We start from the raw sequence: 127,997 nt of genomic DNA on the forward strand, positions 1-127,997 counted from the left end.
TTCAGATTTGGGAAACATTTTTCTAGGGTTAAAATATTCTACACTCAAGAAGCAAATGGGAGAGAGGCAATGCATGAATCAATGGGGGAACACAGAAGTCTTTACAGCAAGAAGTGGAACTAACCCTTCATTAAAAACAGAAATAATATCTTATATCTGTCATGGGTCTCAGATGAAATGCCATTTTTCCTTCCTTTTCAGATTAGTTACAATTTTGTTTCTCCGATTCTGATGGATAAAACTGGCTTTCCTTTCTTCTACCCAATGCTCCCTTCTGAAGGATTCCAATATTCAGGGATGGTCAAGCTGCTCCTCCATTTCAAGTGGACTTTGGTTGGTCTGCTGGCTCCAGACACTGATCAGGGACATAAATTCATGAACACATTGACTTTAATGCTGATAAGAAATGCCATTTGTCATGTTATATCACAGGCCTTTTCACCAACTATACAAAAAATCTCCATAAAGTTTCATGAGTATCACAATTGGAGGCAAGTGAACACCTTTCTTTATGCTGCAGAGGTTAATTCAATCAGCGCAGGAATAGCAATTCTATATCTGGTGCTTGAAAGAATTAAGGAACCTGTTGCAGGAAAAGTTCTCATGACAACATTGCTCTGGGACTTAACCCTTTATTTTATAGACCAAAGAGGTGGTTTTTTTCAATTCATTCACAGCATGGTTTCCTTTGTTTTGAAGACAAATCGAATTACAAAATATGATGAATATGGACATTTTTATTGGCTCATTAAAGACTTTGCAGAGAAATCCTTTATGTGCTCCTATCCCAAAGATGCGTTTTCTGTGAAAGTTTGGAGACGTTGCAGAGAGAGAGAAGAACTGCAGGCTCTGTCTCTGGAAGAAATGGATCACACCCTGTGTCTAGACAACTATTTCATTTACAACACCATCTGGGCTGTGGCACGGGCCTTGAATGCAGCCTATGTGTCAGGATTCAAGAGGACAAGGATGGAAGGTGGGAAGAACTTGGAAACTCCAAGGCTGAAGGTTTGGCAGGTATTTCTTTGCTGTTACGTATATCACTCTTGCAGCTAAGAATCCATTTTAGAATTGTAAGAACAGTACAATACAGCTATTCTGGGGGAAAAAAACCCAATGTATTCTGACTATAAAAAATAAATTGAATTCCAAATTTCCATTGCTCCTCCTTTTGCACTTTAGCAACGCATTCTCCTTTTAAATTGACTTCAAAAAGAATAGTATGAGGTCTTCACAGTTTAGACACATTTTCCCTCATTCAATCAACCGCCATTTAATGTCTCTCTTCTCTTTGGAAGCAGGAGCAGATTAATCCAGACAAGAGGGCCCATCACTGACAAGGCAGGCTTCCTATGTCTGATAAGATGGCTATTATCAAGGACAAAACTTTGGCAGCTACATGCCTCTGCATTTCATCTTGCCTTTAGATTAAAGGAGGGGGGCAAATGTTACTTTCAAGTAGGTTAAATGGGGAAATGAAACCTCTTTGATTCAGCTGAAGACTGTAAGAGACTGAAGCCTTGTCAAGGACACCATAACAGGTGTGGATGAGAAGCAGAAGGTTCCCATAACAAAGTAAACTTGTTGATATGAATTACATAAGATGTTGGAGGTTTAGCTGTGAGAATTATTGTTTAAGTCTATGAATTGATGTTGGAACCTTGGAGTTAGTTTTGCTTTAACATAACCAAGCAGTGTTTTCAATAAACGGTAAGATTTCTGGAAACGGGATGAACTTGGAATTTTATCTGGATTCTTGAGCTAGATGTTGACAGATATATAGGGGAACTTGCAGTACATTCTCCTTATGATAATGCAGGTATCTGGGATGGACAAATTTCCTTGGGAAAAGACAATCTGACAAATCTGCTTACATTATGACATGTAGGTCTTTATAGGTGATGACTAGTATCACTCAAAGAGTAGATGTCCTTTGAGAACATAATGAGAGATGCCTATAACTACTAAAGCTTTGCTTTCAGGACTAATTGAACTGTTTGCATAGTTTTTCAAGAGCAGCCTCATGCAGACCTGTTGCGATAATCCAATTGGGAGGTGACTAAGGACTGAGTGATTATGAGCAATGAGCAGAGACAATCTGAATGCAAGATAAAGATGTCCTCCCTTTGTCAGCGCTATAAAGTAGATTGGTCCAGAAAAGTGATTTCACAGGAAAATTAAAATTAGGCTTTATTGAGATAGACTATAGTGGCTGAATCATGCAAGTCTGCTTTTACTCTCCCCACTCAGCTGCTGCCCTTATAACCCAGGGAATCACAGAAGAGTCAGTCTGCATCACTTCTTAATCCTATATCTGAGTATTTCAAGAATGCTTCTGACCTCTTAGTTCCGTGGTGGCGAACTTATGGCACGTGTGCCACAGGTGGCACGCAGAGCCCTCTCTGTGGGCACATGCACTGTTGCCCCATTCCTAGGCCTTCAGTCCTGTCCATGAGCAACCTGCATCAATACCCATGCAGGGTAAGGTTGCCACACCCACCCCTGCCTCCCCAAGCATTTTTTTGCTAACCTGCCTTTCAGCTGCATTCCGTTTCTCCTATCACTTCTCAGACTTCGCTGCGTGTTTGTGAAACTATTGGTGAAAAAAAGTTCCATCAGACTTTCTAACTTCTCGCGAGATCTCAAGAAGTTAGAGAGTCTGGTGGAACTTTTTTTTTTAACTGATAGTCCCACAATCATGCAGCAAAGGCTGAGAAGTGAACGGAGAAACGGAATGCAGCTGAAAGGCAGGTTAGTAAAAAAAACGCTCGCGGGAGGCGAGGGCATCTGGGTGGCGCAGGCACGGCAACCTTACCCTGCATGGTGGCGGGAAGGTAGGGTGCATGCCCTTCCCATGCCAGGCCAGCCCCTGCAGTGCCAGGGTGGCCGTGCTGGGCGGCGGTGGGCAGGGTGTTGAGGTGCAGGCCGACCAAAGCAGCAGGTGGAGCACCGGAGGTTCGGGGAGGGAGGGCGCTGAAGTGGGAGGTCAGGGCATTGGCAAGAGCAATGCGTTTGAGTGGAAAGCAGCCTTGGAACAAGTGAGGCAGGTAAGGAAAGAAATCCTCGCTTCCCCCAGAAATTGCCTTTATTTCCTTACCTGACTTCCAGCCCCATGCCATTTCTCCTTTGCAATCCGCCACCACCGCCACATGCAAGGAAACTGTCAACGCTGCAAATATTGTATATTCTTGCTTTTGACAATATGCAGAATTGTCTGGTAAATATGGGGTTAATAAAGAGCAGAAGGGGCGTTGGGGATAAAGCCCGGGAAAGAAAGAGGAAGAAAACATTTGACCTTCACACTAATTGGATAGTATGAGATATGACGGCTAATTTAGGGAGGGAACATGCTGATAATTTAACTGCTCAGAGGAAGAGAACTTAGATCCTAGTATCCCTCCATTGTGCCTGTGCCAACAGTTTGTAACAATAAAAGACTTTTAGGAAAATAAATGCCTGGAAGTTCTTTAGAATGTTTCATTAGCTGGAACCGCAACAGAAACAAAGGAAGTTTTTTTGGGGGGGGGTCAATCAATCAATTCCAACTTTTTGTGAAAGATCGCAAAGTTGGAATTGATTGATTGACCTTTTCTTCCCAAAAAACCCTGTCCTTTGTTTCCTTGCATGCGGCGGCAGATTGCGAAGGAGAAATGGCACGGCGCTGGAAACTCAGTCTATCGTTAAGTAGCTGTAATAATCACAATTCAAACAATATTTATAATCCAAAGGGAAGGGACTCACTTCCAAAGACAATTATTTTGCATCCAAAGTTGCCCCTCAGTCAAAATTTATAATCCACCAAGACCTACTATTCGAATTAGTAGTCCATAGGCCTTCTCCAAAAGGTTTTTCACTATTTCAGTTTCCACTGTCCATAAATAGTTCTCCAGTCCATTAAGAATTTATAATCCATGTTTCCAACATCTATCTGACATGTTTTTAAACATTTTTGCTAGACTTACTGGTGGCGAGTGCCATCTATAAAACATTTTATATAAATTTTCTTTGTAGGAAGTTGACATTGTCAGTTTATAATTTCTTTCCCATAAATTTTGCCATTTTTCTAGTTCTATATTGTATCCAAAAATTTTTGCCCATCTTATCATTGTTTCTTTAACTAGTTCGCTTTCCATTTTCAAAGTTAATAAGAAATTATTCATTTTCTTAATTAGTTTCTCATCAGAAGTTAACAACGTCTTATCAAACACAGTTTGTTCCTTATAAAATCTATACAGCTTAACATCTTTATCATATCTAGCTTGCATTTGTAACTGTGCCCACCATGATAAATTGATATCCTGATTTTCCATTTCTTGTTTAGATTTTAAATTCCCTTCAGAGTTTAGGGCAGGGGTGTCAAACTACCAGCCCGCGGGTCGGATGCATCATGTGGAAGCTGCACCCACCCCATTGGCGGCAATGGCAAAACAGTCCCAACGTCACGTGATGTTACAAGTTTGACATGTCTGGTTTAGGATATCTATATATGTCCAGATTTTTTCAAAGTCCACTAAATTTGAGTATACAAATGCTTCCATTGTTGACAACCACCCTGGAATTTTCAAATATATTTTACATTTTATATTTTCCCATGTTTTTAATAATGCATTTCTTATATAGTGGTTTTGGAAGTATTTATGAATTTTATTTTTTCCATACCAATTTCCTTGGTATCTTGTAACATTTTCATCTTGATTCTAGCTTTCTTTCCTTGCCAAATAAATTTCAAAATTAATGAATTTAAATCTTCAAAGAATTTTTTCTCAAGTTGTATAGTTATTGTTTGGAATAAAAATAAGATTTTCGGTAGTATATTCATTTTCACTGTAACAATTCTTCCTAATATTGACAATTGCAAGTTTTTCCAGGACATGTAGATTTTAAATCTGAACTTTTTTTTATTAGGTATAATGTCAGAAAAGACTGATAAACAAAGTATATATTTGCTTTTGCATGTTACAACAGCAGCAAGAATTATATTTGCACAATATTGGAAAAATGAAGGAATACCATCAGATGAAGAAATAATTTAAAAAATACTAGACTGCACAGAGATGGATAGACTGACTGTGAGACTGAAAGAAAAAGAAGAAATGGAATATTACTAAACTTGGGACTTATTTTATCAATGGCTAGAGGAAAGAATAAAGGATTAGGAATTAAATATGTATTAGCTAATGTAAACTCAGACAGATGTTTGTTGAATAAATATTACTGAATGTATGGGGGGGGGGGGAAACCAATAAAAACTTTTTTTAAAGAATTTAGAATTTAGAAACGCAGTTCAAATAGTACTTATAATCCAAAGGAAAAACCAGATGGTTTCAAAGTAGAACAAAAAATAAAAACAGCCCAGAGAAAGCCTTCTCTTTCAGCTATAATCCACCACAGGACTATGAAGGTCAGGAACATCAAACATCAAAGGGTTTAAACTTCAAACTATGTCCGGGCATCTAGCCAACTTCTACCTTTCTAGACAAAACATAGATAAGTTCAGTAAATATTTTAGTGTAGTTCTTTGTTCTTGACACTAGATGTCCTCCAATGCCCACTTTGTAATTTTCCAGTTTAAACCAAGTTTAGTCCAATAACCTCCAAAAATAATATAAAATAATATAAAAAGAAGAAAAATTTAAAACTCCCAACACTTTTCTTTTTTCTGTTTCTCTTTGTTATATTTACAATGATATTGTTCACATCCTTGACCAGCTACTTTGTAAATCTCTTAAAATGGCATTGTTCAGAGTTTTGTGTACCAACTGCTCCTTGTTCAATGTTCTTAATTTTCTGATTGATTTTTATATTTATATTTTTACCCAAACTTGAAAACTGAATCTGAAACCTTCATTCTTCCCAAAAAGGTCTTAGAATAAAAGTCTAGATATCTTGCTAAACATTCCCATTTTCTCTTCCATTCCAGCTTCATCCCTTCCTTGGAAACTATGACTTTTATAATAAATCCATAGCTGGAGTCTCTCTGGATGAGAAAGGAGACCTGACAGCAGACTTGGACATTGTGGACTGGCTGATTCACAACACGTCAAACTTCAGAATTATGTTTGGAAGCCTAGAAAAACAGGGATCCCTGGATTTCAAACTTATGGTTAATCCAAAGGGTTTGGAAGATATGGATAAGCTGAACAAGGTGGGGAACATCCTCCAAAAGACACAACAAAGTCTTTATTTTGATATAAAACTGCCTGTAAGAAATATATCCTTAACTACTTCAGAAGATTATTCACAAGTCTTCTATGAAAGTAGGTATATTTGATCCAGGGTAGATGCCGGTTTATTTCCCCAAAGGAAAAAGAATGTATTCAATTTTATCTTGAGAAATTTAGTATGTAAATTTAGAACCTAAACAAAAACTGGAAGTTCAGAAAATTATTGTAGAAAGAAAGAAGAAAAGGGAAGCAACATGCAAACCAGCAGATTCTTTATATAATAATAATAATCATCATCATCATCATCATCATCATCATCATCTGAAGAAACAGTGGACCACTTGGTATGCTGTTGCAAGATTGCACAGACCGATTACAAGCAGCGGCATGACAAAGTAGCAACAATGGTGCATTGGAAGATCTGCAAAAAATATCATTTGCCTGTAAGCAAAAACTGGTGGGATCATAAAATAGAGAAAGTCATAGAAAATGATAAAATTAAGCTGCTCTGGGACTTCAGAATTCAAACAGACAAGCACCTGCAACATAACACCCCAGACTTAACAATTGTCGATAAGAAAGACAAAAAAGTCTGGATAGTGGACGTGGCAGTGCCTGGAGACACAGAATAGACGAGAAAGAACTGGAGAAGATAACAAAATACAAAGACCTACAAATAGAAATAGAAAGACTGTGGCAAAAGCAAGCAAGGGTAGTACCAATAGTCATAGGCTCCTTGGGTGCAATCCAAAAACAACTGGAGCACCACTTGAACACCATTGGCATTGACAAATTCGCTATTAGTCAATTGCAAAAGGCAGCCTTATTAGGAACTGCTTCCATCCTGCGACGATATCTGTAATACCATCAAACATCCACATCTGCCTATCCCATGTCCTGGGTAAGGACTCGATAGGTAGACAAAATGCCAAATCCAGTCTGAACATCTGGCTGACTGTGCGATGATCCATAATAATAATAAAGTTGGAAGGGACCTTGGAGGTCATCAAGTCCAACCCCCTGCTCAGGCAGGTAACCCTATACCATTTTGGACAAATGGCTGTCCAGTTTATTCTTAAAAACTTCTAGTGTTGGACCATTCACCGCTTCTGGAGGCAGGTTGTTCCACTGGTTAATTGTTCTAACTGTCAGGAAGTTTCTCCTTAGTTCTAGGTTGCTTCTCTCTTTGATTAGTTTCCATCCTTTGCTTCTTGTCCTGCCTTCAGGCACTTTGGAAAATAGCTTGACTCCCTCTTCTTTGTGGCAGCCCCTGAGATATTGGAATACTGCTATCATGTCCCCCCTATCCTTCTCTTCATTAAACTAGACATACCCAATTCCAGCAACCTTTCCTTATATGTTTTAACCTCCAGTCCCCTAATCATCTTTGTTGCTCTTCTCTGTACTCTTTCTAGGGTCTCAACATCTTTTTTACATCATGGTGACCAAAACTGGATGCAGTATTCCAAGTGTGGCCTTACCAAGGCATTGTAGAGTGGTATTAATACTTCGCGTGATCTTGATTCTATCTATCCCTCTGTTAATGCAGCCTAGCATCTAGTTATATAAGCTTTGCATTTAGCAAAGCTAACCTTTGAACTGGGAATTAGCAACCCCATCCTCTTTTGCCCTTTTTTGGAAATTAAATCATAATTTGTTTTCTATATGATCTTCCTCCCTCTGCCCAGCCCCTGCCTCCTTCCAGGTGTGAAGAAAGCTGCCATCCTGGATTCATGAAGGTGGCTCAGGAAGAGAAGCCCATCTGCTGCTATGACTGTCTTCCCTGTGCAGAAGGAACCATCTCCACCATGGAAGGTGGGTGACATCAGAGCAAAGGGACAAATTTTCCCTTCAGAGAAAACCATACACTCTAACTTTTTCAATGAGGGTATTTTGATAGACTTTTTAGCAGTGTATATCTTTTTAATATCTATATGTTTCTCTCATGAGTAAATAGGAAATTACTAATGAGGTTAAACTAAGAGCAAAATATGAAAAGGTAGAAGATCAATGATGCCTTAGGACAGTGGTTCTCAACCTTTCTAATGCCGTGACCCCATAATACAGTTCCCCATGTTGTGGTGACCCCCAAGTGGGTGTGGCCACCAATAAGAGGGAGTAGGACAGCTAGGGAAAAGGGAAAAAAATGGTGGACAGCGTGGTTTGGCGACCCCCATGAAATGGTCGTTCGACCCCAAATGGGGTCCCGACCCACAGGTTGAGAACCACTGCCTTAGGATTACCAGGGAGATGCCCTGTTCGCATCTATTTTCATCACAACTTTCATGTTTCAAAGTACTATTCTCCACCTTTTCCTTAAATGTCAGTTCCAAGTCAGAATGACATGGATTATTGCCTGAAGATGTATGGAGGGGGGGGGGTAAAGATGTGTAATAAGTGAGAAACCATGAACTAAGGTGATCCTTCATAACCATGTTCAACAATAGTCTACTAAAAGTTAGAAATAGGACTGCTTCAAGAAGTCTTGAGCTCACCCCCTTGAGGGCCACCTCTATCTTGCTTTTCTTAAAATGAGGGTCATCTGGCCCTTTTTCTCTTTCTGTGTTTGTATCTCAGTCCATTGATACGAAGGTGAAAGTATTTTTTTTTTAATAGGTTCAGCAGTGGAGTACTAAAATATTGTATCTTCTTTGCTTGTTCCCTTCTGGTTGGAATGATAGAGGAAGCATAATTCTCTAATAGGGTTAGTAATAGTAATAGTAGTAAAGTTGGAAGGGACCTTGGAGGTCATCTAGTCCAACCCCCTGCTCAGGCAGGAAACCCTACACCATTTCGGACAAATGGCTGTCCAGTCTCTTCTTAAAAACTTCCAGTGTTGGAGCATTTACTGCTTCTGGAGGCAGGCTGTTCCATTGATTAATTGTTCTCACTGTCAGGAAGTTTCTCCTTGGTTCTAGGTTGCTTAATTAGATTAATGTATTTGTTTACTAATCTTTTTTAATGACCTTGGAGGTCATCTAGTCCAACCCCCTGCTCAGGCAGGAAACCCTACACCATTTCGGACAAATGGCTGTCCAGTCTCTTCTTAAAAACTTCCAGTGTTGGAGCATTAACTGCTTCTGGAGGCAGGCTGTTCCACTGATTAATTGTTCTCACTGTCAGGAAGTTTCTCCTTAGTTCTAGGTTGCTTCTCTCCTTGATTAGTTTCCACCCATTGCTTCTTGTCCTGCCGTCAGGTGCTTTGGAAAATAGCTTAATTCCCTCTTCTTTATGGCAGCCCCTGAGATATTGGAATACTGCTATCATGTCCCCCCCCCTTGTCCTTCTCTTCGTTAAACTAGACATACCCAATTCTAGCAACCGTTCCTTATATGTTTTAGCCTCCAGTCCCCTAATCATCTTTGTTGCTCTTCTCTGTACTCTTTCTAGAGTCTCAACATCTTTTTTACATCGTGGTGACCAAAACTGGATGCAGTATTCCAAGTGTGGCCTTACCAAGGCATTGTAAAGTGGTATTAACACTTCACGTGATCTTGATTCTATCCCTCAGTTAATGCAGCCTAGCACTGTGTTGGCTTTTTTGGCAGCTGCAGCACACTGCTGGCTCATATTTAGGTGATTGTCTACTAGGACTCCGAGGTCCCTCTCACAGTTACTACTATTGAGCATGGTGCCACCTATGCTGTACTTGTGCATTTGGTTTTTCTTGCCTAAATGTAGAACCTTACTTTTGGTTTTTCTAAAAAGTCTTCAAAATGCATGCCCAGTAGGAAGCACTTGTTCCTTGCTATTCAGGCATGAATGAGAGGGGCAGGAAACTGTAAAATCAGGACTAAATCTGGAAATTACTTTTTTAAAAATGGCTTCAAGATCAAAACTTGTCCTTATTTGCCCAATTTTGGAAAAATGAGAACTTACCATCTGACCAGATTATAATTACTAAAATTTTAGAGTGTGCAGAAATGGATAGATTAACATTAGAAATGAAAGAAAAAAAATGATTCAATTTATTTTAGAACTTGGGAAAAATACTACCAATGGTTAGAGACATGTTAGAACTTGAAGGATTCAATATTTTAGAATAGATGACTGATTTTTAGCCGAGTTCTAACTAACATTTTGATGATATGATTATTTCCCTGACTTACTGATTTTCATTTGTTACTTTTGACTGTTAGGACTTTTTGAGATTTTATTAATAGTGTTCACTTAATAATAATATTATTAATAATATTAATATTATTAACAATAATGATAAAGTTGGAAGAGACTTTGGAGGTCATCTAGTCCAACCCCCTGCTCAGGCAGGAAACTCTATACCATTTTGGACAAACGGCTGTCCAGTTTCTTCTTAAAAACTTCCAGTGTTGCAGCACTCACTGCTTCTGGAGGCAGGTTGTTCCACTGGTTAATTGTTCTAACTGTCAGGAAGTTTCTCCTTGGTTCTAGGTTGCTTAATTAGATTAATGTATTTGTTTACTAATCTTTTTTAATATGTTATATATAGTCTAAGCTTTGGTAAAAATGGTTGAAAATGATATTCACTCATCATTATGATCCGGACGGTAGCTTGTTTGTTGAAATACGTGATTGTACCTCTCCTTATTTTATCCAAAATCCTTCATTCCCTTCCCTTTCCCCTCTCCTCCCACCCCCTCCCTTTACCATACCTGTATTGTTCCTATTTTTCCTCATCTATATAAACTTAATAAAATTTTGTAAAAAAAAATCAATTTGTCCTTGGTGTCAAATGTAAGGTTTCATCAAGAAATAACCGTCCTTTCAAAATGATCAGATTTGGAAGACACCATTGAGGCCATGAGTTCACTCCCTTTCTCATTTGTGGAACCCAAATTAATCTTCCTTCACAGTTGGATGCCCACACAATGCTTGAACACAGTATTTTAGCATTATAGAAAGCAACAAGCTTTAATGTAGATGTTACTCTTGCTCCTCTTTCAGACACAGAAGAATGCAGCAAATGCCCTGCAGATCAACATCCAAACAACAATCGAGATGGTTGTATCCCCAAAATTAAGACTTTCCTATCCTATCAAGAAAAATTGGGGATCATCCTGATTTCTATTGCCTTGCTCCTCTCTTTGATCACATGCTTTGTCTTGGGAACTTTCATTAAATTCCAAGAAACTCCCATGGTCAAAGCTAACAATCGAAACCTCTCTTATATCCTTCTTGGTTGTCTCCTGAGTTCCTTCCTCACACCCTTCTTGTTCATAGGCCAACCAAGAAGAGTCACCTGCCTTCTTCGACGAACGGCCTTTAGCATCATCTTCTCTGCTGCCATTTCTTCTGTCTTGGCCAAAACCATCACAGTAGTGTTGGCCTTCTGGGCCACAAAACCAGGGAATAACATGCAGAGATGTCTGGGAAAGAGTTTGGGCAACTCCATTATCCTTTTTTGCACTGGTCTCCAAGTTGTCTTCTGCAGCATCTGGCTGGGTGCTTTCCCCCCCTTCCCTGAGTCTGACATGCACGCAAAATCGACAGAAATCATTCTACAATGCGATGAAGGCTCTGTTGCCATGTTCTATGGTGCCCTGGGCTACATGGGCTTCCTGGCTGCCATCTGCTTCACAGTGGCTTTCCTGGCCAGGAATCTGCCTGGGTCTTTCAATGAAGCCAAGCTGATCACCTTTAGCATGTTGGTCTTCTGCAGTGTCCTTTGTTCCCACCTATCTGAGTACCAAAGGAAAGTACATGGTGGCCGTGCAGGTCTTCTCCATCTTGGCCTCCAATGCAGGACTCCTGGGCTGTATCTTCATCCCCAAGTGTTTCATTATTTTGATAAGACCAGATCTGAATACAAAAGAACATGTGATGTCAAAATAAAATAGAAAATGAGCTTTGGGGAGATATGTTATGAAATATCAGTTAATTTGACATAAATTTTCACATTTTAATGTCTTCCCCCACCAACCCTCCCCCCAAAATCTTTTTTTGTTCAAGTCCAGGTAGAAAAGGACTAGCACCTTTTTAATAACTGATTTCCTCCATTTTCTTTTCTTTGCAACTGAGTGTTTAGAACAGGGTTTTTCAACCAGTGGTACGGGTACCATCTGTGGTACATTGGCACCTGGCAGGTGGTACACGACCATCCTAGAAAAGTGGTAGCGGGGGAGGGGAATGAGCTGAACCGGTGGCAGCAACGCACAAGCCTGAGTGAGAGATGGCTGGAACTGCAGGGCTGTCAGGGCTCAGCGGAAGCGCCAGGATCAGCATTTCTTCGGGACTGTCAGGGCTCAGTGGAAGCGCCAAGATCAGCGCCAGACTCCCAGCTGGAGCTTGGCGCTGATCTTGGCACTTCCACTGGGCCCAGAAGCAGCGCTGATCAGCTGGAATGTTGCAGCATCTCCAGAGTCTTGTGATTTACATTCAGATGCTTGGCAACTGATTCATATTTATGACGGTCACAGTGTCCCAGGGTCATGTGAAGTGACCAAAACCTGCTGCAACCACCCAGCAGACAGGGGGAATAAAAACCAAACACCCCCCCCCACACCATCTCTACTGCCAATCCTCAACAGAAATGCTCACAATGAAAACCTCGGACAGGAGGAAGAGCGCCGCTAGGTGGGCAGGCAGGCGTCTTGCTCGGCTGTGCCTTGGGGGGTACTTTTTTCAGTGCCATTGTAACTTCGAACAGTCACTAAGAGAACTGTTGTAAGTCGAGGACTACCTGTACTTTATCACTTCTTTCCTTTTTTTTTTTTTTTGGTCATCAAGTTTTTGACACCTTGCTAGGTGACTGTGATACTCGGATGTTGCCATATCCTAAAAGTGGTACAATGGGTGAAAAGGTTGAAAAGCCCTGGCTTAGAAAGTACACAATAAATGCTTATCCTGCTTCCAGAATCAGTTTCAAGACATGGATGGATTGGGTTTCACCTGGAGCTCTGTCTGCAGACAGTAAATCAAATATTGATGCCCTTTCAGGACACTTCCTTCCCAGTACTGAGGCCTCTTCTGTCATATGATCATTGTACAAGGGCTGGGGAGGATGAAGTAAACTGGGGAAAAAGACATTTTCAGACAGAAACAAAGTTAGATACAGTCTTCTCTTTGAATAAAGCAGTTAATTTGGCCCTCTCTGCTAATTCCATCAATTTCTCCAACTTTTCTTCCATTGTGGGAATTAATATATCTTTCCATTTTTTGTACATAAAGCATTCTTAGTGCTGTCAAAATCCCCCCCCAAAAAATTGAGGCTTTGTTGTTATACAGTATAAAGTCCCAAAAAGTTCTTTGTCCATGAAATCTACAGTAATAGAAAAGTCTGTTGTTTACTTTGTTCATTCGTTTTAAGAATTTTTGTATTAATATATGAACATTACCCCAGTATTTTTTTGTTTTGTCACAAGTTCACCAAAGATGATAGAAAGTTCCTTCCTTATATTTTCAGTTCCAACACACATTTATATATCTCTGACAATTTATTGCAGTGGTTCTCAACCTGTGGGTCGGGACCCCATTTGGGGTCGAACGACCATTTCACGGGGGTTGCCAAACAAGGCTGTCCGCCATTTTTTCCCCTTTTCTTTGGCCATGCCCCTGGCACCCGGTGATGTATAAGTGGTTGGGGTCACCACAACATGGGGAACTGTATTATGGGGTCACGGCATTAGAAAGGTTGAGAACCACTGATTTATTGGGTGTTAAATTCCAATAGTACATCATTTAATAAAAATTATATTTTAAGTTATAGTTCATTGTAAAATTGAAACCCTTCCTCCACATGTTTCCATTGTTCAAGCATTATTATATACCCAAAATTCTTTGCCCATTGAATCATGCACTGCTTCACAATCTACCAATGGTGCTGTAGAGGTGTCTACTTAGTACTTGCAGACTGTGAGGGTCTGCATGGTGATGGAAGGTTACATCTTAGCCCTAAATGGAACTTAGTGAGTTTTGGGTAACTTATTCTTGGAACTGTTACATCAATAACTTTGGTTAATGTAGTAGTCCATCATGCCAAAAAGATACATAAGCAGGGACGTCTTGGCTCATCACTCCTAATTCTAAGAGAGATTTGAACAAATTCAACTCTTCACAATCATTTTTGTGTTACTTACTTTCTGTCTGAATAATTGCAAACAGTTGTCTACTAACTCTACAAACTCCATTAACTTTAGTAACTTCTTTGTTCATGTACTAATATTTTATTTCTGTATTAATCATTTTTTCTGTTTTTCTTCTTTTCAAAATATAATAATTAAAAATATGAGTGTGTGGATTCTTATGTTGGAGGCATTGGGTGAGAAGTCCTTCAAGATAACTCATAATTTAAAATTGGGGCTAATGGCATGTTTAAGTAATCAGTATAGACTCTATGATTTGCTTCAGTCTTCGAAGGGCAAGGAAAAACTTTTTTTCACTCCAATATAGAACTGTTATTCTAAAAAAAAAATGAGAATAATCAAATAGGAGAATCTGAAAACAACTATTGACCAAAGTAATCAATAAAACTCCTCATCCTCAGGATATTTGCTATGGTTTAATAAACTACATCAAAGAAATTAAAGAGAACATGTTTTGCATACTTCGCATTATCTTTATTCAAAAGGGGAACCTCAGCAGATCCTTGGCTGATTTGATAATAAAGCAAAATCCATCACATTAGGGACCAGAAAATATTCAAATCAATATGTGACTGTTTACACCTATCCTAAAGTTCTCTCTTGATACTGCTTTACATGCAAATATTTTCTTCAGGAAGTTTGGAGCCAATCTCCAAAGATTGGACCTCATCTGTGACTTTTCTCCTTGTTACCGTTATCCAAATTATACTGATTTAATTGTTGTCTTGCTGTTAATTCTCTAAAGACTGTTTTGGAAGCTTTCAAATTTGGCACCAACATATATGAAGTATATGCTTTCACCTTGATTTTGCACAAAAGCATTGAGGCTGAGACCATGGCACTGGGAAATCCATGAGTGCATAAATCGGTTCAGAGAGAAAGTGAGGCTGTGACCACCTTCAGGAAAAGAGAGAAATTGTCTTTCCTTTATACTTCTCAAGTACAAAAGCTTTCTTCCACAATGTCTTCTTCCTCTTTGTTAAAACCACACACAGGATTAAACGCTCCTGTCAGGAACACAAATAATGTTGCTATTTCAATTACTTCTGTGGGTCCAGGAAATCTGGGGAATGCTTAAGAACAAATGCCCCCTGATTCTGCAGAGGGATGTAGTTGACCCAAAGAATCGTTACAGGCCAGGAGAGGTTTCCATTGGTGGCATCATCTCTGCAACTCAGGCGAAATTTAAAAGATTAAATTTCAAAAACTCTCCTTTGACTCAAGTACTGGGGTAAGTCAATCTTCCAGCACTGCATTAGAGCCACTTAGTTTCTGACTTATTCAAAAGTTCCAGCAGGTATTTTTCCTTTTCACCTTTGGGGATCTATTTTAGATCCTGTAACTAATGAGTCTCTTTTGAAATTTTCGAGTACAATCTTCAAGCCTGGATGTTCTGGTTTTCTTGACTTTGAAGAACAAACAGTCATTCTTTCTAGACATCCTTGGAGTAGTGATGGACTGTAGAGAGAGAGGAAATTGTGGTCCCTCTCTATTACTCCTTCCTTCCCCCCCCCAATCAAGGTGTCAACATGAACACATCAATTATAGGAATGCTCTATTTCTTCCCTTCACTGATAATGTAATAGTCTCCCCCTTATTTTATTGGGGGGTGTCTTGCATTTATTGGCAATATGGTATGGACCTCAGCCTTTCGGAAGCTCTCCTTTACTGGATTCAAGTGGTGCAACTCTTATCACTGAGAAGACCCTGATTTTACAGCATTGGGCCAAGCATTCCACTCTGTGCTGAACCGCCCATCCACCATCAATAATGAGGCGATTGACAGGATACCCCAGGTCAGTGGTTCTCAACCTGTGGGTCGGGACCCCATTTGGGGTCGAACGACCATTTCACGGGGGTCACCAAACCATGCTGTCCGCCATTTTTTTCCCTTTTCCCTAGCTGTCCTACTCCCTCTTATTGGTGGCCACACCCACTTGGGGGTCACCACAACATGGGGAACTGTATTATGGGGTCACGGCATTAGAAAGGTTGAAAATCACTGCCCCAGGTAGATATTAACTATAGCCTAGATGCCCTACCATCAAAGGCTGAAACCTCACAGGCCATCAGTCAATGTTCCAGTGGTAAGGCGCCAGGATCTGACGCAATTCCAGCGGAAGTCTATAAGGCTGGCGGTGCTGTGCTTGTTGAAAAACTTACCCAGTTGTTTCGATCTTTCTGGAAACAAGGTTCCATTCCTTAGGAACTGAAAGACGCGTCCATCATGCACCTCTATGATAAAAAAAAAACCAGAATTTATTATTTCATTGAGTTTCCTTGTGATTTCTATTTTGAACTGATACCAAATGCCTTAATCCAATAATGATTTAAATGTAAATTAAGTCTTCCGTTAAAAGCTTTCAACATGATAACTTGTCTTTGCTAAGAGTCACAGCATCCCATTCTCTGCGTGCACTTAATGATTATGCATATAATACAGAAAACAGGTCAAACAACTCTAATATTAAATACTGGAAAAATAGTTAGAAAGAAAAGAGAGAATATTTAAAGTCAGTCTGAAATCTTAGGCCAACTACAAGAATACTAACAAGAATAAGTCAAACCTAATTACAAATAGATTACTTTAGGCCAGTGGTTCTCAACCTGTGGGTCGGGACCCCATTTGGGGTTGAACGACCATTTCACGGGGGTCGCCAAACAACGCAGTCCGCCAATTTATTTTGAAATAAATCTATTGGATTTATTACAGTTAACTGACAACTACTTCTGCTTGCACTTTGATGGAAGATAGATCTATTCTAGAGACTGAATTTACTATATTTAATTAAACAACAACTAACAAGAGATAACATTAAAAAACAAACATGGATATTTGATCCAGGACAATCTATTTATAACTTTTGGGACAATTTGGGATAGATAAGATACAGTGGTAATTTTTCTACGAGTGGATTAAAACAACAGCTTGTTAATAGGGAGTTTTGAAATTTTAATTTTGTTCTGTTTCACTCTTATTGTTCTTCCTGTTAACTACTTTGTCATTAATATAACATATAGAAGACAGGCCAGCAAGTTGCAAATAGATTTCGTAGTTTAAAATTTTTGAGATGGTTTGAATCGCAAAGATGAGAAATTATTGTTGTAGTACAGTGGTTCTCAACCTGTGGGTCGGGACCCCATTTGGGGTCGAACGACCATTTCACGGGGGTCGCCAAACAACACAGTCCGCCATTTTTTTCCCCCTTTTCCTTAGCTGTGCTACTCCCTTTTATTCTATTGGCTTTTGAAAGCCAATAGAATAGACTCTCTTGAAAGAGTCTAATTCTATTGGCTTTCAAAAGCCAATAGGAATTGTCCAGGCTGTCTCTGCCCTGCTGAGCCCGCCAAAAGTCCCATTCTGCAAATGGTGCTGCACCAGTTGAGTAGTCCTCGACTTACGACCGATTGAGTAGTCCTCGACTTACGACCGGTTGGGGGTCGCAGCATTAAAAAGGTTGAGAACCACTGTTGTAGTAACATATTAATCAGTATTCAACTAGAGGCGACAATATGTGCATAATGTTTTTGTATCCACCTTTTTAATGCTTTGATTTTTTGTGGGGTTTTTTTTTTTTGTCTTCTTGGATTTTTTTTGAGTTTTGCATTTTGTATTTTAACTTTGTTTTGAATAAAAAATAAAAACATATTTAAAAAAGAAAGTTTTAGTATATTACATTTGTCATGGATTCCAGGTTAAAATACCACTTTTCCTTCCTTTTCAGATTAGTTACAATTTCGTTTCTCAAATTCTGATGGATAAAACTGGCTTTCCTTTCTTCCACCCAATGCTCCTTGCTGAAGGATTCCAATATTCAGGGATGGTCAAGCTGCTCCTCCATTTCAGGTGGACTTCGGTTGGTCTGCTTGCTCCGGACACTTACCAGGGACAAAAATTCCTGACAACATCGACTTCCATGCTGATAGGAAATGGCATTTGTCCAGTTATATCCCAGTTCTTTTCACCAACTATTCAAAAAATGTCCATAGATTTTCATGAGTATCACAATTGGAGGCAAGTGAACACCTTTCTTTATGCGGCAGAGTTTAATTCAATCAGTGCAGGAATAGCAATTAGCCCTATATGGCTCAGGGCCAGGCTATTTGCGAGACCGCCTACTACCTCATAGTTCCCTACGTCCGGTTAGATCCCACAGGCTGGGCCTCCTTCAGGCCCCGTCGGCCAAGCAGTGCCATTTGGCGGGGCCGCGGAGGAGGGCCTTCTCTGTGATGGCACCCACGCTTTGGAATCAGCTCCCCCGGAGATTAGGACCGCTCCCACCCTGTTGGTCTTCCGTAAGCTACTTAAGACCTGGCTTTTCCGGCAGGCCTGGGGTTTATAAAACCTGACCCCTGGATGATTGTTTCTGTATTGTTGTTTTGTTATGTTTTATGTGTTTTTTTATTGTTAGCCGCCCAGAGTCCTTTGGGAGTGGGGCGGCTTATAAATTTTAAAAATAAAATAAAATAAATATGTGGTGCTTGAACGAATTAAGGAACCTGTTGTGGGAAAAGTTCTCGTGACAACAGTGCTCTAGGACTTGAAGCTTTATTTCACAGATTGGGGGTTTCCCTTTCAATTCCTTCATAGCATGCTTTCCTTTGTTTTGAAGTCAAATCAAATGACAAAATATGGTGGGTATGAACATGTTTATCTGTACATTAAACATTTTGCAGAGAAATTTTTTATGTGCTCCTACAAGGATACCTTTTCTGTAACTACTTTAATGTTGAATTTATTAACTGCAGCAAGGTTATTAGTAGGCTCGTATTGGAAGAAGGACTTGTTGCCTACTTTAGAAGAATGGATATTTAAAGTTTCTAACTTTGCAGAAATGGCAAAAATTTCTGCTTATTTGAAGGATCATACACAAGAAAGATATATTATTGTACGGAGAAGATGGATAGATTATATTCAGAAAAAATATGGTACTTTAAAGTTTCATTTATTTTATGAGTAAATTTTATAGTAATTGTTGTAGAGATTTGTTTATATGTCTTAATTTAAGGAGAGTTAAAGGTTAAGTATGATTTTTTTTCTTTATTTTTTTTCCTTTTTTTATTATTGTTAACCTTCTTATTAATAACCCTGTACTCTGCTCTGGGAAGCGAGGGGGAGAGGGTTGAGGGTGGGTGGGTGGGTGGGTAATTTATTTATTTATTTATTTATGAGACTTATATGCCGCTTTAAGTGCAAGCACTCTCTAAGCGGTGTACACCAGTAAGCAATGTATATATATATTTACATTGCCCCCAACAATCTGGGTCCTCATTTTACCTACCCCGGAAGGATGGAAGGCTGAGTCAACCTTGAGCCGGTGAGATTTGAACCGCTGACCTGCTGAACACAGTCAGCTAAAGTGGCCTGCAGTACTGCACTCTAACTGCTGCGCCACCTCAGGTAATGATAATATAGTTATGGCAAATGCTTGGGCATTTCCCCTATGCCGCGTTCATTATGTGTGAGAGGGATGAGAGGGGAGGAAGGAGTAGGGAGGAAGTAGGATGGTTAGAGGAGATGGGGAGGGGAAGAGAGTAGGAGGGGGGGAGAGAAAGAGGAGGGAAGTAGGGAAGGTTTAGAGAGGGTGGACGCAGCCTGGGGGGAATGGGCAGGCGGTACCAATGGTTAATTGTATTTTGTATGAATAAATGGAAAATAAAAACTTTTTTAATAAAAAAAAAGGATACTGTAAGGACCCACCCCACTTTGCATCTTAAGAAGACAGAACTCTTGGAATAATTCTTCCAACAGGAATCCTTTATTAAGAAGAAGTGGTTGCAGGCGTGCTAGACAGGACTTGGGGTCCAAGCCCTCCCATTCAAGGTTTTAAGGGGTTCCCCAGTAGTCCCACCCAATCACCCCCCCTTCCAGTGATAGTTTCAGGTATCACAATTCCACCCCCTTTTTTCTTTCTTCCGTCTGGATGGAGACTTCAGATAAACTACATGAAAGGCAAATAACCTTCTTTGTTATGGTAAGGTTCTTTGGTGCTAACGCTTTGAGGTTACAATAAACACACATTCAGCATTCAGCTCCTTAGAAGTATACTGAAGGAAGTGAGGGCCATAAAGCCCCTTTGTTCTCCCCCTTCTCTCCCTCTTATGGCAGAATCCAGAGAAGGCAGAATTAGGAGTTTCTATATTTGATAATTAAAGATGAAATATAATTGGATTCTGACAGATACCTTTTCTGTGTAAGTCTGGAGACGCTACAGAGAGAGAGAAGAACTGGAAGTTCTGCCCTGACACATAATGGATCCAATACTGGACCGCTGCTAGCGCTGCTGCTGGCTGCTCCGCCGCTGCCGCTGCTGCCAACTGAGCTGAGCTGCAGCGCCGAGCCAGTCTCTACGCCTCCTGGTTGCCCGGCCACGCTCTGCCCCCGGCCACCCTCTGCGCCACGCGGGAGCCTCCCCCATACCGCCCGGCCAGCCTCCCTCGTCGTCGGAGGCCGCCTCAGCCCTCTGACACCCGGCGCGGCCGTGGGGCTGCCAGGCAGGAGTGGCTCCTTCCTGGCTCATCGGGCTCCGGGCCTCGGAAGCGGGCAGGGGGCAGGGAAGAGAGCGAGGCAGCGGCAATGCCCGCATGTGCATCGGAGGCCAGCCGGCCAGGCCGGGAGGGGAGAAGCGGCGCCTTCTGAGTGGGAGCTGGCACTCTGGCCACACCCCTCTCGCGTGCGATGGGCTGCGCGGCGTGGAAAGGGGCTCCCGCAACCCCGCCGCTGCGATGGCACTCAGGAGGCTGAGGGGTAGGCAGGTCCCAGGGGGGGCAGAGAAAGCAAGAGGTGCCAGGATGAGGATGGGGGGGCTCCAGGTTGGCGGGTGTGAGAGGGCAGCCGGCAGCTCCGAGGTGCGCGGAGCCTCCACGCAGATTCCAAGGCCCCGGATGTGCCGCCGCTTGGCTCTCGAACAGGGTCTCCGCCAGAGCCTCCCCCCCTCTCAGGGCAATTGTGCGGAGCTGCTTGTGCGTCCTTGGCAGCGCCTCCCCCCTTCAATCTCTCTCTCCTTCTTTCCTTCCTTCCCCCTTCAATCTCCTTCCTTTCCCCTTCAATCTTCCTTCCTTCCTTCCATCTCCATCCCTTCCCCTTCAATGTCTCTCTCCTTCCTTCCTTCCTTCCTTCCTTCCTTCCTTCCCCCCTCCATCGCCTTCCTTTTACATCTCCATCCCTTCCCCTTCAATCTCCCTCTCCTTCCTTCCTTCCTTCCTTCCTTCCTTCCTTCCCCCCTCCATCTCTTTCCTTCTCCATCTCCTTCCTTTCCCCGTCAATCTTCCTTCCTTCTTTCCTTCCTTCCTTCCCCTTCAATCTCTCTCTCCTTCCTTCCCCTTCAATCTCTTTCCTTCTCCATCTCCTTCCTTTCCCCTTCAATCTTCCTTCCATCTCCATCCCTTCCCCTTCAATCTCTCTCTCCTTCCTTCCTTCCCCTTCAATCTCTTTCCTTCTCCATCTCCTTCCTTTCCCCTTCAATCTTCCTTCCTTCCTTCCATCTCCATCCCTTCCCCTTCAATCTCTCTCTCCTTCCTTCTTTCCCCTTCAATATCCTTCCTTCTCCATCTTCTTCCTTTCCCCTTCAATCTTCCTTCCATCTCCATCCCTTCCCCTTCAATCTCTCTCTCCTTCCTTCTTTCCCCTTCAATCTCCTTCCTTCTCCATCTCCTTCCTTTCCCCTTCAATCTTCCTTCCTTCCTTCCATCTCCATCCCTTCCCCTTCAATCTCTCTCTCCTTCCTTCCTTCCCCTTCAATCTCTTTCCTTCTCCATCTCCTTCCTTTCCCCTTCAATCTTCCTTCCATCTCCATCCCTTCCCCTTCAATCTCTCTCTCCTTCCTTCTTTCCCCTTCAATATCCTTCCTTCTCCATCTTCTTCCTTTCCCCTTCAATCTTCCTTCCATCTCCATCCCTTCCCCTTCAATCTCTCTCTCCTTCCTTCTTTCCCCTTCAATTCCTTCCTTCTCCATCTCCTTCCTTTCCTTCAATCTTCCTTCCTTCCTTCCTTCCTTCCTTCCATCTCCATCTCCATCCCTTCCCCTTCAATATCTCTCTCCTTCCTTCCTTCCTTCCTTCCTTCCTTTCCCCTTCAATCTCCTTCCTTCTCCACCTCCTTCCTTTCCTCTTCAATCTTCCTTCCTTCCTTCCCCTTCCCTCCCTCCCAACGTTTTTGAGCAAGGAAGAGTAAGCTTCTCCAGCGAGCATTGCTATATTGTTTTTGTGATTAATCACTATGCTTTAATTATGTTCAATTCGTAGCAATGAAAATACACCCTGCATATCAGATATTTACATTACGATTCATAACAGTAGCAAAATTACAGTTATGAAGTAGCAACGAAAATAATTTTATGGTTGGGGGTCACCACAACATGAGGAACTGTATTAAGGGGTCGCGGCATTAGGAAGGTTGAGGACCACTGGTGTAGGGTCTCCTGCTTGGGCGGGGGTTGGACTAGATGACCTACAAGGTCCCTTCCAACTCTGTTATTCTATTCTATTCTATTCTGTTCTGTTCTGTTCTGTTCTGTTCTACTCTATTCTACTCTACTCTTATTCTATTCTATTCTATTCTATTCTATTCTATTCTATTCTATTCTATTCTACTCTACTCTACTCTCTTATTCTATTCTATTCTATTCTATTCTATTCTACTCTACTCTACTCTCTTATTCTATTCTATTCTATTCTATTCTATTCTATTCTATTCTATTCTACTTACAGGCCTTCACTACTTTTAAATATGGTGGCTTTGGCCTAGTCCCACACAAGACCGGATTGGACACCTAAATTATTCTCTATGCATTCCAGCCTTTCCTTAGACACAAAGCCAGCCAGGTGACCCTGAGCCAGTCTCAGCCCCAGAAAGGAGACAATGGCAAAAACCTTGCCAAGAAGACTGCAGGGACATGTCCAGGTGGTCACCAGGAGCCAACACTGATTTAAAAGTCCCAAAAAAAACCAGTGGATCCTTTCTTAAACAGAACTGCCCAGGTGCTCCAGACCCTATTTTAAGAAAATAGGGCCATCAAAAAACAAAAAATGATGATTCAAAAATAATAATTCAGCATCTTAAAGAGGAAACCAACGGCTCCTGTTCGCACGAAGTCGCGAGACGTTTGGTCCAATAAATCCGCCCGACTTAGTAATAGTAGTAATAGTAGTAAAGTTGGAAGGGACCTTGGAGGTCATCTAGTCCAACCCCCTGCTCGGGCAGGAAACCCTACACCATTTCGGACAAATGGCTGTCCAGTCGCTTCTTAAAAACTTCCAGTGTTGGAGCATTTACTGCTTCTGGAGGCAAGCTGTTCCACTGATTAATTGTTCTCACTGTCAGGAAGTTTCTCCTTAGTTCTAGGTTGCTTCTCTCCTTGATTAGTTTCCATCCGTTTCTTCTTGTCCTGCCTTCAGGCGCTTTGGAGAATAGCTTGACTCCCTCTTCTTTGTGGCAGCCCCTGAGATATTGGAATACTGCTATCATGTCCCCCCTTGTCCTTCTCTTCGTTAAACTAGACATACCCAATTCTAGCAACCGTTCCTTATATGTTTTAGCCTCCAGTCCCCTAATCATCTTTGTTGCTCTTCTCTGTACTCTTTCTAGAGTCTCAACATCTTTTTTACATCGTGGTGACCAAAACTGGATGCAGTATTCCAAGTGTGGCCTTACCAAGGCATTGTAAAGTGGTATTAACACTTCACGTGATCTTGATTCTATCCCTCTGTTAATGCAGCCTAGCACTGTGTTGGCCTTTTTGGCAGCTGCCGCACACTGCTGGCTCATATTTAAGTGATTGTCTACTAGGACTTCAGGAAGCCTTTGATTAAAAAGTGAAAGTCGACTCGCTTCCGGAGAGAAGGCGCTTTCACACGACTCGGGGGGGGGGAACAACACGCGTAAAGAGCCGGCCTAATCGGCCGGGGGGGGGGGAGAAATCTGTCCCCGAAGAAAGCCTTCTGCACCTGCTCAGAGGACCTTCCGCTCTCCCAGATCCTCGTTCTTTTTATTCCGAGCCAGCAAGCAGCCGCCACGGAGCACCGGCAACCGGCAGAGGGCTCTGGACCGCGGAGCGATGGGCTGAACCCGGCTGGCCTCGCTCGCTCCGCGCTGCTGATCCGGGAGGAAGGGGCCGATCTTCCAGCCGGACGGCGGGGTTGTATCCGGAGACTGGTAAGCGGGCCTAGTGGGCGCAGCCGGGGAATCCCTCCAATAGGTTAAGCCTCCCCTTGAAGCTGCCGCCCTTCGCGCGTGTATCTAATCGGGGCAAACATCAAAGGAGAGCGAGGAGATCAAAGCAGCTCCGAACGTGACGTCATAAGAATTCAGACGGTTTCCTTTGAAGTCAAGATTCGAAAGGGGTGGGGCGCTGAAGGCAGCTGTTGAGCCTTTGCCCTTCCCCCCTTCCCTCCGACCCCAGGATTTAGACTAGACTACAGTCCCCATCGGTCGCAGCCCGCCGGGTTGGGAATCGCCTTTCGGAGCGCAAGGTGAGCCTATAAAACAGTGTTTCTCAACCTTGGCAATTCTAAGGCATGTGGACTTCAACTCCCAGAATTCCACAGCCAGCAACGCTGGCTGTGGAATTCTGGGAGTTGAAGTCCACATGCCTTAAAATGGTCAAGGTTGAGAAACAATGCTATAAAATGTATAGTATAAATCCACCAAAGTAGCCCCGGGAACTTTGGAACTGCTTAAGGGAAAGCGCTCTATATAAGCTCAGGAGAACTGTCCCTGGCTGAAATCTCGGGCAGTGATGGATCACAGAGCTCTAGCTGGGCACCATGGAAGTTGTAGTCTAAGATGATCTGGATGGCAGGAAGGCCAGCACTAACTTGCTGCCTTTGGGCCAGTGTCTTTTTTTTTTTTTTTCCCCATTTCAGCCTATCTTGTATGGTTATTGTGGGGAAAAAGAGGAGAGAGTGCAGTTTATGCTGCATGAACCACCTTCATCAAAGACAATATGTAATCCAATTAGTAAATGTTAGTCTAGGTTGCCATATTTTCTGTTATGCAAATTTGGGGCACGCGGAATTAAATGCTTTTCAATATCCATATATCTGTAATTGCAAATAAGCACCATCCTGCTGTGATTTACCCTTACACAATACTCTGACATAAAAATCTCACAATATTTGACCATTTCCATTTTTTTACTTTTTTTTTTTAAAGCTTTCCTCACTATTAAAAAATGTCTCCCAGAAGCCAAAGAAAAGGGTGAACTATTTGGTCTGCTTTATTTATTTATTTATTTATTTATTTAAGAAAGGATTATTTTTGTGCAGGCTGTGGATAAGAGATTATTTTTGTGCAGGTTGTAGGGCATTTAGGAAAAGCATGGAAGAGAGTTTAGCTCTGAACCAGCATTACTCAACCTTGCAGCTTTTAAGACGTGAGGGCTTCAACTTCCAGACCTCCCCCCCCCCACCAATATGGTGGCAGAGGGATTCTGGGAGTTGAAGTCCATACATCTTAAAAGCTGCCAAGGGGGAGAAGCCCTGAAGATCCCAAGAGAGTCTGTTTATTTTCTAAACAGAAAAAGGAGAGCAAATCTCGGAATGGGCAGCTTAATAGCCACTGTAAGGACTTATTAAATTATTAAATTATTATTAAATTAAAAGATGCTTGCTCCTGGGGAGGAAAGCTATGGCAAATCTAGACAGCATACTAAAAAACAGAGACATCACCCTGCCAACGAAGGTGCGTATAGTCCAGGCCATGGTTTCCCCAGTTGCAATGTGTGGCTGTGAAAGTTGGACCATAAGAAAGGCTGAGCGCCAAAGAATTGAGGCCTTTGAACTATGGTGCTGGAGAAGACTCTTGTAAGTCCCCTGGACTGCAAGGCGATCAAACCGGTCAGTCCTAGAAGAGATCAACCCCGGCTGCTTTTTAGAAGGCCAGATCCTGAAGTTGAAGCTCAAATACTTTGGCCACCTAATGAGAAGGAGAAGAGCCTAATGCTGGGAAAGATGGAGGGCAACAGAAGAATGGGACGACAGAGAATGAGATGGCTGGATGGAGTCACTGAAGCAGTAGGTGTGAACTTAAATGGACTCCAGAAGATGGTAGAGGACAGGAAGACCTGGAGGAACGTTGTCCATGGGGTCGTGATGGGTCGGACATGACTTCGCAATTAACAACAACAACAACAAAGGACCCACCCCACTTTGCATCTTAAGAAGACAGAACTCTTGGAATATTTCTTCCAACAGGCATCCTTTATTAAGAGAAAATGGTTGCAGGCGTTCTAGACAAGACATGGGGCCCAAGCCCTACGGTTCAAGGTTTTAAGGGGTCCCCAGCAGCCCCGCCCCATCCCACCATCTTTCCAGTGACAATCCCAGGCATTACATTTCCACCCCCTTTTCCCTCACTGCCAGTGGAAGGGAGACTTCAGACAGGAGTAGATGAAAGCTGATGGCCCCATTGTTATGATTAGTGCTTTTGGTAGTATCCACATTCAGTCCCTTTGAAGTTGTACGGAAGGAAGTGAGGGCCATAAAACCCCTTTGTTCACACACCCCCTTCCCCTTCATCGTATGACAGAATCCAGAGAGAGCAGAAATGGGGTTTTCCATAGTCGATAACTAGAAATGAAATATAACTGGATTCTGACACCAGCGTTGTTAAAACCGCTTGAAATATCCTTTTTCTAGCTGTGAAGGCATTGTGGTTCCCCAAACAGCCACATCTGAAGGAGCTGAGAAAGACTCTTGGATCTCCCAATGGAGCAAGCTCCCATCCTCCAGAACGTAGATCCAGAGTGTCAAGGTAAATTGGATTTTCTTTCCGTTATTGTGACCCAAGTCTTCAATTCACTGCTCAACTTCCAGATCCTGTTTTTGGATTTATTTTTTTCTTTACAATCCCCTGCAGAAGCCACTGCCTATTTACACATTTTTAAAAATATAGGCCCCAACATTGTACAGGTAATCCTTGACTTACAACAGAAGCAACCTAGAACTAAGGAGAAATTTCCTGACAGTTAGAACAATTAACCAGTGGAACGACCTGCCTCCAGAGGTTGTGAATGCTCCAACACTGGAAGTTTTTAAGAAGAGACTGGACAGCCATTTGTCCGAAATGGTGTAGGGTTTCCTGCCTGAGCAGGGGGTTGGACTAGATGACCTCCAAGGTCCTTTCCAACTTCTATTATTATTATTATTATTATTATTATTATTATTATTATTATTATTATTATTATTATTTCATTTGGTGACCGTTTGGAGTTACAGCATCACTAAAAATGATCATTTTTCACACTTATGACATCCTCATGGTCACGTGATCAAAATTCAGACGTTTGGCAACTGACACATATTTATGACGGTGGCAGTGTCCCAGAGTCATGTGATCCCCTTTTGCGACCTTCTGACGAGCAAAGTCAATGGGGAAGCCAGATTCACTTAACAACCCTGTTACTTAACTTGACAACTGCAGTGATTTACTTAAGAACGGTGGGAAGAAAGGTAAAATGGGCCAAAATTCACTTAACAGCTGTCTCACATAGCAACAGAAATTTGGGGCTCAATTGTGGTTGTAAGTCAAGGACTACCTGTTATGGTTCTGGCTAATGAAACACTTCAAAGAACTTCCAGGCATTGATTTCCCTAGCAGTCTTTTATTTTGCTTCAAAATGTCGGCACAGGCATAACGAAGTCCATGCTCTGAGTTCTCTTCCTCTGAGCAGTTAAATTATCAGCATTTTCCCTCCCTAAATTAGCTGTCGTATATCACATTTATCCATTTAGTGTGAAGGTCAAAGTTTTCCTTCCTCTCTCTTTCCCGGGCTTTTCCCTCCACCCTCTTCTGCTCTGCATTAACTCTAAAAATACCAGACAGTTCTGCATATTGTCAAAGCAAGAATATACAGTATTTGCAGCGTTGACACTACCTATATGCCATTGCACAATAGTGCCCCTCTTTTGAAAAAGCCACCGGTATGCCCGATGTGGTATTGTGGTGTTGTATCCAAGGGGTTTCGATTTTGTTATAAGAATGAAAAAATCTTTTTCCTCATCTATATGGGGTAATGACTTGACTTAACTTTGTTGTTTCTGTAGTTCAAAGACCAAAGGTTCAGGAAGAAGAGAAGGAAGCAATTTCCAGTTTGGATAACTCTGAACCAGTAGGCATATGCGAGGAATTGTTAAGCAAATCCAATTTCCACACTCCGGAGGAGGAAGAAAATTTGGAAAACGAGCAAAAAAATGAAGAACAGGCAAGTAAAAACATGACTCAGCCCCTTCATAATGGAGCAGGCGAGATAAGCAATGCAGATAAATGCAAGAGGCAACTTGTGTGCAGCCGATGCAGAAAAAGCTTCAGCAGTACCTTCAAACTTATTGCTCACGAGAGAATCCACACCGGAGCGAAACCGTATAAATGTCACCGTTGCGGGAAAAGCTTTGGCAAGAAATCAATTCTTGTTGCTCATCAGAGAATCCACCTGGAGCAGAAACCGTACCAATGTTGCGTGTGTGGGAAGAGCTTTCGGCAGCTGTCAAGCCGCATTGCCCACGAGCGAATCCATACCGAAGAAAAACCCTATGCCTGCCCGGATTGCGGGAGGAACTTCCGTCTGAAATCTAGCTTGGTTGCCCACCAAAGAATCCACACAGGAGAAAAACCTTACGGGTGCTCTGAATGTGGGAGACGCTTCAGCCAGAAATCGGCTCTGATTGCGCACGGGCGGACCCACAAAGGCGAGAAACCTTACCCTTGCTCGGTGTGCGGGAAAACTTTCAGCCAGAGCTCCAATCTCATTGCCCACGAGAGAATCCACACCGGGGAAAAGCCCTACCCTTGTCCTCACTGTGGGAGGTGTTTCGCCTGCAGTTCCAGCCTCGTCCGGCATCAGAGGATCCATGTGGAAGACAAACCATACGGATGCGTGGTCTGCGGGAAAACCTTCCGCTGCAATTCGAGCCTCAGCAGACACCGGCGGACCCACACGGGGGAGAAACCCCACGAATGCCCCGATTGTGGCAAAACCTTCAGCGTGAGCTCCCAACTCAGGGTGCACCGGAGGACCCATACGGGAGAGAAGCCCTACGAATGCTCAGAGTGTGGGAAAAACTTCAGCGTGAGATCGAGCCTTAACGCCCACCAGAGAATGCACGGAGGTTCGAAGCCTTATAAATGTTCCGACTGTCCCAAAAGTGTTTATCTAAGGTCGAGCCTCACAGCCCACAAGAAAACGCATGGAGAAAAGGCGTTTGATTGCATAGTGTGTGGCAAAACCTTCACCTGCAGCTCCGGACTCATCCGCCACCAGAGAATTCACACTGGGGAAAAACCCTTCGTTTGTGCAGACTGTGGGAAAAGCTTCAATGTGAGCGCCAACCTTATTGCACACCAGCGAACTCACACGGGAGAAAAGCCGTACCGGTGCTCTGAATGTGGCAAATTCTTCAGCGTGAGTTCGCAGCTCCACGTCCATCAGAGAACCCACACTGGGGAAAAACCGTACGGGTGTTCCCACTGTAGTAAGAGCTTCACGTGTAACTCCGCCCTTATTAGGCACCTGAGGATCCACACCGGAGAGAAACCGTTTCAGTGCTCGGAGTGTGGGAAAAGGTTCAATCTAAATTCGAATCTGGTCGTCCATCAAAAAACTCACACTGGAGGGAAGCCCTATAAATGCATTTACTGCGGGGAAAGTTTCTATACGAGGCCACATTTTGTTGAACATCATAAAGCCAGACATTTGGATGCTCTAAATAGGAAAACAGATGAAAGCAACGGTAATTCTAAATCCATTAATTACCAAATAAACTATGTAGGGTGGGGTTGATAAAATTGGTGAGCAGGAGCCTGAATCCACTGGAAAACTTTACATCGGGGCTCTCCAAACTTGGCAACTTTAAGACTGGTGGACTTCAACTCCCAGAATTCCCCTCCCAGAATTCTGGGAGTTGAAGTCCACAAGTCTTAAAGTTGCCAAGTTTTACATGAACCACTTTGCAATAAATATTCTGTTGCTTCTCATAGTGAGTCCTAAGCCTTATATTTGGACAGTGCTAGCCATTTCTTGGATGTTTAGGGATCCTAAAACTCCACCCTTCTTTGGGTTCACCTATATTTTTAGGGACCTATATTTTTAGGGAAACAATTTCAAGGGAGGTAGAATGCAGGGGAAAAAACCCTTTTGCTTATCCACATTTACGCGGCATACTGCACCATCAAGTAGCAAAGCTCCAAAGTTGTAAAAATCAGACTAAGTCAATAAAAATCAGAACTTTTTTTTAAAAAAATGGGAGAACACTGTGGCCTTGTTTTTTATATGCAAAAAAACATTTGTGATGCCCACAAAAGTTGTTTATTTCAGTGCCTGACTTTTTTTTTTTAAGTTACAACAGGAAGAGTGATGTCCTGCTGGCTGAGGAATTCTGGGAGTTAAAGTCCACACATCTTAAAGTTGCCAAGTGTGCAAAACATTGACCTATAATGTCATGACCTAGGGAGGGCCTGGCTGTTGGAGGGATTGTGCCATCCCATACAATTTACTCCCAATAGTAAGATGGGCAGTGTATAGATTTTAATAAATAAATAGAATTAATCCAGCAGAATCAGCATGTTCCAGGTCCCACCAATTAAGCAATGGCCCCTAATGAGACCCAGGAAACAGGCGATCAAAATATCCTCCTCAGAATCCACATGACCTCCCATCCTGGCTTGGGTAATCCTGGAAGTTGAAGTGTCCACACATCTCAAACGGTCGCTGAGATTGAGAAACGCTGATTTAAATAAATCTTTAAAACCTGGCTGCTTCTCATGTTGTGAATTGAGGGTTGTGGGGTTTATTAGACGGTCCTGTTTTTCTCTGGATTTTTTTTAACTCTTATTATTTTCATATTGTATAGGTGGGCCACTTTAAATTTTATCTAGTCCAGGCGTAGGCCACCTTGGCTCTTTTATGACTCGTGGACTTCAACCCCCAGAATCCCTGAGCCAGCCATGGCTCGGCTTGGAAACCTCTCCCTTTCCCCTCAGCATGGCTGGCTCAGGAATTCTGGGAGTTGAAGTCCACGAGTCATAAAAGAGCCAAGGTGGCCTACCCCTGGCCTAGGCAGCCATGCTGGCTCGGGAATTCTGGAAGTTGAAGTCCACGAGTCATAAAATGTGAGGGAAGGGAGAGGACCAGTTGTAAATGACTTTTTTCAGCGCCGTTGTAATTTCAAATGGAAACTAAGCAAATGGCTGTCATTTGAGGACCACCTGTACTATGCTCAATGCCAGGGGTAGGCAACCTTGGCTCTTTTTTGACTCGTGGACTTCAACCCCCAGAATTCCTGAACCAGCATGGCTCAGCTTGGAAACCTCTCCCTTTCCCCTCAGCATGGCCGGCTCAGGAATTCTGGGAATTGAAGTCCACAAGTCATAAAAGAGCTGAGGTTTCCTACCCCTGGTCTAGTCTATGCTCCCTAGAGTCATAATAGAGTTGGGTAGCAATTAAATATTAAATACTTCAGTAAATTTTCTCTGGGAACACAACCTTGGTATGCAGTGGAGATTTTTTAAAACACACACACATAAACACCGCACAGCAAAACAATTATTATTATAGTTTCTCTCTGGGATTTGGGAACCAGGCCAAATAGCTGGCAGCACTATCATTTCTTGAGAAATTAGGCAAGGCCACATACAGCCGAGTATTCAGAGCAGTACAGATAGTCCTCGGCTTATGACCACTATTGAGCCCAAAATTTCTGTTGCTAAGCGAGACATTGGTTAAGTGAGTTTTGCCCCCTTTTATGACCTCCCTTGCCCCAGTTGTTAAGTGAATTGCTGCAATTGTAACCTGGTTGTTAAGTGAATCTGGCTTCCCCCCTTGATTTTGCTTGTCAGAAGGTCGCAAAAGGGATGATCCCAGGACGCTGCGACCGTCACAAATATGAGTCGGTTTCCAAGCCTCTGGATTTTGACCAGGTGACCCATGGGGATGCAGGAGTGGTCGTAAGTGTGAAAAATGGCATCAGTCCCTTCTTTCATTGCTGTTGTAACTTCAGTCATTAAGTGAACTATTGTAGCTCGGGGACTGCCTGTATGTGGAAATGGGCAAGTGGTTCCTACTTGTAATAATAATAATAATAATAATAATAATAATAATAATAATAATAATAATGTTGAAGGGACCTTGGAGGTCATCTAGTCCAACCCCCTACTCAAGCAGGAAACCTTATACCATTTCAGACAAATGGCTGTCCAGTCTCTTCTTAAAAACTTCCAGTGTTGGAGCATTCACTGCTTCTGGAGGCAGGTTGTTCCACTGGTTAATTGTTCTGTCAGGAAGTTTCTCCTTAGATCTAGGTTGCTTCTCTCCTTGATTATTTTCAATCCATTGCTTCTTGTCCTCCCTTCATGTGCTTTGGAGAATAGCTTGACTCCCACTTCTTTGGATCAGCCCCTGAGATATTGGAACATGGATATCCTGTCCCCCCCTGGTCCTTCTCTTCATTAAACTAGACATACCCAATTCCATCAACCTTTCCTTATGTTTTAACCTCCAGTCCCCTAATCATCTTTGTTGCTCTTCTCTGTACTCTTTCTAGAGTCTCAACATCCTTTTTACATCGTGGTGACCAAAACTGGATGCAGTATTCCAACTGTGGCCTTACCAAGGCATTGTAAAGTGATATTAGTTTTAATCCTCCTGCAGACATGTAATTTTACTGATTTTGCTTCCTCGTGTTGTCTTCATTTTAATTAATCTAAGGCAGGGGTCCCCAACCCCCAGTCCATGGACCAGTATTGGTCCACGGCATGTCAGCAACCGGTCCACACAAACAAGCAAAGCCCCATCTGTACATGCAGGCAGCACACAAAACTGTGCACCCTCCGGTCTGCGGAAAAACCTCTCTCCACGGAACCGGTCCCTGGTGCCCAAAAGGTTGGGGACCTCTGATCTAAGGCATCCAGCCACCCCCATCACCCCCAAAGCATATATACGGTATATTTTTCCTGCACAGCTTCAGTCTCACTCCATCCCCATGCCAATAGCATTGTGTCTTCATCTCACAACTGGTGCGCCCTATGTTTTTTACCCACAAGGCGAGCTTTCTGGCCAGACACGGGTCACCCTTGACCCCCAAGAGTGTGCAGCCTCTGGTATTTGTTGTTCTTTCGACCCGCAGACTTCCACCAGCCCCACAGTCTCTCTTCCTCCAATCTACAGAGGGAAAAACCTGCAGTGGAAGAAGGAGCAGTCGGGTGATAAGAAAGTTCAAGCCCTCCGTAGGAGAGGCCTAGCCTAGCAGGCTCTTTACAGGATAACAGAATCAGAAGGGACCTTGGAGGGCTTCTAGTCCAACCCTCTGCTCAAGCAGAATACTCAAAGCCAGGGGTGTCAAACTCAATTTCACTGAGGGCCGCATCAGCATTACGGTTGCCCTCGGGGGGGGGGGTGGCCAGGGGGGGTGCGGCCTACTGCATGGGCATGGATGGAGTGGGTGCGGCCTACTGGGTGGGCGTGGCCAGCTCTACATCATTCGCGTCAAGGGGGCCTGTGGGGGCCTGGGCAGGAGTGGGACAGATCTGAGGGTCTCTGGCAGAAGGGGGTGAGACCAGGGTAGAGCCCATCAAGCTGGATATGTGAAATAGGCGAGGGCCATTTGCTGGCCCCTTTCAGGCGATGGTGCATTTCTTCATTCCTCACAAAGGGTGACACCTCCCCAGCACGCACCCAGGGGGCGGGGCCGACGCAGCAGGGGCTGGTTCCTCGGTGTTTCTAGACGGCCTTGTGGAGCTAAGACTGAATGTGTTTCAGCATAGATGGCCACCACAAAATTGTACATTGGCTCCCGGTTGGCCTGGGCCAGGGCCAAGGCAGTGGGGGCCGTTCCCTCACTGTTTCCAGGATGGCTTCGCGGGTCACATGAAACCATTTCGCGGGCCGCATCCAGCCCCCGGGCCTTGTGTTTGACATGTCTGCTCCATGCCATTTTACATAGGTGGCTGTCCAATCTGTTTGTAAAAGCCTCCAGTGATGGAGCACCTAAAACCTCTGGAGGCAAGCCATTCCATTGGTTAATTGTTCTCCATTAGGAAATTTCTCCTTATTTTTAGGTTGTTTCTCTCCTTGATTAGTTTCCATTAGTTTACTTCTTGTCCTGCCTTCAGGTGCTTTGGAGAATAGCTTGACTCCCTCTTCTTTGTAGCAGCCCCTGAGATATTGGAACACTGCTATCATGTCCCCCCTCGTCCTTCTCTTCATTAAACTAGACGTACCCAGTTCCAGCAACCGTTCTCTCTAGATTTTAGCCTCCAGTCCCCTGATCATCCTTGTTGCTCTTCGCTGCACTCTTTCTAGAGTCTCAACATCTTTTCTATATTATGGTAGGAGCTTTATTATAATATATTTTATATAATATGGTAGGAGCTGCTGTCCACGCTCTGCTATGGCGTGATGCCAATTGCACAGGGCCTCGGACAGCTTTAGAGCAGTGGTTCTCAACCTGTGGGTCGGGACCCCATTTGGGGTCGAACGACCATTTCACGGGGGTCGCCAAACAACGCAGTCCGCCATTTTTTTCCCCTTTTCCTTAGCTGTGCTACTCCCTTTTATTCTATTGGCTTTTGAAAGCCAATAGAATAGACTCTCTTGAATAGAGTCTAATTCTATTGGCTTTCAAAAGCCAATAGGAATTGTCCAGGCTGTCTCTGCCCTGCTGAGCCTGCCAAAAGTCCCATTCTGCAAACGGTGCTGCACCAGTTGAGTAGTCCTCAACTTACGACCGGTTGAGTAGTCCTCGACTTACGACCGGTTGGGGGGTCGCGGCATTAAAAAGGTTGAGAACCACTGCTTTAGAGTGAGGGCATGCAGAGTGGCCTACCCAGTGCTTTTTTTCTAAAAAAAAAAAAAAAAAAAACAGGTGCCGGAACTCACATATATCATACAACCCGCCTTGCCTACCCTACAAGGTTCCATCCAAAAAAGGCATTCTATGAGAAAAAAAGTCCTGGCCCTGCCACCCAGCAAGTGGGAGACCCAAGGACGAAAAAGTACCAATCCTGAATAAGCCACAGAAAAGGAGGACTCTACACCAGTGCCGATACATCTTTCCTTAGACTCGGTCACCTGCAGCTCGGTCACCTTAATCCCTCCGAACAGCTCCCCAAAATAGAAGGAGCAAAGTGGGCACAACACAGATTCTAAGGGGGCCTGGCTGCTTGCTGTCTGTCTGCCTGCCTGGCCAGCTGGCGATGGGGAATCCTTTTTCTTTCTATTGGGTCCTAAACATGAAAGTCATTGAACAGGTGCAACAGGACAACGCGGTCCAATGGTGTTCCTTGCTTTATCCTGATTGCAGGAAGAAGCCAGCTGGTCTGGGCAGCAGAAGTGCAGAGCTGCCAATCTGGATCACGGTTTATTGAATATCTTGTTTATTTGCTTGTTTCCTTTTTCATCTGTCTTAATCGCCCGTTTCCCTCGGAGAAGAGCTGCGGGCAGAATAACCCGTTCTTGGCAGGGTTCAGACCTTATGCTAAGCCACGCTCTTCTTACCAAGCATTTGCACTATTTATCTTGTGTGATCTAGGGGATTTAACCTTGCAACATGTTTGTGTTGTAAAAATTTTGTGGTCGTCTGCTCAGTTAAAAGGTTCGAGCAGTTAACCGACACGAGTCAACAATGGGTAAATAAGTCAGGTAAATAAAAATAAGGCAAGTAAATCAAATAATGAATATAACTGTATATAACCAAGTAAATAAAAACAAGGCAAGCAAAAATCAAGTACTGTAATGAAGAAAGTAAACAAACAAATAAATAAAAAAATAAAAATAAGGCAAGTAAATCAAATAATGAATATAACTGTATATAACCAAGTAAATAAAAACAAGGCAAGCAAAAATCAAGTACTGTAATGAAGAAAGTAAACAAACAAACAAACAAACAAACAAATATGTAGAGTAATAAGTAGAAGTAATCAGTGGGGACTGCAACCAAGAAATTAAAAGAGGCTTGCTCCTGGGGAGGAAAGCTATGGCAAATCTAGACAGCATACTAAAAAGCAGAGACATCACCCTGCCAACAAAAGTGCGTACAGTCCAGGCCATGGTTTTCCCAGTTGCAATGTATGGCTGTGAAAGCTGGACCATAAGAAAGGCTGAGCGCCAAAGAATTGAGGCCTTTGAACTATGGTGCTGGAGAAGACTCCTGCGAGTCCCTTGGACTGCAAGGCATTCAAACCGGTCAGTCCTATAAGAGATCAACCCCGACTGCTCTTTAGAAGGCCAGATCCTGAAGTTGAAACTCAAATACTTTGGCCACCTAATGAGAAGGAAGGACTCACTGGGGAAGGGCCTAATGCTGGGAAAGATTGAGGGCAATAGAAGAAGGGGACGACAGAGAATGAGATGGCTGGATTGAGTCACTGAAGCAGTAGGTGTGAATTTAAATGGACTCCAGAAGATGGTAGAGGACAGGAAGACCTGGAGGAACGTTGTCCATGGGGTCGCGATGGGTCGGACACGACTTCGCAATTAACAACAACAACAACAACAATCAGTGGGGATTTGCACAAACACCCCACTGCTAATCCCTTTCCTGCCTCAGTTTCCCCTTCCAAACAAAATTCCACTCTGGAATCCAGAGTTTATCTGGTCCAGTATTTCTCAACCTCCACAACCTTAAGCTGTACGGGCTTCAACTGCCAGAATTTCCCTAGCCCAGAGGTCCGCAACCTGTGGGCCATAGCCCACTACCGGACCATGGCGTATTCACAACCGGGCTGCATGAGTGGCTGGCTGGTGCGCAGGCACTCAAGGCCTCACACAAGGGTCGAGGGCGCTTGGTGCCCCACTTGCGCGAGCGTCGTTAACAGTTCACAGCCCCACTCGCATGAGATTTGCAAGAGCTCACGGTCGCATTTGCGCATCGCTGGTACGCGGAGCCTCACTCGTGCTAGTGTCGTGGGCGCTCGCGGCCCCAGACACATGAGCTTCGCAGGTGCTCGGAGCCCCACCCTCGCGAGGGCTCAGGGCCTCCCTCGCGCAAGCGTCACGGGTGCTCTCGGCCCCACTCGCGCAAGCAACATTTCACTTCTCATCCAAGAAGCTTCTTCAGTTCTTCTTCAGAACTGAAGAAGCTTCTTGGATGAGAGGCGAAACGTCTTCAAGGAAAAAACAAAGGTAGTACAGTTGCCTTTTGAAAAAGCACTTATGGGATAACCGTGACTGAGAATCTCCACAGATCTTCTGCCTGAGACTATTCGCAGATGGTTCTGGAAGCTTGAGCCTGACAGGAAGGCGGGATTTGAATCAGGGCCTGGAGACTGAAGGGAAACTGATTTGGGCTATGGCTCATACAAGTGACAGAGTTAACCATGGTTTGTGGAATAAATCACAATTACAGACAATCCTCAATTTACCATCTGTCGCTTAGCTATTGTTCAGTTATAACAGACCATCCAAAAGGGGCTTATGACCCAGATTCTGATAGTCATGTGATCACATATTGGGAGCTTAGCAATTGGCCTACATTTATGGCTGTTTCTGGCCTGCTGTGTCAAATGACCACGATTTATGTTTTTGCCAGAAAATGGCCATTGCAGACAGTGGGCTTGCTTAACAACTACAACATTCATTTAGTGACCACCACAAAAAAAAAGATCATAACATCAGGGCTGTCATAGGGTCATCGTGACATGTAACAGAAATTCAGGTTCCATAATGGTTGTAAATCAAAGACTACTACTTGTATTTGGGCTCACACATCACACTAAGGCATGTTTCCATTCCCACTTCTCAAGCTAAAATTCATTTTTAAACATGATGTGTGGCTTATGTGATCAGTATAGTCTGTTAGCCAGAATTTATGGAACATCTGTGCATCTAATGGTGATTTATTCCATAAACCACAGTTACCCAAACCACATCTTAGCACAATGCATCAATCCAGCTATTAGATGAAACGTTATATTTGACAGTAACTGCATTAACAAATGGAAGGCAAGCTTAGAGACAGGCTAATTATGAGACACTTCTAACTTTTGCTTTAATCCGTTTCTGTGATATACATTATCCTCTTATCATTATAATACAGAAACACAATACCATGTTGGCATCCAAAATCAGAAATGTGGAGACCAATCACCAAAGAAGAGGGGCAAAAAAACAACAACATGTGTTGGGGAACTGAATGAAAACAAATGAGGTTGCTTCTCTGTTGGACACATTCTGCTAATTGATGTTTGTGTACAAATGGGAAGAGCTTAATCTGTCCTCTTAACTGCTTCCTTTATCGCTGTAGTGCATAGCTAAAAAAACAGGTCTTCAAAAGGTTGACTTTGCCAAGACTCGACAACAAGACTGGCAACCTTTATCGGGAAGACGAAAGTGCACACACAGAGATAGTCGCAGCATGGAAGATGAAGGGGCCGCGGGAGCAGGTCCACTGTAGGATCCCCGCGTGTGTCAGAGAAAGTGTTCCCTATCCCATCACGCTCAGCCCTGGGAAAGTGACCGCTTGCCACAGTGTGACTGTAGATATACTGATTGTCTGATTGTCTGATTCTTGTACATCTCCACACAGTACGGCAGAGTCCCTCCTTTATTGGACTACAACTCCCATCCATTTGAGCCAGGAAGACCATCTGGAAGCCAAAAAAAGTTGGGGAAGACAGTTGCCCGTCGATATCCCTTCCAGGTTGAGCATTTGTCTAGCTGGCAAACTTTTTATGAAGTCTCCTCGTATCGCCGCTGCTCCTCTTGCAATTTGGCTAAATTCAGAGCTTCTCGGGCGTGAATCTTCTGGTGCTTCACCAAGACGGTGCGGTGGGTGAACCTCTTCCCGCAAGTGGGGCACTGGTGAGGCCTCTCCCCCGTGTGGACTTTCTGGTGGCGGATGTGGACAGCCCGATCGGAGAAGCATTTCCCACAGATGGCGCACTTGAAGGGCTTCTCGCCCGTGTGGGTCCTTTGGTGCACCATCAGAATCTGCCACTGGCTGAAGCTCTTCCCACACTCCGAACAAGTGTAGGGTCTCTCCCCGGTATGGACTCGGTGGTGCTTGACCAGCTGGGAAGACGTGTTGAAGGATTTCTCGCAATCGGGGCATTTGAAGGGTTTCTCTCCTGTGTGGGAGCCCTCGTGTTTCTTGAGGGCGGAGCTACGGCTGAAACCCTCCCCACACTGGGCGCATTTGAATGGCTTCTCCCTCACGTGGACCTTCTGGTGGTTGAGCAACTGAGACTTCTGCGTGAAGCTCTTGTCACAATCGGAGCAGCTAAAGAGCTTCTTTTCGATGTGGACTCGGTAGTGCCTGGTGAGGACCGAGCTGACGGTGAAGCTCTTCCCACACAGATCACAAGTGTACGGCCTCTCTCCCGTGTGGGTCCTTTCGTGGGCAACCAGCGTGGACTTGAAGCTGAAGCATTTCCCACAATTCTGGCACATGAACGGCTTCTCGCCCGTGTGGGTCCTCTGATGGGCAGCAAGCACCGTACTTCGGCTGAAGGTCTTGCCACACACCGCACAAGTCTTCTTTTCCCGACTTCTGTGCTGTCTTTGGACCACAGCAGGTTGACTTGAATCCCCATCTTCTTCTGCTAGAGGAAACTCTTCAGGTCTGGGTTGATCTGGGTTGTCCTCATCCTTCTGATCAGCTCCATCCCCATCTCCATCTTCTTCGGACCAATAAGGTTCTTGCAAGGAGGGCCCACACAATTTCACTGGCTCGGTGCCTTCCAGCTGGCAATCCCCTTGCCTCGTCTCAATCACCCACCTGCCATCTGTGGGGAGCATAGAGGAAAACGGATTACTCAAGCATCCAAGGAGAGCATGGCTGCCACATCAGAGCAAAGTATTATCCCAGCACCCCATTTCTAAATTGGCCAATCAGATGGCCATCAACAATGATGTTGGAAACATTTTGTTCCAAGTTTAGATAAATAAATAAAAAATCCCACCTAGATCATTCCACTAGAACAGGGGTCTCCAAACGTGGCCACTTTAAGACTTGTGGACTTCAACTCCCAGAATTCCCCAGCCAATATGGCTGGCCAAGGAATTCTGGGAGTTGAAATCCACCAGTCTTAAAGTTGCAAAAGTTTGGAGACCCCTGCGTTAGAACTGTGTTTCTCAACCTTGGCAACTTTTAGATGTGTGGACTTCAGGTCCCAGAATTCCTGAGCCAGCCACCGAGTTGCAGTCCACACATTTACCGTAAACGTTGCCAAGGTTGAGAAACACACTGCATTAGAATATGACCCTTGAGACTCAGTTATGTCCAGCTTGATGGCAGTGTGCTTTTAAAGCAAGGCTTTTCAACCAGTGGTGCGGGTACCACCTGTGGTACATTGGCACCTGGCAGGTGGTATGTGACCATCCTAGAAAAGTGGTAGCGGGAGAGGGGAATGAGCTGAACCGGTGGGAGCACCGCACAAGCCTGAACAAGAGATGGCTGGAGCTGCAGGGCTGTCAGGGCTCAGTGGAAGCGCCAGGATCAGCGCCAGGCTCCAGCTGGAGCTCGGCGCTGATCCCGGCGCTTCTGCTGAGCCCAGAAGAAGCGACGATCAGCTGCAATGTTGCAGCCTCTCCAGGCTCTTGTGATTTACATTCAGATGCTTGGCAACTGATTCATATTTATGATGGTCATAGTGTCCCAGAGTCACGCGAAGTGACCAAAACTTGCTGCGACCACCCAGCAGACGGGGGGGGGAAATAAAAACCAAACACCCCCCCACCCCACCCCCGCTGCCAATCCTCAACAGAAATGCTCACAACAATGAAAACCTCGGACAGGAGGAAGAGCGCCGCCAGGTGGGCAGGCAGGTGTCTTGCTCAGCACTTTTTTCAATGCCATTGTAACTTCGAACAGTCACTAAGCGAACTGTTGTAAGTCGAGGACTACCTGTACTTTATCACTTTTTCCCCCCTTTTTTTTTTTGGTCATCAAGTTTTTGACACCTTGCTAGGCGACTGGTGGTACTTGGATATTGCCATATCCTAAAAGTGGGACAATGGGTGAAAAGGTTGAAAAGCCCTGTTTTAAAGAACACATGAGAGATGATGGGAGATGGTATGAATCATGGCTTGAGTTAAAGGTACAAAACCAGATCACAATCTCATGCCTGAATGCAACATTATCCTTATTTACCCACACACATCGAAGAGTGAAACAACCTCCAATGTACAAGGAATCCTCGATTTACGACCACAGTTGAACCTAAAATTTCCACTGCTAAGCTGGACAGTAGTTAAGTCAGAATTGCCTCGTTTTACGACCTTTCTTGACACAATTGGTAAGTGAATCACTGCGACTGTTAATACGAATTTGGCTGTCCCGTTGACTTTGCTTCTCAAGTCACAAAAGGTAATCACATGACCCAGGGACACTGTGATCGTCATAAATATGAACCAGTTGTCCAGTGTCTAAATTCTGATCAGGTGTCCATGGGGGGGAATGTTGCAATGGTCATAATGTAAAAAAACGATTCTAAGTCACTTTTTTCAGTGTTGTTGTAACTTTGAACGGTCACTAAACAAATGGTTGTAAGTCAAGAATTATCTCTACATTGAACTGCTAAAATTTCCCAATGTAGAATAATTTAGCTCTGGTCTTAAGAAAACAGGGTGGAGAGGAGAAATCGTTGCTCAGCCCTTAGTAAGCAGAAAGTGGGAGAGAGACTCATGAGAGCCCTGTCCTTTTTTTTTTTTTAAAAAAAAAAGAGCAATAAAGGTTTGGAACAAGCTTCCATGTTTCTGTTAATTTATCCTACAAGAATCCTGCAAGTTCTGCTTCTTGACCTGGCCTACTTCGAAGGGCTGATGTTCGGTCTCAAGATTGATTCACCCTTTCACCAACATTTTCTCCGTCACTCACAGCTTGACAAAAGAAGGGAAGAGATTGTGGAATGGAATGCAAAAGTGGGAGGGACGGTGTTTAGGCAACTGAGGCGTCTTTGGAAGTTTGCAAAGACACCAAGTGTGGCTAACTGTTTTCTCATAACAAAATGCAGAGCCGAGGTGGCGCAGCAGTTAGAGTGCAACACACACACACACATTGCTTACTGGTGTACACCGCTTAGAAAGTGCTTGCACTTAAAGCGGTATATAAGTCTCATAAATAAATAAATAAATAATCAGGAGTCACGTCTGGACTACTGCAACGCACTCTACATGGGGCTACCCTTGAAAAGTATTTGGAGACTACAGTTGGTCCAGAATGCAGTCGCGCGAGTGATAGTGGGTGCTCCTCGATACATCCACGTTACACCTCTCCTCCGTGAGCTGCACTGGTTGCCTATTGGTCTTCGGGTCCAATTCAAGGTGTTGGTCATTACCTTTAAAGCCCTATATGGCTCAGGGCCAGGCTATTTGCGAGACCGCCTACTACCTCATAGTTCCCTATGTCCGGTTAGATCCCACAGGCTGGGCCTCCTTCAGGCCCCATCGGCCAAGCAGTGCCATTTGGCGGGGCCGCGGAGGAGGGCCTTCTCTGTGATGGCGCCCACGCTTTGGAACCAGCTCCCCCCGGAGATTAGGACCGCTCCCACCCTATTGGTCTTCCGTAAGCTACTTAAGACCTGGCTTTTCCGGCAGGCCTGAGGTTTATAAAACCTGACCCCTGGATGACTGTCTTTTGCATTGTTTGTTTTGTTATGTTTTATGTGTTTTTTTATTGTTAGCCGCCCAGAGTCCTTCGGGAGCGGGGCGGCTTATAAATTTTAAAAATAAATAAATAAATAAATAAGTGATTGATGAATGTATTGGGCTGTGGGTGGATCGGAGGGAAATAACTATGCCAGAATTTGCATGGGAAAGCCAGAGCTGGCTTCACTTCTTCTGTGCCAATGTAGATTTTCAGTAAAGTATTATACACTTGGGAAAATCACGTCCCAGGGGTTTCTTTGTTTGGAAATGCCAACTGGACAGTTGACATTCGGCTTAAAACAACTTCTGAAGATCCAGGCATCTCGGAGACCGCAGCACACGCCACGAGCCACTGACCTTCCGAGTCGCTGTCACCGTCCTGCTCCTGCTTGACCTCAATGGCACTGACTTGTCTCTCTCCAGCCCCTGATAGAGACTGCTCAGCCGTGGAGAACCCCGAAGACACCTCCTGCACCAAACCTGGTCCCTGAAATAAACCCTAAAATGTTATCTTCAGGAACAGGTATCAGAAGGGAAAGTAGGCTGGGGAGATTTCACCAAATGAGGACGCCAGTTTCTTCCCCCGCAAAAAGATGCAACGCATCTGGAAATCACACATGTTCCTCAAAAAGAAAAGGGTTCATACTCCTTAAAGCAGAGGTGGGGAACTAGGACCCCTTTATGACTGTAGACTTCAACTCCCAGAATTCCTGAGCCAGCCTGGGCTATCAGTCCCCATGCTGGCTCAGGAATTCTGGGAGTTGAAGTCCATATGTCATAAAGGGGCTATTGTTCCCCATGCTGGCTCAGGAATTCTGGGAATTGAAGTCCACATGTCATAAAGGGGCCATTGTTCCCCATGCTGGCTCAGGAATTCTGGGAGTTGAAGTCCACATGTCATAAAGGGGCCATTGTTCCCCATGCTGGCTCAGGAATTCTGGGAATTGAAGTCCACATGTCATAAAGGGGCCATTGTTCCCCATGCTGGCTCAGGAATTCTGGGAGTTGAAGTCCACATGTCATAAAGGGGCCATTGTTCCCCATGCTGGCTCAGGAATTCTGGGAGTTGAAGTCCACATGTCATAAAGAGAGGAGGGATTTTTTTTTAATTATTATTTTTTTCAGAACTGGGGATTCTGCTTCATTTGTCAAAATGATGGCATTTAGCCTTTGAGATTATAGGTCAGTGATGGTGAACCTTTTAGAGACCGAGTGCCCAAACTGCAACACAAAACCCACTTATGCATCGCCAGGTGCCGGGTGGGTGTGGCCCATTGGCTGGGTGTGGCCCATTGGGTGGGCGTGGCCCATTGGCTGGGCATGGCCCGTGGTGGTAACGGCAGACTGGGTGGGACTAAAAAGTTCAATCAATCAATCCCAACTTTGCAAGATCTTTTTTTTCTCGCAAGAAGTTGAAATTGACTGATTGATTGGACCTTTTTTTTTTTTTGCACATGGCGGTGGAGGCCTAAAGCAAAAAGGTTTTATAAAACCCAGCTGAAGGTCTAGGACTGGGGCAACGGCGCGCGTGCCCACAGAGAGGGCTCTGAGTGCCGCCTCTGGCACCCGTGCCATAGGTTCGCCACCACTGTTATAGGTACTCGAGTTACGACTATGAAGGAGCCTGCCCATTATGGCTGTTAAGTTGTGACAGTCGTAAAATGAGTTGATCATTAAGCAAACTCTGCACTTGTAAAGTGAGTGCTGTGGTTGTTAAGCAAACTCACAGTTCACTATGGCCCGGTTTTGCTGAAAATCCAACACAAATGTCGGCTTTCAGCAAGACCAACATAAAATGTTTTCGCATGATCATGGCACGCTACAAACGGTCATAAGTCAAGGACTACCTGCACAATAATCATGCTTCAGCAGGGCTGGACTAGAAGACCTCCAAGCTCCCTTCCAGCATTATTCTGATTCTCATCTACCTGGATGGGCTGATTTCCCACCCCTTTGGGCTCCAGCACATTCTTGGGCCCCAGCACATTCCCGTTTATACAATGTTAACTTTCTCTAAAGCAGTGGTTCTCAACCTTTTTAATGCGGCGACCCCCAACCGGTCGTAAGTCAAGGACTACTCAACCGGTCGTAAGTCGAGGACTACTCAACTAGTGCAGCAGTTTGCAGAATGGGACTTTTGGTGGGCTCAGCAGGGCAGAGACAGCCTGGACAATTCCTATTGGCCTTTGAAAGCCATTAGAATTAGACTCCATTCAAGAGAGTCTATTCTATTGGCTTTCAAAAGCCAATAGAATAAAAGGGAATAGCACAGCTAAGGAAAAGGGGGAAAAAATGGCGGACTGCGTTGTTTGGCGACCCCTGTGAAATGGTCGTTCGACCCCAAATGGGATCCCGACCCACAAGTTGAGAACCGCTGCTCTAAAGTCTTACCTCCTGTGGCCGTCCTGAGGGAAAGCCTTCAGCCAGGGCCACCGCTTGGTCACAAGTGTGGGGCTCGGCGGCTTTGACCCACCTCTGGAGATCAGAGGGCAAGATGGCCAGGAACTGTTCCAGGACCAGCAGCTCCAGGATCTGCTCCTTGGTGTGTCTCTCCGGCTTCAGCCACCGGTGGCAGAGGTACCAGAGGCGGCTGCAGGCCTCACGGGGGCCCTCAGCCTCCCGGTAACAGAACTCTCTGAAAAGGGTTCGTTGGGTGTCGGTGGCCGCTGAGTCGTCTCCCATGGCGTCCTCGCCCACCTTCCAATAGTCGTCCATCTTGGCAGGATTGGTCTGCTCGCTCACTCTTTGGGTGTCTCTGCTGAGATCCACCAATCCTTTGTATCTCCGGTAGGTTTCAGCTGCTCCTTCTAAGGAGGCCAAGCAGGCCTTGGCGTTCTCCCACGGTTCAGAAACCAGTTCCTCCTCTTTGGAGGACTGCATTGCCTTCAAAGCAGCCCGGGGATCCAAATATTTCAACCGCCGATCTCCTGCCTCGCTCTTGGCTGGTCTGGAGCCCCCCATTTTTGCAAAACCTTCCGCCTTTTCAGCTCGGAGATCCTTGGCTGTTCTTGCAGCCTTGTCCTGGGTGGCCCCAGCGTTGAGGTCCTCTTGCAATTCTCTTTCGGATTTGGCATCTGGATTTTTTCCCTTCTCCGTCATTATTTTATGTCTCATGACCCGCTTCCTTCAACTCCTGGAGAAACACAAGGTTGGAAGGTTGTTTTTAATTAGAAAGGCCAGCGTAGATGGAGAAAATTTGAACTTTGTTTAATGACTATGAACGAATCAAGGTTTAGTATTATTCTGTTATTTTAAAGAGATGGGTTGACTTTGGGATTACATCTAGATAGGGCTGATCAATATTTTGTGGCTATTAAGATATCTGTTGTCTAGTGGAAGAAGAAATAAATGAGTTTGGTATAAAACGGGGGATGTGAGAGATTAAGAATTAGAATTGATAATTTTTTGATTTAAATTTAAACTATTGTATTTGTAAACTATAAAGTTATAACACAGGTTTAACAGTGATAGAAATTTAAAACAGAAATGGAATATTTAAATATATTATGTTAACTGAGGGGAATAGAGAGGGGATAGTGAAATTTATTGAGTTGTCTTGTTTATATATATATATTCACTTTTGAATGTTTGACCACCTAACCATCACAGTGGGTCTTGAGTACTTCTTGTTTAAGAATGTTAAAAAAAACAATGTCTTTTAAAAAAGAAAAAAAGAAAGGCCAGCGTAGGCAAATAAGCTTAAATGAGTGGTTCTCAATCTGTGGGTCGGGACCCCATTTGGGGTCAAACGACCATTTCATGGGGGTCGCCAAACAACGCAGTCTGCCATTTTTTCCCCCTTTTCCTTAGCTGTGCTACTCCCTTTTATTCTATTGGCTTTTGAAAGCCAATAGAATAGACTCTCTTGAATAGAGTCTAATGCTATTGGCTTTCAAAAGCCAATAGGAATTGTCCAGGCTGTCTCTGCCCTGCTGAGCCCGCCAAAAGTCCCAGTCTGCAAATGGTGCTGCACCAGTTGAGTAGTCCTTGACTTACGACCAGTTGAGTAGTCCTCGACTTACGACCGGTTGGGGGTCGCGGCATTAAAAAGGTTGAGAACCACTGCTTTAAATAAACACGTACATATCTCCGAGAGGCATGGTGGCCTAGAGGTGGAGCTCTCCCCTCACAATCAGTTCGATCCTAGGTAGCAGCAGATATTTCTCTCTCTGGGCGCAAAGAGAAAATATCTCCACATAGGTGTCAGCTCCATTCAGTCACCCCAACTCCACCCCGATGCAAAAGATTACAGGGTTGTTAAAAGAAAAAAATACATACATATCTCCAGGCCAAATCATCCACCCGTAATTTATCAACTCCAATCAGAATTAAGAGATCCTGGATCTATGTGGTGTTGATTCAAAGCCACTAAAATCCTGCTTCCGTAAGCAAAAAATGCTAGCCAATTTGATTACAGGTAGTCCTCGACTTACAACAATCCATTTAATGACTGTTCAAAGTTACAATGGCAGTGAAAAAAGTAGCTTATGAAAAACAAAGTTTTTCACACTTTTGACCGTTGCAGCATCCCCCGTGGTCACGTGATCAAATTCAGATGCTTGGCAACTAACTCATATTTACGACGGTTGCAGTGTCCCAGGGTCATGTGACCCTTTTTGCGACCTCCTGACAAGCAAAGCCAATGGGGAAGTGAGATTCACTCAACAATCAGGTTACTAACTTAAAAACTGCATTGATTCACTTAAAAGCGGAAGCAGGAAAGGTCATAAAAGGGGGCAAATCTCAACAAGTGTCTCACTTAGGAACAGAAGTTTTGGGGTCAATTGTGGTCATAAGTCGAGGACTACATGTCCTATTTGATATTTTTTTAATACCAAATGTACAGGTATAGTATAGGGGGTACCTTGCTCAATAGTAGTAACTGTGAGAGGGATCTCGGAGTCCTAGTGGACAATCACTTAAATATGAGCCAGCAGTGTGTTGCAGCTGCCAAAAAAGCCAACACAGTGCTAGGCTGCATTAACAGAGGAATACAATCAAGATCATGTGAAGTATTAATACCACTTTACAAGGCCTTGGTAAGGCCACACTTGGAATACTGCATCCAGTTTTGGTCACCATGACGTAAAAAAGATATTGAGACTCTAGAAAGAGTACAGAAAAGAGCAACAAAGATGATTAGGGGACTGGAGGCTAAAGCAGGGGTGGAACAAGCATACGTGATAAGAACATGAGACTTAATGTACCAGGATAAAGGGTGCGACCATAGGCCTTGGAAAGAGCAAGTAAGGCGGGGTGGTTCCGGACCATTGAGATGCCCTTGAAGGTGTAACCAGCGGCCTTGGAAAGGACATACCGGGAGGAGTTACAAGATATGGACGTGAGAAGCGGGACTGTATGCCTGAGGTGAAAGGATAGAGGATTTCACGGGAAGGGTTAAATCACGGGACACCGGTTTGAAGTGGATAGCCATGGTTACTAATAATAAGACAACCTCTGTTAAATGGAACGACCAGAAAATGAGGGAGAGAAGTTATGTTAATGACCCAGTTTTGTATACGTTTAATTAAAGTCAAATTCCCGCTTATTATCCATGGGGCAAAACGATTAATGCTCCAACACTGGAAGTTTTTAAGAAGAGACTGGACAGCCACTTGTCCGAAATGGTGTAGGGTTTCCTGCCCGAGCAGGGGGTTGGACTAGATGACCTCCAAGGTCCCTTCCAACTTTACTACTATTATTATTATTATTATATAAGGAACAGTTGCTGGAATTGGGTATGTCTAGTCTAATGAAGAGAAGGATGAGAGGGGACATGATAGCAGTGTTTCAATATCTCAGGGGCTGCCCCAAAGAAGAGGGAGTCAAGCTATTTTCCAAAGCGCCTGAAGGCAGGACAAGGAGCAACGGATGGAAACTGACCAAGAGAGAAGCAACCTAGAACTAAGGAGAAACTTCCTGACAGTTAGAACAATTAATCAGTGGAACAACTTGCCTCCAGAAGCGGTGAATGACCCAACACTGGAAGTTTTTAAGAAGAGACTGGACAGCCCTTTGTCCGAAATGGTATAGGGTTTCCTGCCTGAGCAGGGGGTTGGACTAGATGACCTCCAAGGTCCCTTCCAACTTTACTTTACTACTAAAGGTTACCCCAGGATTCTAGGTTCATAATGACTTCCAAACCAGTCACCCACTTTAGTTCCTCTAATCCCGACTAGATTTGGAGAGCATGCATGCCTGTTGTGGGTTAAGGGAACGAGGTTAAGGCGATATTTGGGGACTGTTTCCTAAAAAGCAAACAAACAAAAATGTTAAAATGTTAATTTTGGATCAGTGCAAAAGGAAAGGAAGAGCTTTTACCAACAGCCTCACCTGCGTACTTAATACTTAAGGTTTTTTTTTTTCTCCTCTCTGCAGCATACAGGAAATGAATTAGAAAGGGGGCTGTCAACTAGTCCCTCACTCAGAGCCCTGTAAAACCCGCAATGCAGCCAAATCCAGACCAGGACAGCTGACCCGCTCCTGATTATTATTATTATTATTTGACCCGCTCCTGATTATTATTATTATTATTATTATTATTATTATTACTACTACTACTACTACTATTACTATTATTATTATTATTATCATCATCATCATCATCATTGCCGCCCCCGCAGGGTTCTCAGCCCTTGGTCCCCCGGCCGCGGATGCTGGGTGATGTAGTACACCTACACCTCCGGAGTGCTGCGGCTTGACGGACCGCGGCGCGCCGGGCAGGTTGCTGCCCAACCTTTGGTTAAATTCTCCTCCAGCGAAGAACCCCGCCGCCGTGCGCGCGCACGGGAATGCGTAAAAGGGCGGAGAAGGGCTTCCCTCTCCCTTCCACGCGTGGAAGGTCTCGCGCGCCGCTTTTCCCCCAACCTTTGCTAAATCGCCTCTGGCAAACAACCACCCGCCGTGGGTGTGGGCGTGCGCGTGGGAATGTGTACAAGGGCCGAGAAGGGCTCCCCTCTCCCTTTCACCCTTGCAAGGTCTCGCGCGCCGCTTTTTCCACCCGGGGCGCTTGCAAAAAGCATCTCTCCCCACGCATCCACCGCTGTCATTTACCCGGACTTTCCGACGTCACCACTCAAGCGGGGTGGACCCCGCCCTCTCTCCCCCGGCCTCTGGAAGCCCCAGCTGCCCGCTCCCCAATTGGAAAGGAAGAGGAAACGCGGCCCTTTCCTCAAGTGCCAAGCGCGCACTTTCTTCCAATGGCTTCTCTCCTCCCTTCTGGGAAGTGCATCTCGGTCAGTTTAACCCTTCGGCCTCGGGGCCTGCACCAGCAGGAAAGAAGGGGCAGGCAGAAATCCGACTGGGGAGGTGAGTCCTGACCACCCGCCAAGCTGCAGACTCAGCCAGCCTTGTCACCGATGGGTGTAATAAGAGCAGAGGCTGGCAAGTGTGATGAACAGGAAGAAAAGTTGAAACAGCTCCTGGAAAGCCTCAAAGATGCTCCAGGGCAGCATCCTAAAATTTTCTGGGATATAACAGTGTGGGGGGGGAAGGGGGGTGGTAGGATAATGGCTGGCTGGAGAATTCTGGGAGCTGAAGTCCACAAGGCTTAAAGTTTGCAGACCTCTGGTCAAGAAGATGGAGCCTAAACTGCTATAGACAATTAAGTCCCTCCAGCTAGTGGTGGTTTTCCAAGGATATAGTATATTCTTGGGATATAGATATGCAGTGCTTTTTTTTTTTTTTTTTGTCATAGAACTCACCGGAACAGAGTTCCGGCACCTTTTTTTGACAGATTTTCCAAGTTTTAAAAGTAACTTTTGAAAATTTGATGTTTGGTCCACATGAACTTGAATCGCCCTGTTGAGCGTAGCAGGTCAGCAAAATCATTAAAATGATCCATGTGGGCTGCTTGTGTGTCAGGTCCAACGCATGCGTACTTCGTCCGGCTACTTGGCTTGGGGCACTTGTGATTGGTCATGGGGTCACGCACTGAGTGCTTACTGCAGGCAACAACCATTATGTTTCGTTACACAACTGATGTGTGTGGGTGTGTGTACAGTGACTACATGCGAAAAGTAAATAAAAGATTAACAAGAGGTGAGGTCCGACACTTTTTTTCTTACAAAAAAAGCACTGTAGATATGGTATCTATATTATATATATATAATTCAGATATGGTATCTGAAATGGTATAGGACAGTGGTGGCGAACCTATGGCACGGGTGCCAGAGGCGGCACTCAGAGCCCTCTCTGTGGGCACGCGTGCTGTCACCCCAGTCTTAGGCCTTCAGCTGGGCCTTTTCGCTTTAGGCCTCTGCCGCCGTGTGCAAAAAAAAAAAAAAAAAGGTTCAATCAATCAGTCAATTTCAACTTTTCGCAGGGAAAAAAAAGATCTTGCAAAGTTGGAATTGATTGATTGAACTTTTTAGTCCCACCCAGTCTGCTGTTACCACCACAGCCACACCCAGCCATTGGGCCACGCCCAGCCAATGGGCCACACCCACCCAATGGGCCACATCCACCCAGCACCTGGCGATGCATAAGTGGGTTTTGGGTTGCAGTTTGGGCACTCAGTCTCTAAAAGGTTTGCCATCACTGGTATAGAACTCCTGCTTGAGCAGGGGGCTGGACTAGAAGACCTCCAAAGTCCCTTCCAACTCTATTCTGATTCTGATATTCTGAAGTTGCCCTCACATATTGCCCCATTTACAAGACTCTTCGCTTTCAAATTTTGTTGCTGGAGGAGACTGTTAAAAATCCCTTGGACTGCAAGGAGATCAAATCAGTCAATCCTAAAGAAAATCAACCTTTGGAAGGGTAGATCCTGAAGCCGAAACTCAAATACTTCAGTGACCTAATAAGAGACGACTCATTGGAAAAGACCTTGATGTTGGAAAAGATGGAAGGCAAAAGGAGAAGGGATGGCAGAGGAGAAGATGGTTAAATAGTGTCAGCGATGCAATGAAGACGGATTTGGGCAAAGTCCAGGTAAGAATGGAGGACCAAGGTTCCATAGGATCACGAAGAGTCAGACACAATTTAAGAGAGTGAACAACAACAAATTAGTCAAATTAGCCTGTCTCAAAGGTGCTTTTTCAAGAGGCAACTGGACTGCCTTTGTTTTGCTTGAAGATGTTTCGGTTCTCTTCCGTTCTCTTCAGTTCAGGAAAGGCTGCTGGAATTGGGTATGTCTAGTTTAATGAATAGAAGGACGAGGGGGGACGTGATAGCAGTCTTCCAATATCTCAGGGGCTGTCCCAAAGAAGAGGGAGTCAAGCTATTCTCCAAAGCTCCTGAAGGCAGGACAAGAAGCAACGGGTGGAAACTAATCAAGGAGAGAAGCAATCTAGAACTAAGGAGAAACTTCCTGACAGTTAGAACAATTAACCAGTGGAACAACTTGCTTCCAGAAGTGGTGAATGCTCCAACACTGGAAGTTTTTAAGAAGAGACTGGACAGCCATTTGTCTGAAATGGTATAGGGTTTCCTGCCTGAGCAGGGGGTTGGACTAGATGACATCCAAGGTCCCTTCAAACATTGTTGTTGTTGTTGTTCTGGAGGTGCATCCAAGAAGCTTCTTCAGTTCTTGGATGAGAAGTGAAAGGTCTTCAAGCAAAATCCAAGAAAGGCCAGGGGCCTTTTGAAAAAGCACCTTTGGGACAACCACGACCTGGATGGTTGAGAATCTCCATAGACCAGGGGTCTTCAAACCTGGCCCTTTTATGACTTGTGGACTTGAACTCCCAGAATTCCTCAGCCTTCAGAGGTTGTGGGTGCATCACTGGACGTTTTTAAGAAAAGACTGGACAGCCACCTGTCTGAAATGGTGAAGGGCAGGGGTAGGCCACCTTGGCTCTTTTATGACTCGTGGACTTCAACTCCCAGAATTCCTGGGCCAGCATGGCTCAGCTTGGAAGCCTCTCCCTTTCCCCTCAGCATGGCTGGCTCAGGAATTCTGGGAGTTGAAGTCCACGAGTCACAAAAGAGCCAAGATGGCCTACACCTGCCCTAGGCTATATAAATAACACTTAGAATAGCCCTTAGACCAGGGGTAGGCAACCTTGGCTCTTTTATGACTCGTGGACTTCAACTCCCAGAATTCCTGAGCCAGCATGGCTCAGCTTGGAAACCTCTCCCTTTCCCCTCAGCATGGCTGGCTCAGGAATTCTGGGAGTTGAAGTCCACGAGTCATAAAAGGGCCAAGGCTGCCTAGCCCTGCTCTATTCTATTCTAACCCAAGTAGCGGTAGCAATGAAGAGGCGGGGGCAGCAGGGACCTCCAGCCCCGCCCCCCTTCCCTTCTAGGAATCCGCCCGTGCGCTTTAACCCTTGGCAGCCCGGTGGGCGCCGCAGACGGTACTCCGGAGCCCCCCCCCCCAACCCTCCCGTCGCGGTCCCTGACTGCTCCTTTTGGCCAGCGGCGCTGCTGCGGCTGCTGTCTCGGCAAAGGGAGCAGCGGCAGTGAGGAGCGCAAAGCTGGGGAGGGCTTGCGGATCCCGGTTCCCCTTCGCCCTGCCTGGCGCCCCGCCGATGCTTGCAGAGCTGGAGCTGAAGCAGAGGAACGCCCGATGGCGACCAGTCCCAGGCTGTGGCGAGGGGGCGGCGGGCGGGAAGGAGACAGCGCTGCCTCCTGGCTGGGTAAGAGCTTCCTTCCTTCCTCCTTCCCTCGTTCTTTCCTTTCTCCTCCCTCCCTCCCCCCTCCTCCTTCCATCTTCCTTCCTTCTTCCCCCTCCTCCTCTTCCTTCCTTCCTCTCTCCCTTCCTTCCTCCTTCCCTCGTTCTTTCCTTTCTCCTCCCGCCCTCCCCTCCTCCCTCCTTCCTTCCTCCCCCTCCTCCTCTTCCTTCTTTCCTCCCTTCTTTCCTCCTTCCCTCATTCTTTCCTTTCTCCTTCCTTCCTCCTCCCTCCTTCCTTCCTTCCTCCTTCCCTCATTCTTTCCTTTTTCCTTCCCTCCTCCCTCCCTCCTCCTCCTTCCTCCTTCCTTCCTCCCTTCCTTCCTCCTTCCCTCGTTCTTTCCTTTCTCCTTCCCTCCCCCCTCCTCCCCTTCCTTCCTTCCCTCCTGCCCTCCCTCCTGTACAAAGTATTCAATATCCTTCAGCACTTTCTTCAGAGGAGGTAACCCTTGGATGTCCAAGAGCCCCAGTGGAAAAAATTGGCTTTATGTTTTTATCAGTATGGGTAACCATGACATAGATCTCCTCTTGAATTTACAGGTGGTGTCATGATATATATATCCCCTCACCGTGATTATCTCAGTGCCTTTCGCAAGGAAAGACACTCCGCGCAAGCAAAACCAATACCTGGTGTTGTATTAGCCTTTGGTGTCTAAATAGTGTCATTTGTTTCTTCCAGGGTTGTGTAACCTTAGACGAAGTGGCTGTGCTTTTCTCCAAAGAGGAGTGGGCGCTGCTGAAGCCTGACCAGAAAGCTCTGCACAGGGAGGTCATGAAGCAGATCAGTGGGATTGTGGCCTCTCTTGGTAAGGGATCCATCTTTCTTTTATAATAAACACCAATCACGTTTTAAGGCAGAGGTTCTCTACCTTTTTAATGCCGCAACCCCCAACCGGTCATAAGTCGAAGACTACTCAACCGGTCGTAAGTCGAGGACTAAACCAGTCGTAAGTCGAGGACTACCCAACCGGTCGTAAGTCGATGACTTTCACTGCCCGGGAACGCCGCGCATATGTGGTGCCGCCCCCTGCGCCAGCCGAGTGTAGCTGACAAGCGGCAGAGACGGAGCAGGCCGACCACCGGCTGGGCCACCAGCTGGCCCAGCCCAAGGGAGGTAAGGCACCCGCCGGGCCCCATGCGCACCAGCAACCCTCCCTGCGCCCGCCGGCCTCCCACCCCTGGCCCTCTTTTACTTACATTTTTAGTAGTTGCTCAGCAGGGAGGGGTGGAAAATTCCAGACAGCTCACCTTCGCTGCAGAAAACTTGCAGCACCGTTTGCAGAATGGGACTTTTGGCGGGCTCAGCAGGGCAGAGACAGCCTGGACAATTCCTATTGGCTTTTGAAAGCCAATAGAATAAAAGGGAGTAGCACAGCTAAGGAAAAGGGGGGAAAAATGGCGGACTATGTTTTTTGGCGACCCCCGTGAAATGGTCGTTTGACCCCAAATGGGGTCCCGACCCACAGGTTGAGAACCGCTGTTTTAAGGGATATGTTTAAATATTAAATTAGCAATATTTCAGAGGCAGAGGTCCAGCCGACTTTGTCCAATTTCAGAAAAGATTAGCCGTATTCACACAATCTATACAGATACGGTGATGAACAGGAATTTAATAAATCTAATGATTCCCTGGAAGGAACGTATGTTCAGAGGATGCAGTTACCTTAGGAAGCCTTCAAAGTCCTGGAAAAGCACAGGGAACCACCCAAAGCCATAAAGGGCGTGCTTGGCTATTTCTGTATTTCTTTATCTTATCCACTTGGTGCCAGCATCTCTTATGGCAGCGGTTCTCAACCTGTGGGTCGGGACCCCATTTGGGGTCGAACGACCATTTCACGGGGATCGCCAAAAAACGCAGTCCGCCATTTTTTCCGCCATTTTTTCCCCTTTTCCTTAGCTCTGCTACTCCTTCTTATTCTATTGGCTTTCGAAAGCCAATAGAATAGACTCTCTTGAACAGAGTCTAATTCTATTGGCTTTCAAAAGCCAATAGGAATTGTCCAGGGCTGTCTCTGCCCTGCTGAGCCCGCCAAAAGCCCCAGTCTGCAAACGGTGCTGCAAGGGGAACAGTCTGCAGAGCTTCCCTCCCTGCTGACCAACTAAAAAGTAAGTAAAAGAGGGCCGGAGGTGGGAGGCCGATGGGCGCAGGGAGGGTTGCTGGCGCACGTGGGGCCTGGCAGGTGCCTTACCTGCCTTGGGCTGGGCCAGCTGGTGGCCCAGCCGGTGGTCGCCTTGCGCTGCCGCGGCCGCCCGGGAGCACCTGGGCCTGCCTGCCGCCGCCCCGAACGGGCAGCGGCCATGTAAGCCTAGCGGGGCAGCGGCAGGCGCAGGGAGGGTTGCTGGCACGCGTGGGGCCTGGCAGGTGCCTTACCTACCTTGGGCTGGGCCAGCTGGTGGCCCAGCCGGTGGTCGCCCTGCGCTGCCGCGGCCGCCGGGGAGCGCCTGGGCCTGCCTGCCGCCGCCCCTTGCCGGCTATGCCTCAGCCGGCACAGGGAGCGGCACCATGCATCCACGGCGCTCCCGGGCCGGTAGTCCTCAACTTACGACTGGGGTCGCGGCTATAAAAAGGTTGAGAACCACTGTCTTATAGGGAAAAGTGATAGCTAAGAAAATTATAAATAGGTGTCTTATTCTCTGTTCAGGGTTCTCTCTTACTTTGAGGGGCCCATCTTTATTCAGCTGAATAAACACATATAACTTATCAAGGCAAACACTGGGACTCTGTCTTTATTGTACCGAGCCACGGCTGAAAACTGGCAGAATAGGTAGTCCTCAACTTACGACCACAACAGAGTCCAGAATTTCTGTTGCTAAGCGAGACAGTTTTTACATGAATTTTGCAACTTTTCTTGCCTGGGTTGTTAAGTGAATCATTGCAATAGTTAAGTTAGTAACACCATTGTTAAGTGAATCTGGCTTTCCCATTGACTTTGTTTGTCAGAAGGTCACAAAGAGGGAAATCACATGATCCCAGGACACTGCAACCGTCATAAATATGAATCAGTTGTCTGAATTTTGATCCGGTGACCATGGAGATGCTGCAACAGTTATAAGTGTGAAAGAGGGTCATAAGTCACTATTTTCACTGCGGTTGTAACTTCAACAATCGCTAAACAAATTGTTGTAAGTGGAAGACTACCTGTATACATAGAGCTGGGAATTGAATCCAGTTCCCCATCAGCCAGTCCGGTAGCCTACTCATTGCAGTCCCCCTATTCACAATTAACCAGTGGAACAACCTGCCTCCAGAAGCTGTGAATGTTCCAACACTGGAAGTTTTTAAGAAGAGACTGGACAGCCATTTGTCCGAAATGGTATAGGGTTACCTGCCTGAGCAGGGGGTTGGACTAGATGACCTCCAAGGTCCCTTCCAATATATTATTATTATTGATCATCGCACAGTCAGCCAGATGTTCAGACTGGATTTGGCATTTTGTCTACCTATCGAATCCTTACCCAGGACCTGGGATAGTTAGATGTGGATGTTTGATGGTATTACAGATATCGTCGCAGGATGGAAGCAGTTCCTAGTAAGGCCGCCTTTTGCAATTGACTAATAGCGAATTTGTCAATGCCAATGGTGTTCAAGTGGTGCTCCAGTTGTTTTGGGATTGCACCCAAAGAGCCTATGACTATTGGTACTACCCTTGCTTGCTTTTGCCACAGTCTTTCTATTTCTATTTGTAGGTCTTTGTATTTTGTTATCGTCTCCAGTTCTTTCTCGTCTGTTCTGCTGTCTCCAGGCACTGCCACGTCCACTATCCAGACTTTTTTGTCTTTCTTATCGACAATTGTTAAGTCTGGGGTGTTCTGTTGCAGGTGCTTGTCTGTTTGAATTCTGAAGTCCCAGAGCAGTTTAATTTTATCATTTTCTATGACTTTCTCTATTTTATGATCCCACCAGTTTTTGCTTACAGGCAAATGATATTTTTTGCAGATCTTCCAATGCACCATTGTTGCTACTTTGTCATGCCGCTGCTTGTAATCAGTCTGTGCAATCTTCTTGCAACAGCTTACCAAGTGGTCCGCTGTTTCTTCAGCTTCTTTGCATAGGCGGCACTTACTGTCTGTTGCTGTCTTCTCAATTTTGACTTTATATGCATTTGTCCTTAAGGCTTGGTCTTGTGCATCCAGAATTAGTCCCTCGGTCTCTTTCTTCAATTTTCCTGCTCACTATTATTATTATTATTATTATTATTATTATTGTCTGTCAATACCTCTGAAATATGTGATAAGATCATCCCGCTTCCCGTCTTCAATGTTTTCCATTCTTCCATCCACCTAAATCTCTCATTTTTATTATTTCATGAGAGGAAGTACAATTACAGACTTAAGTTGTGATCGATTTTTTTCCCCCTTTCTTTCACAAGGTGATGAAAGGAAGGCCAAAACTGACAGTCGGTCAATGCAAGAAAGAATCCTTATACGAAGGAAACATCGGATTTCTAGAAAGGGCTCCAATCAGAGGGCAAAAGCAGATGGAGATCCATTCTCACACGCTGGAGACAAACCCCATCAATGTTCGAAGTGCGGCAAGGGCTTCCACCGGAAGAAACACCTAGCGGTTCATAAAAAGACACACACGAGGGAGAAACCCTATAAATGCTCAGAGTGCGAGAGATTTTTCAGCTGCAACTCAGCCATCGCTCGGCATCAAAGGACTCACACAGGGGAGAGGCCTTATACGTGCCTGAAGTGTGGGAAAGGCTTCCTTTACAGTTCAGACCTGATTAGACACGGAAGGAAACACACGGGAGAGAAACCCTACCAGTGTGCCGAGTGTGGGAAATGTTTCCTCCGTAACACAAAGCTGAGTGTCCATCGAAGGACTCATACGGGAGAGAGGCCCTATAAATGCCTGGAGTGTGGGAAGTGTTTTACCGAGAGCGCTCAGTTAAGCAGGCATCAGAGAACTCACACCGGGGAGAGGCCCTACAAATGCCTGGAGTGCGAAAAGTGCTTCAACCGGAAGGAAAACCTGACCCTCCATCAACGCACTCACACAGGGGAAAAACCCTATCAATGCTCAGAATGCGGGAAACGCTTCACTTGGAACTCCCAGCTAACTAGACACCAAATCTCGCATACTGGAGAGAGGCCGTATACCTGCCTGGACTGTGGGAAATCCTTTGTCTGCAGCTCTGAGCTCCTAATCCACGAAAGGAATCACACAGGAGAGAAGCCCTATAAATGTCCGGAGTGCGGGAAGTGCTTTGTTTGTAACACGCAACTCAGTATCCATCGGAGAACCCACACCGGAGAGAGACCCTACAAATGTCCGGCGTGCGAAAAATGCTTCAATCGGAAAGAAAATCTTGCTATCCATCAGCGTACTCACACGGGGGAAAAGCCCTACAAGTGCTCGGATTGTGGGAAGTGCTTCAGTTGGAATTCACAACTGTGTAGACACCAACGAGCTCACACTGGCGAGAGGCCCTTTGCGTGTCTGGAGTGTGGGAAACGCTTCCTTTCCAGTTCGGACCTGATCAGGCACGGAAGAAATCATACGGGAGAGAAACCTTACAAGTGCTCGGAGTGTGGAAAGTGTTACATTTGTAATACCCAGCTGACTATACACCAGAGAACTCACACGGGGGAGAAACCCTACCAATGCTTGGAGTGTAGAAAAAGTTTCAGCGAGAGTAGCTCCCTCACTTCCCATTACCGGATCCACACTGGAGAGAAACCCTACAAATGTCTGGAGTGCAAAAAATGCTTTGCTCGTGGTTCTGACCTTATTAAACATGAAAAAATTCACATGGGGAAGAAACCCCACCAAGTTACGGACCGTGGAAAGAAGAGCTTTCACCAGAAGGCAAATCTTGCTTCTCATGTAAGAATTCAGACTAGGGAGAAACCGGATTGAGGATATAGGACAGTGTTTCTCAACCTTGACAATTTTAAGGCATGTGGACTTCAACTCCCAGAATTCCACAGCCAGCAATGGAATTCTGGGAGTTGAAGTCCACATGCCTTAAAATTGTCAAGGTTGAGAAACACTGATATAGGATGAAGCCCATTAAGAAATATTAACATATATTTTAATCTTAATCAAAATGTCATGGTTCCGACAAATGAAACACTTCAAAGAACTTCCAGGCATGTCTATCCCAAAGCCTTTATTACCAGTGTTACAAATTGACAGCACATCATGGAGGTTTATGCCAGAATCTGAATTCCTCTTGCTGGCATCTAACTTTTCTTGCTAAACCCCTCCCTTATCTTGCAGTCACAAGTCACATCTTCCAATTAGCCCAGAGGGCAGAGATTTACTTCCTTTCCTTTTCCCTGGCTTTTGTTATTTCCCCTCCCTTTTCTCTATCATCTGAATTAACTCTAAAAATACCAGACAGTTCTGCATATTTTGTCAAAGCAAGAATATTCAATATTAGCAACATTGACACAAAAATTCAATTTTATAATCCCTGCTTATCCCCGTCTCTGTGAAATAAAGCAGAAGAAATCTCTCCCCACTTATAAATAAATCTTTGAAGCTGTGTCACAGACCTCTGGTCAAAAAAGCAGCCCCATTAACAGCTACCAGAAATTGTAATATATGTCTTTTGACAAAACCTTTTCAAAAATGTAACCAAGAAAAGGGTAGAGATTCATCCAGGCAGTCGCCAGAAATCACAAATCAGTTGGAGGTGCATGTGGGCACACACAATCACAAACGGTGCGGAAGAGCTGGTATGCTGAGTCTTGTTAAGTCCAGAATGTGGTTTATGATTGCAGAAAGCCCAACCTCTCAGCAATTTTCCATCATTCCATAAAAATAAAATTGGATGGAATTTTCTGTCAGAAAATCTTTTCAGCCCCAGAGATTAAATTCTTCTCCCTCATCATTAACAGCCCTTTGTTTTCCTTCCTTCCTTCCCTTCCTTCTTTCCTTTCCTTTCTTTCCTTTGTTCTTTATGCCATCCGTCTTGCAAATTTGCAGGATTCTTTTTTTCACTATGTATATGTATACATTTGAACTAGACTGATGTTTCTCTGTGTCTGTGTGTGTGTGTGTATGCAAAACAGCATTTGAGAGCTGAATGCAGTGAAATTGCATTTTAATGTATGCTTAGTGTGCATTTAAAGCGACAATAAAGAATTCTAATCTAATCAAATTCTATTCTTTCTTCCTTTCTCCCTCCAGTCAGTCAATCAGTGAGTGACTCAGTCATTCTTTTTTGGTGATATCTTAAGTGGCCATTAAAAGTATCAAATACATAGCTTTGTCAAAAGGAATATTTGACATTTCTCGGCAGCTTTTATATGAAGCAATAACTCAATCCAGATAAATACACCGAAGCCACTGGCAGGTGGGCAGGGAGGCAAACTCTTTCATTATAAGGGTATCTAAAATGTCTGGTCAAAAACGTCAAAATGGCCACAAAACTGCAATTGAAGCTGTGCCTGTTTTTTATGGGCATCCAATTGCATCGTCAATGGTCTCCCACTTGACCTTTGTCCTGCAGACACAACCGCTCTCATAAATGCTAGATTGTTCTGGCACTCATCTTACGTTAACCTGCACATGATTCCTCTCTGGGTATACCAGGCTGGCAGGATATGTATATGTATATACTGTATGTAAAGATAAGGTGACCAACCGTCCTCCTTTCGGGAGGACAGTCCTCCTTTTGTAAGTTCTGTCTTCCCTCAAAAAGTGTCCTTCTTCATGTCCTCCTTTTCAATTTTTAAAGACTAATCTTCAGGGCTTTTTTTTTCCTCATAGAACGCTCAGAACGGCGTTCTGGCACCTTTTTTTGATGGTTTTTTTTTTCAATTTTTGCATGAGCTGTGCTACTCCCGCTATTGCAGTGTTTCTCAACCTTGACAATTTTAAGGCATGTGGACTTCAGCTCCCAGAATTCCACAGCCAGCATTGCTGGCTGTGGATTTCTGGGAGTTGAAGTCCACATTCCTTAAAATTGTCAAGGTTGAGAAACACTGCGCTATTGGCTTTCGAAAGCCAATAGGAATTGCTGCTGAGCGCGCCAAAACACCCGGCTGGCAAACTTTGCACATGCAAGTTGTCTGTATTATTGTTGCAATGAATAAAATGTTCATTTTATTTACGATATTTTTTTCTTCAATTTATTTGTGTCCTCCTTTTCATTGTAAAAAAGTTGGTCACCTTAGTAAAGAGGTAGTGTTCAGCTTACAAGAGTGGCTTAACGTCCGTTCAAAGTTACAGTTGCATTGAAAAAAAAGTAACTTAGGACCATTTTTCACTTAATGACTGTTGCAGCATCCCCATGGTCATGTGATCAAAATTTGGACCCTTGGGCAATTTGCACATATTAATGATGGTTGCCATATCTCAGGGTCACGTGATCATCTTGTCCAACCTTCTGGCAAACAAAGTCAGTGAGGAAGCCACATTCCCTTAACAACCGTGTTGCTAATTGGAGGGATGTTCCTTGGGGATAGTGGGATCCTGAATGAAGAGTTAAGGAAGTTAATAGGTCTCTATACTAAAAATCAAAAATCTCTGGCTGTAAAAGCTGCAGTGGGGAGGTGGGCAGTACAGGCGGAGAAAAGGGCAGCTTTTCAGTCACAGACTTATTTGATTACATATTTGTGTCTGTCTAGTCCAGTGTTTCCCAAACGTGACCATTTTAAGGCATGTGGACTTCAACTCCCAGAATTCCACAGCCAGCAATGCTGGCTGTGGAATTCTGGGAGTTGAAGTCCACATGCCTTAAAATGGTCACGTTTGGGAAACACTGGTCTAGTCCAGGGGTAAGCCACCTTGGCTCTTTTATAAGGTGACCAACCGTCCTCTTTTTGGGAGGACAGTCCTCCTTTTTTAAGTTTTGTCCTCCCTCAAAAAGTGTCCTCCTAGATGTCCTCCTTTTCCATATTTGAAGACTAATTTGTAGGGCTTTTTTTTTACTCATAGAATGTTCAGAAGGCGTTTCGGGACCTTTTTTTGATGTTTTTTTTCAACTTTTGCATGAGCTGTGCTACTCCCCCTACTGGCTTTCGAAAGTCAATAGGAATTGCTGCTGAGCACGCCAAAACATCCGGGCAGCAAACTTTGCAGGAACTTTGCACCCCTCACTGCTACCCACCTACACCATCTCCTACTTAATTCCAAAGATTGCTGCAGGAGACTGGAGCGGTAAGTTTCTCTTGATCTTCCCTGTTCGGTTCTACATGGGGATACACAGGGTAGGCGGTGGTGCTGGGGGGGCGGCTGGGGGTGTGGCTGCAGGGCCGGAGCTGGCGCAGCTGGTGCTTTGCGAGCCGCGGGGCTGGCTCTACAGGGATGTGCAGGGTGGGGGCGGTGGTGCTGGGGGGGTGGCTGCAGGGCCGAAGCTGGCACGGCTGGTGCTTTGCAAGCCACGGGGCCGGCTCTCCACGGCAGGGCAGCGGTGCTGGCGGGGTGGCTATGGGTGGGGCCGCAGCGGGCAGTTGACCTTCCATGGGCCACGCCAGCTGGTGGTCTACGCAGTGCTGACCTGCGCTGCCACCACCTCACCCTGCGCGCCTACGTGGCCGTCCTGGAGCGCCTGGCGTGCAACACCTGCCTCTGCCACCCACCCCATGCAGTACTCATTTAAATAATAATTAATAGGCATGTAAGCATAATTACAATATAAAATTGTATTGTTACAAATGTTTTTTATTATGCATTTATCATATTATAGCGTATTCTGTATTACTGTTGCAATAAATACAATGTTTCTTTTATTTACGATATTTTTTTCTTCAATTTATTTGTGTCCTCCTTTTCATTGTAAAAAAGTTGGTCACCTTATCTTTTATGACTCGTGGACTTCAACTCCCAGAATTCCTGAGCCAGCCATGCTGAGGGGAAAGGGAGAGTTTCCAAGCTGAGCCAAGCTGGCTGAGGAATTCTGGGAGTTGAAGTCCACGAGTCATAAAAGAGCCAAGGATGCCTACCCCTGGTCTAGTCCAATACCTAACCTAAAACATAAGCCAGAACCAAAATCGTTCTCAGATAATCAATTTTGTGTTAGGTACTGGACTAGAAAGCAGGACTCTGTGAGTTCTAGGCTTCTCTTAGTCCTGAAAGCCAGCTGAGTTGGTCCACTCATCCGAAAGTCATGAGACTGAGAAACACTGATATAAATTTATTTAACCAACCAATAAACAAGTATTTGGTTTAACACAGAATAATTGTGTTTATTCCAAACATCAGGCAGACGGTCTAGCTGAAAGACAATTATCCAGCAATTAGTTATTTCTCTACTAGGGATGATACGATAGCAATCTTCCAATATCTAAGGGGCTGACATAAAGAAGAGGGGGTCAACCTGTTCTGCAAAACACCAGAAGACAGTACAAGAAGCAACAGATGGAAACTAATCGAAGAGGGATCTAACCTAGAAATAAGGAGAAATTTCCTGAGAGTGGGAACACTTAATCAGTTGAAAGACTTGCCTCCAAAAATAGAATAGAACAGAATTCTTCATTGGCCAAGTGTAATTGGACACACACAAGGAATTTGTCTCCGGTGCATAAGCTCTCAGTGTACATACAAACAAGTGATAATCACAATCATAATCATAAGATACAATCATCACTGGAGGTTTTTTAAGAAGAGATTGGACAGCTATTTGTCTGAAATAACAGAATTACAGAATAGCAGAGTTGGAAGGGACCTTGGAGGTCTTCTAGTCCATGAGTCATAAAAGAGCCGAGGTTGCCTACCCCTGCCCTATACCCTATACCAGGGGTAGGCAAGCTTGGTTCTTTTATGACTCGTGGATTTCAACTCCCAGAATTCCTGAGCCAGCCATGCTGAGAGGAAAGGGAGAGGTTTCCAAGCTGAGCCATGCTGGCTCAGGAATTCTGGGAGTTGAAGTCCATGAGCCATAAAAGGGCCAAGTTTGAAGACCCTTGTCCTAGACCAGTGGTTCTCAGCCTGTGGGTCAGGACCCCATTTGGGGTTGAACGACCATTTCACGGGGGTCGCCAAACAACGCAGTCCGCCATTTTTTTCCCCTTTTCCTTAGCTGTGCTACTCCCTTTTATTCTATTGGCTTTTGAAAGCCAATAGAATAGACTCTCTTGAATAGAGTCTAATTCTATTGGCTTTCACAAGCCAATAGGAATTGTCCAGGCTGTCTCTGCCCTGCTGAGCCCGCCAAAAGTCCCATTCTGCAAATGGTGCTGCACCAGTTGAGTAGTCCTCAACTTATGACCGGTTGAGTAGTCCTTGACATACGACCGGTTGGGGGTTGCGGCATTAAAAAGGTTGAAAACCACTGTCCTAGACAGTCACTTTTCTGAAATGGTGTAGGGCAGGGCTAGGCAACCTTGGCTCTTTTATGACTCGTGGACTTCAACTCCCAGAATTCCTGAGCCAGCATGGCTCAGCTTGGAAACTCTCCCTTTCCCCTCAGCATGGCTGGCTCAGGAATTCTGGGAATTGAAGTCCACGAGTCATAAAAGAGCCAAGGTTGCCTACCTCTGCATACCTATACCATTCCAGACAAAGTCTTTCTTGAGCAGGGGGTCGGACTAGAAGACCTCCAAGGTCCCTTCCAATTCTGCTATTCTGTCATTCCTTGATGCCACCAAATCTTGAGGCGGAGCTTGACTTAAGCATGCATAGGATACAGGGCATCGCATCCTAGAGCTCTTCGGTCCTCGAGGGGTTAAAGAAACAAAAGAGGAGTTCCTAGAGAGGAGGGAACTGGGGTGGTGGTGGGAGGAAGTGGAGGACTGAGTCTTTCCAGCGAAGGCACGCCCTGCTTCTGGCAGAAATGCAGGAGGCGCGAGGTTGGCGTCACTGCACCGTGCAGGTTGCGTCCTTTGCTTGCAAACTCCGGCAGGCAGCAGGAAGAGCTGCAGCCTCTGATCGCCTCTCCGAAAAGCATCTGGTAAGAACCTGTTTGCAGAGCAATCCAGTGCATCCTAACCCAGGTGGGAGGCGTTGTCTGCATCAGCACCTTTGGCCATCGCGGGCTAGGCGTGCAACCTGCTCAGTTTTGCCAGTCACCTGGCGGGTGGGTGAAGGTTAGACTTGAATCCAGGTCTTTCCGGTCCAATTGATGAGGGGTTGTTGATCAAGTCGGTGTCGACTGAGAGCGACCACACAGCTAGAGAGATTTTTCTCCTGGATTTTCTCTGTCCTTAAGCCGATCCTTCGGGTCTTCCAACCTAGAACTAAGGAGAAATTTCCTGACAGTTAGAACAATTAACCAGTGGAACGACCTGACTCCAGAAGCGGTGAATGCTCCAACACTGGAAGTTTCTAAGAAGAGACTGGACAGGCATTTGTCTAAAATGGTTTACTTGACAAGGGTTTATTTTTTTTTTAAGATAAGGTTTGCCATTTCCTTCTTCCCAGGGCTGAGAGAGAGAGTGTCTGGCCCAAGATCACCCTGCTGGCTTTGTGCCTAAGGCAGAACTAGAATACACAGTCTTCTGGTTTCTAGCCTTGTGCCTTAGCCACTACACCAAACTGGCGGTCATAAATATAAACTAGAAATTAAGAAAAATAAGAGAATTCCATCAGTATTTCTCCCCATCACCTAGGTCAGGAGTAGGCAACCTTGGCTCTTTTATGACTCGTGGACTTCAACTCCCAGAATTCCTGAGCCAGCATGGCTCAGCTTGGAAACCTCTCCCTTTCCCCTCAGTATGGCTGGCTCAGGAATTCTGGGAGTTGAAGTCCGCAAGTCATGAAGGGGCCATAGTTCCCCCATGCTGGCTTAGGAATTCTGGGAGTTGAAGTCCATGAGTCATAAAAGAGCTGAAGTTGCCCATCCCTGCCCTACACCATTTCAGAGAAGTGACTGTCTAGGACAGGGGTCTTCAAACTTGGCCCTTTTATGACTCGTGGACTTCAACTCCCAGAATTCCTGAGCCAGCATGGCTCAGCTTGGAAACCTCTCCTTTTCCCCTCAGCATGGCTGGCTCAGGAATTCTGGGAGTTGAAGTCCAGGGGTCATAAAAGAGCCAAGGTTGCCTACCCCTGACCTAGAGAAATGCTAAGGAGATAAATTAAAGGTATAACAATGAATTCTCCTTTTTAAATCTCAGCAGCTTCAACTGTGCATGGACTTCAACTCCCAGAATTCTGTAGCCAGACACCGATTGGAGAATTCTGGGAGTTGAAGTCCACACATTTTAAAGTTGCTGAGATTAAGAAATAGTGACCCTAAATTTAGCTGGCAAAGCCTCACTACCCAACAGTCAGGTTGGCCTCTAGAAAATTTGTCCCTTAGCTATCTGGCCTTTGCCTGCCTCGTCTTACTGCAGAAATAGTCCTCAATTTACAACAGTTCATTTAGTGACCGTTCAAAGTTACAACAGCACTGAAAAAAGTGACATGACCATTTTTTTCACGCTTACGACCATTGCAGCCTCCCCACGATCACACAATCTAAATTTGGACACTTGGCAATTGGCACGTACTTGTGACGTTTATAGTGTCCTGAGGTCATGTGATCCCCTTTTGCAAAAGTCAATAGAAAAGCCAGATTCACTTAACAACCGTGTGACTAACTCAACAACTGCAGTGATTTACTTAACAATTGTGGCAGGAAGGGTCGTAAAATGGGGGCAAAACTCACTTAACAACTGTCTCGCTTAGCAACAGAAATTTTGGGCTCGGTTGTGGTCGTTAAGCCGAGGACTACCTATATTCCCCTGCTTTCTCAGAGATACAAATTGTGTCTCCCCTCGGCTTTACAGGGCTGGGTCCACACACTGAAGTCACTTTAAAAAAGCAGCAAGCGATTCTCTGGCCATGTTAAGCATTGTCCAGTCAAATCTACGGCGACCGAACGTCGATGGCCCCCAAGCAAAACGTGCCGTTCCTTGCAGTCAGGTGGGTAGCAGTGCCCAAATTTGGGCAGCGACCATTGATAACGTCTCAGGAGGCCCTACGCCGAGTCTGAGCACACAGCCTCAGCCCTTCCGGCAGTTTTGCTATCGGGAAGTTGAGGGTCCCCGAGAGACTTGCAGTCGACTCCACGAGCTTTGTCGTCTGTGGTTGAAGCCGGAACATCACACCAAAGCGGAGATCTTGGATCTGGTGGTGCTGGAGCAGTTTCTGACCGTCTTGCCCCCAGAGATTGAGGGCTGGGTGAGACAGTGTGGGGCAGACACCAGTTCTCAGGCGGTGGCCCTGGCTGAAGGCTTTCTCCTGAGCCAAGCAGAAGACAGGAAGCAAGAAGATCAAAAGGTGAGGGAGATGCCTCCTGGCTGATTGGAGAGGTGGGTGAATTGTCCTGGAGGTCCCCCTTTTCCTAACTCCATCAGATTTTTCTGGAAATCGTCTCTGGAGGAGATTGAGGAGATCCTTCCCCCCCCTCCCCAGAATCTTGTCCTCTTTCTAATCTCTGCCCTTGGGTGATTCTCTCTCTGGTGCAGAAGCATGTCGCTGAAGTGGCTCCACAGTGGATCTTAGAAGGAGATCATCGAGATGGTATATCACTGGGTAAGGAATATGAAGTCATTTTCTAACTCAGTTTCCCCCCCCCTTCTTGATTTTCTTCAAAGATAATAGTAGTAGTAGTAGTAATAGTAGTAGTAGTAAAGTTGGAAGGGACCTTGGAGGTCATCTAGTCCAACCCCCTGCTCAGGCAGGAAACCCTACACCATTTCGGACAAATGGCTGTCCAGTCTCTTCTTCAAAACTTCCAGTGTTGGAGCATTTACTGCTTCTGGAGGCAGGTTGTTCCACTGATTAATTGTTCTCACTGTCAGGAAGTTTCTCCGTAGTTCTAGGTTGCTTCTCTCCTTGATTAGTTTCCATCCATTGCTTCTTGTCCTGCCTTCAGGCACTTTGGAAAATAGCTTGATTCCTTCTTCTTTGTGGCAGCCCCTGAGATATTGGAAGACTGCTATCATGTTCCCCCTCGTCCTTCTCTTCGTTAAACTAGACATACCCAATTCCAGCAACCGTTCCTTATATGTTTTAGCCTCCAGTCTCCTAATCATCTTTGTTGCTCTTCTCTGCAGTGTCCCAGAGTCATGTGATTCCCCCTTTTGTGACGCGAGAAGCCAGATTCACTTAACAACTGTGTTACTAATTTAACAACTGACCCTGACAAGAAAGGTCATAAAATGGAGCAAAACTCACTTAACAAATTTCTCACTTAGCAATTGTGACAATTGGGCTCAATTGTGGTCTTAAGGAGGACTATCTGTATTGAACTTGAAAAATACGCTCCCGTGATCATGACCACGGTGATTGGCAACTGGCTCGCACTTACAGTAGTGGCCAAAATTGTGGAAACCTTTTGGGAAAAGTGTATTTTTGAAGTTTGATGTCTAATAACATCCCTTTTTTGGGGGGGAGTGGTACCATAAAATTATATATATCAATGGAAAGATAATTTAATCAAGAATGTAATGCAACAAAGTTTGTTCAATTATCTGTATTGTATTCTTTGAAAAGTTATAGCCAAATAACCAGAAAAAGGAAGCACAACTTGCTTAGGTTGATATCAGGTAGCTTTCCTTCATCCGATGGTAGCCAATGAGCATGAGTGTTTAGAGAGCCAATCGGGTGTCATCTTGTTTTGGCAATAAGCCAATCAGATCACAGTAGAATTCAATTATTGATGTCATGTATTGAAGCTGAGAGGAGAACCTTTGCCAGTGTGTTAGGCCAGTGTTTCCCAAACTTGACAATTTTAAGGCATGAGCGTTGCTGGCTGTGGAATTCTGGGAGTTGAAGTCCTCATGCCTTAAAATTGTCAAGTTTGGGATACACTGTGTTAGGTGATCGCTATCAAGTTGCTTGGGTTTTTTTTTTGTGTGTTCTTTCATTGAGTGAGCTTGTAAAATGTAATAAAATTAAAGTAATGGTGCAAAGAGTTGACTGGTTGCCCAGAAAGCAATGTAAAATAGTATTATTAAGTGAACAAGGCTACAGTTATAAAGAAATTAGAAGAAAAATGGGTGGAAACTAATCCAAAGGTGGCATTTCTATTGTACACTTTTCCCAAAAGGTTTCCACAATTTTGGCCACTTCTGTATGATCAGTTGTAACACCTGCTGTCATGTATTGCAACCTTCCCTGCAGGCTTCCCCAGAAAGTCATTGGGGAAGCTGGCAGGGAAGGTCATAAGTCACCAGAGTAAGTTTCTCCTCTACACAGGTAGTCCTCGGCTTACGACCACAATTGAGGTCCAAATTTCTGTTGTTAAGTGAGACATTTGTTAAGTGAGTTTTGCCCCATGATATGATTTTTCTTGCCATAGTTGTTAAGTGAATCACTGCCGTTGTTAAATTAGTAACACGGTTGTTAAGTGAATTTGGCTTCCCCACTGACTTTGCTGGTCAGGAGGTCAGAAGAGGGGATCACGTGACCCCAGGACACTGCAACAGTCATAAATATGAGTCAGTTGCCAAATGTCTGAATTTTGATCACATCCTGGGGGCGCTGGAAAGGGTCGTAACTCACATTTAAGTAAGCCAAATTTTTCAGTGCCGTTGTAACTTTGAACAGTCGCTAAATGAACTTTCCTTCCTTCTCTTCCCTTTCTTTTCTTCCTTCCCTTCCTTTCCTTCCTTCCCTTCCTTTTCTTCCTTCCTTTCTTTTTCTCTTTTTCTCTTCCTTCCTTCCTCCCTTTCTCCCTTCCTTTTTCTTCCTTTCCTTCCTCCCTTCCTTTCTTTCTTCCTTCTTCCTTTTCTTCCCTTCTTTCTTTTTCTCTTTTTCTCTCCCTTCCTTCCTTCCTTCCTCCCTTCTCTTCCTTCCTCCCTTTTCTTCCTTCTTTCCTCCCTTTCTCCCTTCCTCCCTTCCCTTCCTTTTGTCCTTTCCTTCCTCCCTCCCTTTCTCCCTTCCTTCCTTCCCTTCCTCCTTTCTTTCTTTCCCTTTCTTCCTTTCTTTCCTCTCTTCCTTCCCTTCCTTCTTTAAATTCCTTTCCTTCCTTCTCTTTCTTTCCTTTCCTTCCTTCCTTCCTTCCTTCCTCCCTTCTTTCCCTTCCTTCCTTAAATTCCTTTCCTTCCTTCTCTTTCTTCCCTTTCTTTTCTTCCTTCCCTTCCTTCCTTCCCTTCCTTTTCTTCCCTTCTTTCTTTTTCTCTTTTTCTTCCTTCCTTCCTCCCTTTCTCCTTTCCTTCGTCCCTTCCCTTTCTTCCTTTCCTTCCTCCCTTCCTTTCCTTCCTTCCCTTCCTTTTCTTCCCTTCTTTCTTTTTCTCTTTTTCTCTCCCTTCCTTCCTTCCTCCCTTCCTTCCTCCCTTTTCTTCCTTTCCTTCTTTCCTCCCTTTCTCCCTTCCTTCCTCCCTTCCCTTCCTTTTGTCCTTTCCTTCCTCCCTTCCTTTCCCTTCCTTTCCTTCCTCCCTTCCTTTTCTTCCCTTCTTTCTTTTTCTCTTTTTCTCTCCCTTCCTTCCTTCCTCCCTTTTCTTCCTTTCCTTCTTTCCTCCCTTTCTCCCTTCCTCCCTCCCCTTCCTTTTGTCCTTTCCTCCCTCCCTCCCTTTCTCCCTCCTTTCTTTCTTTCTTTCTTTCTTTCTTTCTTTCTTTCTTTCCCTTTCTTCCTTTCCTTCCTCTCTTCCTTCCCTTCCTTTCTTAAATTCCTTTCTTTCCTTCTCTTTCTTTTCTTCCCTTCTTTCTTTTTCTTTTTTTCTCTTCCTTCCTTCCTCCCTTTCTCCCTTCCTTTGTCCCTTCCCTTTTCTTCTTTTCTTTCCTCCCTTCCTTTCCTTCCTTCCTTTTCCCTTCCTTTTCTTCCCTTCTTTCTTTTTCTCTTTTTCTCTTCCTTCCTCCCTTTTCTTCCTTTCCTTCTTTCTTCCCTTTCTCCATTCCTTCCTCCCTTCCCTTCCTTTTGTCCTTTCCTTCCTCCCTCCCTTTCTCCTTTCTTTCTTTCTTTCTTTCTTTCTTTCTTTCTTTCTTTCTTTCTTTCTTTCTTTTTCTTTCTTTCCCTTTCTTCCTTTCCTTCCTCCCTTCCTTCCCTTCCTTCCTTAAATTCCTTTCTTTCCTTCCTTCTCTTTCTTTTCTTCCTTCCCTTCCTTTCCTTTTCTTCCTTCCCTTCTTTCTTTTTCTCTTCCTTCCTTCCTGCCTGCCTGCCTGCCTGTAGAAATGAACATGAAGCTTAGTTTGTCTCTCTACCTAATTTCCGTCAGAAGATACTCCCTTTCTTCAGCAACATATAAACACATACAAGGAGTCCATGACTTAGGATCATAACTTGGATCAGAAATCTGGTTGTGAGTCAAGGCACCCACCTGACTAGACCCATTTTTTCTACTTTTTTTTCTGGTGGTTGTTAAGTGAATCGTAGCGGTGGTTAAACAAACCCCTTCTTCCAAATAGTTGTGGGGTTTTTTTTTTTGTTTTTTGGCCAGAAACTGGCAAAACATGTCGTAAATCATGGTCAGGTGAGCATGGGAAACCGCATCCGGTCCTAAAGGTGAGCTGGTTGCCAAGCGTCCTGTGACTGCAGTGGGGAGGGACATTTTACACAACTCTTAACGCATCTGTTGTAACTCCGAAAGTTCATAAAATGACCGGCCGTGATCCAAAGATTCCCCATATCTTAGGTGTCAAACTCAATTTCACTGTGGGCCGCCTCAGCATTGCGGTTGCCCTGGGGGTGTGTGGCCAGAGTGGGTGTGGTCTACTGGGTGGGTGTGGATGGAGTGGGTGTGGCCTACTGGTTGGGCGTGGCCAGTTCTACATCATTCATGTCAAGGGTGCCTGTGGGGGACCTGGGCAGGAGTGGGACAGATCTGAGGGTCTCTGCCAGAAGGGGGTGGGACCGGGGCAAGCACCAAAGCATGGTCCACTGGGGCAAGTGCCAAGATGGCCACCACAAAATTGTACATTGGCTCCTGGCTGGCCTGGGCCAGGGCAGAGGGGGCTGTTCCCTCACCGTTTCCAGGATGGCTTCGCGGGCCACATGAAACCACTTCGCGGGCCGCATCCGGGCCCCGGGCCTTGTGTTTGACATGTCTGTCTTAGAAAATTTTGGACATTTTGCCTAGAAGTGGGGAGTGGGGTTGGTGGTTTGTCCCTGACTAAAATAAATATCCCCTATATTTGTCCCTTTCTAGGAATGACACCGAAGCCGACTGGCTTACGCTCCTGTTTGTCTCTTGATGGTTCGGTGGAAACGTGTCCTTTGCCACAGGACCAGGTACGTGAGAAACAACGTCCAGTGACAGCTAGGCTGATTCCTCTCTTACTTTCCCTCCATCACGCTCTCTCAGCTCCCACTGCAACAGGAAGTCCACGGGTGGGAAGCTGATGGGGTAGCAGTAGTGGCGCAGTGGTTAGAATGCAGTCCAAGTAGTCCTCAGCTTATGACTACAATTGGGCCCCCAATTTCTGTTGCTAAGCGGAGACATTTGCTAAGTGAGTTTTGCCCCGTTTTACGACCTTTCCTGCCTCGGTTGTTACGTGAACCCGGCTTCCCCGCTGGCTTTGCTTATCAGACGGTCGCAGAAGGGGATGCCCTGACTTTGGGACACTGCAACCGTCATAAATACGAACCTGTTGCTCAGCATTTCAATTTTGATCACATGATCGTGGGCGCGCGGCAAAGGTCGTAACTCTGAAAAACATTTAAGTCGTAAGTCCACTTTTGTCCGGGCCGTTGTAACTTTGAATGTTCACTAAATGAACTGTTGTAAGTTGAGGATTTCCTGTATTGCAGGCAAACTCTGCATTCCACAGTCGGGAGTTCGATCCCGACCGGCTCAAGGTTGACTCAGCCTTCCATCCTTCCCAGGTCGGTAAAATGAGGATCCAGATTGATGGAGGCAATAGGATGACTGTGTAAACCGCTTAGAGCAGACATGTCAAACACAAGGCCCGGGGGCCGGATGTGTCCTGCGAAGTGTTTTCATGTGGCCCGCGAAGTCATCCTGGAAACAGTGAGGGAACGGCCCCCGCTGCCTTGGCCCTGGCCCAGGCCAGCCGGGAGCCAATTTTGTGGTGGCCATTTTGGCACTTGCCCCCGTGGACCATGCCTTGGCACTTGCCCCGGTCCCACCCCCTTCTGCCAGAGACCCTCAGATCTGTCCCACTCCAGCCCAGGCCCCCCACAGGCACCCTTGACACGAATATAGAACTGGACATGCCCACCCAGTAGGCCATATCCACTCCATCCATGCCCACCCAGTAGGCTGCACCCACTCTGGCCACCCCCCCCCCCCCAGGGCAACCACAATGCTGATGCGGCCCTCAGTGAAATTGAGTTTGACACCCCTGGCGGTATATAAGTCTCAGCGCTATTGCTATTCGTAACTTCTATTCTGCAACCCTCCACCAGGTGGAGCTCTCTAGACAGGTTGGGGCTGAGCCCCCAGTTTTGCCAACTGGACCTGCTGAGAACGATTGGTGTTGTAGTCCCAGCCTGTCTGCAGGGCACCGAATTGCCAAAGGGAGTTTAATTAATAATGCTCACTGCAGCTTGACCAAGACTTTGCCCATAGGGGAAGCCTGGCATGGGATGAGTACGAAGGAAATATCTTTCTTTCTTTCTTTCTTTCTTTCTTTCTTTCCTTCTTTCTTTCCTTCTTTCTTTCCTTCTTTCTTTCTTCTCTTCCCTTCCTTTCCCTCTCCCTCTTTCTTTCTTCCTTCTTTCCTTCCCTCCCCTTTCCCTCTCTCCCTTTCTTTCTTTCTTTCTTTCTTTCTTTCTTTCTCTCTCTCTCTCTTTTTTTCTTTCTTTCTTTCTTTCTTCCCTTCCCTTCCCTTTCTTTCACTCTTTCTTTCTTTCTCTTTTTCTTTCTTTCTTTCTTCCCTTCCTTTCCTTTCTTTCCCTCTCTTCCTCTTTCTTTCTTTCTTTCTTTCTTTCTTTCTTTCTTCCTTCCTTCCTTCCCTTCCCTTCCCTTCCCTTCCCTTTCCCTCTCTCCCTTTCTTTCTTTCTTTCTTTCTTTCTTTCTTTCTTTCTCTCTCTCTCTCTCTCTCTTTCTTTCTTTCTTTCTTCCCTTCCCTTTCCTTCCCTTTCCCTCTCTCCTTCCTTCCTTCCTTCCTTCCTTCCTTTCTTTCTTTCTTTCTTTCTCTTTTTCTTTCTTTCTTTCTTTCTTCCCTTCCTTCCCTTCCCCTCTCTCCCTCTCCCTCTTTCTTTCCTTCTTCTTTCTTTCTTTCTTTCTCTCTCTCTCTCTCTCTCTTTCTTTCTTTCTTTCTTCCCTTCCCTTTCCTTCCCTTTCCCTCTCTCCCTTTCTTTTTCTTTCTTTCTCTTCCTTTTTCTTTCTTCCCTTCCCTTTCCTTTCCTTTCCCTCTCTCCCTTTCTTTCTTTCTTTCCCTTTCCTTTCCCTCTCTCCCTTTCTTTCTTTCTTTCCCTTTCCTTTCCCTCTCTCCCTCCCTCCTTTCTTTCTTTTTTTCTTCCTTCCTTCCTTCCTTCTTTTCAGGGTCTGGTGACATTGGAGAAGGTGTCTCTGGGCTTTACGGAGGAGGAGTGGAGGCTTCTGGATTCAGAGCAGAAAGCTTTACATGAAGAAGTGATGGAGGAGATTAGGGGGATCGTGGTTTCTCTGGGTAAGGCCCCCTTTAATGCTCATTTCTTAAAATCAGGGTATTTTGTTGTAAGCAGTCAGCAGTTCTCTGCGTTCAGAACGGCCCATCCAGAAAGACTTTGTGTATTTAAGTCTTTGAATGATTATGGGTGTGTGTGTGTGTGTGAAGGTTCGTTCTCCGAGCTTGTGGGTTGGTTTCTGAACGTTTCGTTACCTGGCTAGGTAACATCTTCAGCGGAGTTTAGGGGACGTCAGTGTTCGTCTGTTTATAAGAGCTTCAGGTGTGAGTGTGTCAAGTGAGGGTCTGTGATGGGTCAGGTGTGAGTCATCAGTGAGAGACTTATGAGGGGGTCTTGTGATGGGGAGGTTACATCCGGTGAGGGTCATTGGGAGGTGAAGTGCTGGGGGGGGGGCTTGTGTGGGTTGGTTGTGGGTCGGTGCGGTCTCTGGTTGGCTGTGTGGTTGATGTGGATCCTGAGGGGCTCGTAGGCAACTTGTAGGCCGATGTGTCTGTTAATGGAATTGCTGGTGGAGCGCCAAGCTTCGACAAACTCCTGAGTGTGGCTTTGAACGACGGTAGTTGAATTTGCAGGATGTTTTAAAATTCTCTATCCCTCCTCCCCCCCCCACCACAAAAGCTGAGAAGCAGTTCTTCAAGGCAAGGCTTTTCAACCTTTTCACCTATTGTACCACTTTTAGGATATGGCAACATCCGAGTACCACCAGTCGCCTAGCAAGGTGTCAAAAACTTGAAAAAGTACAGGTAGTCCTCGACTTACAACAGTTCACTTAGTGACTGCTCGAAGTTACAACTGCACTGAAAAAAGTGCCCCCCAAGCCACAGCCAAGCAAGACATCTGTGTGCCCGCCCGGCCGCGCTCTTCCTCCTGTCCAAGTTTTCATTGTTGTGAGCATTTCTGTTGAGGATTGGCAGCAGGGGTGGGGTGGGGGGGTGTTTGGTTTTTATTCCCCCCATCTTGATGGGTTGTTGCAGCAGGTTTTGGTCACTTCACACATGATCCTGGGACACTGTGACCGTCATAAATATGAATCAGTTGCCAAGCATCTGAATGTAAATCATAAGACCCTGGAGATGCTGAAACATTCCAGCTGATCGGCGCTTCTTCTGGGCTCAGCAGAAGCACCAGGATCAGCGCCGGGCTCCAGCTGGAGCCTGGCGCTGATCCTGGCGCTTCTGCTGAGCCCTGAAAGTCTCGAAGAAGCACCAATCAGCTGGAAAGCGGCACTGATCCTGGCGCTTCCGCTGAGCCCTGACAGCCCTGCAGCTGCAGCCATCTCTGGCTCAGGCTTGTGCGGTGCTGCCGCCGGTTCAGCTCATTCCCCTCCCCCGCTGGGATGGTTGCGTACCATCTGCCAGGTGCCAATGTACCACAGGTGGTACCCGTACCACTGGTTGAAAAGCCCTGCTTCAAGGCCTTTTACAAAAGGCCAGCAGGGTAGAAAGCAACCTGATCTCAGAGTGATGATCTTCCAGAACGGGGGGGTGGGGGTGGGTGGCACCGCAGAAGAGTCTCAGGTCCAGCCAGTCAATACTTATTGGCTGACGGTACCCACAGATTACAGATAATTGTTTTTATTCTTATCACTGTTTAGTACATAAGTCACTTTTTTCCAGCGCCGTTGTAACTTTGAATGGTCACTAAGCGAACTGTTGTAAGTCAAGGACTTCCTGTCTATTTTTTTCAGATCTTTTTGTGATCTTTTCACAAACTGATCCTTTCAAAATTGGGGTTTTTTTTAAAAAAAAAAAGATTGACCTAAGGTAGAATAATGTGGAATAATAATAATAATAATGAAAAATCACTAAAATAATGATGTGTCTGCATAATTACTGGAGTAATGCTGTGTTAACAATATGTGACTAACCAAATGCGCATTGCATTCAGATACAACGCATGTGGCAGATTGTCCATTGTGTGCCCATGAGAAATGAATCTAATGTATTACCATGTAGATTTCTATGTGTGTTCCTTTGTTCCTGAGAAAGGGAAAAGTATAAAACCGTAGTCTGAACCCTCCCTCAGGGTTCAGAGTTGCTTGTCTCTATTGCATCTGAACCTGCGCAATAAATCTCAATATTGCGCAATAAACCTGCGCAATAAATCTCAATCTTTATTGCGCAATAAATCTGCGCAATAAATCTCAATCTTTATTGCGCAATAAATCTGCGCAATAAAAGATGCTGAGACTCTAGAGCAGTGGTTCTCAACCTGTGGGTCGGGACCCCATTTGGGGTCGAACGACCATTTCACGGGGGTCGCCAAACAACGCAGTCCGACATTTTTTCCCCCCTTTTCCTTAGCTGTGCTACTCCCTTTTATTCTATTGGCTTTCGAAAGCCAATAGAATAGACTCTCTTGAATAGAGTCTAATTCTATTGGCTTTCAAAAGCCAATAGGAATTGTCCAGGGTGTCTCTGCCCTGCTGAGCCCGCCAAAAGTCCCATTCTGCAAACGGTGCTGCACCAGTTGAGTAGTCCTCGACTTACGACCGGTTGGGGGGTCGCGGCATTAAAAAGGTTGAGAACCACTGCTCTAGAAAGAGTGCAGAGAAGAGCAACAAAGATGATTAGGGGACTGGAGGCTAAAACATATAAGGAACGGTTGTTAGAATTGGGTATGTCTAGTTTAACGAAGAGAAGGACAAGGGGGGACATGATAGCCGTATTCCAATACCTCAGGGGCTGCCATAAAGAAGAGGGAATCAAGCTATTTTCCAAAGCACCTGAAGGCAGGACAAGAAGCAATCAAGGAGAGAAGCAAACTAGAACTAAGGAGAAACTTCCTGACAGTGAGAACAATTAATCAGTGAAACAGCCTGCCTCCAGAAGCAGTAAATGCTCCAACACTGGAAGTTTTTAAGAAGAGACTGGACAGCCATTTGTCCGAAATGGTGTAGGGTTTCCTGCCTGAGCAGGGGGTTGGACTAGATGACCTCCAAGGTCCCTTCCAACTTTACTACTATTACTAATTACTAAAATCTCTCTGCTAAACCCTCTGGAATTCGTAAAAGTCTCTTTCGTTTTCCACAAGAGACCAACGGGATTCATTATTGTGAACTAAACCTTAGTTGCACAATTCCAGACTTGACTATTCGCTTTTTAAAAACAAACAAAAAAAAAAACACCTTTCGTACATGCCAAGTCTCTCTCATTTCTGGCTTTTTGTCATTCTCAGTTGTGCTCATTCTTTGATTTTTACCTCTTCTCTGAATCCTTTTTTTTTTTTCCCCAGAGGCTGAGAGACAGCACAACAAGTCTGATGGAGAACCAAGCGACCTGTTTTTCGAAGGAATTGGGCGTGAAGCAGAGGAAAAAAAGAGAATAACAAACGCCGAATTGAATAGTGAGGCCCGTGAAGGGCGAATAGAGAAAGCCATGGAAAAAACCGAGTGTCTGGTATATGAGGAGATCTCCGGTTGTAAATCCTCCTTTTACCTCCACGTGGGATCCCACGCAGGGGAAAGACCTTTCCGGTGCCAGGTGTGTGGCAAGACCTTCAAGAGGAGAGATATCCTGATTTCCCACCACCGGACTCACACGGGCGAGAAACCCTACGAATGTTTCAAATGCGGGAAATGCTTCAGCGACATCAAATACCTCAGCTCCCATAAAAAGATCCACACGGGAGAGAAGCCGTACAAATGCAAGGAGTGCGGGAAGGGCTTCAGTCAGAGCGCCAGCCTCACTTCCCATTTCCGCATCCACACGGGCGAGAAGCCGTACAAATGCCCGACGTGCGGGAAGGCGTTCGCTCAGCAGTCGAACCTCAATTCCCACCAGATCAGTCACACCGGAGAGAAACCCTACGAATGCCTGGCGTGCGGGAAGAGGTTCAGCCACGGGGCCAGCCTCACCCACCATCAGCAGCTCCACACCGGGGAGAAGCCGTACGGATGTCTGGAGTGCGGGAAGAGCTTCAGCAGTAGCAAAAATCTCATTTCCCATCAAAGAATCCACACCGGGGAGAAGCCGTACACCTGCCTGGAGTGCGGGAAGAGCTTCAGCCAGAAGGTGTACCTCACCACTCACGGACGGATCCACACGGGCGAGAAACCCTATCAATGCCTCGAGTGTGGGAAAAGCTTCACCAGCAGCAAATATCTTCTTTCCCACCACAAGGTGCACACCGGGGAGAAACCGTACACCTGCTTGGCCTGCGGGAAGAGCTTTCGACGGAAGATGCAACTTGCCACTCATCAAAGGACTCACGAGGGAGAAACCTCAAAGTGTTGAATGCTCCTCGGGAGGAGAAGTGAAAGGGATAAGTGTCACCCCTTTGAAGTACAGGTAGTCCTCAACTTACGACCACCACTGAGCCCAAAATTCCTACTGCTAAGCGAGACAGTTGCTAAGTGATACTAACGAAGGAGAATATTTGGAGCCCAGGGTTGAAATAAGGGGGTCCTTGGTGTTCTCTGAGCTTGCTTGTTTTCTTACAGATGTTTCATTACCCTACCTAGATGACATCATCAGTGCTAGTAAGGAGTGCTGTTTGCTGTCGGTTTATATTCTGGTGTCTCACCCGCCTGGGTGGGTAGGGGCGGCCTTAGGGATTCTTTGATTGGGCTGTTTACTAATGGCCCCTTGGTGGTTTCTTGATTGGGGTATGGCTTGATTGTTGGTCAACGTCAAGGTCAACTGCAGACCAACAATCAAGTAAGCAATGCCCCAATCAAGAAACTGCCAAAGAGCCATTAGTAAACAGCCTAACCCAGGGATAGGCAACCTGGGCTCTTTTATGACTCGTGGACTTCAACTCCCAGAATTCCTGAGCCAGCATGGCTCAGCTTGGAAACCTCCCTTTCCCCTCAGCATGGCTGGCTCAGGAATTCTGGGAGTTGAAGTCCACGAGTCATAAAAGAGCCAAGGTTGCCTATCCCTGGCCTAGGCCTGTATTTTTCAACCTTGGCCACTCGGAGATGGGTAGACTTCAACTCCCAGAATTCCTGAGCCAGCATGGGGGAAATATGGCCCCTTCATGACTCGTGGACTTCAACTCCCAGAATTCCTGAGCCAGCAGGGCTCAGCTTGGAAACCTCTCCCTTTCCCCTCAGCATGGCTGGCTCAGGAATTCTGGGAGTTGAAGTCCACGAGTCATAAAAGAGCCAAGGTTGCCTACCCCTGGGATAACCAAAGAATCCCTAAAACGTCTGCAAGAAAACAAGCAAGCTCAGAGAGCACCGAGGACCCCTCAGTTGTTAAGTGAGTTTCATCCCATTGACAATCTTTCTTTTCACAGTTACTGTAGATCCCTGCGGTTGTTAAGTTGGTAACACAGTTGTTACGTGAATCTGGGCTTCCCCATTGACTTTGCTTGTCGCCAAAGGTGATCACGTGACCCCAGGACACTTGCAGCCATCATAAATATGGACCCATTGCCGAGGGGTCTGAATTTTGATCACATGATTATGGGGATGCTGCAGTGGTCATCCGTGTGCAAGACAGTCTTGTCGCTTTTTTTCAATGCCATTGTAACTTTGAACAGTCACTAAATGAATAGTTGTAAATCGAGGACTGCTTGTGGTCCAGACAAGAAACCCAAGCCGTGACTGCTTAAGACTTCCTTTATTGTAAAGCAGACATGTCAAACACAAGGCCCGGGGGCCGGATGCGGCCCGTGAAGTGGTTTCATGTGGCCCGCGAAACTATCCTTGAAACAGTGAGGGAACGGCTCCCGCTGCCTTGGCCCTGGCCCAGGCCAGCCGGGAGCCAATGTACAATTTTGTGGTGGCCATCTTGGCACTTGCCCCGGTGGACCATGCCTTGGCACTTGCCCCAGTTCCACCCCCTTCTATCCTCTCTCCCTATTCTCACAGACCATTACAATCAGAGTTGAGTGGACGAAGGAGGAGGAGTTTTGAGGTGCAGAAATTCCAAAGCACCCCTAGAGGACAGCAAAGAGTTATTTTTTCCCCGTGTCTCTTTCCTGCCATCTAGTGGTCGTCTCAATCTTTGCAGTCCAGATCAACTAAGCCCTGAGCAAAATGAGACTTACCCTGTTCTTAAACCTCTTGTCACAACAGGATAAATACATTCAGAAGAGAAGAGGCTCAAATAAATTGCGGAATTACCTCAGACTCCAGACATTTCTTCCTCCCACACACAACCCACGAGTGTTAGGATGTAACAACTCTGTTGAATACACCGCAGTGATTCTGGTGAATCCTTCCTGGCAATATGTCCGAAGACTTTTTGAAATTGCAATTAATTCAGAGTGCTACAGTGGCTTTGTAGAAGATTCCAGCAATTGACACTGTTCCTTTGAACCAAGCGGAGCGTGCAAAAAGGATAACCTAAAAGGATATCTAAGAACCTTTCCTTACATCTGCCTGACGAGCCATGGTGGCGCAGTGGTTAGAATGCGGTATTGCAGGCTGACTCTGCCCACTATCAGTAGTTCGATCCTGACCGGCTCAAGGTTGACTCAGCTTTCCATCCTTCCAAGGTTGGTAAAATGAGGATGTAGATTGTTGGGGGCAATATGCTAATTCTCTAAACCAGGGCTTTTCAACCTTTTCACCCATTGTACCATTTTTAGGATATGGCAACATCCGAGTACCATCAGTTGCCTAGCAAGGTGTCAAAAACTTCATGACCCCCCCAAAAGGAAAAACGTGATAAAGTACAGGTAGTCCTCGACTTACAACAGTTTGTTTAGTGACTGTTCGAAGTTACAATGGCACTGAAAAAAGTGCCCCCCAGGCCACAGCCAAGCAAGACACCTGCCTGCACACCCGGCGGCACTCTTCCTCCTGTCCGAGGTTTTCATTGTTGTGAGCATTTCTGTTGAGGATTGGCAGCGGGGGTGGGATGGGGGGTGTTTGGTTTTTATTCCCCCCCCCCCGCTGGGTGGTTGCAGCAGGTTTTGGTCACTTCACATGACCCTGGGACACTGTGACCGTCATAAATATGAATCAGTTGCCAAGCATCTGAATGTAAATCACAAGACCCTGGAGATGCTGTAACATTCCAGCTGATAGGCGCTTCTTCTGGGCTCAGCAGAAGCGCCAGGATCAGTGCTGCTTTCCAGCTGATTGGTGCTTTTTCTGGGCTCAGCAGAAGCGCCAGGACCAGCGCCGAGCTCCAGCTGGATCCTGGTGCTGATCCTGGCGCTTCTGCTGGGCCCTGACAGCCCTGCAGCTCCAGCCGTCTCTCGCTCAGGCTTGTGCAGTGCTGCCACTGGTTCAGCTCATTCCCCTCCCCCGCTACCACTTTTCTAGGATGGTCGCATACCATCTGCCAGGTGCCAATGTACCACAGGTGGTACCCGTACCACTGGTTGAAAAGCTCTGCTCTAAACTGCTTAGAAAGGGCTATAAAGCCCTGTGATGCAGTATACAAGTTTAAATGGTGTTGGTGTTGCTATTGCTAATCCAATGGAGAAACTTGGTTTTATCCAAGCTGGGGTGGAGACCCAGCAGCAGAAAAAGACATCTCACTTCCTGCTCTGGTCGACCTGCAGTTGAACAGGACCAACGATCTGTATTAGATCTGTGGAATTCCCTGCTCCCTTTGTTCGTGCTCTTTCACCAAATATGACTATATTTATGGTGGGATTCGTTCCATGCAGATACAGATTTTATATGATATTTGACTTTGTGTTGTATCTGTCTGTGCTTGCTATATAACACTAGTCCTTCATCATTTTCAAAATGAATTCTTGTACTAGTTTAAATTGTTGCTAGTTACCCTAAACTGAACACTAGAAAATCAGGATGTATTAGAAATATTATTATTATTATTATGGATCATCGCACAGTCAGCCAGATGTTCAGACTGGATTTGGCATTTTGTCTACCTATCGAGTCCTTACCCAGGACCTGGGATAGGCAGATGTGGATGTTTGATGGTATTACAGGTATCGTCGCAGGATGGAAGCAGTTCCTAATAAGGCCGCCTTTTGCAATTGACTAATAGCGAATTTGTCAATGCCAATGGTGTTCAAGTGGTGCTCCAGTTGTTTTGGGATTGCACCCAAGGAGCCTATGACTATTGGTACTACCCTTGCTTGCTTTTGCCACAGTCTTTCTATTTCTATTTGTAGGTCTTTGTATTTTGTTATCTTCTCCAGTTCTTTCTCGTCTATTCTGCTATCTCCAGGCACTGCCACGTCCACTATCCAGACTTTTTTGTCTTTCTTATCGACAATTGTTAAGTCTGGGGTGTTATGTTGCAGGTGCTTGTCTGTTTGAATTCTGAAGTCCCAGAGCAGTTTAATTTTATCATTTTCTATGACTTTCTCTATTTTATGATCCCACCAGTTTTTGCTTACAGGCAAGTGATATTTTTTGCAGATCTTCCAATGCACCATTGTTGCTACTTTGTCATGCCGCTGCTTGTAGTCAGTCTGTGCAATCTTCTTGCAACAGCTTACCAAGTGGTCCACTGTTTCTTCAGCTTCTTTGCATAGGCGGCACTTACTGTCTGTTGCTGTCTTCTCAATTTTGACTTTGTATGCATTTGTCCTTAAGGCTTGGTCTTGTGCAGCCAGAATTAGTCCCTCGGTCTCTTTCTTCAATTTTCCTGCTCTTAGCCATTGCCAGGTCTTATTATTATCTGCTTTCCCAGCTATTTTTTTAATGTATTGGCCATGTAGTGCTTTGTCTTCCCATGCCTCTATTCTGTTCTTCATTTGGTCTTTCTTGTAGGCCAGTTTGGTCTCTCCAGTAGTTAGTAAGCCTTCCTGATATACTAATTTCAGTGCATCTTCATCATTGTTCTTCAGATATTCTTCCAAAGCCATTTTTTCTTCTTCAACCATCTGATGTACTTGTAGCATTCCACGCCCACCTATTTGCCTTGGTAGATAAAGTCTATCAATGTCACTGCGTGGATGAAGGGCATGATTCATTGTCATTATTTTTCTGGTCTGCCTATCCATTGCTTTTAGTTCTGCTTGAGTCCAGTCCACTATTCCAGCTGTGTACCTAATGACTGGGATTGCCCAGGTGTTGATTGCCTTTATGGTATTTCCTCCATTGAGTTTGGACTTTAAGATCTTCTTCACTCTCTTGATGTATTCACCTCTAATCTTTTTCTTGACTTCAGTGTGCTTGATGTTGTCAGCTTGAAGGATACCCAAGTATTTGTAGTACTCTTCCTCATCCAGACTCTTAATGTTATTTTCGTGGGGCATCTTGATTCCTTCAGTTTTCACTATTTTTCCTTGTTTGATAGTAAGTGTGGCACATTTGTCCAAGCCAAACTCCATTACAATATCTTGGCTATATATACGGACAGTGTTGAGCAGCGATTCTATTTCAGATGATGTTTTTCCATACAGCTTCAGATCATCCATATAAAGGAGGTGGGATAGTCTGGCAGATGTTTTTGATGTTTGATAGCCATGTCCTGAGTTATTCAGTATTGTTGACAGAGGAAACAGTGCAATAACAAATAGTAATGGTGATAATGAATCTCCTTGAAATATTCCTCTCTTGATATTAACCTCTCCCAGCCTCTCACCATTGATCTGCAACTGTGTCTTCCATTGTGCCATCGATCTTTGCACAAATTTTCTGATGTTTCTACTGACTCCTGTTATTTCTAGGCACTTTATTATCCAATCATGTGGCAGAGAGTCAAATGCCTTTTTGTAGTCAATCCATGCCACATTCAGGTTGGTCTTCCTTCTCTTGCAGTTTTCCAAGATCATTTTGTCTATTAGGAGTTGATCTTTTGTTCCTCTGCTATTGGGGCGGTTTCCTTTCTGCTCAGGTGGAAAGAGATTGTTTTCAACTAGATGCTGTTGCACTGCATCAGCTACTACACCAGTTAGTAATTTGAAAGTTGTTGGTAAGCAGGTAATTGGCCTGTAGTTACCTGGTGTTGCCCCTTTTGCTGGATTTTTCATTATTAGGTAGGTTTTCCCAGTTGTTAGCCACTTTTCAATTTCTCCTCCTTGTAGTATATTGTTGAATTGTTTGGCAATGAGTGGGTGTATAACAGTTAGATGTTTCAACCAAAACCCATGCAGTTCATCTTCACCTGGTGCTGACCAATTTTTGATTTTCTTTGCTCTTTTTTCTACCATTTTTGTTGTTATTACTAGTTCTTTCATTTCAACTTCTGTTTTATTTGCATCCACCTCTTTTAACCAAGCCGCATCCTTGTTGTATTTCTTTGGGTTATCCCATATCTGCTTCCAGAACTGCACTGTTTCTTCCTTGTCAGGTACTGACTGATTCCTTGCAGTTTCTCCATTGATGGATTGGTAGAAACGTTTCTGATTGGATTGAAATTGGAGGTTCTGCCTATAGTTTGCAATTCGAGCTTCATATCTACTGATTTTCCTGGCTATAGCTGTTATTTGTTGCTTTATTATTTCCAGTGCTTCCTTGATCTTCCTTGTTTCTAAGTGGTATTTCTTGATTAGGTATTCTTTGGTCTTCTTGTTCTTCAGCTTCTTTTCTTTCATCTGTTCTAGCTTGCTTGCATGTGATCTTAACTTGCTGATCTTATTTTCTAGTCTAACCTTCCATTTTTCTGGTGCACTGTTTGTTTGTTTTTCTTTTTGTTGATTTTGCATCCCAGGTATTCTGTTATAACTGCAGCTGTGCTGTACATTAGTTGGTTTGTTTCTTGCAATGAATTGGTGCTTATACTTGATATTGCAGTATTTGCATCTTTTAATGCTTGTGCTAGCTGTTTCTTTGGAACAAGCTTCAATGCAGGTAGCCTTATTCTGTTGTTTTTGTGCTGTTCTAGATGCTCAGTTATTCTTTGTTTCAGTTCTTTTATTTCTTTAGTTAGAGGGTTTTGTTCTTCCTGAGGAAGAGGTGCCTGGTTTCCAAATTATTATTATTATTATTATTATTATTATTATTAAACTATTGTGGGATTTCCAAATATAAACTGATAAATGTCTGGGCACATAACACAGCAGATTTAACTGGGGTTGAAAGAAGAAGCTGTGGAAGATTGATGTGGCAAACACCAGTGGGTAATAGAAGAGAAGGCAAAGAATTGGAGAAGATTGCAAAGTATCAAGATCTGAAAATCAGAGCTGAAAGATTAAGGTATGAACTGGCCAGGGTGAGTCCCAGCAGCTATGGGCATACTGGGTGCCATACCCAAAACATCTTGGACGACACTTGGAAAACCTGGACCCTGACAAAATTTGCATCTGTCAGTTGCGAAAGGCTACACTGCTTGGATCCACACATATATTACATTGGTACATTATGCCATTCTTGCTTCTTGGGAATAACTCAATGCGAATAAAGGCCAATACCAGCTAAAGAAGTGGCAGCTGTTACAGGAATTGGGTATGTCTAGTCTAATCAAAGGAAGGACTCGGGGGCGGGGGGGGGGGCATGATAGCACTGTTCCACAAAGAAGAGTAGGTGAAGCTATTTTCCAAAGCACAGAAGGCAAGACAACAAACGATGGATGGAAACTAACCAAGGAGAGAGAAAACCTAGAACGAAGGAGAAATTTCCTAATGGAATAACTTGCCTTCAGACGTTGTGGGTACTCCATCACTGGAGGGTTCCAGAAAGAGATTGGACAACCATTTGTCTGAAATAGTACAGGGTCTCCTGCTTGAGTAAGGGGTTGGACTAGTTGACCTCCGAGGTCCCTTCCAATTCTATTATTCTATGTTCCAATACATAATTAAAAAATTCAAAAAGAGGCTTCTTTTCTGTATCGACAGCAAAATGAATCAGGATAGGTAGGTATGTTAAGGGAGTTGAGACAGGAAAATGTAATTATTCTGAATATAGATAAATGTCACGAGTTTTTCCTAATGGACTGATGGAGGCTTTGCCCGCTTTAGAAGAAACTCCATACAAATTTCATACAGCAATGGATTTAAACCATGATCTTTGCAGGTGGTTTTTTTTAATAATTTTTTATTAATAATACAAAATTAAAAACACATTGGACAGAGATATGACGTCACTGGTTCCATACATCTTCCAATATTTTACAATAGTATTAGTACTCATATAGACATATAGTTCTTGAACTTTGCTCATTATTTATAATATACTGTTCACACTTTTTCCCTTATTTCTATATATCTATTTATCTTTTAAATATACATTTGTCTATAATCTATATTTTATTCTAGCACTATACATTTATCTTGGCTACCCTCTTATTGTCTATCCAATCATAAAATTGTTCACAGATTTTATAATACTTGGTTTCACTTTTGTCCTTGAGTTCCCATGTAAGTCTATCCATTTCAGTGCAACTGAAAATTTTCAATAATATTTCCTCTTTGCAGGTGTTTAATGACATCTACTTAATCAGACAAGTACAAGAATGGTGGAATATATATTATAAAGTATAAAGTTGAACATGAATGAATTCTCTGGAGCAAATGATTAAAGCAGCAGCGAGATAGAAATTGCTGTCATTGATGTTAGGATTAATTGTGACCACATTTTAATTCCTCCTGTTGTAGAGTTATTACGATAATGGTTGTAATTATATTTCAGACGATCTTTGTGTATTATGTGGGATGTGTTTGTAAATAAATGACAGCTGATTCATTCAACATGACCATTATCAGAGATTTTCTTTTCAGTAAGAAGAAAACACCCAAGTTTTCAAAATAAGGAACCTAACAAACTGGGAAATGGCTTTCCAAGTCAGATCATTGATTAGAAGGAGCGGTAAAACTCCTTTGAAGTCAGTTCAGCCAGTCACGTCCTGGACAGCTCCCTAAAGTCTTTGGAGCAGGGGTTCTCAACCTTGGCAACTTTAAGACTTGTGGACTTCAACTCCCAGAATTCCTCAGCCAGCTTTGCTGGCTGAGGAATTCTGGGAGTTGAAGTCCACAAGTCTTAAAGTTGCTAAGGTTGAGAACCCCTGCTTTGGAGCAATGTGGAAGTAGCCAGCCATTCCTTCGGAGGCTTTTTTTTTTCCTTGCCAATTTCACAGCGTGTCTTTCTAGTACCATGGGTTTTTTTTTAAAAAAAAAAACTTGGCCACTTTAAGGCAGGTGGACTTCAACCCCCATGCTGGCCGGGGAATTCTGGGTGTTGAAGTCCACGAGTCATAAAAGAGCCAAGGTTGCCTACCTCTGCCCTTTACCATTTCAGACAGGTGGCTATCCAGTCGCTTCTTAAAAACGTCCAGTGATGCACCCACAACCTCTGAAGGCAAGCTATTCCATTGGTTAATTGTTCTCTCTGTTAGGAAGTTTCTCCTTAATTCCAGGTTACTTCTCTCCTTGATTAGTTTCCATCCATTGTTGCTTGTCTTGCCCTCAGGTGCCTTGGAGAATAAGTCGACCCCCTCCTCCTTGTGGCAGCCTCTCAAATACAGGAATCCTGCTATCATGTCCCCCCTAGTCCTTCTTTTCTCTAGACTATCCATACCCAATTCCTGCAACTGTTCTTCATATGTTTTTGTCTCCAGGACTTCAATCATCCTAATTGCTCTTCTGTGCACTTTCCCCCAAAATCTCAACATCTTTTTAATAATGTGACCAAAACTGGACGCAGTATTCCAGGTGTGGTCTTACTAAGGTTTTATAAAGTGGTACTAATATTCATAGTTATATATCTTTCATATCTCTTATACCAGCGGTTCTCAACCTGTGGGTCGCGACCCCATTTGGGGTCGAACAACCATTTCACGGGGGTCGCCAAACAACGCAGTCCGCCATTTTTTCCCCCTTTTTCTTAGCTGTGCTACTCCCTTTTATTCTATTGGCTTTCAAAAGCCAGTAGGAATTGTCCAGGCTGTCTCTGCCCTGCTGAGCCCGCCAAAAGTCCCAGTCTGCAAACGGTGCTGCAAGTTGTCGCAGTGAAGGTGAGCTGTCTGAAAGTTTCCACCCCTCCCTGCTGAGCAACTACTACAAATGTAAGTAAAAGAGGGCCAGGGGTGAGACGTGGGAGGCTGGCGGGCGCAGGGAGGGTTGCTGGCGCGGGTGAGGCCTGGCGGGTGCCTTACCTCCCTTGGGCTGGGCCAGCTGGTGGCCCAGCCGGTGGTCGGCCTGCTCCGTCTCTGCCGCTTGCCAGCTACGCCTCGGCCGGTGCAGGGGGCGGCACCACGCACGTGTGGGGCTCCCAGGCAGGGAAAGTCTTTGACTTATGACCGGTTGGGTAGTCCTCGACTTACAACCGGTTGGGTAGTCCTTGACTTACGACTGGTTGGAGGTCGCTGCATTAAAAAGGTTGAGAACCACTATCTTATACTCAAAAACAGTAACTGTGAGAGGGACCTTGGAGTCCTAGTGGACGATCATTTAAACATGAGTCAGCAGTGTGTGGCAGCAGCCAAAAAAGCTAATACAATCCTTGGTTGTATAAACAGAAGAATAGACTCAAAATCATGTGAATTATTAGTACTGCTTTATAAAGCCTTAGTAAGACCACACCTGGAATACTGCATCCAGTTTTGATCACAATATTATAAATTCAATTTATTCTCCAAGGCACCCAAGAGCAGGACAAGAAACAATGGATGGAAACTAATCAAGCAGAGAAGCAACCTGGAATTAAGGAGAAACTTCCTAACAGTGAGGACAATTAAGCAGTGGAACAACTCTGCTTTCAGACTTTGTGCCTGCTTCATCACTGGAGGTTTTTAAGAAGAGACTGGACAGCCACTTGTCTGAAATGTATAGGTCTGGACTAGAAGACCTCCAAGGGTTGTTGTTGTTGTTGTTGTTGTTGTTTCTTCTTCTTCTTCTTCTTCTTCTTCTTCTTCTTCTTCTTCTTCTTCTTCTTCTTCTTCTTCTTCTTCTTCTTCTTCTTCTTATTCTTCTTCTTCTTCTTCTTATTCTTCTTATTCTTCTTCTTCTTCTTCTTCTTCTTCTTCTTCTTCTTCTTCTTCTTCTTCTTCTTCTTCTTCTTCTTCTTCTTCTTCTTCTTCTTCTTCTTCTTCTTCCATATCAGTTATCAGACGTTGGTCATCATGTTGGCTATCCTGTTATCAGCAGCCGCACAAAAAAGTGCTGCTGAGTTTTGTCCAAACCAGTCCCTTAGATTTTCAAGCCATGATGTTCTTCTGCCTGGACCTGTTTGCCTTCCATTTTTCCCTGGAGGATTAAATGGAGTATGCCGTATTTTTCTGGGTGTCGCATCACATGTCCGAAATATTCTAATTTTCGTTTTTTAATTGTTTTGATGATTTCCTTGGCTTTCCCTGGCAGCTTATCACCTCCTCATTTCTGATCTTGTCAACCCAGCGTATAAACCAGGGATTGTGGGTTCGAGTCCTAACTGGGGTCCTGAACTCCATCCACTGCCTCTAGGTCAGTGGTTCTCAACCTGTGGGTCGGGACCCCAGTTGGGGTTGAACGACCATTTCACGGGGGTCGCCAAACAACGCAGTCCGCCATTTTTTTCCCCCTTTTCCTTAGCTGTGCTACTCCCTTTTATTCTATTGGCTTTTGAAAGCAATAGAATAGACTCTCTTGAATAGAGTCTAATTCTATTGGCTTTCAAAAGCCAATAGGAATTGTCCAGGCTGTCTCTGCCCTGCTGAGCCCGACAAAAGTCCCATTCTGCAAACGGTGCTATACCAGTTGAGTATCCTCGACTTACGACCGATTGAGTAGTCCTCGACTTACAACCAGTTCAGGGTCACGGCATTAAAAAGGTTGAGAACCATTGCTCTAGGTTTGAGAGGAGCTGGTAAAGATTCGCCTGTAAATCAAATGCTTCAGGTGGCCTTCTGTCTTCAGGTGGCCTTCTGTTGATAAACTCTCTACTCCATAGAGCAGAAAAAATATAGCCTCTGAAAGCCTGATTTTCAATCTTAGGCTAATATCGTGACAAAGGTCCCTACCAGCTCTATTTCTGATTCTGACATCCTCATATCTTTTCCCCTCCCCCTCAATCTGTGTAAATGTCCAAGCTTTCTTCTCTTCCTTTTCCCTCTCCTTCCCCCCCCTTTCTCCCCCATTCCACCCCAAATCTGCCTCTTGGCTTCTGAAGGGTTACACAGACCGTAGAAAGGGGATTCCTAGAGAGGAAGGAAGGAGATAGCAAAAATTGGGGAGGGGGGGCCCTCCGCGGCCAAGCCACCTCCCCATCCGGCCTGGCGAGCCTATCCCTGGCAGGAGCGCCGGAGGAGGGGGGGGGGAACCGCAAGCGAGGAAGGACAGATCGGATGCAAAAAAAGGGTGGGGCGAGGTGGGAGCCGGCTGGGGGCTGAGTTTGAGTCTGGGGTGCCCCCGCCCTCCTGCTCAAGCGTCTCCCCTGGTCTTTGTTTCCCCGTCGGAAGGGTGGGGGCCGGTGAGTCCGGAGCTTCAGCTTTGCATTTGGGAGGAGGGGGGGAGGCTGGATCGAGCTGCAGAAGCAGGGCGGGGGGGGGGAGACCAGGCGGGGGTCCCTCTGTGCCTGGAGAGACAATGCAAGGAGGCCTGGTGATGGGGGGGGGGCGGGCACGGGGTGGGGAGAGGGGAAAACAGCAGGTGAGAAAATCCCGTGCCCTCCCCCAAAGACCCCCCCCCCCAAAAAAAATCTCTGCTCCCTTTTGCATGCAATTTCTCCCTCCGAGGTTGTTATTTTGGCGCGCCTGCTACAGCTGCATTTCCCAGCCTCGCTCTCCCCCCCCCCCCCGCCAGACTCCCTCCGTCTCTTGGGATGGGAAAGGGAGAAGCGGAGCCCCGAAGGGAGGCGTGGCTTTTTATATAGCTGGTTCCACCCCCCCCCCCCGATCGGGGGTCTCGAAAGAGCGCTGGGTGGGTGGGTGGGTGAGTGAGTCCAAAGGAGCCGTTTTGTAAACCGGATTGAGCTGGGGAAAAGTTAACGGGGCTTCGGGTTTTGGGTGGGTGCTTATCCATTGGGAGGTTGGAGGGGGTGGGATTGGAGGGGAGGGGGGGGGTTACATAAGGCCCCCTCCTCTAATTTACGCCATAGTAGTTACAGTCCTGGGAGGTGGAGAGGAACTGGCCCCAAACCACCTAAAGCAGTGTTTTTCAACCTGGACCACTTTAAAAGGGGTAGACTTCAACTCCCAGAATTCCTCAGCCAGCTTATTCTGGCTGGGGAATTCTGGGAATTGAAGTCCACAAATCTGAAAGTGGCCCAGGTTGAGAAACACTGACGAGTCAGGTCGCGCAGGTTGAGAAACACTGACCTTTAACACGGGCCATTTTAAGATGGGTGGACTTCAACTCCTAGAATTCCCCAGCCAGTTATGCTGGCTGGGGAATTCTGGGAATTGAAGTCCACTCATCTTTAAGTGGCCCGAGTTGAGAAACATGGACCTAGAGCAGTGTTTCCCAACCTTGACCATTTTAAGGCATGTGGACTTCAACTCCCAGAATTCCACAGCCAGCATTGCTGGCTGTGGAATTCTGGGAGTTGAAGTCCACATGCCTTAAAATTGTCAAGGTTGAGAAACACTGACCTAGAGTGTCTCTGTGGCTGAGAGGGGGCCAGACGCTGGGTCTCCCTGTTTAGAGTCGGACCACTTTGCCAATCCCCCACTCTGGCCTCTCAGATTTGACAGGGAGACCACCAGGGGATCCCAGCTCCGGCAACGACTTTTATCTTGAGAAGGAAAAAAAAAGACGAACCGTGAGGGAAGTTATTCTGGAACCATTTCTGCACAGTTGACAAAAGAATAGCATTGTGGTGCCCACAATGTCGCTTAGGCATCAAGCTGAACTGGAGGTCAGCTTTTTGCCTTTTCCTTTATTTTAAAGATTTCTGGCGAAAGGCTCAAAATTGGGAGGTTTTTTTTTTTTCTCCTTTCACTCTTATGGATGAAGGAATTTCCCCTCTCACACCGCTAAGAGTGAAGAAATCTAAGCTTTGATTGATATGAAGGAGAGATTTAAGTTCAGGTTTTTCTATCGGGTGGAGTCTAATGGGTGGAAAGCTTGCAACTAGCCTGAGCTGATCCGCTGAAATTATGTGAGGGTTGCTTGGTTGTGTGCAGATTTCCACACCCATATATGTGCATACTTTTCATTGGTTTCCTTTCAAAAGAAATATTTCCCAGGACAGGTAGCTTTCGACTTAACAATCACAATTTAGCCCCCACATTTCTGTCCTTAAGCGAGACATTTGTTCAGTGAGTTTTGCTCCATTTTACCACCTTTCTCGCCATAGTTGTTAAGTGAATCATTGCACTTGTTAAATTAATAACAGTTGTTAAGTGAATCTGGGCCTCCCCATTGACTTTGCTTGTCAGAAGGTCGCAAAAAGTGATCGCGTGACCCCGGGACACTGCAGCCGTCATAAGTGTGGGTCAGTTGCCAAGGGTCTGACTTTGATCGTGTGACCATGGGGATGCTGCAAAATTTGTAACTGAAAAAACGGTCATGCACCACATTTTTCAGTGCCGTTGTAACTTTGAACGGTCACTAAATGAACTGTTGTAAGTCAAGGATTGCCGGCAGAGAGCAAGTATAACATAAAATGACAATTTTTCTAAAGTTGAAGGGCTTAGTGCAGGGGTAGGCAACCTTGGCTCTTTTATGACTCATGGACTTCAACTCCCAGAATTCCTGAGCCAGCCATGCTGAGGGGAAAGGGAGAGGTTTCCAAGCTGAGCCATGGCTGGCTCAGGAATTCTGGGGGTTGAAGTCCACGAGTCATAAAAGAGCCATGGTTGCCTACCCCTGGCTTAGTGCAAGATATTTTTAAACCTATCAAAAAAACTAAAAATACTGTAAGATGCTGATTAGGAGCAGAAGTCAAAATAAACAAGAAAAATAATAAGGGAGCCCCTGTCCACTCAAATCACCAGGACCAGGTGCTTGACACCCCCAAATTCTGAAGAAAGTGGCTTTTCGTTAATTTTGTCACATTGTCGAAGAATGCAACAAGATTTATCTGGCATGATCTGTTTTTGACAAACCCATGTTGGCTTCTGGCTTTGTTTACCTCTGGGTGTTCGCAGATTAGTTGCTTGATTACATTTTCCAGAATCTTTCCAGGTATTGAGGTCAGGCTGATAGATCTGTAGTTTCCTGGATCTATTTTTTCCCCTTTTTTTGAACATGGGAACCACATCAGCTCTTTTCCAGTCATTTGGAAGTTCCCCCGTGCTCCAGGATCTTTGAAAAATATGTTTCAGTTATTCTGAGATCACGTCTGCCAGTTCCTTCAGAACCTTGGGGTGTAATCCCTCTGGTCCTGTTGATTTGAACTTGTCTAGGCTGGACAGGTGCTCATTTACCATATTCTTGCCTATCTTAACTTGTTTTTTCTGTTCTGTTTTTTATGGCACTATTTTTGATAGGTTGGTTTGTTTTTTCCCTTTGTGTAAAGACAGATGCAAAAAAACGTGTGTTAAATAGTTCTGCTTTCTCCCTGTTGCTTGTCACCTTCTTGCCACTTTCACCCACTGATGGACCATCTGGTCTTAGAAGTGATTTGAATTCACCTAGAGTTGAATAGGCGTTCTCTTACCATTTTCTTGCTTATTTTGACTTGTATTGCTAATTTGCATTTGCAGTATTATTATTTTGTTATAGGTTGGTCTGTTGTTGTTGTTTTTGTATAAAGACAGATGCAAAAAACAAGTTAAGCAGTTCTGCTTTCTCTCTGCTGCTCATCACTTTCTTGCCATTTTCTCCCATTAATGGACCAATCGTTTCCTTGATTTTTTTTCCTTCTTTTTTACATGTTGAAAGAAGGGGTTTTTGTTTGTTATTTTTGACTTTAGTTCATTTTGAGCCTTAAATTTTATGACTTCATCTTTGCAGGCTATCTGCTGATCTTCTGCCTTAGTTATGTGCTCTTCTTTCCACTTTTTATACTTGTCCTTTTTGTCGTTCAGTTTATCAGAGAGTTCTTTGTGCAGCCATGCTGGGGGTGGGGGTTTTCTTTGAGATCTCTTATTTTTCTTTCTTCACTGGAATTGTGCTAGACTGGGTTTTTATAATCTCACTTTTCAACTTTTCCCAAGCTTCTTGCGTTGTTTTCCCCCCTCAAGATTCTCATCTGTGGAATCCTTCCCAAGTTCTCTCTGGGTTTATTGAAATCAGATCCTTTAAAGTCCAAGACTGTAGTCTGACTGTTCTGTTGCTTGTTTGTGCATAATGTTGAATTCCAATATTGCATGGCCACTCTCCCCCACCCCAGGTTCCTGTAACTTCAATGCCTTCTATCATTTCATCTCTGTTAGTGAAAATTAATTCCAGTATGATTGACCCTCTAGTTCCCTTCTCTACTTTTTGGGAGATAAAATTGTCTGCTAGGTTTGTCAAGAATCTGTTTGATCTTCCACTTGGTGCAGAGTTTGTCTCCCAGTTGATGTCAGGGTAGTTGAAGTCCCCTATTACTATTATTATGTGCTTCCTACATACCTTAGTTAACTGACTAGCAAAAAGTTCATCTATTTTCTGTTTGGTTGGATGGCCTACAGCAGTGGTTCTCAACCTTTTTAATGCCGCGACCCCCAACCGGTCATAAGTCTAGGACTACTCACAGGTCGTAAGTTGAGGACTGCTCAACTGGTGCAGCACCGCTTGCAGAATGGGACTTTTGGTGGGCTCAGCAGGGCAGAGACAGCCTGGACAATTCCTATTGGCTTTTGAAAGCCAATAGAATTAGACTCTATTCAAGAGAGTCTATTCTGTTGGCTTTCAAAAGCCAATAGAATAAAAGGGAGTAGCACAGCTAAGGAAAAGGGGAAAAAAATGGCGGACTGTGTTGTTTGGTAACCCCCGTGCAATGGTCGTTCGATCCCAAATGGGGTCCCGACCCACAGGTTGAGAACCACTGGCCTACAGCAATGTCATTGTTTTTTTTTTTCTTTTGTATTTACCCAAATGCATTTAAGACAGTTTTCATCATTGTTCTACTGTATTTCTGTCGAGAGGTAGTTATTTCTTATATTAGGTCTGTTTCTTTTAAACAATTTAAATCCCTCTGGCTATATATTCCATTTATGGGTTTCATCCAACCAAGTTTCCTAATGGCAACAATATGGTATCTGCCCTCATGTGCTTGGATTTCTCATTCACCCTGTTTGTTCCTCATACTTTGTGTGTGGGTGTAAAGGCATTTCAGCCCTTTTTCACTGACTCTTCTTACTTGTCACCTATTTTGCACATACATTTGTATCTTAAAACAGTGGTTCCCAATCTTGCTGGCTTTGTGAACCAGAGGCAGTGGTGATGGGGAGAGGGGCTGGTTCCGTGCGAGTGGTGGGCGTGCGCAGCTCGATCTGCACAAGCGGCAGGCGTGCAGGTATGCCACTTGCACAAATGGAGCTTTGCGCGTGCACACGCCTGCTGCTCATGCAGGTGGAGCTGCACACTCACATGCGTGCTCGCCCTGTCAAGGTTCCGACTGATGATCCCAACAAAGTAAACACAGCTGATACATTCCAATCTCTAATGCAAAACTTTATTGAGCACAGCATATCGGTACTGATGAATAGAAAACCAGCTCTCGCTAAATTGGTGCCAAATCAGTATATTAAAAGTATAGAAACTCCCTTCCCCCCCCCCGAAAGCACAGGTCACATTACCCAATTAAGCTTCAGACAATTATTATGAGAAAGAATCTTCTGGTCTCGGAAAAACAAACCTTGAATGATCTTGGCTCTCAGGCTTAGCAGCTCCACAGCTGCACATTATATACACATTATATTCTTCCCCCATTCCCCTTGGGCCTGTGGGCAAGCCAAGAAACAGAACTTGCTGAAGCAGTATGAAGTTTCTTCAAGCTTGATATACCCACTGTTTGCATAGCCCGATTCCAAATGGGCCACAGGTTTAAGGACCCCTGCCTTAAAGTATGTACATACAGATATTTGTTCCTTAAAAGTGGAGCAGGAAAATGTGCCAAGAGTTGCATTTGAAGCGGGTGGGGATAGCTCTCAGAGGTACCTATCCTTGGATAGTTCCCCTTCCTTCATCCCCAGAGCCAGCGCAGGACAAGGGGGGTGTTGTGGTTCCGGCTAATGAAACATTCCAAAGAACTTCCAGGCATTTATTTTCCTAAAAGTCTTTTATTGTTACAAAATGTCAGCACAGGCACAACGGAGGGATGCTAGGATCTAAGTCAGTGGTTTTCAACCTTTCTAATGCCGCAACCCCATAATACAGTTCCCCATGTTGTGGTGACCCCCAACCACTTATACATCACCGGGTGCCAGGGGCGTGGCCAAAGAAAAGGGGGAAAAAATGGCGGACAGCCTGGTTTGGCGACCCCCATGAAATGGTCGTTCGACCCCAAATGGGGTCCCGACCCACAGGTTGAGAACCGCTGATCTAAGTTCTCTTCCTCTGAGCAGTTAAATTATCAGCATGTTCCTCCCTAAATTAGCAGTCATATCTCACATTATCCAATTAGTGTGAAGGTCAAATGTTTTCTTCCTCTTTCTTTCCTGGGCTTTACCCCCAACCCCCCCTTCTGCTCTGTATTAACCCCATAATTACCAGACAATTCTACATATTGTCAAAAGCAAGAATATACAATATTTGCAGCGTTGACGGGGAAAGGGGCAGACTAAGAATGGTGAAATGCAGGTTTTGGTCCCCTTTTAGTCATGAAAGGTCTTTAGGGGTCTGAAGCGGTCTTCTTTTAGTCAAGGTTACCTCTCAAAATTGTTGTAGAGCAGGGGTGTCAAAACTCAATTTTATTGAGGGCCGTATCAACATTGCGGTTGCCCTCAGGGGGCTAGGTGAGTGTGGCCAGGGTGGGTGCAGCCTACTGGGTAGGCATGGATGGAGTGGTTGTGGCCTACTGGGTGGGCATGGTTGTGAGTCAAGGCACTTACCTGACTAGAACCATTTTTTCTACTTTTTTTCTGGTGGTTGTTAAGTGAATCGTATAGTCTAATCTTCCAAATAGTTGTGGGGTTTTTTTTTTTGTTTTTTGGCCAGAAACTGGCAAAACATGTCATAAATCATGGTCAGGTGAGCATGGGAAACTGCATCTGGTCCTAAAGGTGAGCTGGTTGCCAAGCGTCCTGTGACTGCAGTGTGGAGGGACATTTTACACAACTCTTAACGCAGCTGTCGTAACTCCGAAGGTTCATAAAATGACCGGCCGTGATCCGAAGACTCCCCATATCTTAGAACAGGGGTGTCAAACTCAATTTCACTGAGGGCCGCATCAGCATTGCGGTTGCCCTGGGGGGGTGTGTGGCCAGAGTGGGTACAGCCTACTGGGAGGGCATGGCCAGTTCTACATCATTCGCATCACGGGTGCCTATGGGGGGCCTGGGCAGGAGTGGGACAGATCTGAGGGTCGCTGGCAGAAGGGGGTGGGACCGGGGCAAGTGCTAAGGCATGGTCCACTAGAGGTACTTCGCTGTTCCTCTCAGACCATGCAGGGGGGAGGCTTATGGAGCTAAGACTGAATGCGTTTCAGCATAGATGGCCACCACAGAATTGTCCATTGGCTCCCGGCCGGCCTGGGCCAGGGCCAAGGCAGCGGGGGCCGTTCCTTCACTGTTTCCAGGATGGCTTCGCGGGCCACGTGAAACCACTTTGCGGTTGCCCTGGGGGGTCGGGTGGGTGTGGCCAGAGTGGGTGCAGCCTACTGGGTGGGCATGGATGGAGTGCGTGTGGCCTACTAGGTGGGCATAACCAGTTCTACACCATTTGCGTCAAGGGTGCCTATGGGGGCCTGGGCAGGAGTGGGGCAGATCTCTGCCAGAAGGGGGTGGGACTGGGGCAAGTGCCAAGGCATGGTCCACCGGGGCAAGTGCCAAGATGGCTACCACAAAATTGTACATTGGCTCCTGGCTGGCCTGGGCCAGGGCCAAGGCAGCGGGGGCCGTTCCCTCACTGTTTCCAGGATGGCTTCGCGGGCCACATGAAACCACTTCGCGGGCCGCATCCGGCCCCCGGGCCTTGTGTTTGACATGTCTGTCATAGAGGTAAAATTGAGGTTCTGATTGCCCTTTCTCACTCTATGGTGGGGAAGATGTTAATCTGGGGGAGAGGGCGGGCAATCCAAGTTCCCCAGTAAGCCATAATGTGATTTCTGTCTTCAGGCAGGTCATATCGTGTGAATGCAGCGGTCGTCTTTTGCTAACTTGGGTTTCAGGGGGTTTTTTTGTTTTTTTTTTACCTGCAACATGTGAATCGGGTCTTGGTTTTTCGCTTGTCTGCAGGCAGAGGAGCTGGCAAACAGCGGCAATTGGGCTGCATAACAGTGTCCTCTGTCACCAGGGTCCATCAAAGCCCCCCTTTTTAAGGGCTTGGCAGGACTTGGCACCCCCCCCCTGCTGGTTGGGCCAATCTTTTGTTGGGAAGAGAAGGCATTGAGCCATGCCATCGGAAATGACCTTGCAGGACAGGCCGAACGTGGCCACGTCACAGGCTGAGCCGGATCACAGATTGGAGAAGAAATTGGAGGCCTCCCCCAAGGCCCAAAACACCCCTTGTCCTCTTCAGGGATCAAGCAGTGGAGAACCTGGTGAGACAGGGGTGCAGAGAGTCAAGAACATGCCTGGCTCCGACGTCCAGCGAGAACACTTCCGGCAGTTTGCCTATCAGGACGCCAAGGGTCCCCGCGAGCTTTGCAGCCAGCTCCACGATCTTTGCCACCAGTGGCTGAAGCCAGAGAAGCGTTCAAAGGCTGAGATGCTAGACCTGGTGATCCTCGAGCAGTTCCTGGCCGTCCTGCCCCCGGAGATGAAGAACTGGGTGCGGGAATGTAAGGCGGAGACCAGCTCCCAGGCGGTGGCCTTGGCCGAAGGCTTCTTGCTAAGCCAGGCGGAGGAGAAAAGGCAGCAGGTGAGAGCAGGGCCGGTATTCTCTGAGGGTAGCATGGAGGGAGGGAACTTAAATTTAACACTGAACTTCGAAGTATGTATGTTAAGAAGTTAAAAGAAAAAGACGTATTAGAACATTTTGATTTAAGAAATGTGATTAAAGAATAGAATAGAGTGGAGTAGAGTAGAGTAGAATTAGAGTAGAGTAGAGTAGAATAAGAGTAGAGTAGAGTAAAACAGAACAACAGAACAGAATATGGAAAATAGAGTAGAATAGAATAGAATAGAATAGAATAGAATACAAATAGAGTAGAACAGAATACAAATAGAGTAGAATAAAGTAGAATAGAATTAATAGAATAGAATAGAACAAAACAGAATATGGAAAATAGAATAGAGTAGAATAGAATACAAATAGAGTAGAGTAGAATAGAATTAATAGAATAGAACAGAACAGAATATGGAAATAGAATAGAATACAAATAGTGTAGAATAGAATACAAATAGAGTAGAATAAGAGAGTAGAGTAGAATAGAATTAATAGAATAGAACAGAACAGAATATGGAAATAGAATAGAATAGAATAGAATACAAATAGAGTAGAATAGAATAGAATACAAATAGAATAGAATACAAATAGAATAGAATAGAATAGAATAGAATAGAATACAAATAGAGTAGAGTAGAATAGAATGAATAGAATAGAATAAGGAATAGAATAGAGTAGAATAGAATAGAATAGAATAGAATAGAATAGAATAGAATAGAATTCTTTATTGGCCATGTGTGATTGGACAAGAAATTTGTCTCCAGTGCATAAGCTCTCAGTGTACATAAAAGCAATAAGTGGTAAATCATGATCATAGTCATCGTAAAAATACATTCATCGTAAATCATAAGCTTAGCATTTTAAAAAAAGATGAAAAAAAAAGATTACTTTTCCGTGTAAGGTCAAAGAATCTGAAAGAATACAGCGAACCTTGTTAATACAAATGGTGATAGCTTATAAAGATTACTAGCTGCAAATAGAAATGCATATTATTACCACAGCAAGGAAGATAAAAGCAGAAATAGTTAAATTGATTGTTTTATTCAAAGAGGATAATATACTTCACTACGATGTTCATTTGGATATCACTTCTGCATTTTGTGCTTGTAATAAAACAAAAATGAAACTTTGACTTTGTCTTTGACGATTAGACAGACTTGTTGTTACAGAAATGACTAGTTATATACTAATGTCTAAAAGCAAACGTTGAGGCTGGAGTGTTTCTATCTTGTACTGTGCCTGGAACCTCACATTTTCTTTCCCCCCTTTATTTTTCCTTCCCCTAATTTCCCATTTCTGTTTCTCTTTCTATTTTATATATAGATAAAACAATAGAAGCCATGTATATCAAGAGAACAGGGCCGTGAGATGGTTCGCTTGAGCATCCCTCAGCCACTTTCTGCTCATTGCAATTTGTACAGAAAGTCAATTTCTGTCACTTAAGCGAGACAGTTAAGTGAATATTACCCCATTTTATGACCTTTCTTGCCACTGTCAGTAAGTGAATCCCTGCCGTTGCTAAGTTAGTCACACGGTTGTTAAGTGAATCCGGTTTCCCCATTGACTTTGCTTGTCAGAAAGTCGCAAAAGAGGATCACATGACCCCGGGACACTGCAACCGTCATAAATATGAGTCAGTTGCCAAGCATCTGAATTTTGATCACGTGTCCATGGGGGGGGGGGGGAATGCTGCAACAGTCGTGAGTATGAAAACTGGTCACAAGTCACTTTTTTTAATGCTGTTGTAACTTCAAATGGTCACTAAATGAACCGTTGTAAGTTGAGGACTACTACTCATCTCATTTTGTTAGTTTACTATTTATTTCTGTATTTATAGTCCTAGGAGGCTGGCGGCCCATTTAATCTATTGTTTATTTTTATCACCCAGAGCAGGGGTAGGCCACTTCGGCTCTTTTATGACTCATGGACTTCAACTCCCAGAATTCCTGAGCCAGCCATGCTGAGGGGAAAGGGAGAGGTTTCCAAGCTGAGCCATGCTGACTCAGGAATTCTGGGAGTTGAAGTCCACGAGTCATGAGGGGGCCATAGTTCCCCCATGCTGGCTCAGGAATTCTGGGAGTTGAAGTCCACGAGTCATGAGGGGGCCATAGTTCCCCCATGCTGGCTCAGGAATTCTGGGAGTTGAAGTCCACGAGTCATGAGGGGGCCATAGTTCCCCCATGCTGGCTCAGGAATTCTGGGAGTTGAAGTCCACGAGTCATGAGGGGGCCATAGTTCTCCCATGCTGGCTCAGGAATTCTGGGAGTTGAAGTCCACGAGTCATAAAAGAGCCGAGGTTGCCTACCCCTGACCCAGAGTCTTCCTTTCTGCTCATTTATCAGTGAAAATTGAAATTATAGGTCCGTCGTGGCGAACCTGTGCCACGGGTGCCAGAGGCGGCACTCAGAGCCCTCTCTGTGGGCACGGGTGCCATCGCCCCAGTCCTAGGCCTTCAGCTGGGTTTTATAAAACCTTTTCGTTTTAGGCCTCCACCGCTGTGTGCAAAAAAAAAAAAAAAAGGTTCAATCAATCAATCAATTTCCTCACGGGGAAAAAAAGGATCTCGCAAAGTTGGATTGATTGGTTGAACTTTTTAGTCCCCCCCAGTCTGCCGTTACCACCGCAGCCATGCCTATCCACTGGGCCACGCCCACCTAATTGGCCACACTCACCCAATGGGCCATGCCCACCCGGCACCCAACGATACATAAGTGGGTTTTGGGTTGCAGTTTGGGCACTCGGTCTCTAAAAGGTTCGCCATCCCTGTTATAGGTAGTCGTCCACTTACAGACCATAATGGAGCTGGTTTCCAGCAAAAATGTTGCAAATTAAGGTAAACAAGACTGGGGAACTTTTGTAAACGGCCATGAATGTAGTCTAGTTGCTAAGTGTCCCAAATACGATCACGTGACCACAGTGGGGAGGCTGGATGTTGGAGTCCGAGTTGTAAGTAGCTTTTACGGAGTCCATTGTAATTTTGAACGGTTGCTAATTGGATGGTCGTAAGTCAAGGACTAGCCTGTACTCCATCCTTAAAAAATTGTCTTCCTAAGGAAGAAAAAATCATTCTCATTATAATGGGCGATCGTTTGACTATGAGCCAGCAATGTGCAGCGGCAGCCAAAAGAGCTAATATAATCCTGGGTCGCATAAACAGAGGCATAGAATCAAGATCACAAGAAGTATTAGTATCGTTTTATAAAACCCTAGTAAGACCACCCCTGGAATACTGCAGGCAATTTTGGTCACCATACTACAAAAAAGATGCTGAGATCTTGAAAAACGTTCAGAGAAGAGCAACTAAGATGATCCAAGGCCTGGAGACTAAAACATATGAAGAAAGGCTGCAGGACTTGGGTTCGGCTAGTCTAAAGAAAAGAAGAAATAGAGGTGACATGATAGCTGTATTCCAGTATTTGAGAGGCTTCCACAAAGAAAAGGGGGTCAAATTTTTCTCCAAAGCACCAGAGGGCAGGACAAGAAACAATGGTTGGAAACTGATCAAAGAAAGAAGCAACCTGGAATTAAGGAGAAACTTCCTAACAGTGAGGACAATTAAGCAGTGGACCAGCTTGCCTCCAGAAATCGCGGGCGCTCCATCACTGGAGATTTGTAAGAAGAGACTGGACAGTCACTTGTCTGAGATGGTATAGGTTCTCCTGCTTGAGCAGGGGCTGGACTGGAGGACCTCCAAGGTCTCTTCCAGCTTTATTATTCTATTCTATTCTATTCTATTCCTATTTTATCCCTGTTCTATTCTATTCTATTCTATTCTATTCCTATTTCATCCCTGTTCTATTCTATTCTATTCTATTCTATTCCTATTTTATCCCTGTTCTATTCTATTCTATTCTATTCTATTCTATTCCTATTTTATCCCTGTTCTATTCTATTCTATTCCTATTTCATCCCTGTTCTATTCTATTCTATTTCTATTTTATCCCTGTTCTATTCTATTCTATTCTATTCTATTCTATTCCTATTTCATCCCTGTTCTATTCTATTCTATTCTATTCTATTCCTATTTCATCCCTGTTCTATTCTATTCTATTCTATTCTATTCTATTCTATTCCTATTTTATCCCTGTTCTATTCTATTCTATTCCTATTTTATCCCTGTTCTATTCTATTCTATTCTATTCCTATTTCATCCCTGTTCTATTCTATTCTATTCCTATTTCATCCCTGTTCTATTCTATTCTATTCTATTCCTATTTTATCCCTGTTCTATTCTATTCTATTCCTATTTTATCCCTGTTCTATTCTATTCTATTCCTATTTCATCCCTGTTCTATTCTATTCTATTCTATTCCTATTTCATCCCTATTCTATTCTATTCTATTCTATTCTATTTTATTCTATTATTGTCAGGGACCAATATAGCCCTTTCCTAGGTTTTTACCTGCTCTGACTTTAGGAAAACACAAACACCACACAACACTTGCAAGAACACTAGCTGGCGTTTTTCTGCCTGCAATCTTACCTCTGTTAAAAACTGTCATGTTGGGGGTCCAGGAACCAAATTCCCTTGCCCATATGATTACAGGTAGTCCTTGACTTACGACTATTTGTTTATGACTGTTTGAAGTTACCACAGCACTGGAAAAACTTACGACCGTTTTTCACACCTACACCCGTTGCAGCATCCCCATGATCAAAATGTGGTTTTGGCAACTGACTCATATTTATGACGGTTTCAGTGTCCCGGGGTCACGGGATCCCTTTTGGCCACCTTCGGACCAGCAAAGTCCATGGGGAAGCCAGATTCACTTAACAACCTCATGACTAACTTAACCCTTCACCACCGTGGCAAGAAAAGTCATAAAATGGAGCAAAACTCACTTAGCAACTGTCTTGCTTAGCGTCAGAAATTTTGGGCTCAATTTTGTTGCTAAGTTGAGGACTGCCTGCATACAAGTTACAATATTAATGGTTAATATTCATCCAGACTCCCCCCCTCTCCTTTTCTGCTATTTCTTTTTCGTCTTTCTCTTTGCTCATTGGGGTTTATTGTTTTCTTTTTCCGTTGGAGGACCGAGTTGTGACGGAACCCACCAATCCTCCCAGGGTAGGAAAAAACCCACCCAGGCCTCATCCAAAGCCCCCCTTAAGGCGGATCAAGCAAGAAGTGGACAAGGTAGCCATTACGTTAGGTAAGTGCTTGGAGGCTATTTTTCGGTGTTGCCTTTTGATGGTAGGCATAACTAAAATATACCGACTCTAGTTTTGAGTCAAGGCAAACGTAAACCTGGGTTAGGCAACTCTTTGGAATTTGGGGCCCATTTTGTGAGGGCTGTCACTAAAAGGCTGTTGTGGTAAGGCAGTCGGAATCATAAAAAGCTATCAGGGCAAATGCAGCCGATCACGGAATGCCGTTTTCCCAGACAGAAAACATGGATGACGAGGAATTAAATGTATTTTGTCGGGTTGGCTTAGATTGGTGTGTTTCAAGCTTGACGACTTGTAAGAGGAACGGACTTCAACTCCCAGAATTCCCCAGTCAGCATAGAATGATGAATCCAGAATGCTGGTTGGCAAACACTAGGAGTGTCCACTCCTCTTTAAAGTTGCCAAGGTTGAAAAAACACTACAGGTAATCCTCAACTTAACAACAGTTCATCTAGAGCAGACGTGTCAAATACAAGGCCCGGGGGCCGGATGCGGCCCGCGAAGTGGTTTCATGTGGCCCGTGAAGCCATCCTGGAAACAGTGAGGGAACGGCCCCCGCTGCCTTGGCCCTGGCCCAGGCCAGCCGGCCGGGAGCCAATGTACAATTTTGTGGTGGCCATCTATGCTGAAACGCATTCAGTCTTAGCTCCACAAGGCTGTCTAGAAACAGTGAGGAACCAGCCCCTGCTGTGTAGGCCCCGCCCCCTGGGTGCATGCTGGAGAGGTGTCACTCTTTGTGAGGAATGAAGAAATGCACCATCGCTTGGAAGTGGCCAGCAAATGGCCCTCGCCTACTTCACATATCCGGCTTGGTGGGCTCTGCCCTGGTCCCTCCCCTTTCTGACAGAGACCCTCAGATCTGTCCCACTCCTACCCAGGCCCCCACAGGCACCCTTGACGCGAATGATGTAGAGTTGGCCACACCACACCCACTCCATCCACGCCCACCCTGGCCACACCCACCCGGCCCCACCGAGGGCAGCTGACGTGGCCCTCAATGAAATTGAGTTTGACACCCCTGATCTAGAGGCCGTTCAAAGTTACACCAACACTGAAAAAAGTGACCTACGACACTTAACAGTCGCGTTACTAACTTAAGAACTGCAGGGATTCGCTTAACAGCTCTCCCACTTAGAAATAGAAATGTTGGGGTCAGTGGTGGTCATAAGTCAGAGTCTACCTGCGCTTTTAAATCTTTGCAGGTTTTGGCCCTTCAAACCCCTCGAAACAAAAGACATAAATGGGGGGGGGGGGTTTAAAACATGTTTGCCCAATTATGGAACCTTTGGAGAACCCTGGATTCTCATATTGTGGGGAGAGGCCGTGTGGGAGAGAAGGGGCTGGACTAGAGGTAGGGAGAATCAAGTCCTGGTCCCCTTAAACAGCAGAAGCTCTCCGTGGAACCTAAACTATCCCTCTCTCGGATCCTCAGGGTGGGGTATGGGTGAAGATACTGGACCAGGATTGTTCTGTCCCAGCCTATGTGAATCCTTGTTAAGCTCACAAGGAGAAACCCCTCTCCCAAACAAGCAGGCTGGAACCGTAGGGAAAAAAACCAATCCCCTTTTATTGTTCACAGACCTAAGTCAGTGTCCAAGGCAAGCGAACACAGTCCACAGAAACTGGATCCTCAGCACGAACGGTTGCCTTCGACAACCAGCACCTCCCACATCTTCCCTTTTATTATGCAGCCAAGGCGTGGCTTTCTAATGCCTTCTCCTTTGCCTTTGGAGCCGCCCCATTGCATCCCTCTGTCCTACTCTCTTTTCTTGCCGGCGTTTTCGTGCATCCTGGATATCTCCCAGCTGTGATTCATCACTGTCCCAACTCAGACTCCCAGCACAGCTGTGTCTCAGCCTGAGCGCGAGTAGAGGGGCCAGGCTCCTAGTCCGACTGTAAGTCTTGGAGCTCCTCAGAGCCTTCGTCTGACTCTGATGTCACTCCAGACCCCTCCTCTGATTCCTCAGACTCATCTGCCGGGTCCACTGGCTGACGAGAAATCACCACAAGGATAGAGGAAACCAGATTCTTGAACCCCGTCAGATACAGAAGCTTTCTAGGGCAAACTGGGATGGTGTCAACCTCCAGCTCAAATATCCAAATGAAAAAGTCCAGGATTATTTTCGTGTTTGAAAAGCTTACTGATTTGTTAAATATATGGCATGGTATAGGCCAGTGGTGGCGAACCTTTTAGAGACCGAGTGCCCAAACTGCAACTCAAAACCCAGTTATGCATCGCCAGGTGCCGGGTGGGCGTGGCCACCGAGTGGGCGTGGCCACCGAGCTGTCAGCTTGTGCTCGCTCACTCGCTCGCTGTCCACTCTGACTCATGCTCGCTCTCAAGCTGTCTGCAGCAAAAGTTGCTTCCGCAGAAAGTTGCTCCTTTTATAGCAGGAGTGTCAAACTCAATTTCACTGAGGGCTGCATCAGCATTGCAGTTGCCCGGGGGGGGGGGGTAAGTGTGGCCAGAGTGGGTGCAGACTACTGGGTGGGCATGGATGGAGTGGGTGTGGCCTATTGGGTGGGTGTGACCAGTTCTACATCATTCACGTCAAGGGTGCCTATGGGGGGGCTGGGCAGGAGTGGGACAGATCTGAGGGTCTCTGGCAGAAGGGGGTAAGACTGGGGCAAGTGCCAAGGCATGGTCCACTGGGGCAAGTGCCAAGATGGCTACCACAAAATTGTACATTGGCTCCCGGCTGGTCTGGGCCACGGCCAAGGCAGAGGGGGCCGTTCCCTCACTGTTTCCAGGATGGCTTCGCGGGCCACATGAAACCACTTCGCGGGCCGCATCCGGCCCCCGGGCCTTGTGTTTGACATGTCTGTCATAGAGGTAAAATTGAGGTTCTGATTGCCCTTTCTCACTCTATGGTGGGGAAGATGTTAATCTGGGGGAGAGGGCGGGCAATCCAAGTTCCCCAGTAAGCCATAATGTGATTTCTGTCTTCAGGCAGGTCATATCGTGTGAATGCAGCGGTCGTCTTTTGCTAACTTGGGTTTCAGGGGGTTTTTTTGTTTTTTTTTTACCTGCAACATGTGAATCGGGTCTTGGTTTTTCGCTTGTCTGCAGGCAGAGGAGCTGGCAAACAGCGGCAATTGGGCTGCATAACAGTGTCCTCTGTCACCAGGGTCCATCAAAGCCCCCCTTTTTAAGGGCTTGGCAGGACTTGGCACCCCCCCCCTGCTGGTTGGGCCAATCTTTTGTTGGGAAGAGAAGGCATTGAGCCATGCCATCGGAAATGACCTTGCAGGACAGGCCGAACGTGGCCACGTCACAGGCTGAGCCGGATCACATTACCCCCTCTGGCAGAAGGGGGTAAGACTGGGGCAAGTGCCAAGGCATGGTCCACTGGGGCAAGTGCCAAGATGGCTACCACAAAATTGTACATTGGCTCCCGGCTGGTCTGGGCCACGGCCAAGGCAGAGGGGGCCGTTCCCTCACTATTTCCAGGATGGCTTCGCGGGCCCCGTGAAACCACTTCGCGGGCCGCATACGGCCCCTGGTCCTTGTTTGACATGTTTGACATGTCTGTTTTTTAGCCTCTTGCCTATTCCCAGACTGCGCATGCGCGGAGAAGAGGAAGGAGCAGCTCGGCCCAGCAATGGCTCGTGTGCCACCAGAGACACCTCCATATGCTGCCTGTGGCACGCGTGCCATAGGTTCGCCACCATGTCTGACAGGAGAAAAGTTCTTCTGAATCCAAGCGTCAACGCTGCTAAGATTGGATGTTCTTACTCTGACAAAATATGAAGAGGCAGCCACTCTCTGTATAAGCCTAACCCTAACCTAACTCTAACCCTAAATTAGATGATGCTGGGAGGGGAGGAGAAAGAATGTGTGTGCGGATTAGTTAAGATAAGAAACCTTGGGCTACAGAAGGGAAGGGAAACTAACTCTAAAGTCCCAAGGCATCAAACCATAGCATATAACAATCACATCCCCAGCCAAACAACCCCTCCCCCCGATAGCCATGTAGCTCATGTAAACAAATTCTTTGTCATGAGAACCGTCTGCTATCTTCTTCACACCCTCTAGAATGTCCTTGAAAGGTTTCCAGTCAGCCACCTTTCAGCAAACTTCACACATCCACACTTTCTACCTGCATTGCAGAACCTGAGTTTGCCTTCCACATCCCAGATGTCAATCATCCTTGCATCTTCTTCTCTCTCTCTCCCAGGGGGTGAACCACAACTGGCCACTGGATGTAACCTCCCTTCTGCACAGCTGGATCAGGTAAGGGAATAATTCTCTCGGAAAGATAACTTGGGCCTCATCTCCTTGGTGTCAAAGTTCCGACTAACGAAACGCTTCAAAGAACTGTCAGGCATTGTTTATCCTAAAAAGTCTTTATTTGTGGAACAAAGTGTCAGCACAGCATTCTTCTTCTTCTTGTGCCATATCCGTTATCGGACGCTGGCGATCCTGTTTTTATCAGCAGCCGCACAAAAAAGTGCTGCTGAATTTTGTCCAAACCAGTCCCTTAGATTTTGAAGCCACGATGTTCTTCTTCTGCCTGGACCTCGTTTGCCTTCCATCTTTCCCTGGTGGATTAAATGGAGTATGCTGTATTTTTCTGAGTGTCCCATGTCCGAAATATTCTAATTTTTGTTTTTTTAATTGTTTTGATGATTTCCCTTGGCTTTCCCAGGTGGCTTATCACCTCCTCATTTCTGATCTTGTCAACCCAGCTTATACATAACAGCCGCCTGTAAATCCACATTTCAAATGCTTCTAGTCTCTTCAGGTGGCCTTCTCTCAGAGACCAACTCTCTAGATCAGTGGTTCTCAACCTGTGGGTCGGGACCCCATTTGGGGTCGAACGACCATTTCACGGGGGTCGCCAAACAACGCAGTTCCCATTTTTTTCCCCCTTTTCCTTAGCTGTGCTACTCCCTTTTATTCTATTGGCTTTTGAAAGCCAATAGAATAGACTCTCTGAATAGAGTCTAATTCTATTGGCTTTCAAAAGCCAATAGGAATTGTCCAGGCTGTCTCTGCCCTGCTGAGCCCGCCAAAAGTCCCATTCTGCAAACAGTGCTGCACCAGTTGAGTAGTCCTCGACTTATGACCGGTTGGGGGTCGCGGCATTAAAAAGGTTGAGAACCACTGGTATAGGGTTTCCTGCCTGAGCAGGGGGTTGGACTAGATGACCTCCAAGAAGGGGCAAAATTCACTTAGCCACTGTCTTGCCTAGCCACAGAAAGCTTGATTGTGGTCATAAGTTGAGGACTACCTGTATATCCCTAAAGAACCCTTTCCCAAGGACCAGGCTGTCTCCTGTTCAGTCCCACTGGATCCTCAAGATCACCCATTGGACTTTGCTAAGCAATGGGCTGCCTTAAATGTAAGAAGCTGATCTTTGCTGCTTTTTTAGGTGATGCTTGAGGAAGTCTCTGTGACTTTCACCGAGGAGGAGTGGGCGCTGCTGGATCCAGACCAAAGAGCCCTGCACAGGGATGTGATGGCAGAGAACAGTGGCATTGCCTCCTCTTTGGGTAAGTTTCCACTTAGAGGAAAGAAAAAGGGCAGGGAACAATATAGTTTAAAGAAAGAAAAATAAGGTGGATAGGATAGGATAGGATAGGATAGGATAGGACAGGACAGGACAGGACAGGACAGGACAGGACAGGACAGGACAGGATAGGATAGGATAGGATAGGATAGGAGATGGGATGAAATAGGAATAGAATAGGATTGGATTGGATTGGATTAGTTTAGATTAGATTGTAGAGCCAGACAGACAGATAGATACGATTTGATTAGATTAGACTACATTGTAGACACACACACACACACACACACACACACACACACACACACATACATACATGTGTGAGAGAGAGAGAGATTAGATTAGATTAGATTAGGATAGAGAGAGATTAGAAGGTAGGTAGGTAGGTAGATAGATAGATGATTAAATTAGATTAATTAGATTAGAATGTAGACACACACACATATATAGAGAGAGATTAGATTAGGAGACAGACAGACAGACAGACAGACAGATAGAGTAAGGTTAGGTTAGGTTAGAATGTAGACAGATACACACACACACACAGAGAGAGAGAGAGAGAGAGAGAGATTAGGAGATAGGTATGTAGGTAGGTAGGTACTGTATATGCCGGCGTATAAGACGACTTCTGGAAGCGCTAAACTCGGCGCCAAAGACGGGGGTCGTCTTATACGCCGAGTCGTCTTATACGCTGGAAATACTGGTAGTTTCCGGCGTATAAGACGACATTCTAGGAATGCGGCTCGGCGACAAGGACGGGGGTCGTCTTATATGCTGGGTCGCCTAATACGCTGGCATATACGGTAGGTAGGTAGGTAGGTTGAATGAATGAATGAATGAAAAATGCAGAATGTCAGGCTTCATTTCATAATTCACCAAAAGTCTTTTCCTTTCTCCGTCCTCCCAGGAAGTGACTGGCCAGAGAGTGAAAATGGAGAAATCTGTGAGCTATTGTTCGGAAAAATTGGAAGCGAAAAGGAAGACAAGCAGAGGCTAGAAACTGAAGCCGGCAGAGTGAAGGATGAATCTCCGAGTTCTTACAACACCGAATTCTACGAGCTTCCGGTCCGTGAAAAAATAGAGGACGGGATCGAATGGAGCCAGTGCCTTCTGTGCGGCAAAGCCTTTGACTGCCAGTCGAGCCTGATCACCCACTGGGAGAGCCACACCACCAAGAAGCCCTACAAATGCCTGGAGTGCGGGAAGAGCTTCAGCACCAGGCAGTACCTGGGCTGCCACCAGCGCGTTCACACCGGGGAGAAGCCCTTCAAGTGCGCCAAGTGCGGAAAGAGCTTCAGCACGAGGCAATACCTGGCGTGTCACCAGAGGATCCACACCGGGGAGAAGCCCTTTAAGTGTCTGGAGTGTGGGGAGACCTTCTGCTGGGCCAATTCCCTGACCTTGCACCAGATCGTCCACACGGGGGAGAAGCCGTTCAAATGCCTGGTGTGCGGGAAAAGCTTCAGCAGGAGCACCAGCCTTTCCTCCCATCAGAGGATCCACACAGGGGAGAAGCCGTACAAATGCGTAGAATGCGGGAAGAGGTTCATCCACAACACCAGCCTCACTTACCACCGGCAGCACCACACCGGCGTGAAGCCCTACAAGTGTCCGGAGTGCGGCAAGAGGTTTAGTCACCGGACGAGCCTGACTTACCACCAGCGGAGTCACACTGGCGTGAAGCCGCACAGCTGCTCGGAGTGCGGGAAGAATTTCAGTACCCGCCAATACCTCATGTCCCACCAGAGGATCCACACGGGGGAGAAACCGTACAAGTGCGCCGAGTGCGGGAAGCGCTTCGTCCACAGCACCAGCCTCAGCTACCACCAGCGCCTTCACCGAGGGGAGGAGCCCTTTCAGTGTTTGGACTGTGGGAAAGGCTTCATTACGCGCCAGTGCCTGACGTCGCATCGCAGAATCCACACGGGGGAGGAGCCCTTCAAATGCCTGGAGTGCGGGAAAACCTTCCGAAGACGCACGAGCCTGATTTCCCACCAGAGTATCCACCTGGGGGAGAAGCCGTACAAATGCCTGGAGTGTGGGAAGAGCTTCACGACGAGCAAGTACATCCTGTCCCATCAGAGGATCCACACCGGAGAGAAACCTTACAAATGTTTAGAGTGCGGACAGACCTTCTGTTGGGCTAATTCCCTCACCTTGCACCAGATCACGCACACGGGAGAGAAACCCTTCAAATGCGTGGAGTGCGGGAAAAGTTTCAGCCGAGGCACCAGCCTCACCTCGCACCAGAGGATCCACACCGGCGAGAAGCCGTACAAGTGCTTAGTGTGCGGAAAGAACTTCAGCACGAACAGGTACCTGACCTGCCACCAGCGCATCCACATTGTGGATAAAGCTTATAAATGCCTGGTGTGCGGGAAGAGCTTTAGCACCAGCAAATACCTCAGCTGCCATCAAAGAATTCACACCGGAGAGAAGCCATTTAAATGCCTGGAATGTGGAAAGTGCTTCTGTTGGGCCTATTCCCTTACTTTACATCAAAGAATCCATGCTGGTGAAGATGGGTTTAAGTGCTAGGAGTATGAAAATTACTCTTTTTTTTTTTTTTTTGTGAGGGACGGGCAGAAGGACAAAGAAGCCCTGATCGTGGAAGGATTTCAGAAAAAAAACGATAGAAATCACTGTGGAAAGAGATTTGTGTAGAACACGGACTCCTTTTGCATTAGATATTAGAATACTGTCTGTGCGTGGGGGTTTTTGGGGGGTGTTGGCCCATTGTGGTTGTCCAATGTTTCCGACGGCGGCTTCTTTTGCCAGCCCTGCTTTGAGGGACTGGGAACTGGATTTGAATCTTCAGCTCACGCCATCGTCGGACCTTCATTTGAATTCTTGGAGTGAGAAGGAAAGAGCGCCGTTCCGCGCAACGATCTCACTTCTCAATGAGAACCAGGGACGCGAGAGGATCTGTAGAAATGCCTGGAGCTTTGCAGAGGCCTTTCAGTTGGAGAGGAAGATTCAAGGATCCCCTATGGTAGATTCGCTGGGAATAGGCTAGGAATTTAGGATGCTCATCCAGAGCGTATCAAGAGCCCTTGGGAGTGCCTACAAAATTGAGCTTCTAAAGCTCTAGTGATCTAAGGGTAGCTCGTTCTAATCGAAGTTCTCTGATCGGTTCCTGTAAGACAGGGATCACCGGCCCTTTCTGATCCCTGGCCACCAAGTCTCCCTCAGCCTCCTAGCCAGAATACTCGACTCTCCACATTTTTGCCCCGAGAGTCATAAGCGCCACCAAATCTTCCAGAAACAGGGTTTGAGAAGAAGATACAGCTTCCAGGAGAATCAAGCAGAATCAGTGTGCGGTGTGCTTTCTCCGGCAAATGCAACAATATTCGAGATTGCTGGAGTGGGGGGAGGGGGAAGAGAATTTTGTGGGTGCTCCCAATCCATTTACTGCAGTGGTTCTCGACCTTTTTAATGCCGCGACCCCCAACCGGTCGTAAGTTGAGGACTACTCAACCGGTCGTAAGTCGAGGACTACTCAACTGGTGCAGCACCATTTGCAGAATGGGACTTTTGGCAGGCTCAGCAGGGCAGAGACAGCCTGGACAATTCCTATTGGCTTTTGAAAGCCAATAGAATTAGACTCTATTCAAGAGAGTCTATTCTATTGGCTTTCAAAAGCCAATAGAATAAAAGGGAGTAGCACAGCTAAGGAAAAGGGGGAAAAAATGGCGGACTGCGTTGTTTGGCGACCCCCGTGAAATGGTCGTTTGACCCCAAATGGGGTCCCGACCCACAGGTTGAGAACCACTGATTTATTGGGTTTTTCTTATTAGGGTTATATCCCGCCTTTCATCCTGGAGCCTCCCTGCTGGGATGTCTCTTCATTTTATCTCCCCAGCAAAATCCCCACAAGGTAACCAGCTCCAAATCAACCAGGAGGTGTCCATGATGGAAGGTGAATTTGAACTCAGATCTTTCCCTCCTGATCTAATCCCCAAAATTGCTCTATAGTCATAGGAATCCACAGAGGGGAGGAACACCTAGTATAAACAACCCTGACATACTTGTTTGTGGCATCGGCATGCAGGTGCCCAAGGAACTGTTCTTTGGTGTGATGTCATAGCTCAATACCACCTCAGCCGCCCCCCTTGCGGGCTAAGACATAGCCGGCAAGGGGCAACGGCAGGCAGGCCCGGGTGCTCCCTGACGGCCGTGGCAGCAGCGGCGGCGCAGGGCGACCACCGGCTGGGCCACCAACTGGCCCAGCCCAAGGCAGGTAAGGCACCTGCTGGGCCCCACGCGCGCCAGCAACCCTCCCTGCGCCCACCGGCCTCCCACCCCCAGCCCTCTTTTACTTACTTTTTAGTTGCTCAGCAGGGAGGGAAGCTCTGCAGACTGTTCCCCTTGCAGCACCATTTGCAGACTGGGGCTTTTGGCAGGCTCAGCAGGGCAGAGACAGCCCTGGACAATTCCTATTGGCTTTTAAAAGCCAATAGAATTAGACTCTGTTCAAGAGAGTGTATTCTATTGGCTTTTGAAAGCCAATAAAATAAGAGGGAGTAGTAGAGCTAAGGAAAAGGGGGGAAAATGGCGGATCGCGTTGTTTGGCGACCCCCATGAAATGGTCGTTGGACCCCAAATGGGGTCGTGACCCACAGGTTGAGAACCGCTGACCTAGATGGTTTCTGTGATGGAAGGTAGATTTGAAGTCTGATCTTTCCCGCAGACTCTAATCCCAGAATTGCCAGTCAGGCCTTCTTTGGAAGTGATAGCAATAGCACTTAGACTTAAAGCACGCTTCACGGTGCTTTACAGCCCTCTGTGAGTGGTTTACAGAGTCAGCCTATTGCCCCCAACAATCCGGGTCCTCATTTTACCCACCTCGGAAGGATGGAAGGCTGAGTCAGCTTGGAGCCCATGAGAATCGAACTGCCAAACTGCAGACAGCCGGCAGTCAACAGAAGTAGCCTGCAGTACTGCATTCTAACCACTGCGCCATTACGGCACATCCTCGGACTGATGTTTTGCAACGGGGGGCCCCCAATGCATTGCGACCTTTCCAAAATGTGACTGCTAGACCCTGAAAGATTGGCAGTCCTTGATTTAGCCTCTCTGGATCTAGTAATTCACTTCCTCTTCCTCCAGGCTGACTTTGAAAACATTTGGGAACTGCAGTTGCCAAACCAATGACTCGAGCAGGCAGAATGGACCATCCTTTCTGATTTTTCTCCCATCTGGGTGTTTTCCACCACCCCTCATTCTAGGCTGCCTTCTGTGTGGGGACCTCGGTCATTAACACCACAGATAGTTACCCCTTTGCTGCTGTGAGACGTTGAGGTCATAGGTGGATCTAAGCAGCAGGGCCTTTTTGGTGGTGGTAGCGAGACAAAGAGTCTGCCTGAATGACGGAAGTTGCACCGTTTGAGAAACTGCAGAAAGGAGCTTTTTCCTGTGGGTCGTTTCCACCGCGTGGCAGTTTTTCTTTGGGCCATGCTGCAATGCTACTTCTCTGGTTTCAACTCTGATCCATTGTAGGGATGTGCAAAATGTTCGGTGCACAAACCACCTCGTAGGTGGAGGAGCTCTTTTTAAGTGGGCTGTGCCTCAATCAAAATGCAGCTGTTTGAGGTGTGTTGATCTGTGCACATGTGATGGAATGTAGTCCAGGGTCGCAGGAGGGGAGGAGTTCTTTCACAGAGAGTAAAGAGTCAAAAGTCAATGATACGGAGGAAGAGGTTTAACACGGAGCACCCCCTAGCACAGAAGTGGGGGACTATGGCCCCTTTATGACTTGTGGACTTCAACTCCCAGAATTCCTGAGTCAGCATGGGTGGCTCAGGAATTCTGGGAGTTGAAGTCCACAAGTCATAAAAGGGCCATCGTTCCCCATGCTGGCTCAGGAATTCTGGGAGTTGAAGTCCACAAGTTATAAAGGGATCATTATTCCCCATGCTGGCTCAGGAATTCTGGGGGTTGAAGTCCACAAGTCATAAAAGGTCCTTTGCTCCCCGAGCTGGCTCAGGAATTCTGGGAGTTGAAGTCCACAAGTTATAAAGGGATCATCGTTTCCCATGCTGGCTCAGGAATTCTGGGAGTTGAAGTCCACAAGTTATAAAAGGTCCATCGTTTCCCAACCCTATCCTAGCCATTTGCAGGGTAGATTGAACACTTATGCAGATAAGTGTTGTTGTTGTTGATGTTAACCTTGGAGTTAATAAGGTCCTTGGAGTTAATAAAGTGGATTAACTCCAAGGTTAACATCAGACCAACAATCAAGTAAGCAAGACCCTAATCAAGAAACTGCCCCAAAAGCCAACAGCAAACAGCTGAAACAAAGCATTTCTAAGCCCACCCCCATCAACACTGACCAGAATATAAAGCTTGATAGCAAACTGCACTCCTTACTAGCACTGATGATCCAAAGGTGCTTTTTCAAGTGGCAACTGGACTTTCTTGTTTTTCTTTGAAGATGTTTCGCTTGTCATCCAAGAAGCTTCTTCAGCTCCGACTGGATGGTGGGGAATGGAAGGATTTATACTCCTTGCAGACAGCTGGTCATTTGCCTTCTTTTAGAGCAGTGGTTCTCAATCTTTTTAATCCCGCGACCCCAACCGGTCATAAGTCGAGGACTACCCAACCGGTCGTAAGTCGAGGACTACTCAACCGGTCGTAAGTCGAGGACTACCCAACCAGTCGTAAGTCGAGGACTTTCCTTGCCAGGGAGCGCCACGCATGCACGATGCCGCCCCCTGTGCCGGCCAAGGTGTAGCTGGCAAGCAGCAGAGACGGCACAGGCTGACCACTGGCTGGGCCACCAGCTGGCCCAGCCCAAGGGAGGTAAGGCACCCGCCGGGCCCCACGCGTGCCAGCAACCCTCCCTGCGCCCGCCGGCCTCCCACCTCTGGCCCTCTTTTACTTACAGTTTTAGTAGTTGCTCAGCAGGGAGGGGTGGAAACTTCCAGACAGCTCGCTTTCGCTGCAGACAACTTGCAGCACCGTTTGCAGAATGGGAGTTTTGGTGGGCTCAGCAGGGCAGAGACAGCCTGGACAATTCCTATTGGCTTTTGAAAGCCAATAGAATTAGACTCTATTCAAGAGAATCTATTATATTGGCTTCCAAAAGCCAATAGAATAAAAGGGAGGAGCACAGCTAAGGAAAAGGGGGAAAAAATGGCGGACTGCGTTATTTGGCGACCCCCGTGAAATGGTCGTTCGACCCCAAATGGAGTCCTGACCCACAGGTTGAGAATCACTGTTTCAGAGAGTCACGTTGAGGCCACTTGGAGGTTCATCTGTGTCCTCAGGGTCACCTGAGTGGTGCAAATAGGTCTGGAGCCTTGGGACTGCTGAAAGGACTGTGTTGTGGAGCTATGCTTTCTGCAGGTTGTTTTTCTGCCCCGTGTCCCTTTACTGTTGAAGACAGGCTGTTGGGGATGAATCTGTGTTATCTGCCTCTCAAAGTGAAGCACAAATGGTTCCTGTAGTCCGCAGTGTTTCCTGGAAATCTGTTCATACTCCCGCACCATTCGAATGGTGTTCATCCCAAAGTGCATAGCTAAATGACCAGCCGTCTGCCAGGAGTATAAATCCTGCCATTCCCCACCATCCAGTCAGAGCTGAAGAAGCTTCTTGGATGAGAAGCGAAACGTCTTCAAAGAAAAACAAGAAAGTCCAGCTGCCACTTGAAAAAGCACCTTTGGGACAACCACGACCCGGATGACTGAAAATCTTCATAGAATTTTAGCACTGATGATGTTAGCCAGTTTGGGTAATGAAACATCTGCAAGAAAACAAGCTCGGAGAGCACCAAGGACCCCATATGTTGTCTCTTTGCTCTTTATGAAAGAGCCCTTCTGTACTACATTTCACCACACCTGGAACAAAACAGGACCATTTTGTCCCTCCTGAACAGAATTGGTCCAGATGGAAGTGGTTGAATGGGGAGGAGGATGACAGCCTGGGGAGGTGAAAGAAAAAAGCAGGATGGACAGTGGGATGCATCACCTGAGGACATCAGTGGCAAGGAAGGAAAGACGATGTAGGGTGGAACTGGTGGGATACGTCATGCAGAGAAGGAACGAACTGCATCAGACATGCCAGCTTGTCCTTATCCGGATTTTACTTTGCCCTAAACCAAACAACCGAAGCACTTAAAGAGTTTGTTAACTACTGGACCGTGACTGAGTTTGGCAGAACTTCTGAAACGTGTCCGGTTCTAGGTTTGAAACAAACTGTTGATTCTGTCCTATGTTGTTGATGAACTTTGGATAGATGTGTAAAAAGGTGGTTGAATGGAAAAAGTAGAATAGTAAACCCTGTGTAAAGCAACTTCTTCCCCATCGGAGGAATCCACTCAGGTGAGGCACTGTGAATTGGAGACGAGAGGTGTTAAATCGGTTAGAACAGGGGTCCCCAACCCCCGGACTGCAGCCCACTACCAGGCTGTGCAAGCGCCAGGCGAGCGTGCACACGTGCAGTTCTGCTTGTGCAAATGGAGTTGCGCACGCTCATGCGTGTGCCTGCCGCTCGCATAAAACTATCCCCTCTTCCCTCCGTTGGTCCGTCAAGCTGGAAAGATTGGGGACTGCTGTCTTAGAAGACCAACTGAGCCTCCGGTAGACTGGCAGCCTGAATTGGCCCATGGTTTGAGGTGCCTTTGGAAAAGAAGCTCTTCTGAATGGCTGGGCTTCGTTGCTGAGAATTCAGCTTTACTAGTTCTTGAGCAGGGGTAGGCAACCCCGGCTCTTTTATGATTTGTGGACTTCAACTCCCAGAATTCCTGAGCCAGCCATGCTTAGGGGAAAGGGAGAGGTTTCCAAGCTGAGCCAGGCTGGCTCAGGAATTCTGGGAGTTGAAGTCCATGAGTCGTAAAGGGGCCAAAGTTTCCCTCATGCTGGCTCAGGAATTCTGGGAGTTGAAGTCCACGAGTCATAAAAGAGCCAAGGTTGCTTACCTCTGGCCTAGGCCGCTTTATGACTCGTGGACTTCAACTCCCAGAATTCCTGAGCCAGCATGGCTCAGCTTGGAAACCTCTCCCTTTCCCCTAAGCATGGCCGGCTCAGGAATTCTGGGAGTTGAAATCCATGAGTCATAAAAGCCAAGGTTGCTTACCTCTGGCCTAGGCCGCTTTATGACTCATGGACTTCAACTCCCAGAATTCCTGAGCCAGCATGGCTCAGCTTGAAAATCTCTCCCTTTCCCCTCAGCATGGCTGGCTCAGGAATTCTGGGAGTTGAAGTCCACGAGTCATAAAAGAGCCAAGGTTACCTACCCCTGTTCTAGAGTCACAATCTGCTTTCCCACAGTGTTTCTTGTTTAAACGGTGCCATCTATGCATGTTTTAACAGAAATCCAGTGAGTTACATGCAGCTTTTACTCTCTTGTGTTTTGGTCGGGATTTCCCCCCCCCCCCATTTTCTGTGTAACTTCATTTTTTGTATCCTTTCTTGGATAGTTAGCTGGTTAATCTCCTGTACTAAAAAGCATGGAATTAACGGATGGGTATTTTGAGTGTCAGCTTTTGTGGGAAGTGCACCAAAGGCAGTGTTGTGCACAGCGGGAGGGGACAAATCACATGTATCATGATGTGATACTGCAATGAGGTCATGCACGGTATGACTGGCATTGCAGTAGCTGATATAGGTAGTCCTTGACTTATAACAGTTCATTTTTGTTGTTAGTTGCGAAGTCATGTCCGACCCATCGTGACCCCATGGACAACGTTCCTCCAGGTCTTCCTGTCCTTTACCATCTTCTGGAGTCCATTTAAGCTCACGCCTACTGCTTTAGTGACTCCATCCAGCCACCTCATTCTCTGTGGTCCCTTTCTTCTGTTGCCCTCAATCTTTCCCAGCATTAGGCTCTTCTCCAGTGAGTCCTTCCTTCTCATTAGGTGGCCAAAGTAGTTGAGTTTCAACTTCAAGATCTGGCCTTCTAAAGAGCAGTCAGGGTTGATCTCCTCTAGGACTGACCGGTTTGATCACCTTGCAGTAGTGACCATTCAAAGTTACAACAGCACTGAAAAAAGTGACTTATGACCATTTTTCACACTTAACGACCATTTCAGCATCTCCATGGTCATGAAAAAAATTCAAACACTTGGCAACTGACTCCTACTTATGACGTTTGCAGTTTTCCTAGAGTCATGTGATCACCTTTTGTGATTTTTTCTGACAAGCAAGGTCAATGGGGAAGATGGATTCTCTTAACAACCATGTTACTAACTTAACTGGAGAGATTCACTTAAACAACCATGGCGAGAAAAGTAAAATGGGGCAAAACTCACTTAACAACTGTTTCGCTCATCAACAGAAATTTTGGGCTCCAATACGGTCGCAAGTCGAGGACTCCCTGTAATAGCTAAAAGGGAAAGAAAACAAAGCAGAAACTAGTTAAAAACCAGGAGCAACTCGTGTCAACCTTTCTTGGCTAGCTGCTTTTGTATTTAACAAATAAGAGTTAAAACAAGCGATGGTTCGGTGGATGAAGCAACATAGTGCACTAATGGGGCTTTCTCTGCATCAAGGCTGATTTTTCAAGCCCTCAAAATATGACTTTTAGTGGCAGTTGACAAGAATTACACATGTAAGTAACAAGCATTGCATGTGTCAGAAGAGCATTTTCTCTCCCCGGATAAACTTAATTCATCTCTGTCTTTAAAACCAGGGAAAATCAAATTATCATTGTTATGATGATCATTAAATGAATGACCACGATTTCCAGTCTCAACTGCAGTCAGTAAGCAAGGACTGCCTGTTGTTGCTGTTGTTAATTGCGAAGTCATGTCCGACCCATCGCGACCCCATGGACAATGTTCCTCCAGGTCTTCCTGTCTTCTACCATCTTCTGGAGTCCATTTAAGCTCACACCTACTGCTTCAGTAACTCCATCCAGCCATCTCATTCTCTGTCGTCCCCTTCTTCTATTGCCCTCAATCTTTCCCAGCATTAGGCCCTTTTCCAATGAGTTCTTCCTTCTCATCAGGTGGCCAAAGTATTTGAGTTTCAACTTGAGGATCTAGCCTTCTAAAGAGCAGTCGGGGTTGATCTCCTCCAGGACTGACCGGTTTGACCGCCTTGCAGTCCAAGGGACTCGCAGGAGTCTTCTCCAGCGCCATAGTTCAAAGGCCTCAATTCTTTGGCGCTCAGCCTTTCTTATGGTCCAACTTTCACAGCCATACATTGCAACTGGGAAAACCATGGCCTGGACTATACGCACTTTTGTTGGCAGGGTGATGTCTCTGCTTTTTAGTATGCTGTCTAGATTTGCCATAGCTTTCCTCCCCAGGAGCAAGCGTCTTTTAATTTCTTGGCTGCAGTCCCCATCTGAGGTGATCTTGGAGCCCAGAAAAATAAAATCTGTCACTACCTCCCATTTCTTCCCCATCTATTTGCCAGGAATTGAGAGGGCCGGATGCCATGATTTTGGTTTTCTTAATGTTGAGTTTCAAGCCAATTTTGCACTGTCCTTCTTCACCCACATCAAGAGGCTCTTTAGTTCTTCTTCACTTTCTGCCATTAGAGTGGTATCTGCATATCTTAAGGACTGCTTACATCAACGTAATAAAAATAACATTGTGCCTTCATAATGCAAGCACCACTTCTTGGGTATGTACTTATGATGGGCAGACCTTGATCACAAGGATACAATATTGACGTCATTTGTTCCCGCCTACCCGTTTGGACCCCTCTGAAGCCAGCTGGTGCATTCTAGAACAGGGGTCCCCAACCCTTGGGGCCACAGCCCACTACCGGGCTGTTTGGAACCAGGCCGCATGAACGGAGCTCAACTTGCGTGAGTGATGGGTTCGCGTGCACATCAAACAGCTACTTGCGCGGGCCGGTTCCCCTCCCTCCAGCCGGGCCAAGTCATAAAGATTGGGGGACTGCTGTTTTAGAACAGAGGTCCCCAACCTTTTGGGCACCAGGGACCAGTTACATGTAGAAAGGTTTTTTCACAGACCGGAGAGTGCGTGGTTTTGTGTGCTGCCTGCATGCCATGGATGGAGCTTTGCTTGCTTGTGCAGACCAGTTGCATAGCATGCCACAGCCTGGTACCAGTCCATGGACCAGGGGTTGGGAACCCATTCTAGAACACAATGATGCTTATTCACAAATAATGTGTACAGGTAGTCCTTAACTGAGCCCTAAATTTCCATTGCTAAGCAAGACAATTGTTAGGTGAGTTTTGCCCCCAAATTACGACTTTCCTTGCCATAGTTGTTAAGCAAATCTCTGCAGTTGTTAAGTTAGTAACACGGTTGTTAAGAGAATCCAGCTTTCCCATTGACTCTGCTTGCCAGAAAGTCACAAAAGATCATACACCAGAATAGAATAGAATAGATTAGAAGTAGAAATAGAATAGGAATAGAATAGAATGAAGAGAGATGGAATAGAATAGAATGAAATGAAGAGAGATGGAATAGAATAGTATAGAATGAAGAGAAGAGAATAGAATGGAGATGGAATAGAATAGGAATAGAATAGAAAGAAGAGAGAATAGAATAGAATGAAGAGATGGAATAGAATAGAATGAAGAGAGAATAGAATAGAAAGAAGAGAGAATAGAATAGAAAGAAGAGAGATGGAATAGAATAGAATGAAGAGAGATGGAATAGAATAGGAATAGAATGAAGAGAGAATAGAATAGAAAGAAGAGAGAATAGAATAGAAAGAAGAGAGATGGAATAGAATAGAATGAAGAGAGATGGAATAGAACAGAATGAAGAGAGATGGAATAGAATAGAATGAAATGAAGAGAGATGGAATAGAATAGTATAGAATGAAGAGAATAGAATAGAATGAAGAGAGATGGAATAGAATGAAGAGATGGAATAGAATAGAATGAAGAGAGATGGCATAGAATAGGAATAGAATGAAGAGAGAATAGAATAGAATGAAGAGATGGAATAGAATAGAATGAAGAGATGGAATAGAATGAAGAGATGGCATAGAATAGGAATAGAATGAAGAGAGAATAGAATAGAATGAAGAGAGATGGAATAGAACAGAATGAAGAGAGATAGAATAGAATGAAATGAAGAGAGATGGAATAGAATAGTATAGAATGAAGAGAATAGAATAGAATGAAGAGATGGAATAGAATAGAATGAAGAGAGATGGCATAGAATAGGAATAGAATGAAGAGAGATGGAATAGAACAGAATGAAGAGAGATGGAATAGAATAGAATGAAATGAAGAGAGATGGAATAGAATAGTATAGAATGAAGAGAATAGAATAGAATGAAGAGAGATGGAATAGAATGAAGAGATGGAATAGAATAGAATGAAGAGAGATGGCATAGAATAGGAATAGAATGAAGAGAGAATAGAATAGAATGAAGAGAGATGGAATAGAATAGAATGAAGAGATGGAATAGAATGAAGAGATGGCATAGAATAGGAATAGAATGAAGAGAGAATAGAATAGAATGAAGAGAGATGGAATAGAATAGAATGAAATGAAGAGAGATGGAATAGAATAGTATAGAATGAAGAGAATAGAATAGAATGAAGAGAGATGGAATAGAATGAAGAGATGGAATAGAATAGAATGAAGAGAGATGGCATAGAATAGGAATAGAATGAAGAGAGAATAGAATAGAATGAAGAGAGATGGAATAGAATAGAATGAAGAGATGGAATAGAATGAAGAGATAGCATAGAATAGAATGAAGAGAGATGGCATAGAATAGAATAGAATGAAGAGATGGAAGAGAAGAGAAGAGAATAGAATAGAAGAGAGATGGAATAGAATAGAATTCTTTATTGGTTGGACACACAAGGAATTTGTTTCCGGTGCATAAACTCTCAGTGTACATACAAGTAATAGTGGTAATCATGATCATATCACATCACCCGGGGATAATGCATTTGTCATAAATATGACTCAGTTGCCAAGCATCCAAATTTTGATCATGTGACCATGGGGATGCTGCAATGGTTATGTGTATAAAAAAATCATAACCCACCTTTTCAGTGCTGTTGCAACTTTGAACGGTCACTAAACAAAAGGTTGTAAGTCAAGGACTATAATGGGCAAGGAAGATGGCCTTGATGGTAATACGCAAGATCACTATCCAAGCAAAAGGGGCTGAATTTTTTTTTTATTTTTTTGAAATTACTGGAAATGAGATAACTTTTGGAGGAGACTCAGGCTGATCCCTCCCTGATTCACTGCAGAAGAAGAGGAATATAACATATTCAGATCTGCATGATTCTGCCAATAAGCCAAACTTGGAAGAAAAAAAATACTTTTGACATTTTGTGGATTTCCTGGTTTGGTCTACCTAACAAGGCTGACACAACATAGCTGTCCAAAGCTCTTCCTTGCACTCTTTTTAGATAGGTAGGTAGGTAGGTAGGTAGATAGATAGATAGATAGATAGATAGATAGATAGATAGATAGATAGATAGATAGATAGATAGATAGATAGATAACCTTTATTGTCATTTTTTTTTACCTGTGGGCACAACGGCACACATTAAATATGAAATTTAGATAGCTAGATAACCTTTATTGTCATTTTTTTTTTGCCTGTGGGCACAATAGTAATATTAAAAATGAAATTTAGTTAGATAGATAGATAAATAGATAGATAACCTTTATTGTCATTTTTTTTACCTGTGGGCACAACGGCACACGTTAAAAATGAAATTTAGATAGATAGATAACCTTTATTGTCTTTTTTTGCCTGTGGGCACAATAGCAATATTAAAAATGAAATTTAGTTAGTTAGTTAGTTAGATAGATAGATAGATAGATAGATAGATAACCTTTATTGTCATTTTTTTTTGCCTGTGGGCACAATAGTAATATTAAAAATGAAATTTAGTTAGATAGATAGATAGATAACCTTTATTGTCATTTTTTTTACGTGTGGGCACAACGGCACACATTAAAAATGAAATTTAGATAGATAGATAACATTTATTGTCATTTTTTTTTGCCTGTGGGCACAATAGCAATATTAAAAATGAAATTTAGTTGCCCGCTCTCAAAGTGAAACACATACATGACACATACCTAAAACATACTATATACAATCTATGTATAGACCCACACCCCTACATATACATAGCAAATAAATATTAAATACTGGCCATCTTGAATATATAATGGAAGGAGGAAGCTTGAGAGTTCACAAGATTAATGCTGTATGGAATGAAACTATGGCTGGATCTGGATGTTCTGCTGCGGATATCATGAAGCCCCCTCCTCCCAGAAGATAACAAGGAAAACAGGTTATAAAGAGGATATGTAGTGTCCCAGATAATCTTACAACCCCATTCCTGCGAGGCCATTAAGTCTGGGATCTAAAGTGAATTACTGGGCATAAAATGCAGAAGGTATAAAACCACTTGCAGAGTAAGCGATGAAGAGGATTGTGCCAACTCAACTTATATGCACTACAATGCCAGAACAAAAGGACCAAGCTTGTATTATGACCTCATAAGGCAATGGTGGCGAACCTATGGCACGGGTGCCAGAGGCGGCACTCGGAGCCCTCTCTGTGGGCACACGTGCCGTTGTCTGAGCCTTGCCTCCTCCTCTCCAGCAGCCCCCCTGAAGGAGAGTCACCTCCGAGCGTGGCCCACGCGGAGCAGCGCAGCCAAGGACATGGCAGCCAGGCAGCGTAGACAAGACTCTGCCCTCACACCCCATCATGCAGTTGATGCTATAGGGTCTCTCCAGAGTGAAATCTCCGATGCAGCAAGTTTCATTTCAAGGTAAAACATTTCCCACACTTGATGCGCTTTCCGTTTGTTTGTTTTTTTCACTCCTGTGTATTTTCTCATGACTCCGAAGACATGAAGTCTGGGTGAAACATTTTCCACACTCAAAAGCATCTGTAAGGTTTTATTCCTGCATGAATCTTCTCCTAGACCCAAAGATTTGCCTTCTAAGAAAAGCTCTTCTCATATTCCCAACACTTGTAAGGTTTCTCCCCTGTGTGAATCGTCTTGTGGTTTCTGAGAGTGGCTTTTTCATAGGAAAATTTCCTACATTCCAGACACTGATAAGGTTCCTCTCCACTGTGGATTTTCTGGTGTGTAAGAAGATCTGACTTTTGACCAAAGCATAAATCACATTTCTCACATTTATTAGTGGGGGGGGATGTCCTTCTGAGATCTTCAGAGTTTTTTCCAGAAAAGGATTTCTCATCCTTCCAATCTTGAGTGGATCCACCTTCCATATGGATCTTCCTGTGGGTCAAAAGGAGGGACTTGCTAGCAAAGGGTTTCCCACAATGAGCATTCATGGGCTCTTTGGTGGTTTTTCAAAGTGCTACTTGTGTTTGATTGAGGATCCAAGAGTTTCCCAGGTTCCATTCTTTCTGACGACAGCTGGCTTGGGCTGATTTTCTACTGCCTGTTGATAGTTGACTTGCAGGTACAGTGAGGGAAAAAAATTATTTGATCCCCTTCTGATATTTTTTGTTTGTTTGTTTGCCCACTGACAAAGAAATGATCCATCTATAATTTTAATGGTTAGGTTGATTTTAACAGTGAGAGACAGAATAACAACAAACAGATCCAGAAAAACGCATTTCAAAAAAAGTTATAAATTGAATTGCATTTTAATAAGTTAAATAAGTATTTGACCTCCTTCGCCAAACGTGACTTAATACTTGGTGAGAAAGCCCTCGTTGGCAATCACAGAGGTCAGACGTTTCTTGTAGTTGGCCACCAGGTTTGCACACAACTCAACAGGGATTTTGTCCCACTCCTCTTTGCAGATCCTCTCCAAGTCATTAAGGTTTCGAGGCTGACGCTTGGCAGCTCGAAACTTCAGTTCCCTCCACAAATTTTCTATGGGATTAAGGTCTGGAGACTGGCTAGGCCACTCCAGGACCTTAATGTGCTTCTCCTTGAGCCACTCCTTTGTTGCCTTGGCCGTGTGTTTTGGATCGTTGCCATGCTGGAATACCCATCCATGACCCATTTTCAGTGCCTTGGCTGAGGGAAGAAGATTCTCCCCCAAGATTTGACGGTACATAGCCCCATCCATCGTCCCTTTGATGCGGTGAAGTTGTCCTGTCCCCTTAGCAGAAAAACACCCCCAAAGCATAATATTTCCACCTCCGTATTTGAAGGTGGGGATGGTGTTCTTGGGGTCATAGACAGCATTCCTCCAAACACAGCAAGTTGAGTTGGTGCCAAAGAGCTCAATTTTGGTCACATCTGACCACAACACTTTCACCCAGTTCTCCTCCGAATCATTCAGATGTTCATTGGCAAACTTCAGACGGGCCTGTACATGTGCTTTCTTGAGCAGGGGGACCTTGCGGGCGCTGCAGGATTTCAGTCCTTCACGGCGTAGTGTGTTACCAATTGTTTTCTTGGTGACTATGGTCCCAACTGCCATGAGATCATTGACAAGATCCTCCCGTGTTGTTCTGGGCTGATTCCTGACCGTTTCCATGATCATTGAAACTCCACGAGGTGAGATCTTGCATGGAGCCCCAGACCGAGGGAGATTGACAGTTATTTTGTGTTCCTTCCATTTGCGAATAATCGCACCAACTGTTGTCACCTTCTCACCAAGCTGCTTGGCGATAGTCTTGTAGCCCATTCCAGCCTTGTGTAGGTCTACAATCTTGTCCCTGACTTCCTTGGACAGCTCTTTGGTCCTAGCCATGGTGGAGAGTTTGGAATCGGATTGATCGATTGCTTCTGCGGACAGGTGTCTTATACAGGTAACAAGCTGAGGTTAGGAGCACTCCCTTTTATAGAGTGCTGCTAATCTCAGTTCGTTACCTGGGAGTCAAAAATCTTGCTGACTGATAGTGGATCAAATACTTATTTCACTCATTAGAATGCAAATCAATTTATAACTTTTTTGAAATGCGATTTTCTGGATTTGTTTGTTGTTATTCTGTCTCTCAC

General features: G+C 45.4%; 4 protein-coding genes across 6 annotated transcripts; 3 read left to right on the forward strand and 1 right to left on the reverse strand.

The window, feature by feature from the left end:
* The first annotated feature begins 24,164 nt into the window (after positions 1 to 24,164).
* On the forward strand, positions 24,165 to 30,970 carry LOC120318611 (zinc finger protein 883-like). Of its 2 annotated transcripts, none has more exons than XM_039366430.1 (3): positions 24,165 to 24,694; positions 26,861 to 26,975; positions 28,268 to 30,970. In XM_039366430.1, the coding sequence occupies exons 2-3, from the start codon at positions 26,930 to 26,932 to the stop codon at positions 29,998 to 30,000; spliced, it is 1,779 nt and encodes a 592-aa protein (XP_039222364.1). In that variant the 5' UTR covers positions 24,165 to 24,694; positions 26,861 to 26,929; the 3' UTR covers positions 30,001 to 30,970. The 2 variants fall into 2 exon arrangements, with proteins under 2 accessions (XP_039222364.1, XP_039222365.1); XM_039366431.1 differs by having other exon boundaries at positions 24,165 to 24,377.
* Positions 30,971 to 36,598: 5,628 nt separating this feature from the next.
* On the reverse strand, positions 36,599 to 50,116 carry LOC120318609 (zinc finger protein 397-like). The gene is made up of 4 exons (XM_039366427.1): positions 49,852 to 50,116; positions 45,190 to 45,931; positions 43,156 to 43,285; positions 36,599 to 39,935 (listed from the first exon to the last, which is right to left on the reverse strand). The coding sequence occupies exons 2-4, from the start codon at positions 45,910 to 45,912 to the stop codon at positions 38,881 to 38,883; spliced, it is 1,908 nt and encodes a 635-aa protein (XP_039222361.1). The 5' UTR covers positions 45,913 to 45,931; positions 49,852 to 50,116; the 3' UTR covers positions 36,599 to 38,880.
* A 3,005-nt stretch (positions 50,117 to 53,121) lies between these two features.
* LOC120318606 (zinc finger protein 420-like) lies at positions 53,122 to 79,542 on the forward strand. The gene is made up of 9 exons (XM_039366422.1): positions 53,122 to 53,378; positions 54,090 to 54,216; positions 57,781 to 59,275; positions 67,100 to 67,571; positions 67,760 to 67,826; positions 72,383 to 72,465; positions 72,985 to 73,059; positions 74,684 to 74,810; positions 78,043 to 79,542. Exons 1-9 carry the CDS (start codon positions 53,271 to 53,273, stop codon positions 79,041 to 79,043), a joined length of 3,555 nt encoding a protein of 1,184 aa, XP_039222356.1. The 5' UTR covers positions 53,122 to 53,270; the 3' UTR covers positions 79,044 to 79,542.
* An 11,335-nt stretch (positions 79,543 to 90,877) lies between these two features.
* LOC120318608 (zinc finger protein 345-like) lies at positions 90,878 to 113,677 on the forward strand. Of its 2 annotated transcripts, none has more exons than XM_039366424.1 (6): positions 90,878 to 91,012; positions 98,811 to 99,435; positions 104,495 to 104,615; positions 108,810 to 108,865; positions 110,007 to 110,127; positions 111,052 to 113,677. In XM_039366424.1, the coding sequence occupies exons 2-6, from the start codon at positions 98,968 to 98,970 to the stop codon at positions 112,680 to 112,682; spliced, it is 2,397 nt and encodes a 798-aa protein (XP_039222358.1). In that variant the 5' UTR covers positions 90,878 to 91,012; positions 98,811 to 98,967; the 3' UTR covers positions 112,683 to 113,677. The 2 variants fall into 2 exon arrangements, with proteins under 2 accessions (XP_039222358.1, XP_039222360.1); XM_039366426.1 differs by having other exon boundaries at positions 90,930 to 91,012; positions 98,691 to 99,435.
* Positions 113,678 to 127,997: the final 14,320 nt, after the last annotated feature.

This window comes from Crotalus tigris, unplaced genomic scaffold (assembly GCF_016545835.1).
Source record: "Crotalus tigris isolate CLP2741 ecotype Arizona unplaced genomic scaffold, ASM1654583v1 scf7180000020321.186885, whole genome shotgun sequence".
Taxonomy (NCBI): domain Eukaryota; kingdom Metazoa; phylum Chordata; class Lepidosauria; order Squamata; family Viperidae; genus Crotalus; species Crotalus tigris.

Coding starts and splice junctions, on each gene's coding strand:
- LOC120318611 (XM_039366430.1), top strand. CDS start 26,930: ATGGAGCAAGCTCCCATCCTCCAGAACGTAGATCCAGAGTGTCAAG. Junction 26,976..28,267: donor CGTAGATCCAGAGTGTCAAG/GTAAATTGGATT, acceptor TTGTTTCTGTAG/TTCAAAGACCAAAGGTTCAG.
- LOC120318609 (XM_039366427.1), bottom strand. CDS start 45,912: ATGAGACATAAAATAATGACGGAGAAGGGAAAAAATCCAGATGCCAAA. Junction 43,286..45,189: donor CCTCAGGACGGCCACAGGAG/GTAAGACTTTAG, acceptor GGTTTATTTCAG/GGACCAGGTTTGGTGCAGGA. Junction 39,936..43,155: donor CGGTGACAGCGACTCGGAAG/GTCAGTGGCTCG, acceptor TGCTCCCCACAG/ATGGCAGGTGGGTGATTGAG.
- LOC120318606 (XM_039366422.1), top strand. CDS start 53,271: ATGCTTGCAGAGCTGGAGCTGAAGCAGAGGAACGCCCGATGGCGACCA. Junction 54,217..57,780: donor TGGGATTGTGGCCTCTCTTG/GTAAGGGATCCA, acceptor TTCTTTCACAAG/GTGATGAAAGGAAGGCCAAA. Junction 59,276..67,099: donor ACTAGGGAGAAACCGGATTG/AGGATATAGGAC, acceptor CACACACTGAAG/TCACTTTAAAAAAGCAGCAA.
- LOC120318608 (XM_039366424.1), top strand. CDS start 98,968: ATGCCATCGGAAATGACCTTGCAGGACAGGCCGAACGTGGCCACGTCA. Junction 99,436..104,494: donor CGGAGGAGAAAAGGCAGCAG/GTGAGAGCAGGG, acceptor TTTCCGTTGGAG/GACCGAGTTGTGACGGAACC. Junction 108,866..110,006: donor CTTCTGCACAGCTGGATCAG/GTAAGGGAATAA, acceptor CTGCTTTTTTAG/GTGATGCTTGAGGAAGTCTC.